The sequence below is a fragment of the Vicugna pacos genome, chromosome 21, assembly GCF_048564905.1.
Source record: "Vicugna pacos chromosome 21, VicPac4, whole genome shotgun sequence".
Classification (NCBI taxonomy): domain Eukaryota; kingdom Metazoa; phylum Chordata; class Mammalia; order Artiodactyla; family Camelidae; genus Vicugna; species Vicugna pacos.
This window is the reverse complement of record NC_133007.1, coordinates 21,497,020-21,604,123: the sequence shown is the minus strand read 5'-3', so window position 1 is coordinate 21,604,123 and position 107,104 is coordinate 21,497,020. Positions and strand designations below refer to the sequence as shown.

At 43.1% G+C, this 107,104-nt stretch overlaps 3 protein-coding genes and 1 pseudogene across 7 annotated transcripts; 2 read left to right on the top strand and 2 right to left on the bottom strand.

Moving 5' to 3' along the window:
* Positions 1–18,692: 18,692 nt before the first annotated feature.
* LOC102543273 (T-lymphocyte surface antigen Ly-9-like) lies at positions 18,693–29,510 on the bottom strand. Its single transcript, XM_031689190.2, has 6 exons — positions 29,404–29,510; positions 25,696–26,046; positions 22,750–23,022; positions 22,142–22,483; positions 21,772–22,038; positions 18,693–19,259 (listed from the first exon to the last, which is right to left on the bottom strand). Exons 1-6 carry the CDS (start codon positions 29,450–29,452, stop codon positions 19,186–19,188), a joined length of 1,356 nt encoding a protein of 451 aa, XP_031545050.1. The 5' UTR covers positions 29,453–29,510; the 3' UTR covers positions 18,693–19,185.
* A 5,186-nt stretch (positions 29,511–34,696) lies between these two features.
* On the top strand, positions 34,697–54,547 carry LY9 (lymphocyte antigen 9). 2 transcript variants are annotated; one of them, XM_006215736.4, is made up of 10 exons: positions 34,697–34,820; positions 38,058–38,387; positions 41,669–41,944; positions 42,462–42,800; positions 44,291–44,560; positions 45,963–46,067; positions 46,946–46,999; positions 49,859–50,193; positions 50,582–50,653; positions 53,058–54,547. In XM_006215736.4, exons 1-10 carry the CDS (start codon positions 34,697–34,699, stop codon positions 53,124–53,126), a joined length of 1,974 nt encoding a protein of 657 aa, XP_006215798.1. In that variant the 3' UTR covers positions 53,127–54,547. The 2 variants fall into 2 exon arrangements, with proteins under 2 accessions (XP_006215798.1, XP_015104577.2); XM_015249091.3 differs by lacking the exon at positions 38,058–38,387 and having other exon boundaries at positions 34,717–34,820.
* Positions 54,548–54,563: 16 nt separating this feature from the next.
* CD244 (CD244 molecule) lies at positions 54,564–84,723 on the bottom strand. 4 transcript variants are annotated; one of them, XM_031689194.2, is made up of 9 exons: positions 84,627–84,723; positions 66,149–66,472; positions 65,778–66,059; positions 64,060–64,158; positions 63,552–63,619; positions 61,353–61,412; positions 59,299–59,364; positions 57,144–57,200; positions 54,564–56,120 (listed from the first exon to the last, which is right to left on the bottom strand). In XM_031689194.2, the coding sequence occupies exons 1-9, from the start codon at positions 84,670–84,672 to the stop codon at positions 56,040–56,042; spliced, it is 1,083 nt and encodes a 360-aa protein (XP_031545054.2). In that variant the 5' UTR covers positions 84,673–84,723; the 3' UTR covers positions 54,564–56,039. The 4 variants fall into 4 exon arrangements, with proteins under 4 accessions (XP_031545054.2, XP_015104572.1, XP_072802369.1 ...); XM_015249086.3 differs by lacking the exon at positions 84,627–84,723 and adding an exon at positions 83,707–83,896 and having other exon boundaries at positions 54,570–56,120; XM_072946268.1 differs by lacking the exons at positions 59,299–59,364; positions 84,627–84,723 and adding an exon at positions 83,707–83,896 and having other exon boundaries at positions 54,570–56,120.
* Positions 67,395–68,113, top strand: LOC102544029 (cysteine-rich secretory protein 2 pseudogene; annotated as a pseudogene).
* Positions 84,724–107,104: the final 22,381 nt, after the last annotated feature.

The window sequence follows — 107,104 nt, the reverse complement described above, 5'->3', positions numbered from 1 at the left end:
GTCGAAGCACAGTTATATAAGTTTTTGAGACAAACAAGCATAGGTCAACTGACGGATTGCTGACAGTTTATACAAAGCAGGTTTAAGTATACAAAGCAAGTAGGGTGCCGTGGGTCATAGTGACACTTTTAGAAGATTAAGAAGGAAGGTTATCTCCTATGGAGTTGTGACACTTTATGAGATTAAGAAAAAATGTTACCCCTTAAGGAGATCTGGTTATTGCAGATACACAATACACACTAAAAGGGAAGGAGGAGGCCCAAATGGGCAAAGAAAAATTTCACGTTTAAAAAAATTTTTGTCATGTCACAAAATATGAATTTATTTCATCAGAAGGAAAAAATATCAAAATATTAACACTGGGTTTTGGGGAGTGGGCAATAGGTGTTTTGGTTTTCTTGTATTCACTTTCTAAATGTTCTTTAATGAGAAAGCATATATTACAAAATGGAGTGGAAGAAACTTTAAATAAACATTCAGTGAAGAAAAAAAGAGGTGTTGCCCACTGTTGGGGGCAAGGGAAAGTCTGAGACCTACATCTTAGGGGTGCGGAGGAGGAGGGTGGAAAGTGCCTCCCCCGAGTGAGGACGGAGTAGGGGGAGGTGAAGAAGCCCCTCTACTGTGATCAGAGGAAAAGGTTAGAGAGGGTGGCTTGAGGTTGGAGGAGCTTCAGAGGGGGTGAAGACTGGGAGGGGGAGAATGATTAACTGTCAGCTTTCAGATACATCCGTTCCCCCACCCCCTCTCTCCTCAGAGCCAGTTCAGATGGTAATACAATTAGAATTATTCTCCCCCCCAACCTTCCCTCCCTCCACCAGTGATGAAATTGGGCTTAGGGATACCAATAGATCTGGAGTGTGGACACTCAAGATCTTTCCCAAAGCCAGATGCAGTAGGAGACTTCACCTTGGGTGCTCAACCAGCAGCAGGCAAAGGAAACCACCAGCCAGTTAAAGTGGGAACTTAACTTTCACATCAAGGTCCAACACTTGCAGCCCCCAGAGCTGTGTGGTTTGGTGCTAGTGAGCTGTAAATCCCAGGTTCTCAAATATAGAAACCTTGGTAGGGGAGAAAAGATGTCTGTACCGTTTCAGGCCGGTATTCACTCATTCATGCATGCCTTCATCATTTACTCATTCAGCAGGATGTAATGAGCCCCACTTGATGCCAGGCACTGTGCTGAACACAGAATATAGCAGTGAGCCAAAGCAGAGGTCTCTGCTCTCAGGGTGCTCACATTCTAATGAGAGAAGCTGTGATATTGTGATATAATAAGAAATACATATTGATCTTTCTCCTACTTCTTTTACACACAGCTCCAAAAACCCTTGGAATCTTCAAAATGATATGTCTTTTTGTATACTAATGAGATGGCTGGTGGCTGGAGGTTCCTGGATAGCCTCAGGATGTGGGTTGGTTGCCAGGGGAATCAATCATGTGATTAGAGGGTTGGTATTTCAGCCCCATCCCCTCCCCAACTCCCCTACCTACCCATCCCCAATCTCCAGGGATGGAAGAGGGGCTGGAGATAGAGTTCTCTCAGCAATCAATTGTGCCTACATAATAAAACCTCCATAAAAAATCCCCAACCAAAGGGGGTTCAGAGAGCTTCCAGGTTGGTGAACACATGGAGGTGCTCGGAGAGTGGTGAGCCTGGAGAAGGAATGGAGGCTCCACATCCCTTCCTACATACTTTGCTCTGTCCATCTCTTCCATTTGTCTCTTCTGAGATATATCACTTTCTATTAAACCACCGATAAAATAAAAATTCACATTTTAAGGCATGAGGAAAAAATTAAAATAAAACGTTTTCTCTGCCCTTTGACCTCCTTCTTCCCCTCTAGTGTACATTGTACATCTGCATTATGTGTTAACCAGACCCCACCCCTAGTAGAATTACCTTACTCAACCATGAAGATCAATTTTTCTCCTTCTGGTGGCAGCCATGTAATTCCTTAGATAACATCCCTTTCTATATTTTTAGGCCTTAAATTTTTTTCATACATAACTCTCCATAAACAATGTTCATCACACAATTGGAGATAACCAAGCATCGTACAAGGCAAGACACTGTGAGCAAGAACTTCCTAGTGGGGACAGCCTGTTACAGACTAGCCCAGGGTGGAGCATGGCCCCTTTCCTTCTTATTTCATCCCTAGGAGGGGGAAAGAACTCTGCCAGACATGTCCATTCATGTATTTGTAGACAAACTTTAAAGATGTTTTGGGTTCTATTTGGCTATAAAGCTAAGAATGCTTTTAATTGCAATCTGTCAAGAAGATGACCAGCAAGAAAGAAGAGCTCACCAACCATAAAATGATAATCTATAATATTGAATATTTATTGAGAATTGACTATATGAGAGGCATCATTCTAAATATTTAACATATTGGTATATGTATATATGTATACATGCATACACATATACGTGCATATTCATATATACATACATATCTATAAACTTATTTAATCCTCATAATAAATTTTACAGATAAGATAATGAGCCAAAGATTGTCTTGCCTTATTGGTTTGGTTTGGTTTTGATTTTAGTCTCACAAATAATACTGCTCTGGACTTTCATTCATTCTTTTAAAATAGATGCTGCTATTGTTCATCTTCTCTAGTTAGAAAAGTCATTTATTCTTTGAACTAACATCTATTATGCACCTACAATGTGTTTGACATGCTTCTAGTTGCTGACAGTCAGGTGGGAGATTGAGGTATAAATGGACACTAAGGAATGAGATGGTAGATGAGAAATGAAAAGTGAGTACAGGATGTACCAGGGGCCAAGAATTGCTTCCCCTTTGCCAAGGTAGATTCTCCATATGAGGCTGGCACACCCCGGATGGAGCAGCTTCCAAAAGGAACGATCCTGGAGCTGAGGATTCTTCTTGGATCCTGGAGTTGGATTCTTCAGTCTGGGAAGAATGCAAACAACAAAAGGCCAGAAAGAGATGAAGGTGAGGGCAAAGGAGAGCAGAGGTTAACAGCTGATGTCTACCCTTTAGAGATGGGTGGACAGCAAGGTGAGTGGTGGAGAGGTTGAAGGAGACCAGAGACCAGGGACTTAAGAGGAGATAGGGTGGGGATCAGGGCTCTCCAGGACCAGAACCACTCAAAGTTTTTGCTCTTGCTCTTCCACACCATCTGCACCCCAAACTACTGTGGAGGGAAAATCAAAATGGAGTTGGGGTTGCTAAGAGGGCTCTCCAAAATGGAGCCAGGAGGCTATTAAGGAAGTGTGACTTATGCACATCTCAGCCTTGATGGAATATCACCTACTGATCACCTCTTGTCCTAATGAAGTCATCTAGAACATCTGCCAGCAACTCAAGATGCTTATTGGACCCTTACTCTAAAATAATTCATGATGACCTATCTACTTATTGGACCCCGACCCTAAAATGATTCCTTGAGGGCAGATATTTCCTGATCCCCATCAGAGTCAATCAAAATTTTTGCCAGGTAATCTTGTTTTTTTAGTCTTTTTTTTTTTTAATTCTTATTTTTTTTGTTGAAGTGTAGTCAGTTTACAATGTTAGTTTCAGGTATGCAGCAAAGTGATTCAGTTATATATATATATATATATATATATGTATATTTTTTCAGTTTCTTTTCCATTACGGCTCATTACAAGAAATTGAATATAGTTCCCTGTGCTATACAGCAGGTCCTTGTTATTTATCTATTTTGTATATAGTAATGTGAATCTGTTAATCCCAAACTCCTAAACCATCCCTTCCCCGCCCCCCTCCCCACCCCGGTCCCCCCTGTTAACCAGTTTGTTTTCCACATCTATGAGTCTGTTCCACCCAGGCAGCTTTTAACAACATTGTGGCTGTTTGTCTTTATAACCCCCTGACTCTTTCTCTTCCCTGGAACACTCTTTTGGGGTTACCCAAATCTGTGTCTCCTGAATTGCAATTCTTAAGGCCCCAAATAAACTCTTTTCTTATTTGCAGCCTCCTGCATTATTTTTTAGTTGACACTAGGCAAAACAAAAACTAAGTTATAAACTGGCTTAGAGCATCATGGGACAAAAATAAATAAAAGGATTGTTAATTTTAAAATGAGAAAGGTGGGGGGAAAGCCCATGTTCCTAAAAGTGGTTAATCACTAATCTGCATCCTGAAAATTGCGGTGAGAGAGAGATAGAATAAGAGAGAATTAGAGAGATAGAGAGAGAACAGCTCTGGGTATCATATATCTCCTCCTCCTGATTCTATAACCATGAGCAAGAAGCTTAGCATCTCTGAATTTCAGTTTCCTTATCTAGAAAACAGAGATAATAATTTCTACCTCATAGGTGTGTATGATTAAAGGTAATCATACACATAAAGGGTTTAGGAGAACATTTATTACATAATTAGCATTCAACAAAAGTTACCTAGTACTAACATTGCGGAAAGACCAGCCCCTGTCCCTGATAAGCCAAACTGAAACTCAGAGACAGGGTCTTAGAGCTTAGAAGAAAAGAGACAGCTTTATTGCTTTGCTGGGCAAAGGGGAATCAGAGCAGGCTAGTGCCTTCAACACTGCAAACCCAAGTGTGAACTGTGGTAGGGTGGTTATATAACCATAACTTAAACAATAAAGCATCGGTAACAAACTATAGAATTATTTTCTTCTCATAAGACTCAGAGGGCATCATGGTGTCTCCAGGCGACCAATTCTATAAAAGCTAGTGGTTGTCACTCATTTGATCTGTTTATCTTGTAAGCACCCACAGCATGGTCTTCTTGGTAATTCAGGCTATTTTGTAAGGTTTCAGTTGCATGAACTTCTCCCTGGGGAACAACTCAGAAAGCAAGTATGATTATTGCTTTTGATTACTAGAATAAAGCAGAGACAGTAAAATTAAGAGCTTCATTTTAACAATGGGCCTAGAGCTGAGAACAGCAACCGGTCAGTCAGGTTAGTTGGCCGATTTAAGAGCAAGCATAAGAATAAGCAAGCTGTTAGCCTAAGTGTGGCCATTTTATTCAGTCTCCTTCACTAAGGAAGCCACTGCTGAATCATATGCTCCATTTGGAACTGACCCCCCCAGACCTTTCAGTGTAAGAAGCAATTGAAGACTTGGGAGTAGCGGTTAATCAGGTGATTAAAGTATTGAGTCACGTGGTAAGAGATGTCCGACCAGTGCTCAGAGACCAAGTCAAGTATCTAACCCTCTAACTCTCTCCTCTGTTTCATTCATTCATTCACACAACCCTTACAGACAGCTTATAAGTCTCCAAACTGCTCCTCCCAGTCCTCACTTCCCTGGTGCTCGCTCTATCTCCTCCTCCTCCCCCTCGATCTGCAGGTGTCCTCCGCTCTCCCTCACAGTCACTGTGCATGTTAGGACCTGCACACCTCCCCATCCACTCAGAAGCAGCTCCCCGGAGGGATGTTAAAAAAGGTTTGTGGTTCTGGAGGTGTTGTGAGCACAGCTGTCCTGTCCTCAGCTGTGTTTCCTCCCCATCAGTCAGGTGCCCAAAGCTAGTCTCTGATCTTCTGGTCCTAAGGATAACCTGCTCCCTGCTCCCACCTCGCTTAGCTCCAGCAAACCCCACACAGTTTCCTGCATCACCTGTTTTCTGGACCTGAAACAGGAGAGAAGGGGGCCGGGCACAACCATTAAAAGAATAACACAGTAATTAACACCAAGATGGCAAAAGATCCAGCTTCCAGTAGACCTTGAGCTTCAATATATGCTCACTGAAATATAATAGCATGCTAAATAGCTCCTCCCACTGGTGCCACAGCAGTGTCAAGGCTGACCATAAAAGGTCAAAAAGTGGGTGATGGCTCAATTCCTGGGGATCCTAGCCCCTTCCCCAAAGTAGTTGGAATAATCCTATCACTTGTTAGCATACAAATTTATCGAGCCCATAAAAATTAACAAGTCTGCACCTCATGGCCTTTCTCTTGCCTTTTGAGATGGCTTGCACTCTATGGAGTGTGTATCTCTCCAAATAAATCTACTTTTACTCAATTACGGCTCACTTTTGAATTCTTTCCTGCACAAAGCCAAGGACCCTCACTTGATGGGGCATGGCCCTGGGCTTTGCCTGGGACCTGGGACACAGCCATCTTCTTGTGTTCCATTTTCCTATAACTACCTAGTGCCTACCGGTCAAACCCCAGCCTGAGACCCAGGCCACACCCTCCGTTCCTCACACCCTCCACATCAGGGTGACAGCCACAGGGCTCTGGAAATTCCCACCAGGTGTAAGTCTCATAAGGGTTGGGAACTCTTGTCTCTATGCTTCACTGTTCTGTCCCCAGAGCCAGACCAATGTCACACTTCTCCTATTTAAACCTTACACACAGAATTTTGGAGCTGAAATAGACTCTAAGGATCACTCAGTCCAACCCCTTCATTTCACAAATGAGAAAAAAAAAAAAGAGAGAGAGAGAAAGAGAGAGAAAATGAGAAACCCTGGTCTGAAGTTTCAGGTTCAAGGCCTTTGCCTACAATGCCCTGTTGAAGGAGAATTAATAAAATGGCCATACTTAGGCTAACAGATTACTTATTCTTACGCTTGCCCTTAGAACAATCAACAAACCTGACCAACCATTTGCTACCCACAGCTCCAGGCCCATTTTTAAAACTAAAGCTATTGGTCTTACTGTTTCTACTTTATTCCAGTAACCAAAAGTAATAATCATGCTTGGTCTCTAAGTCTTTCTCCAAGGAGAAGATCACAGAACTGTAACCTTACAAAATAGCCTGAATTATCAAGAAGACCCTGCTGTGGGTGTTTATAAGATAAAGAGATGGAAAGGCTAACAACCATTAGCCTCTATAGACATGGTCAACTGGAGACACCGTGATGTCACTCTGAGTCTTATGAGAAGAAAATAATTCTGTTGATTGTTATCAATGCTTTGTTGTTTGAGCTATGGCTGTGTAATCACCCTTCCCCATCCCCAAGGTGGGTTCACAGTGTTGAAGGCACTAGCCTGCTGTGAGTCCCCTTTGCCCTGCAGAGCAATAAAGCTGCCTCTTTCCTTCTCAGCTCCAAGACCTTGTCTCTGGGTTATTTGGCTCGTCAGGCACTGGGGCTGATCTTTTGGAAACACTATGAACAAGTGAAACTGGACAAAGCACAAAGGAAAAGAAAAAAAGCTCTTCTTCAAGTGACAATTCCACTTAGCAAAGTAGAGCTTAGTGTGGGTGAATCTAAATTCTTCACATGTGCAGAAGATGGTTTCAACACAGAGAGTAGTGGTACAAAAGGAAGGTATTTGGTTATAATTAACCCTCTACAATGCAAATATAGAAGATGTGGGGATACATCTGTCAACTGAAATAAATGCACCGTCTAAAAGTTGAGAGTTATGTTTTGTTTGGCAGGAGGACTTGAGCCGGGATGCCAGCCTCCCAGATTGCTCTGAGGGACTGCTCCTAAGGGGTAGGGGAAGAGCTAGGACATACAGGAGTTTTACAATAAAGACCAGGTAGTTGGAACATTAAAACCTTACTTGTTAACTGAAGAAAACCAGGCAGCTCCAGTTGAAGAATTTAGTGCTTTTCTGTATATGGGAGGAAGCAAACATTTGGGCTCACTGAATTCATTCCTTTGACAAACACCTAGCTATCTAGGGCCAGTAAGTATCCTGTCCTTTCTTATTCTGAGTCCCCTCATTGTGAGTGGCTGCAGAGGCTGAGCTACAGGCTTGTCTTCACTGGGGGGTGGCGGCAGCTGCTGATGACTTGACGGCTTCAGCATTCTTTGTTTACTGATATGGTTTGCGGTATTCTCCATTCACACATCATTGTCAAGCAACAGACACCAAAGGACAGACACAAGAAACTACAGTTGCTTTGCTAATTTACCAAAAATCCACTTTAAGAGAAGTGGTATCTCCCCAAGAGTTCAAACAAGGAGAGAATGCCGAAGTGGTTTGCCAAGTTTGCAGTTTACCAGCACCTGCTGTCAGCTGGATGTATCATTATGAGGAAGTCACCACTATTTCTGACATATCCCAGGATGAAATGATGTGAAGCTGGAATTCCGTTATGGTTCAATTCCTTTCCTTGGCCGTGAAGCTTTGAACAACTTTTCTAATTGCTCTATATCTACTTCAGATTCTTCATCTGTAAACAATAAATCATTATATGAATTAAAGGGGAAACATTGAAAGCAGGTGACAATGCAAACTAGTAACTTCAGGATTTTCCAAGTTACACAGCAAGCCTTCGGTGAGCTTGCTGCTGCCCCCTTCTGGTGCCAGCTGGCAAACCATGCACAAATTCAGCCAATTTACTAGTCAGTTGTATTTATATTTGCTTTTTCAATAAAATATAAAGCCTTATGAAAATATCTGTACATTAAGCTTCATGAGCACTGGGGAAAAAAATACAGTATTTCCATGGAGTAAAACTGTTAAATTTTATTTACTTCTTAAATCCTCCTGAGGGAAGGATATTGAGGTAACATAATCAGGAAGGGAGTTTTAAAAGAATACAGAAAAAAGAAGGCAAAATATAATTTTGCTGTAGGAGATACATAATTGCCACAGAAGACCAATCAGAATTATGGCAGAGAGGATATAGATATCCCTGAATTTTGTGTATATTTATGAACTTTCTTATTGCTTCAAATTTTAAAATAAACATCAGCAAATGTGTAAATAGCTCCCGACTAGAACCTATCCACTGTGGTAGAGATAAACAGGAATGGATGGGTTCCTTCCTCCACGCAGATTTTAATTAACTCATTTGTTCTTTTTTTTTTTTCCCCATTGATTCACTCACTCAAGAAACATTTAGTGAGTACCTACTATGTGCTATGGCCAAGTAACAGAGATAAATAAGGCGTGATCGCTAACTCCAAAGAACTCTCATCTGATGGGAGAAACAAATGGGTCAAGAGACAGCTAGACACAGTCTGAGTTTGGAAAAAGAATTACGGGAAAGGAGAGGCAGGAAGTCAGGTGGATGGAGCAAAGGCAACCAGCCCTCTGGAAAAAGGGAGAAGCAGGTGTGGTAGCACAGGGGCCCCATAGCAACCCTGGGGCTTTAATGGCTGCACTCTGGGGTGCAGAGAGGTAAGGGTTGGAGAAAGCTGTGGGAAAACCAGACTGTGGAAATCTCTTTGCTTTTCAATTAAAAAAAGCTAAGGAGACTCTCCCAACAATTTGTTTCTGCGTAGTCTGGAGTGTCCACTTACTCTTTCACAAGACTGTGGTTAATTTAACTTCTGAGGGTCAGTCATTCCCTCATTTTTCTCCCTGTCCTCACTTCTTCCAGCCACACAGGAAGTGCCTCTGGCAGCACCTAGGCAGACACACTTCACACCCAAAACAACATCTAATGAACACCCACTTCCCAGCCTTTTTGTGGGTAAAGACCAGGGCTTGAACCTCTTCTCTGGGGATCTGAGAACTTTCAGTAACTCAGGATCTTTTCTATCAGGAATTACCCTCCTTTTTTGCTAAGGCTGGTGATGAAGAATTTCATTCTCACAAATACTGGTGACTTCTCTTACGATCTCTAAAACAGACCCTGAACTGATTCTTCCTTCTCCTCCATATTCCCATGCCAGGCTATAGCCCATGAGTGAAGGATGCTGGTTCTCTTTAGATGCAGAGAGTGAATACTGTGCCCTGTGACACAGGTTTGCATTTGCAAGTCCATGCCATCAAATCACTGTGTATTTCCTGTCAGGGATCATGCTATTTGTGTGCCTGACTGACAGTTGTGTAGAAGAGTAGACAAGGAGGGGAAGAGAATAGCTCAAGTGGTAGAGCACTTACTTAGCATGCATGAGGTCCTGAGTTCAGTCCCCAGTACCTCCTCTAAAAATAAGTAAACCTAATTACCTCTCTCCCAAATAAAATAATTAAATAATACAGTAATAAATTTAAAAAAATAAAAGAACAGTGTACAAGATCACTGACAGCCCCAGAATGACTTTCCTGTTAAAGTGCTTTCTTATCTTTTTTAAATAAGCATAAATATTAACTAGTTAGTTATGTTGAATTATGTTGAATGCATAATTTGAAGCTAGACTTACTGAAAAGATACTCAACTGAAATTCAGTTTATTTGTTTCAGCTAAAAAATTTTACTGGTTAAACTCCGCATCTTTGTTTAAACTCTTCATTTACACTTCTTCTGAGGAACTCCCATCTCTAATCTAAGTCTTCCCACCTCCATCTAGTCATTTTCCTAGAACTTTCAGTTGTCTTTTTGTTGTTGTTGTTCCTTATCTCTTTGTGTTTTTCAGTATTTTAATTTTTTCAAAGTATTACATATGTATGTATAGATATGAGATTTAAAATTCAACTAATACCATAAGACTTAAAAAATAGCCAACCTCTGCTCTACCCCAGAACTGCTGTGTTCCATATAGGAAGCTATGAATTCTTGGGTCTGTTTCTTATGATATTTCTTTGATATTTAGAAATAATGTATCTGGTTCTTTTTCTTGAGTTCAGACATCGATAATTGACTTCCTGCTATGGAAATTGGTATTTATCTCTCTTATACTGTCCCCCACTTTGCCCTCCCCAGCCCCACATGCCTCCTATAACCCCTTAACAACTCACAGACCTTTCCACACCCTACTGACACAGGAAAACAGATGTGGGACATGAGAAGGGCTGTGTCCCAGGTCTCAGTTGAGCCCCTGGGACGTGCCCCGCCAAGTGCGGGTCCTTGGCTTCACGCAGGAAAGAATTCAAGAGTGAGCCACAGTTGAGTGGAGGTAGATTTATTCAGAGAGATACATTGAAAGGCAAGAGAAAGGCCACAAGGTGTGGGGTTGGGTGCTCAGATTAACAGTAGGTACACATTCCATAGACAGAATGCAGGCCATCTCCGAAGAGGGAGAGAGTAAGAGAGGAGGCCGCAAGGAGCCCTGTTGCTGGTTTTTATGGGCTTGGTGGCTTCATATGCTAATAAGTGGAAGGACCAGTCTAAGGGGAAGGGGCTGGGATTCCCAGGAAGCTGGCCATTTTCCACTCTTTGACCTTTTGTGGCTAGCCTTGGGATAGCCATGGTGCCTGTGGGCATGTTATTCACCATGTTAATACATTACAATGGGCATACAATGAAGCTCAAGATCTACTAGAAGTTAAATCTCTCATCATCGTGAGCCTCAAGGCCTACTGGAGGTTGAATCTTTCACCATTTTGATGTTAATTGCTGTAGCATTCCTTGAATGGCTGGGCCCTGCCCCCTTCCTGTCTCACTACCAGGATAGTTATGACATAGCTTTTTGTTAAATTAATATTCAATATTTATGACAATATGTATTCACATTTGAGTCACATGGAGTATTGTGATTCCACTTCCTAACAACTCTTTGTCTTTCCTGTAGTTGATAATCTCTTTTTTTCACCAATAAAACTTAATCTCAGTATGGTTAAACACATTAGACAATCAAGGAATCAAGCAATTCCACTTTTTCTATGTCTCCAGAACTCTGCATTCTTCCTATAGGGGTTCAGAATATGTCAGCCCCAAATATGCCACTTTGGCATATTAATTATTTTAAATTAAATGTAGTTGAGAAACAACTGGTGTTACAAGGACACTCTGATCCTCCTTTGTCCCCCTGAAAACAGATGAATCTCCCATGTGAAACATACCCTCCCTGAACCAGAACGGTAGAAGGTATCCTTATCACTAGAGATGAGGACTCTAGAGCCAAGAAGGCTGTATAAACAAAGCTTGTTACTTCTCCACCAGTTTGCTATTCCAAGCCCAAACCCCTTTGTCATGTCAGTTCTCTACAGATTTATTGTTTCTTTGTTTAAGAGGTATAAAAGTTGGCTGTTTTGGTTATTTCTTTGAGTCTTATGTTTTTATGGGGATCCCATATGTACTGAATTATATTTGTTTTTCTACTGTTAACCTGTCTTATGTCAGTTTAATTATTAGACAAACCAAAGAGCCTAGAAGTGAAGAAAGAAAAATTTTCCACCCCTGCACACCACTATCTGGACTGGATGCTCTCTGGTCCTGCCACACAGCTCTCTTTCCGAGACTTCTCCAATCCACTATCTGTAGAGTCCCTTCCCCTCTCTCATTTCCTGGATCCCTTGCCTTTCTCTTTCTTAGTGTACTACCTATACTAAAGTAGAGCATATCTTCCAGTAGCTTCCTGAGAAAGAGTATGGGGGAGGTAACTTTCTGATTCTGGGTTACCTGACAGTGTCTATCTTTTAATCTAAGCCCTGAATGTTAGTTTGAATGCTCATTGGTCTGATTTATATAAAATTCTGAGCTGAAAATCACTCTCCTCCAGAATCTATTTTCTTCTTGTTTCTAGTACTGCTGAAGTTTCATGCCACTCTGCCACCTAGTTTTTCATCTGTGATTCTGATATATGTTTTCCAACACCACCAAGCAATTAACTCAGTTCTGACACTGTCTATCTGGAGACAGCATCCAATCTCAAAGCTTACGTGAGACAGGAAAGAAGGGGGCAGGACACAGCCATTAGGAGAATGACATAGCAGTTAACACCAAGATGGTGAAAAAGTCAACTCCCAATAGACCTGGAAGCCCAAGACTGCAGGAGATTTGACCTCCTGTGGACCTTGAGCTTCATTATAACTTTGTAAAGTACTAGCATGGTGAATGACACACCCACAGCGTCAGACTGTTCCAAAGCTAACCATGAAAGGTCAAAGAGAGGACAATGGCCCAATTCTTGGGACTCCCTGCCCCTTCCCCAGTAGTTGGAATAATGCTCTCATTTGTTAGCATATGAAAACTAGCAACACCATGCCTCACGGTCACTCTCTCTTGCCTTCTGAGATGGCCCACACTCTGTTTATGGAGTATCCACTCTCACTTTAAACTAAACACACAATCCTGCACTTCTTGGCCTTTCTCTTGCCTCCTGAGATGGCCTGCACTCTGTCTATGGAGTGCGCACTTTTCTAAATATATCAACTTTTACTCAACTATGGCTAACATGTGAATTCTTTCTTGTGCGAAGCCATGGATCCTCACTTGGTGGAAGCACATCCCAGGGACTCAACAGAGACTAGGACATGGCCATTCCCTTGTATTCCTTTTTCCTGTATCATAAAGACTTAGTCCCACAAGACTGCCCCCACTTCAGACACCAATCACAAGTCTGAGTTATCTGTGCTTCTGATCAACTGACTATAAATTGGAGGTTCCCACATTCCTCTCCTCAGATTTGGTTAATTTGCTAGAGCGGCTCACAGAACTCAAAAAAAATTTGCTTACATTTATCAGTTTATTATAAAGAATAATAAAAAGGATACAGATGAATAGCCAGATGAAGAGGTATACATAAGGTGAAGTCTGGAATTGTTCCAAGCACTGTCTCCGTGGAATTGAAGTGTCACTCTCCCCATGTGTGGATGTGTTCACCAACCTGGAAGCTCATCAAGTCATGCTGTTTAAGAGCTTGTACAGTGTTTAATCTACAGCCCCGCTTCCCTCTTCCTAGAGGTCGGTGGGGAGGCGCTGAAAGCTCCAACTTTCTAATCACTTGGTCTCTCTGGTGACCAGCTCCATCCTGAGGCACTTCATTAGCATAAACTCAGGTGGCTCAAAGGGACTCTAGGAGTGACAAGAGACACTCCTATCATTACAAAACTCCATGGTCTTCAAGAGTTTTGTGCCAGGAACCAGGGACAAATATCTTAACATATTTACTATAACACAGTGATCTATTTTTTCCCTCTGAAAGTTTTGAAACTCTTTTTTCTGTTCCTGGTCTTTTTTATTCACGATCTTGTGACTGGGTGTAGGCTTTTTTCGTGTATTGTTCTGGGAATCAGATGAGCTCTTTGTGAAAGAGAAAACCACAGACCCAAAATAGTGTCACTTGTGCTAAAGTCCAAGACAAGAAATCTAGATTTAATATCTGACCCAGTTGCAGTTTTGACCTTCCCCAGGAACGTAGTCTTAATTAATCAGTCTAGAATTTTCTGTTCAGCTCCAATGAGATCACAAGTCCTCTCCATCTCCCCATCATAGGAAGAAGTCATCTGCATGATAGGCCCTCACCTTCCTCCCCAAAAGTGATCCAGCCTGAAACAATTCTTTTTCTAAGGGCTTCCTTGCTCACCACAAGGGTAAAGATAAAAATCTTTCATTTTGCACAACTCCTCAGAGTCCCCTTTCTATTTACAGATGGAATGCTGCCCTATTCAGAAATCACTGAGTAAATCCAATTACATCTTCAAATTTACTTGGTTGAATTTAACACTTTTCAATTTAGAAACATACGTTCTTTAGCTCTAAGAAAAAAATGTATATTGTTTCTTTCTTAACTTCCTCTTTTCTGTTTTCTCTACTCTCTCTTTCTAGAACTTGTATAATTCAGATGTTGCGGTTGCTGGGCTGATTCTTTAACTGTCTTTCTGTTTTATTTCCATCTCTGCCTTTTGTTCTGCTTTCTGAGTTCTTCAACATCATTTTCCAAATTTTCCACTTTCTAAATTTATTTCTGTTATCATGTTTTTTAATTTTCTAGAGCTGTTTCTTATTTTCTGGTTTTTCAGTTTTTATTTGGCATTCTACTCCTGGCTCTATTTTTTAAGGTTTTATTTTATTTTTTCTTTCAGTTTCGAGATATCACTGGCATACAGCACTGCATAAGTTTACGGAGTACACCATAATGATTTGACTTACCTACATCATGAAATGATCATCACAATAAGTGTAGTGAACATCCATCAACACATATAGATACAAAATTAAAGAAATAGAAAAAAAAATTTTTTTCTAATGATGTGATGAGAACTCTCAGGATCTACTTTACTCTCAACTACTTTTACATATAACATACAGCAGTGTTAATTGTATTTGTCATGTTGTACATTACACCCCTAGTACTAGTTTGTCTTCTAGTTGGAAGTTTGTACCTTTTAACCACCTTCATCCAATTCCCCCTCCCCATATCCTACAGCCTCTGGTGACCACAAATCTGATCTCGTTTTCTATAAGCTTGTGTGTTTGTTTCTTTTTGGAGTATAATTGACCTATAAAACTATGTTAGTTCCTATTACACAACATGCTGATTTGGTATTTCTGTACATTTCAAAATGATCACTATGATAAGTCTAGTTATGATATGTCACCATAAAAAGATATTACAGAGTTATTAACTATATTCCCCACACTCTACATAGCTAGCTAGCTATTTATGATTCCTTTAAGTTGCTGGTCTCTTAAATTCACGTGTAACTTAACCAGCCTGAGTTTCTATACCCCACCCCACATTTACAGTTTTTGACATCATGTTTTACATCTTTTTGTTTTGTATATCCCTTAACTACTTATTGCAAGTACAGATGATTTCACTACTTTTGCCTTTCCCCTTTCTACTAGCTTTATACGTGGCTGATTTACTAACTTTACTGTATAGTTGCCTTTACCAATGAGATTTTTCCTTTCATAATTTTCAAGTTTCTAGTTGTAGCCTTTTCTTTTTCACTTGGAGAAGTTCCTTTAACGCTTCTTGTAAAGCTGGTTTGATGGTGCTAAACTCTCTTAGCTTTTGCCTTCCTGTAAAACTTTTGATTTCTCCGTCAAATCGGACTGAAAGCCTTACTAGGTAGAGTATTCTTGGTTGTTAAGTTTTCCCTTTCGTCACTTTAAGAATATCGGGTTGCGCCCCACTGACCTACAGAGTTTCTTCTGAAAAGTCAGCTGATAGCCTCATGGAAGTTTCCTCTTTCGCAACTTGTTGCCTTCCCTTGCTGCTTTTAATATTCTCTTTCTCTTTAACTTTTGACATTTTAATTACAAATGTATCTTGGTGTGGTCCTCTTTGGGTTGATCCTGTCTGGGACTCTCTGTGTTTCCTGGAGCAGGATGTCTGTTTCCTTTCCCAGGTTAAGTAAGTTTTCAGCTATTACAACTTCAAATATGTTCTCAGCCCCTTTCTCTTTATCTTCTCCTTCTGGGACTTCTATAATGTGAATTTTGTTATGCTAGGTATTGTCCTAGAGGTCTCAAACTGTCCTCTTTTTTTTTTTTTTTTAATTTTTTCTGTTCTGCTTCAATGATTTCCATTACCCTGCCTTCCAGCTCACTGATCTGTTCCTCCGTACCATTGAATCTACTGTTGATTCCTTTTAGTGTATTTTTCAATTCAGTTATTGTATTTTTCATCTCTGTTTGGTTCTTAATATTTTCTAACTCTTTGTTAAAAACATTTAACTTCTCACTGTTTATCCATTCTTCTCCTGAGTTGTTTGCTCATCTTTCAAATCATTACCTTGGACTCTTTATCAGGTAGATTGCTCATCTCCACTTCACTTAGTCCTTCTGGAGTTTTACCTTGTCCCTTCATTTTGGACTTATTTCTCTGTTACCTCATTTTTTTTCGTTTGCTGTTTTTATTTCTATGTATCTAGGGATTGGTTACATTTCCTGACCTTGGAGAAGTGGCCTTTGGTAGGAGATGTCCTGTGTGTCCCAGCAGCACACTCCTTTGGTCATCAGAGCTATATGCTTTAGAGTGCACCCTGTTTGGGCCCCATGAGTCCTTATCTTGTGACAGGCTGAGTACTGTGGGTGGTCTGATAGGTGTGGCTGGCCCCCAGTTGGCTGCCAGGCCTGTCTTGTGCAGAGGCTGCTGGCCACTGGTGGGTAGGGCTGGCCATGATGCTGCTGGCTCTGTAGTCCCAGGAGGCCCAGGGGCTAGTCCTGGCCCACTGGTGGGCAGAGCTGTGTTCTGAAGTGGGTAGTTATGGGGCCAGGGTTCCCAGATCTAGTGTTGGTCTGCTAGTGAGTGGGGTTGGATCATGGGGCAACTGGCTAAGATGTCCAAAGTGTCTCAAAGCTGGTATCAGCCTGCTGGTAGGTGAAGCCACGTCCTGGGACTAGTGCAGGCTCACTGTGAGCACATCCGGATCTCAGGGTCTCTGCCTGCAAGGCCCAGGGGGTCCCAAAGTTGATGTTTCAGCCTGCTGGCAGTTGGGGCTGAGGCCTAAGGGGTCCTGGTGCTAGTGCTTATCCACTGGCGGGTGAGGCTGGTCCAGGGCTAGTGCCAGCCCACTGGTGTGAGAGTCTGGGTCTTGGGACCTCAGGAGGAGGTGCCTGTGGGCTCACGAGGCCTTAAGGAAGTAGGCCTGCTGGTAGGTGGGGCTGTGTCACTCTCTGCCCAGCTAGCTGCTTGGCCCAGGGCATGCCAGTACTGCTGCCAACAGGCTGGTGGGCTAGGCCGGGTCCCAGTGCTAATAAGCTAGAGAGAGGATTCCAAAATGGTGCTTGTCAGCACCAGTGCCCACGTGGTAGAACAAATTCTCCAAAACGGCTGCCACCAGTGTCCATGAACCCAGGGTGACCTCCTGCCCCTCCAGGAGGCTCTCCAAGATCAGCAGGTAGGTATGACCCAGGCTCCTTTCAAATGACTGCTTCTGCCTTTGGTCTCCGGGTGTGTGAGATCCTGTGTGTACCCTTTAAGAGCAGAGTTTCTGTTTTCCACAGCTTTCTGGTTCTCCTGAAAGTAAGCCCTGATGGCCCTCAAAACCAAACATTTTTGGGGCACATCTTCTCGGTGCAGGAACCCTGGGCTACAGATCCTAACATGAGGCTCAGATCACTCACTCCTTGGGAAGAACATTTACAGTTACAATTATCCTCCCAGCTGTGGGTCACCCACCCCAGGGGTGTGGGTCTTGTCTATACCCTGTCTCTGCCCCTCCTACCCATCTCATTGTGGCTCCTTCCTCATATCTTTAGTTGCAGAAGATCTTTTCTGCTAGGCTTCTAGTTTTTCTCATCAATAATTGCTCTGTAAATAGTTGTGATTTGGGTGTGCCTGTGGGAGGAGGTGAGCTCAGGGTCTTCCTACTCCACCATCTTCCATTCTATTCCTGTTTTTAAATGCAATGTCTTCTCATACATTTCTAAGAATATTAAATATAGGTTTGGGGAGGGGGTTATTTCATTTTCTCTTGCTCCCTGCATTATCTCTCTCCAAAGTTCCTTTTTTTTTTTAAATGATTCCATTTATTTAGAGACTATCTTTCATAATAGAACATATTTATCCTCAAATATTTTGTGATCCCAGCTGTCCATTTATATTTTGGAATAAATCACTAACTACTTGACCAGAAGCTTTGTGTGTAATGGGTTGTCAATCCTCATTGTAAGTGAAATAGGAACCAAGGTAATCAACTGAGTCAAAATAGAAGAAGAGAGGTTCAGGGTATCTCTCTCACCTGAATTATACTTTTGGTTGCGTTGTTTGTATATGATTCAAACTCTAGATCAACCTCTTTAGCACTTCAGAGCAGCTCGCTGTCAGGACCTCCCAGAAAAGACTTCTTTTTAAAATTTCTTTCTTTTGCTAGCTGTTGATCATTCAAGGAAATTTTAAGATAAAGATTCCATTTTCTCCTTTTTATCAAAAGCAGAAAGAAAAAAACACACACATACACACACACACAATGGTATAGACCCCAGATTTTTATGGAATTTCCTGATAGTCTTCAAATCTTAAGGAAAATATTCTCAACTCTCATCTATTTAGTAATTCATTCATTTAAAAAATGATTGAAATATCTACTGTAAGCTAGGAATTCTATTACCCTTTTGGTTTACACTTGTGAACAAAACAGATACAGTTCTTATCCTCATAGGCTAAATGTCTTGTGGGGGAAGCAGACAACAAACAAGTAAATTAACAAATAAATATATATTTGCAAATAGTGATAATTTGACAAAAATCAAACAGGGTACAATGACTGTGAATAACAGGGAAGATCTACTTAAATAAGGTGGTCAAAAGGTTGCTCCCAGGAGATGAAATTTGAGTTGAATCTGGGCCCTCGGTGCCTATTCACTCAAATGTTAGCAAAAGGTAACATATATGCACAATATTTAATAATTTTATTAATTGTTTTATTATAATATATTAATTATGTTTCAGACTTCAATTTTTCTTATATGAATAAGCCCTCTTTTTTGTGAACATTTTAAAACACAATTAAATAAAGCACAAACAGATTATTTTAAACAGAAGATACGTAGCAGTTTCTAGGTTGTTTTGAACTCAATTTGCAAATGAAATCAGTTTTATGCCTTCATCAGTACAATGTCCCTCTCTCACTCACTCACACCAGGAGATGCTGGTATCAGGTCACACTCCTTTATCTCTGTGTAGACTTCCTTATCTCTGTGTCTCACAGGATGACCTCCTTTTCACATTCCTCTTCTTGGCTTCTCCACATGTCAAGGTCAAATCTATTCAATATGCCAAGCTCCCAGGATCAAAAAGAGAAGAAATTCTTTCCTCAAGGAGCAGGGTAGGAAGGAGGCTGAATGAACAATGACCACAGGTTAGAAATAGGGTAAGAGGAAGAGAAGAAAAGAGACGGGAAGACAAGGAAACAGGGGAAGGAGTTTTTCAGGAAGAAAAGTCAGAGATGTGGACTAGAGGACCCTTGAGGAAGCCAAATCTGGGGCTGGAGCTGAAATGTCCATCATTTCATCAGAGCTGGACAGGGAGGGAGAGTGGGGATGTCTGAAGACAATTATCCTGTTTCCTTGTGTCCTGTTACAGGCTGCTCCTTAAATACTTGTCAGATCCACATTTTGAACACCTATTACACGCAAAGAAGGGTGAGCGTGGACTTTGTCACCTTTCAATGGAAGAGACACACACACACACAAAGGCCATTATCCAGCAAGAGCAGTGCTCTGCTAAAGTCATTTACTAGGGATGGCTGCAATCTGTGACGATTGTAACTGAGTTCCCTGAGGGGTGGGAATTTATCCGGACCTCTTCTTCATTGATTTCAATGACTAGAACAACACAGGGCGCCTTTAAAATGCTCTGTAAATGTGTGTTGCTTATGAGTGAAGAGGTATTGTTATGGAAATGACAGGCCAGCCAAGAAACAAGCACCACTCGGAGGGTTGGAGTACTCAGATTTATTACGCCGGCGGGCTCAGAGGGGCTTCTGCTCCGAAGCTCTGAGCACCTCCAAGACGTGTGCATGAGGTTTTGTAGGGTTAATTACAAGTATGGGCTATTAGCCAATAAGGCTCAAACAACAAAAAACAAGGAATCAGTACACTGGAGCTTATCAATTTGGAACAGATCACGTTACTGACACTTGTTGAGCTTGGATTTACGAGTTAACTTGTTAGCCCAGTAAACTGACACTAAACTTTAGATTTACAAGTTAGCCCGGCAGAACTTACATCAGTAAACCGACACTTATCACACTTAGATTTGTGACTGAGCTCGTTAGCCCAATAGACTGACACTAAACTTTAGATTTATGAGTTAGCCCAGCAGAACTCAGATCAGTAATCTGACACTTGTTACACTTAGATTTGTGACTTAGCTTGTTAGCCCAGCTGGGCTTTTCCTTCACAGTATTAGAATATTTATACCTTAGATAGCGGGCAGACATCAAAGGGTGTTAAGCAGAAAAGAAACACAAGCACTTCTTTCATTGAGAATTAACCCCCAATCCGGAGAGCAATTGGGAAGGAAGAGGAATTAGGGGACCAGGCGAGGAAGATGTGAAGTGAGGCCCACGTGAGCAGTGGAAGGTAGCTGTGGGGAAGACAGAGCTCTAAATGACGTCCAGCTTTCTGCCTTTGGTGACAGGAAGAAAACAAGAGGAGTGGGGAGAGGCCTGGGAATGGGGCAACATCAGTCCTGAGAAAGATGGTGTGAATGAAAAATACTGCAAAACCGTGTCAGTAAACAAAGAATGCTGAAGCCATTAAGTCATCGGCCCAGTGAAAGCAAGCCTGCAGCCCAGCCTCTGCAGCCACTCACAGTGGTGCACCCTGAGGGGACTCAGAATAAGAAAGGACAGGACACTGGCCCTAGATAGCTAGGTGCTTGTCAAAGGAATGAATTCAGTGAGCCCAAATGTTTGCTTCCTCCCATACCTAGAAAAACACTAAATTCTTTAACTTGAGATGCCTGGTTTTCTTTAGATAACAAGTAATCTTTTGTTGTTCCAACTACCTGCTCCTGTAAAGCTCCTATATCTCCTAGCTCCTCCCCTACCCCTTTGGAGCAGCCCCTCAGAGCGATTTGAGAGGCTGTCATCCCGGCTCGAGTCCTCCCATCAAATAAAACATAACTCTCAACTTTTAGGCTGAGCATTTGTTTCAGCCGACAATGGTGACCCGTGAGCAGAAGTCCAGGAGAGGGCAGCACGCGTGGTGAGGAGAGCAGGTGGAGAAGAACAGAATTGAGGAGTAGCCCCTGACCTCAGTAATCAGGGTGCCACTGGGGGCAAACCAGCCACCAGGGGTTGAAGAGTTGATGAGGAACTGAAGACAGGGAGCAGAGCAAATATTTGCAAGTTAGCCAAGAAGAAGAGAGGGACAGAATGTGTTTGGACTAAGGGGGTTTCCTGCCATGGCCTGTAGAAACCAAGAGAGGCCACCCTTGCCTGCCACAGAGGCACACTCTCAGCTACGCTCCCAGGGCAGCTCTGGGTGAGGGGAGGGGCTGGGGCTTGTTGAGGACACAGGCAGCAAGGTCTGGGACCCCTCCTCCGTGGGCTCTGCAGGACTGAGTGGGGAGGGGGGGAGCACCTTTCCTCAGAGAGTCCCAGGAAAGAGCTGAATACCCAACTGAGTCTGCCGCTAGTCCAGGGGTCTGAGGCCAATGGACAGGAGGTGGACAGAGCAGGACGGTGGCTCCAGAGCCCACATCTCCTGCCACCCAGAGACACTCCCTGCTGCAAACTAATCCTGCCCTCCTTCTCTTCAGCTACTCTTAGAACCCTAAGGATGACAGGCAGGGATGCTGAGAATCTGTCTGGGAGGGAGAGGGTCACAGAAGGAAGTCATTACCTGAGCAGAGGGAGCTGGTAGGGATGGAGCTGGAGCTCTGGCTGACGGGGTTCTTGGCAGCACAGCGATAGCTGTCACTGACCCCAGACCTCCAGGAGACACTGAGGGTGGTCCCCCCATGTGACACAACTGCTCCCTGGCCGCGAGGGTCCCAGCTGTACTGAACATCCTCTCCAGCCTGGTCCAGCGAGCAGGCCAGGGTGATGAAGCAGGTCCCATCCTTCATGGTCTGAGAGCTGACCGTGATAGTGGGCTCCTGCAGCCTCTCTGTGCCAAGAAGGGAAGATTCAAGCTGTGAGAAAGCTCTGGTCCAGCCACACGGAAGAGAGGAAAGGTCAAAGTTCAAGTGTAGGCCCTCTACCCTCCTCACCATAGATGCGCAGGGTGAAATCCTTGGTGATGTTGATCGGGGGAGTATGCAGAGTCATCCAGGCTCTGTAGGGGCCAGAGTCCTGCGGCTGCAGGGGGCTAATCTGAAGAGAGTAGTCATGGCGGGGGACGCTCAGTCGCCTGCTGTAGGGCCCCTGAGTCCCAGCAGCCAGGATTGGTTTGCCTGCTGGTCCTGGCTGCAAAATTGCAACAAGTCTTCGAGATATCCAGGTAACCTTTTCCACCTCCTGCCCTGCTGGGACCTCCAGGGGCAGAACGGCTGACCTCCCAAGCATGCCGATCACTATCTCCCCTACCATGTCCCCTCCCAGGACTCCTGGCCCTGCAGGCAGAGAGAGGAAACCACAGCTTCAGTGTCAGGGTCTGCCTGCCCACTCAGGGCACGCACATATCCCATAAGCCCTTCCTGCCCAGGCCCCTCCCCCCTCCCCATCGCCTCCAGTGGATCTTCTCCTTCCTCTCCCTCACCACATGGACCCACCCTGGCCCACCCCCTCTCTCAGGACTTGAAGGGGACAGGACCCCTTCCTCCGTCCTCCATTTGTGTGCAGAGCTGCTGTGCAGAGCATGCGCTCAGGTTCCAGGCACCTGTGCACGAGGGCGGCACCGAGACGGGGAGGGAAGTGCTGTTACTGACGGGGTTCTTGACCACGCAGGTGAAGTTCAAAGCACCGTCCCCAGGCCTCAAGGAGACACTGAGGACAGCTCCTCCATGGGACACAACAGTCCGGGGCCCCAGGGGTGTCCAGCTGTAGGTCACAGTGCCTCCTCTGCTCTCTGCCACACATGTCAGGGTGACGAGACAGTGTCCGTTCCCACTGATCCTGGAACTCAGTGTGACCCGGGGACGGGCCAGCTGCTCTGTACGTGCAAAACAGAAGAAACTGAGGACTGGAAAATTGGTCTGGACCTTCCTTTCAGGGCAGAAGCAGGGGGGATTGCTGCCAAGACCCTGCACAATCCTGAGTACGCATAAGGAACAGGAGAGGCAGATCTGCTCTCATCTATTCTAGAGCTTTGGGCTTTACAAGGCATGTCACTTAATATTTCATTGGATTCCCCCAAGTAGATAGAGAAGGTGTTATACCTACTCTATTTAACAGGTTCAGAGAGCTTAAAGTAACTTGCCCAGAGTCTCATCAATTAAGTGATGAATCCAGGACCCAAGCCCAGTGGATCTGACTTAAAGCGGGCTTTCCCACCCTTGCACTGCCGATGAAAACTCTAGGTACCGTCAAGTATGGAACTGTGTTGTAATTACATCTTTCCCCAGTAGAGGGCTCTGCAGTATTCACTGAGCATCCAGATGCTGAACAAGGCTTCCAGAGGATATGGCCCTGTGCCTCGGAGATTTTTCCCACATCCCAGCATTCCCTTCAACTTCCACTCCATCCCTTCTTCCCCCAGGACCAGGCACTCGGATGCTCTCCGTAAGGTATCCATACTGCCTTTATTTGCCCACCTGCCACTCGACGCCAGAACCAGGAGGGTTTGGGGCGGCAGCAAGAACAGCTGCAGACAATAGACAATCAGGACAGTCTCAACAAGTCACAGGGCTGGGGAGAAGGCTGCTCTACTATTGCCCACCTGACAGCAGCCCCAGAGGCAGCTCAACTGGGCAAAATAGGACCACACAGCCCAGAATGTCTCCCCAGGAGAAGATCAGCTAGACATTTTCACTGCGGGGTAACCTGCTGCTGCCTCACCCCAGTGTGTCTTCCATGGACCAGACCCTGGGGTCTAAACCCTTCCCCTGTGACTTCTTCTGCAGGCCCTTTTCTCCCCAGTGTCCTCTCTAGCTCAGGCAGATAAATACAGTGACATACAAGAAACACGGAGAACCAGGGTTCCATGCAGGATGTGGCCTTGAGGTACCAGAGCTCTGTTCCCAGATCTAGTTCTGTGTCATAGGTATGTCATTTTTCCTCTGAGACTCAATTTCCTCAGCCTCAAAATAAAAACTTCCTGCCTGCTAGCAAGGCTGTTATGAAGCTCCAATAACTTGGGAACTACCCTGCAAAGGATGAAAATCTGACCCCTTATCATCACTGTTGCCTCTGGAGCATCAGCCCCGAGGACACTCTCTGGGAGACTATACCTCCAATTGGTTAGCACAGCCTCATATCCTGTCCAGAATCCCCACTGAGCTTGTCCTGCCAGGATGACCATCAGCATAGCAAGTGGGGTTCTGCCACCACCTCTGGGGTGAATAATCCTACCCCAGGTCCCAGCAGCCCCCCACCCATCATTCCCTTATCCCATCTGAGGAATGGGCCACAGCCATCCCTGGCCAGTTTATGGCAGAAATGCTTTCTCGCAAACCATGTGAAACTGACTAGAGGCAATTCCATCATCCCTCACTAAAAAAAAAAAAAAAAAAAAAAAAAAAGCCTTCATCTAATAGGAATCATTCCTGTCATACAACCCAGGGAAGAGGTCTGAGAAAGTTCTCCACTTTCCCTCCATGACTTAGCTTCCCTGTGTTCATCCTCACTCATCATCAGTACCTGTCCTACCACCCACTGTAGGGGAACAGCTCTGCCATGGCTTCCTGGTGACCTTGCCACCCATGGCATCCTGCTCCCCAGGGAAAGACTGGAACCACAGCTAACCTGAGTCTTAAAAAATGCCTTGTGAGCCTCCCAGAACACAAGAGGAGGGTGGCCTCTGAGATGTTACCTTGAAGCCATCTCTCACTGGCCTCCCACTGATCTCTCCTAGGGGGCTGGCATAAGGCAGCTTCTCATGAGGTGCAGGGCTTCCGGCTCCACCCCCGCAGAACAGGGCAGCAGACTATAAAACCTCTCCTCTGCAGTCGAGAATTGGTTCCTCAGCAACTCCCACTGCAGTCATCCAGCCTCTTTTATTTCAGTGTCATCCTTTCTGAGGTGTGGGACAAGGACCCAGGGACCTGGGACCATCGGTCACTCTCACTGTCAATATTAGTAATAAGCTGCCTGAGTCTAAAAGCGCCTGACCGTGTTTTCACTGGCCCAATCCGCTGGGCCCTGGCCTTTCTTACTGCTGCCACTTTTGCCTGGCACACCCTCCCCTTGCCTCCACTCACCCTCTTTCGTAGTTTCCCTGCTAAAACAATTGTTTAAATTTCGTTAAGGAGTATAATAATAGTGTTCTCGTACATCTGTACAGAGCTTTACGAGGCTCTTTCACATGAATGTCATTCTCACAGAAGGCAGCATTCCTACTTTAGCAAAGAGGAAGCTCAAGACTGCACAGGTAGGTTGTGGCAAAACCTGGTTCTCAGGACCTGAAATCCCATTCTCTGCCCTCTACAGACCCAGAGGTTCTGCTGCAAATGGTCTGGGGCACATCCTGGGCCCCAGTATTTTTCTGGATGTTCTCCCAGGCAAGTCTACTTTACATGTTTTTCTCAGTGAACACGTTAGCCTTGAAACTAGAAAGAAAATTATAAATGTTAGGGAAGGGAAGTGGGAAAGAGAAGTGGGAAAGGCTATAAAATGACTGAGACTGGCTCTGCCCACGCCTACCTGTCGCCATCCCCCGGACACTCACCGTAGATGCGCAGGCTGTACTCCCAGGTGTGGGTGATGCGGGAATTCCGCAGATTAACGTGGGCTCGGTAGGGCCCTGCGTCCTCCCAGGTCAGGCCGCTGATCTGCAGGGAGCGGCCTGGCCCCACCACACTCAAACGACCCCAGTATGGCGTTTCCGCTTGGTAAAAGGCATCTGGCCCTCCAGCTTCTACCAGGGTTATCGTGGCTATAGCCCTGGGGACCGAACGACACATCCAGAGGATACTCTCCACCTGCTGTTCATCCTGCAGCTGCAGGGGCAGAATGACAGACCCCCCTAGGGTCCCAGTTACCACCACGGGGGCTGAGTCCTCTCCGGAAGCCCCTGGTCCTGCAGACACAGAACAGAAGCTTCAGAAGCAGCTTATTACGTCGGAGGCTCACAGCAGGCCTGAGAGTCAGGGCAGTGATGATTATTCCTATTTTGCAGGGGAGAAAACAGAGACCCACGGAATTCAGTTGCCTTGCTCAAGACCACACAGTGAGTTCATGATAGACCTGAAACACAAGTCATGTTCCCCATTCCTCCATGCCAGAGCGGTCTTCTTCAGCCTTTACATTAATTAAATAACAAATAAGGAAATGATCGATGAAGGCTGTCCTAAGGGTTGCAGGTACGAAGTGACGTGGAGAGCAAAGAACATTCTTGGGAGGGTCCCAAAGGGATGAGCTCTACTTTTACTCTGTCTCTTTCTTGCCAGTTCAGGGAACAGGGCCCGAACTCAGTTCGTCCAGCCCCGCCCACAGCACAAACTGCCTTGCAGCACCCCCCATGATTGCTTGCTTGGCCACTTCTGAAACAGAAACCAGCTCCTCTGAGGCCCAGCCAGAAATCTGGGAATAGATCTTTCTAGAGCAGGGGGAGGGCTTGTGCTGTGCTGGCCAAGCCAGGTTAAGTGTGGTCAGTGGGACAGTCATTTGGATATCAGCCTGTAATGTACTTGAGAGAAGAGCGTAAGCACCAGGGCACTAGACAGACTGCCTGAGTTCAAGCCCTTGCAGGCATTAGCTGTGTGACCTTAGGCAGGTTGCTTAACCTCTCTGAGCCCTGGTTTTCTCACCTGGGATTTTGTGAGTGTTAAATGAGATAATGCAAGTAAAGGCCTCACTGTTGGCACTTGACGTCACTGGAATAAGTTGGTGACTTATTCCATCTCATCTGTATCCTCACCAAAACAAGTTAGTGCTCTCATAGAGAAAATGTTGGGGTGTGGGAGAAACACTCCTAAGTAGCATGACCCATTTCTGTTAGACAGTTTTTGTAACACTAACACACAGTCCCAGGAGGCAGAAAGTCTGAAACCAACTCAAGTATGCACAGCTGTTTAAAGAGAAAAGGCTGCCTGACCCGGATCCTGAATCAAACCGAAATCCAGAGCACTGGCTACGTTGCCGATTCCTAGGCCAGGTGGTGAGGTTCTCTGCCAAAAGTGGAACTGAGAAATCCTTTGACAGTAGCTATAGTGATGGGGCAGGGGAGTGGTGGCCGTCTTGTGGGAGTGGGCACCCCACACTGGGGGAGGTGCAGTGTCCTGTGTGCCCATCTCACAATCCACCGAATGCCCTGGTGCTCATTTCTGCCATGGGGCTATTCTGGCTCCACCTGGAGGATCATGCAAGCCGGCTGGAAGGGGGCAAGACAGAGGCTGCTAGCACCAGATGAACCTTCCACGTCCCAGGCTGGCCCAGGACCTGAAGTCTAGCCTGGAGGAATTCCACCTGGACTAAGCAGGTGTGCTCGCCCTTCACCCTGGAGCACAGTAACTTTCAAAGCCTAGTTCACGTGCTGCTGCCTGTCCGGAGCCTTAGCTGAGCTCCACACTTCCGGTCTGGCCACGCCTCCCTTTGGTTTCCTTCAGCCTGGGATTTGGTTGGCTTGTTTGGTTTTAGGCATTTACTTCATTCTGCCTCATACAAATGGCTGTGTTGTTGGTCTTTCCCAATAGTTCCTGAGCTCCCCCAGGAAAGGAGATGGTAGAAAGGGAATTAATATGTGAGCAATAAAGTAAAGTAAGGCTGATGGTTTAGCCGCATGGTTAGATGCAGTGGGGTGTGTGTAGAGCTTCTTTTTCTGAATCCTATTCCTGGATTCAACTGAGGAGAAAGAGACACAAAGAGATCAGATCAGGACATGACTCCCCAGTGCGAGACCCTGTGCCAAGTATGCTATTTTATTTAACCTTTCCTGTCGGAGAAGTAAGGTAGGGAAGGGAAGAACTAGCAGGGCAGATATTCTTATTCCCACTTCACAAATAAAGACCATGAGACTCAAAGAGCTTAGGAAACCTACTTGCCCAGAGTCACTACCGAGGAAGCAGCAGAATCCAGATGAACCCCAATTTCGCCTGACCCCAAAGCGGATTCTCTCATGACTGCCTTGTGCCACCAGCAGCAAGATTTCACCACACTTAATTCTTCTCTGTGCACCACCCACCCCTACCCCTACCACACACACTCCTTAGGCCCGGCACACAAGAGACCTCAATAGACATTTCTAGAATTGAACCTCAGGAATGTGAAGATTTTTAAGGCAAGACCTGTCTTATTCTTTTGCCATATGCCCAAGGGATGCCCTGGTGGCTAGTGAACTCCAAGGGCCTGAACTGGAAACCACGGAGGAAGGAAAGCTCACGGATGTGCTTGCTCTGTGGGGGGATAGGAAAGTGGGGGCGAGGGGAAATTTCCAAGAATCTAACCTCTGGGTTTCAATTCTCTGACTTTGGTTGGGGACAATGTGGTTCTTGAGTTTCCCTGTCACTGCTCAGTCCCACACCTGGGCTCCTCTGACTTCCATTTTCATAGATTACCAGCCATGTGTCAAAAGATGTCCCCTAATCTCTCTGAGCCTCAGTCCATCATCTGTAAAAGGGGCATAATACTATCTGCCTTATCTACATCACAAGATTGTTGTGGGGATCAGATTTGTTTTAATTCAAATAAAAGTTCTTTATAAATTGCCAAGTTTTAAACACATCTAAGGGATTTTATAGTGGGCTAGGAGACATCCCTAAGGCTGGGGTGGGAGCCACCCTGAAGACAGGTGACTCAGATAATCAGTTCTACCCAGTTTCCCCCTGAAGGAGAATGAAAGCCTGCAACTCTGGAGACCAAGAGCAGAACCTGGTTCGTCACCGTAGATTTCTCAAGAGCTCTATTCCCCAAGCCTATCCCCTGCCACCACTCAGGTCCCTGGGGGTGGGGTGAGCAGGAAAAACAAAGAGGGAGGGGAACAGCGGCAAGGTGCCAAGTTTGAGATCTCCTGCTGAAGTCATTTATGGGAAAGGAAAGTCAATTCACCATGAAAGTGACTGTCAGGGGCTGGCAGGAGAGGCAGGAAGGGGAAAGACATAAGGGGATTGAAATGACAAGAGGCAGGTCTTGGAACTGGCTGTGGAGGATCCTCTATCTCATGGGCCCACCATCAGTCTCTCTGGGGACGTCCAGGCTCCTCGTGGCTCATTAGCAGAAGAAATATGAGGGTGACAAGGACACAATCTGGGTTGTGTGGCCTGAGGTAACAGCACAAGCATCCTCCCACACACACACACACACACACACACACATACATAACCACTTACTTCTGGCTCTTAGGAAGGCAGCATTTTCAGTGAAAATTACCCATTGCTGGAGAAACCCAACATGTAGGCAGGTAGAGGTGCCTGGAAGATAGCAGCAAAGATAGACTTACCAGTGAGAAGACCAAGGAGGAGCAAGGACCATGGTAGAGAAAGGCCCATGATATTCACCAGCAGACTGGCCTGCCTGACAACAGCTGATGGACTGTGCAAATGCAGTGTCAGCCTTCAAGTGTTTCCTGTTTTTGGAGTTCACCTCTTTAATCACATGTAATTTTTGAGTCATAGCATATGAAAATAAGGGGATGTGAAAGAAAGATGTGTGAGAGGCACCAGAATGAGTTATTTAAAGCCAAGGCTGACAATGCTTTAAACCCTCCCAAGGCTCCCCACCCACTACAAGGTAAAGTCCAGGGTCACAGCCCTACTGGACAAAAACCTTCAGGATCTGCTGACCTCCTGCCAACCTCTTGGCCTCATGTTCTGTCACCAAGTCTCACATTCAGACTCCCCCACACACCTGATGATTTCTCACAGTTATAAATTGGCTCCTGCAGTTCAGCTCACTGGATTGCCAGATCCCTGCCACCTGCTTCACTTACCTCCCCCTAACATCCTCCTATCCCCCACCAAAGTCATCACCACCTTGGGAAAGTCTTCTCTGAAACCCCAGGCTAGAACAGTGCCCTCTTCTGGGCCTCTCAGTTTCCCCGTCCTCACTTCTATGGTAACACTTACCCTGCTGTTCCATAAATGTATGCTTATCTGCACACTCTTCCCAGTGACTTCCAGCCTCCCTTGAGGGCAGTCGTACCATTTTCATCTTTCAAGTCCCAGTGACCAGCTCAGTGTCAGCATACACTAAGGGCTTAGTTCCTACATGCTTGGTGAGCACATGGGCAGACACTGAGTCGGCAGGCAGAGAAGAGCAAGCCCAGAATGGCCCAAGGACAGAAATGAGGAAAGCGCAGGCTGCCTGGAGCTCCTTGAGCACAGGAACAAGGCTGGAAGAGTCCAGGGGACAAGACCTTGGGGACCACCTCAACATCCAACCATGCAGGACTGGGTCACGTATTATTTTGCTGTCTTGTCCTGTTGGTGGTACAGTTGAGGGAGTTGTATCAAGAGTCCTGATGGCTCTGCAGGGCTATGCAGACTCTGCTGGCATCTCCATAAGGATGTGACGGTGACTAGTGTCTTCTATCAGCCCCCTGACTTCTCAGACTTTGACAATTATATGGAGGCCAGTTGCCCCAACAAGACTTGAAGAGAATTCAGGTTGCTTCTAAGAAGGTCACCAACAACCTCCTATTGATCACATCCTTTGGACCTTGTCTTACATGACTGCTTGGTGGAATTTGACATTGGGGCCCTCCCTGCTTGAAATAGTCCCCTCTCTCGGACTCCAGGATGCTACTCTCACTAGGGTCTCCTTACTGATTTATTCAACACACATGTGAGCTCCTGCCGGGTGCCAAAAAGGCACTGTGTTGTGACTGGGGATTCAAGGAAGAAAGAAAGTCTCTGTAAGCCTGTGGCTCACAGGCAAATGGGAGAGAAAATCATGTCAATAGAAAAATAAGGTGACACAGATGGTTTAGTCTCAGGGTTGGTGCTTGGGGTGGAACCCTGCCTGTGCTGCTTGCTGGCCATGTGACCTTAGCAAACTTCTTTCCAGCCAGTAAGACTTCCTCATTATCATTTATTTCCTTGAGGGTGGTTTTTCTGAATAAAAAAAATTCATAGGCCATTTGCTTTTAAGAATTCATATTCAGGGAGAGGGTATATAGCTCAATGCATGCACAGGGTCCTGGGTTCAACCCCCAGTAGAGCCATTAATGAACAAGTAAACAAACAAAGAAACCTGATTACCTCCCTACCTCCACCAAAAAAAAAAAAAAAAGGAATTAATATTCAATTTACTAAAAAAAGCAAATTATAAAGCTGGGTCAGCCTCAATTCAGCTTACAAATCATATTATCAGGCAACTTTTAGCAACCCTTTTTAGGGGTTATTGATAACATTCGACTCATTTTATAAATTTATAAATTGGTTCCTTTAAGCACTTCAAACCTCACTATTAAGTGTAATACATTTAATTTCCTTTTAAAGTATTTTAATCAGCAAGTAAACTTTCCTAAATACTTAAAGAAGGCTTGTAAATCTAATACATTAAACTTGTAAGTATGGTTATTTTTAAGTTGTCTTAAAATATTCAATACTTCATATAAACTTAACAAGATTTCCAGTTAAAATCACAAATGTTAATCAATTACTTACTGACATAATTCAAATCAGAACCACAAAGTTAGCTATTCTTTTAATAACTTAAATTTCTCAAACAATATGTATACTTAAACAAAAACTATTAGTTGATTTCTTGAATGTGTCTATTCTGAATTCCTTATCTTTCCAGGACTGAAAGACTCATAACTACATATAAAACAATTATGTCATCTCAATCCCATCTCTTCCTTGGGGTACCTCCTCAACCAAGGAAGGTTGCCTAATGACCAGATATCACTGAGACATTAGCTGATGGGACCCACTGAGGTCTCTTTACTTGCTTTGTTCATGCCCTCTAAAAGGCGGAGCTCAAATCCTGTGCCCCCTAGATTCAACTTGCAACCTATGATATCACCAGATTCTTCCCTTTTCTGTAGCTACAGCACTTGATTTTCTGTTGCATCTCTTTTAGCTCTTAAGACATTTAACACTCTTTCCATTTAGGTGTAAAGAGCATTGACCATGTCAAAATTCTATACTCTTTTCATAGTCTTCCAATCTTTAGGAGAATATACGTATTAAAACCCTACATACTATTAAAAGTAAAGTCCAAGAAGTCCGGTTGTGCAGTTGTGTAAAATACAGGATCATCTTAACTGCAACATCAGTGAAGGGCTGGTTAGGGGCTCATGGTGAATCTATGCAACTGAATTTGGCACTGTGGCTGCGGAATGTAAATTGCAGCCCAGCCTGGGGTTTGACGCTACCTGGGTGCAATGCGTAGTAAACAGGTGCTTCTGGGGGCTGTGACTGGCTGAATTCCCAGGACAGTAGCGGGGATTCCAGACATTTTCTGGTCATTTGCACCCATTTGCTGGCCTGGTCCGAGGACACTGAACAACTAGAGATGTTGGGACCAACTTGCCTCCTCTCTGCTTCCCAACACTAGATACATTTGTATCCATCGCTCAATGAGAATATTAATCTTCCCTGTGTAAGGACAGGGGCTGGATGAGTTCAGGACCCCATGTGCCAACTGTAGTCTATGGAAATTCACATTATTTTAGATTTTTACTGTATTTGATTGCTGTACTTAAATGATACTTCATTTGAATTCCAAGTATCACAAGACTGTGTCTACCTATGTTCACAAATTCAAAGAAGGTCCTTCCAGTGACATTTCCCTTACGAAACCTCAGTTTCCTCATCTCTAAAATGGAAATAATAGGAGTATCAACCAAATAGGGTTGATTTGGGAATTAAAAGAGAAAACATATGTAAAGGTCCAAGCATAAAGCCTTACTCATTGTAATTATTCAACAAATGTTAATGATTATTTTTATTATTATCAATATTTTTGAACCCTTTCCTCCCACCCAGATTGTGCCTGCTCTCCTGCTCTTACCTGGGCTCCTTAATAGCCCATTACCTGTCTCCTCATCTCAGTTTCATTCCTTCCGTCTACCTTCCAATCTGCTGCTGGAGTAAGTTTTCTAGAGTTCTTGACTCATGCCCACTTTTGCTTTAAAACACCTGCCAAACTGTCATTGCCTTTAATCTGGTGTCTTAGTCCATTTGGACCACCATACCAAAAACACTATTGACTGGATGCCTTATAAATGACGTAAATTTACTTCTCACAGTTCTAGAGGCTGGGAAGTGAGGATCGAGGCACCAGCAGATTTGGTGCCTGGTGAGAGCCTGCTTTCTGATTCACGGACAGCCATCTTCTCACTGTGAACCTCACATGGTGGAAGGGGCAAGGGAGCTCTCTGGGGTCTCTTGTATAAGGACACTAATCCCCTTCATGTGGGCTGTACCCTCTTGACCTCATCATCTCCCAAAGGTTCCACCTCCTAATACCATTGCATTTGGGATTAGACTTCATCATGTGAATATTGGGACGATACAATCATTTAGTCCATACATAGCTCCTGGGTTATGAGGTGCTTTATCTGAGCTGTGGCAACCTTTCCTGGCCCCGTGTCCTGCAACTCCAGATAGCCATGTTCTAGCCACAGGGCCAGGACTAGAGTGAGGCAGGAGAGGCTCCTAGAGCACAAATTTTAGCAGGCCTTCAGTCTCAAGACTGCGCAACATCAGCTCATGACCAACTTCTGAAGAAGCTACAGTTTAACCAGCTATTGCACTATCAATTCTTTTTTAAAGAAATCAGTTTCCCAAGGCAAGATGAAGGGAATTATGCTATCCGCAACCTCACTTCTCAACTCAGCTAATTCTACAACTGTCACTTGCAACATCCATCCCCAGTGCTTTTTCCAGATTAGTTAAAGTCTTTCTCTTGCATTGGCAGGAAGGCAACGCAAAATGGCTTATGCAAAATAGGGAGTTTATTGAAGCATTGTATCCGTTACCCATTACTGTGTAACAAATTACAAAACTTAGCAGCTTAAAACAACAAGCACTGATTATCTCACAGTTTTTGTGGATCAGGAATCCAAGCACAGCGTAGCTGGGTGCCTCTGGCTCAGGGTCCCTCATTAAGCTACAGTCAAGATGTCACCCAGGACTGCAGTCATCTCAAGGCCCTCCGAGTGGAGGATCCACTCCCAGTTTCACTCCTGAGGCTCTTGGCAGACCTCAGGTTCTCATCGACTGTTGGCCAGAGACACCAGTTCTGTGCTGGGTGTTGACTGGAGGTTGGAGGCCTTCTTCATCTTGGGGATCTACTGCTCAAAACTTAATACCTGGCTCCTTGCATAAGCTCAGGGAGGGGTAGGGGTATGCAGGAAGGGTGGAGAGAGAGAGCCCAAGGTGGAAGACACAGGCTTTCTGTAACTTAATTTCAGATGTTACATCCCATTCCTTCTGCTGCATTCTACTCACTAGGAGCAAGTCAGTAAATCCAGCCCACATGCAAGAAGAGGTGATTGTACAAGGGCAGGAGATAGAGAGCTTTAAGGGGCATCTTTAGAGCCAAGTTTAGAACCCAAATCACCTGAGATTGAAGCAAGTGATGACTGACATCGGTTTGCAAATCCCGTGAAGGCTGTTAATAGACTTGAGACCTCTACCCAAGGCTGAGCATGTGAGAAGAATTTGTGGTGCTTGTGGTGCTGGGTATAAACAACTCTCCCTGGGACACACACACACACACACGATTGCGGAAGCTGTGGTAAGTACTTCCTCCTTCAGCCTGAAGTCTGCAAGTAGACCATCATGGTGGGCCCAAGGAGACATACAGATGGTTGGGCTCCCCAACTTCTGTCCAATAAACCACTGAAGAGTCATCCACACGCAGTCTCTCCTTTTCTACGGACCCCTCTCCTTGTCCTGCTCATGGGTAAGTCCACACTATGGCCACATCTCTTGCTACTGGTCTTCCTCTGAGGCTGCTCACATTTCTGTTGGGGATTCTAGTTGGTAAAATCAGGGAAATCCTCTCCTTTTGGTAATTATTCTGCAGGTTCCACTTTATTCTGAGCTGTGTGTGTGTGTGTGTGTGTGCGCACGCACTGTCTCACAGACACGAATAGGTGATGTTCTAACCCTTGTCCCAAGTAAGTCTGAGCTCAGAATGTCTTTCTCATCCCCAAGTTTTCCTCCTAAGAAATACTGAGTCATGAGTTTATTCCCTGTACCATGTGGATAAAACCCACAGAGAGACAGAGGGAAATTCGGCTGATGTCAAGTCACCTATCAATTTCCTGGGGAGAGAGAGGACTGCGGGAGCCTCTTTCTACATCCTGCCTTGTTTATCACATATCCTGGACTATGGAGGCTTCACTGGGGATCTGGAGATGGTCTGGTGGCCTTGGGCTAGGTGGCCTCCATCTGAATATCCTTTCTCTTTGACATCCTACCTCCCCGCAAGGCCCAAGTCCTGCTAGTTTCTGGAAAACATTTCCCAGCTATTTTCTGGGCAACACTTTTCTCCAGTGGGCACAGCTGACCCAGTATCCCTGGGAGGATCTCAGCCACCTGGGACTGTGGCAACTGCTGTCCCTCTGGGATCCTGCTTTCCCCAGGGATTCAGGGAGGATGGTCTGGGTAGCACCAGGGACCTGAGAGCAGTAGGGGTAGGGTGGGCAGTGAGGAGAGCTCTAGAAGAACTCCTAGGTGCATATATGAGCAGGGAGAGCCTAGACCTCGGGGTTGAATTTTCAGTCTGATCTCTCGTCATTTTTGATTTCATTTTCACTCACCATAAAAACACAGGAAGCAGCAGGGCTATTTATATCTATACCCAACCTGTTGGAGTGCTTCTTGGTTGTGTTGGATAGACCTGAAATTAGCCACATGCAATGATATCCGAGCTCCAGGTGGTCAGCACAGTGAATTTCAAGCAGTTCAGGGCAAAGAGGCATCTCCTTCTGTCTGATTCTACCAATTAGGGTGACCTCAAGTCTCACTCTTTTTGGTCTAGAAGGGAGTTTCCTAAATGTTTTTCCAAGGAGCTGCTTCAGGAACTTAGGAGGCAATAAAGTGAAAATTTCCAACATCTACTCCTCTTCCCCACAGCACCAGCTTAAGTGTCGGAAGTATTTGATATTAAATCCTTGCTCCGTCTTTTATTAGGTGTGTGAGCCTCTATTTCTTAAGTGTAGAATGCGATTAGTAAGATATGTCATGTAAGACTGTTTCATAGATTAGAGATGATATACATAAAGTACTTGGCACATAGTTGATGGAAGCTATGACTATTACAATAATCACAGTTAAGTACTTTATTCAGAAATTATTAATAACCGTTTATTAAAGAATGGACAATTCAGTTATCACAATCTCTGAACCCCCTTTTATTATTTGTCAAATGATGCAGTTCAAAATAAGATATCTTATACCTGGGACTCCAGTCACTGTACAGGCAGCTACGTAGCACTGTTTGCTGCAACAGGACCTGACCTGTGGGGATCACATCCTATTTCTCACACTGATAGCCTGTGAGGCTTTGTTTATTGCTGATGTGAGAAGACCTGAGCTCAAATACACCCAGCCAAGACCTAGCAGCGTCTGGGCTGCCAGGATTGGGTGGTCAGTGCTCTCAGCCTCCACACTCGGGGCGTCTTGTACACAGAATCTAGGCTCTGCAACTGACCAACTCGGTCATCCCAGTCCAGTGGCTAAAACTCTCTAAATTTCAGCCCCTCGTCTGAAAAATGGGGCTACTTATTAGACAGTTTTGAGGATTAAATGAAGTGATTTCTACAAAGTGCCTAATATGCACATGGCAAGCATAAGCAGTGTCTTCTGGGTGGGAAAAGCTCTCTTTCAGTCAACTTCAAGCCAGCATCACACAACTCAGCTTCTGTCTTCTGAATCTGCCCCCAGCATCCACCTGCAATGAACTGACCCTGTCACATCCAGGGTCTCCCGTACTGAGTCTTCCCTAGCTGTCTCTCCCCAGGGTCCAAATGCTCAGCTGATGGGGTTCTGGCCTGCACCAGCTGGAGTGTCTCCTCTGCGTCCACATATTCTGTAAACCCTTTATGCTTTCAGAACACACTTCAACCTTTTCCCATCCCTCCAGGCTGTACTTTGGCCTCTCCTCTCTCTCTAACATCTTCTACGTATTTTTCCACCCAGAATCCCTGGTGTAGTCTGGGTCCGGAGCCCACCTGATTTGGTCTAGCTTTCCAGAGCACTCTCTAGAGCCTCAGAAGCCCTGGAATCAGGGAATTCAGGCTGGGGCCAACCAGCAGACACTCACAGGGCCTCTACAAGGGAGTAAAGCTGCCGTGGCCAGATGTCAGGCTTCTGGAAGCCTTGGGAACAATGTTTATCAGCAATCTGAGACTTTCCTGAGATGAAGAAATCAGGAGCTGAATCAATGCCTACTACCTCCAACCCCAAAACTTGTTCCTAAGGACAGACCAGATTTCCCTGGCCAAGTCAAAGTCAGTCTGTGATGCCCTGGACGATGAGGAAAGGTAAAATGAGACAGAGGTGAGAGATGCTCCTGTTGTTCCCAACATTTAATTATGAAAATTCTCGAGCATACAGAAAACTTGAAAGAATTTTGCAATGAACACTCATACACCTTTCCTCTCGGTTCTACCATTGGTATTTTACTTGTTTTTTCACATACCTATTCATCTGTCCACCTCGTTAGCCATCCATGAATCCATTTGATTTTTAAAAAGATGCTCCATTTTTACTTCATTTTACTTCTTTAGGATTTACTGCAACTTATTTTTATTTAATCTCTACCATATTCCTGAAGGAAGATGGAACAGGTGTGAACATTTCCATCTTATAGCTGAGTAAACTAATTCTCAGGGAAATTCAGAAATTCATCCAAAGTCACAATACTAATTTCCCTGTTGGAACAGCAACCTATAAAGTCTGTTTTACTGATTATTGTCACTACATTTGAGGGAGCAAATGTTTGGTAAACGAATGAATGAACAAATGAATGAAGAAATTTTCTAGACAATGGGTCTAGAGAAAGAAGGGCCAGAATCTTGTCTTATTTCTCAACATCTGGTATTTACTCCCAATATGTGTTTATTGAATGAATAAATGAAGGCTGGCTTAAGGAGTCCAGCTGCTCCTCCAAGTCCCTCTCCTGTCTTTGCAGGGCTAGGAGCTTCTGGAAAGGACTCAGCCCCAGCGGTGGTGAAAGGCATTCTAGGAGGTTCAGTAACTTTCTCCCTGGACATTTCAGCAGACACAGAGATTGAACATATCACCTGGAGTGGTCCCCAAGGAGCTCTTGCTTTAGCATACCCAAGAGGAGTTACTGTCTTTATGGATAAAAGCTACCAGGGCCGAGTAAATATCTTCACCCAGAACAACTCTTTGTCTATCAATAAGCTGACTGTGAAAGATGCAGGATCCTACCAAGCCCAGATAAACCAAGTGAATTCTAATGTCACCAGAAATGAGGAATTCACTCTGCACATCTATGGTGAGTTCCAGAGAGCGTCTGTGTGTTTTGACATTTAATTTTTAAAAGCTGTGTGTTTTCCTCTCCAGGAATTTCTCTTTCTAGGACAAAGCGAACTATCACATTGGCCATTCTCACCCAGTTCCATAAATGCAGGTGTCAAGAGTGAAAAATAGCCAAAATGTGTTGAAAAGCCATTTGTATTCTCTCTTCTGCAACTCTCCGTTAACCATCTGTATTAGCTTTCTAGGGTCGCCATAACAAAACACCACAGACTGAGTGGCTTAAACAACAGAAATTTATTTTCTCACAATTCTAGAGGGTAGAAGTCCAAGGTCAAAATGTCAGCAAGTTTGATTTCTTCTGAGGCCTTGCTCCTTGGCTTGCAGATGGCTGCTTTCTTAATATGTCCTCCTTGATCGTCCCTCTGTCTGTCTTGTTTGTGTCTTAATCTTCTCTTTCATAAGGACACCAGTCATACTGGATTAAGGCCCACACAAACAAACCCATTTCAACTTTATCTCTTTAAAAGCTCTGTCTCCCACTACAGTCACATTCGGAGGTACTAGGGATTATGACTTCAACATATGAATTTGGGGGAGACATGATTCAGCCCATAAAACTGCCTCTGGCCCCCCACAACACGTGTCCTTCTCACATGCAAAATACATTCAGCCCCAAAAGTCTTAATCCATTCCATCTTTAAGTCCAAAATCTTATTTAAATATCACCTAAATCATGTATAAATGAGACTTGAGGTACAAATCACCCCGAGGCAAAATTCCTGTCCAGTTGTGAACCTGTGATCAGACAAGTTACCTGCTTGTATGATAAAAGCAGGCATAAGACATTTGCATTCCCAAAGTGAGAAATCAGAAAGAAGAAAGGGGCCACAAGTCCCAGACAAGTCCAAAACCTATCAGGGCAAATTCCATTAGATTTTGAAGTTCAAGAATGATCTTCTTTGGCTCTATGATCTATCCTCCAGGCCCGCTGGGGTGGCAGCTCCACCTCGTTAAACGCTGGCCCTGAGCAGCAGCCCTGCCCCGTGGAACCAAGGAGGAAACCATTCCACCAGCTTCCCCTGGGCTGTGCCCTCTAGGCCCATGGTGGCCTTGGCAGCCTTGTCAACCTCTGTCTGAACTGACTTTGGGGTTATTCTTCCCTTTTCTTGAAGGGTGAGGCATAGTCTCAGCTGGATAGCTCTATCGGCTCATCCCTTGGAATCCCAAAAGTCTTACAGTCTTCCTTCACTTTGTGCCATCTTGTCCATCTGTCCAAGCTGTCAGAATTTCTACTGAAATGGTTGATTGGATCCATGAATCACACCAGGATCTTCTCAGCCAACGTTGTCATACCCTCAGTGTTCTCTCCAGACACAAATTCTCATTTTTTGCGGTTTAGATAGGCTGAGAATTTTCCAAATCTTAAAAATTCTGGTTTCTTCTTGCTTAACAATTCCTTCCTCAACTTACCTCTCTTCTCCCATATTTTACTACAAGCAGAAGGAGAAGACTGGCAAAGCCCTCAACACTTTGTTTAGAAATTTCCTTACCTAAACACCCAGTTCATCACTGAAATGTTCTACTTTCTACAAGACACTAGAACACATTTGTATAAGTTCTTTGCCACATTGTAATAAGTATTACCTTTCCTCCAATAACATATTTTCCACTCTCAGCTGATACCTCACCAGAAACACCTTTAATGTTTATCTTTCTACAAAGGTTAAGTTAACGATAATATATGTATATCTCTGAGATAATAGAAACTTTCTCTATAGCTCTCTTCTTTCTGAGCACTTACCAGAATCACCTTAAACATCCATATTTCTATGAAGAGTCTCTTGAAGACTGTAAAGGCTTTTTCTAACATATGACTTAAACTCTTCCAGCCTCTGTCCATTAACCAGTTCCAAAGCCACTTGCACATTTTGGGGTACTTCTTGCAGCAGCACCCTACTTCTGGTGCCAGACTCTGTACTGGCTGGCTAGGGATCTGCTGTAACAAAACAGTAGAGACTGAGTAACTTAAACAGCGGAGGTTTGTTTTCTCACAAGCCCGGAGGCTGGTCTAGGTGTCAGCAGGTTTCGTTTCTTCTGAGGCCTCTTTCTTTGGCTTGCGCGTGGCCACCTTCTTTCTCTAAGTCCTCAGATCCTTAGGTTGTCTGTTTGTCTGCATTGTCTGTGTCCTAATCTCCTCTTCTTAAAAGGACACCAGTCATATCAGATTAGGGACCATCTTAATGATCCTATTTTAACTTAATTACCTCTATTTCCGAATATAGTCCTACATCCAAATACAATCACATTCTGAGGTACTGGGGGTTAGGATTTCAACACATGAAGTTTGAGAGGACACAGTTCAGCCTATGACACCATTTTCTATCAGGTTGTTTGACCTTTTTTAGTTGATTTTTGGGTACTCTGTATATTAAGGAAGTGGAATTCTATGCAACTAACAGAAATAGAATGAATCAACTTAATATGTACTAACATACAACAATTTCCAAGATACATTATTAAAAATTTTAAAGGCTCAGGACAGTATGTATAGTGTGCTATCACATATGTGTCTATAACTAGAATCTCTCTGGAAAGATCAACAAGAAACCCACAATAGTTATGGTCTCCAGGAACAATAATTCTTGGGGAGAGGAAGTAAGTGGCTGGGGACAAGAAAGCTTAGCTTTTTGTGTGTATGACCTTTTGTATCATTGCCAATTCAATTTTATGTATGTCTTGCCTATCCAAAAAAAAAAGAAAGTAAACTTACACACACACACACACACACACTGAACAGAAGAGACGGAACGAAAGGGAAGGAAAGCACCAGGAAGAAGATCTGGAAGCACAATGGGTCCTAAATTTAGACCAAAAGGCCAGGGCAACTCAAATTCTAGAAACAGACGTTCCAGCTCCCCAGTGTTTGAGACTGGTTCATTCATTCACTTATTTACCAAACATTTATGAGTGCCTTTCATGGGCCAGGCGGGTGTTAGATGTTCAGACACAGGCCCTGTCCTCAAGGATTTCACAAACTGGTCGGGGAGAGAGAGACATAATCAGATTACTGTTGTGTTGAGTCCTGGTGATAATACCCAGAGAGGATACTGCGGAAGCACAGAGGAGAGGCACTCAACCCAGCCTGCTATAAAATAAGAGAAAACGTCCCACTGGAACAGATAATGCTGGCCTTTCCCTTCTGCCCCCAGCTTCTGTACCATCACCACCTTTTTCTCTTAGCTCTTTCCTATTAGGAAAGGGATCTGAGTAGCTTCCCCGCTGCCTTTATCCCTGCAGAGCAGCTTCAGGAACCTCAAGTCACCGTGAAGTCTATGACCGTGTCTGAGAATGCCTCCTGTAACATCACCCTGATATGCTCCGTGGAGCAGGCAGGGGAAGATGTTCTGTACAGCTGGACCTCGAGGGACCCCCATGCTTCTGAATCCTGGGTCGGCTCCACTCTCACTATCTCTTGGTTGCCCTGTGACCCAGACCTGTCAATCACCTGCACAGCCAAGAACCCGGTCAGCCAGAGCAGCTCCCGTCCCATCCACACCTGGCAGTTCTGTACAGGTAACTGGCTCCATGTAGGCTCTCCAGGGGATTCCAGAGACAGTCTGAGCCACTATAGAGTCTAAATCCCAGGATTCTGGCAAGACACAGGTGAGGTAGGGAGGCAAGAAAATAGACATGAAAATCCTTTCTTCTCTACCTTCAGGAGCCTGAGACAGACTGACAGGGGACTTTGGAACTCCCAGGGCGCTGTGCAATTCTAACGGTAGAGAAAGGGAGGGAAAAAGAGTGTGGATGCAGAAATCCAGATTGTCCTTTGCCTGGGTAGGGATGTCTCCTACGGTCTCCTCAGAAGGACAGAGAGGGCAGGGGAGGCCTGGGTATGCTATAGGCAGAGCCAAGTACATGCCTGTGCATGACAAGTGGTCATGGGAAATCAGTGGGGATGCCTCATCAGAGAAAGGGAGAAGGGACCTGGGCAGGAGGATCTATAGGGCTATTGTCCCCTTCAGGCAGGCTGAGGGTTAAGTGAGCAGGGCCAGTGGCTGAAGCTGCAATGTCTCATCTCTGACTGCAGATCTAGGAGCCTCCAGAAGAGGACCAATGGGGGAGACAGTGGCAGGGATCCTGGGAGAGTCCATCACCCTGCCCCTAGCACTCCCAGACAGTCAGGATGTAGAAAAAGTTGTCTGGATGTTTAACACGACTATTATCAGCAAAAAGAGGGGACAAGAAGCAACAGTCAATCAGCTCATTAAGTTCAAGGATCCTGATAAGAACACGATGCAGATCTCCAGCCAGGACTACTCCCTGAAGATTGGCCAGCTGAAGATGGAGGATGCTGGCCCCTACCACGCCTTTGTGTGCTCAAACTCCAGAATTATCAGCACTGAACATATCATCCTGCTCATCTACCGTAAGTTTCTGAATAGAGCTCCCATCGTTAGAATTCTTCCCTGAAAGATTTCTCCTCTTTGCAGCTTCTCCCACCTACCTCCTCCCTCAGGCCTCTCCTCCTACAAAATCCCTCAGACCACTAGGACAGCTACTCAGTTCACACCAGTCAATTTACAGGAGGAAAATACAACCAGCAGCTGGGTAGAATTTCCCAGCCCACATCCCCCTTCTTCTAGGCTTCCAGTTAAGCCTCAACCATCCAACTTTTGGTACTTGCCCCATCCTCCTGCATTGATCACCAAGTGAGACCAAGACCTCTCCAACCTACATTTTTATAGAACATTATCATTTTGCCTAAGGGCAGAACTGGCTGGCATAAAATCAGAGAGGACTGAGGAGAAAGCCTTTAGTGTCCAAAGACTTTGTGACCTTCAAGAGTTTAGAGAACTATTCAGCTTCCCTGAGTGTGGGAATAAAACTTACAGTCTTCCTCCTCAGCCCTGGGCCTCACGGGAGCTTGGCTGGACAGTTTGTATAATTTCTATTTGCCAGCTCCTCCACCTGTGTCATTCAGACGTGGTCAACTTGTCCCCTACTTGGCGTCTCAGTGGTACCCATGGTCCTCTTAAAATATGCAAGCTCACATCTACTGTGATTTACATATCAAGTAACCAAGAGGTAGATCAAGTAAAAATAATAATAAATTGGGAACAAAGGGTGCCAGACTTACACTGCTTTTAAAATTGTTAACACTTATTGAGCACTTACTTGTGTCAGTGCTGGGCTCATGTCTTCAAATTCCTCACTTCATGTGAGTAAATAAATTAGATGATGAGGCCTCAAAATGTAAGTCTTGAAGGACCTCAGGGCATGTAGAAGCATTGTGCTTATTTCTTTTGGAGGGGTAATTAGGTTTTTTATTTATGCATTTGTTTATCTTAATGGAAACACTGGGGATTGAACCCAGGACTCTGTGCATGCTAAGCACGCACTCTGCAACTAAGCTATACCCTCCCCTGCTTTGTGGTTCTTTGTGTTGATGTGTTCACTTCTTCTTCACAGTATACTGTATAGAATGATGTGATATCTTTTTTCACTTTTCATTAACTCTTTTATTTCACATCTGGACCTCAAGAGCCCAAAGAGAGGGGAGAAGGTATAGCTCAGTGGCTAGAGTGTGTGCTTAGCATGCACGAGCTCCTGGGTTCAATCTCCAGTATCTCCATTGAAATAAATAAGTAAATAGATAAACTTAATTACTTCCCCCCAAAACAAAAACAAACAGAAATTAATTTAAAAATTAAAAAAGCTCAAAGAGATACAGGGATGTGTCTGAGATTTCATAGCTATCAAGGGAAAGGCCTGGTATACTCCCAGAGGCAACTTCCCAGCCCTAAGGAAGTGTCAACACACAACTTCATGAATATACATTTTGAATGTGTGACGACATGGTGACTGCCCAGTGGGCAGGCCTGACTCTAGATCCCATCTGCCTTTCTCCTCACACAGGGAGGCTGAAAAAGCCAAAAGTCACCTCTAGCCTCTGGCCCACAGAGGCTAGTATCTGCAGGGTCAGCCTGACATGCTCAGTGGAAGACAGTGGACACAACGTGACATACAGTTGGACCCCCCTGCAGAAAGAAGCTGTCCTGTCCCAAGGAGGATCTCGCCTCAACATCTCCTGGAGAAGTGGAGAAAACCACCCCAACTTCACATGCACAGCCAGCAACCCTGTTAGCAACAGTTCCCGGCAGTTTCTTTCTGGGAACATCTGTCCAGGTTGCTCTCCATCTATGTTTAGCCAGACCTCGGAGCCTTGGGTCCTCAGATCCAAGAGTTTTCATTCTGAAGGGTTCTCTATGAAGTGCAGTGAGGGAGTTGAGCAAGGCTTTTACAGCAGCGTATTCCAATAGAAATATAATGGAAGCCACATATGTAATTTCAATTTTAATAACCATATTAGAAAAAAGCAAAAAGAAACAAGTAAAATTAATTTTAATAATATATTTTATTTAACCCACTATATCCAAAATATGATCATTTCAACACATACTCAATACAAAGTATTATTCATGAGAAAATTTCCATTTCAGTTTATACTAAGTCTTTGAAATCCCATATGTGCTTTATACTCACAGCACATCTCAGTTCAGATGCTAAATTTGCACAGGAAGTACTTGATCTGTATTCTGATTTCATACAATTAACAGTTGAAAAAATATGTTCATATCCAAGTTGTTCCAAATACACTTACCAGTTTTTCATTAAGGAATTGAGTAGCTGTTTTTTAATTTAAATTTCAATTAATTAAAATTAAAATGACAATTTAATTTCTCAAACATACCACATTTCAAGGGCTCATGCACGGCCTGTGGCTGCTACCTTATTGGGCAGCACAACGTTGGAGGTTTGTAGGAAAGAGTTGATGACAAGTTGATATGGGAAGGCATGCAGACTACAAAGGAACATGGGCTGTGCAAGGGGGAGCTAGAAGGAAAGTCCTAGTGGCTCCTACTAGACGTCAAGCACTATTGTAGTCCTTGTGTGCCTTCGCACAATCAACCTTCACAACAATCCTATGCAGCAGAGATTCTTAGTATTCTCCATTACACAGATAAAGAAACTGAGACTCAGAAAGGGTAAGACACCTTCCCAAGGTCACACAGCAGAAGCAAGATTGGAACCTTTAGTTCTCTATTCTGCTCTTCCCTGGAGGGAAGTAGAAAAAAAAGGAAGGTCTACCCAGGATGTGACAACGCTGGGTCAGGCTGTGCCTTGTAAATGGATTTAGAACCCTGATCAGTAGGAATCTGGACTAGTCTTGAGCCTAGAACTTCCCTTACACCATTTATAGAGAAGAGCAGTGTAGCGTGATGGATACAGGTGTGTAGGATCGGCAGCCTGCATTTAAATCCCAGTTTAGGTACTTAGAACTCTGTGACCCTGGGAAGCCATAAACCACTCCACCCAAGGGCAGTGTCTGCCTTCTGTACTGCTATAACGTCTTGCCTAGAATATGACTGTCCAATAAATAGTTGTAGATTGAATTAATGAAAAGGAATATTTCCTACAATAGCATGGAATTTAAAGAGTCAGATAGGATGGCCATTATGTTCTGCCCACTGTTGCTCCAACTCCCTTGTTATTATTTATACTGAAATCACTCATTGTCTCTTCACAGGGCCTCAGAGAAGTACAAAGCTTTGGATTGGGTTCTCCCTGTTGGTTTTCATTGTTCTGTGCTTTGGGATCTCCATCTGGTACTTTTGGAAGCAAAAGAGACGAGGTGGGTTTCTGAGATCGATGACATCTGCCGGCGCTGGGCCATTTCCCTGGGACCTTTGGAGGCTTCCTTGTCCTCTCATAATCCCTTCCAACTCCTTCCCTCCCGATACTCCATTTCTTCTCAGCTTGAGGGAGGAGTGATTTATTATTCGGGGGCTCACATAAGCAATCTGTGGGGAAGGAAGGGAGAGAGCTGGCCTAGAGATAAATGTCACTGGCACTTAAAAGTCACCAGAACTCTCCATGTCTCATCCTGATTTTTCCCTTTCAGCCAGCTTGTCTCTCTCTTACTGCAGGCAGCTGCAGAGCAGGAATGTACCAAAACACAGCCACTGGTAGCGCCAGACTCACACATACTAGTAGTTCTGACTCCAGGAAGGGAACAAAGATGTTTCCCTCCAACTCCAATCTGAGGAATCTCAACAATATCTCTGATTGGCCCCGCACTGTCATGTGACTATTGCCTGGGCAAGGGGATGAGCTTTGTGATTGGCAGCTCCTTCTGGAATGTCAGTATTGAAGTGAGAATGAAGTAGTTGCCAGAAAGAACAGAGTGGTTAGAACACATAAGGTCCCTGGAAGGATTACTGTAAGCCAGTAAACTGAGTTGGTGAGTGGCTACCACAGAGACGACAGAGCTCTCCCTTCCAGAGGTATGGCAGGAAGCTCCAGAGCCTTCTCCTCAAACGAGGGTGACCCTAGACTCTGGCCATCCTTTCTCATGGGCTTGTACTCACATCAGGGCTCACCCTCTTCCCTAAAGCCTTTTCCCTGTCTATGTCCTCAGAATCTCTCCCCGTCTCCTTTGATTCTTAGATTCAGAGGCTCTCTTTCTCCTCACAGCCCCGTTGATAACCCTTCTCAAACTTGGCTTCTCAGGTTCAGCCCCAGACTTCAGTTCCAGCCAAGCTGAGGCCCCAGCTGACATACCAGGTAATATATCACCAGTGACACAGGCTAATGGGCCAGTGGGCCAGATGAAAGTTCCAGAGCATGACTACCCGAAGTGTGGTCTGCATGTGTGACCAGCAGCATGGGCATCCCCCAAGAGCTGGTTAGAAATGTAAATCTTGGGCACCACTCCAGAGTACTGAATGCAAATCTGCATTTTAACAAGATCTGCAGGTGAATCACATGTCTATTAAATTTTGAGAAGCAATGTGCTAAGGGATGGTGGTTTGGAAAACAAAAGCCACAACCAGGAGGTCAAGATAGTAACCATAGTTCTCTGTTACTCTGTCCTCTGTCCTCTGAGGTCTCTAGGATTCCTCAGGCATTGACTGTCATCACTTGGATGTGGCCCATATTGAGAATGGAATTATTGTCTCCACTGCCAAGAATGAAGAAACAAAGGCCAGATAGAATAGAAAATCTGTGGCAGAAGCAAAATTAAAACTTAATTGAAATAAAAACCCATGAGACTGTCTAGACACTTATTACCTGAGTATTACTGAGGCAGCAGTTTTCCAATTTTTAAAAAAACTAAGGAATGCTTTTTTCAAACAGAATATTGTGCAACACCTCAATAGCACAATGCATGTAAAAGTGGAGCTGCTGTGATGCGTGCTGGGTGGAGAGTTGAGATGCCTGCACCTTACTCTCTCACTCCCAAACCTCAGTATCCTAAATTACCACCGTGAACTCTGGAGCTCTGGAGTACTAAGGAACCCCCAAATTCTGGCCACTCAGACAAATCCTGCTTTTAAAAACCTGTGTCACCTCTCATGGAGGGGATCCCCCCAAGGAAATGGAATAGAAGGAGGGACTGTTTGGGGGAGCCAGGACCTCAAGTAATCCAACAGTGTAGTCTTTTCTCGGGGGAAAGTGTAACCAAGAAAAAGGGGGCAAGAAATGGAAATGAGGCTGGACTGTGGAGATTCCCATCAGCTTCCTCTTCAGAGCTGGCAGGACAGACCCTGGTCTCCCCCAGCCTGAACCCTCCTTCCTTGGCACCCTGGGAAGAGGAGGAGGAGTAAAACAGTGCTGAGGACACCACTGTCATCCCTCCACCTCCCTCCTCCCTCAGCACCTTTTCTCAGTGCCCAAGGCCTTCTTCCTTAATTTCTCCGCTCCGTCTCCAAAGTTTCCTTTTGTCTAAAGACTCTGCTGCTGTCTGAGTTCATGCTGTCACCAATTTTCTTGTTTTATTGAATAGGTTCTTTCTTTAATTAAAAAGTCATATATTCACAAGGTATAATTTAAATAAAGTAAGGTATAAATTAAAAGTAAATCTCCTTCTAAATCCCAATCTCCAAGTCTCTCCCTGAAGAGACCTCCACTGTTAAGATATATAAAGATATATGCATGTCTAAATCCTTTCAGATCATTTTAATGCATTTACAGGCCATGTACATACACATGCACACACACACACACACACACACACACACATTTCTTTTGATTATACATATGGGAGCAATCTATAACATTTTTCTGAACTTGCTTTTTTTAAATGGTTTTTAATTTAAATTTTTTTTAAAAAAATCAGTCTCTTGGGGGTAGGTAAATAGGTATTTATTTATTTATTTATTTATTTATTTATTTATTTATTTAATGGAGGTACTGGGGATTGAACCCAGGACCTCATGCATGCTAAGCACATGCTCTATCACTAAGCTATACCCTCCCCCTGCAAACTTACTTTTTTAACTTAACAGTAGATCCTAGTAATATTAGCATATGCAGACTAAGACTCACTTCCATTTATTCCATTGTACAATGTACCTTAATTTATTTAACAATCCTTATTAACAGACATTCTCATTCCTATAACTTCTTCCCTAAAATATTGTAACTGTTTCCTAACTGACCATTCCCTCTCCAGAGTTTCTCCTTTCTATCCTTTCTGCTCCCTCTTCGCAAAGCTTAACTCTGACTACTCGAAAACCATCAATGGCTCCTCACGGGCTTTATCTGTTCAAGATAACCTAGTGGTCAGCTATATGAATTCTAAGGTCAAACAATCCTATGTCCCAATCCTAGCTCTCCTCCTTTTTAGTTATCTTGGGCAGTTCAGTCTCTAAGCTTCAGTTTCCTTACTTTGCAAAATGAGGGCACCAGCCTCTCAGAGTTGCTGTGAGGACTGCGTGGGGCAATACCCACAGTGTGCACTCAATAGGTGGTAACCACTATTGTCACTCAGCATTGAACCAGGCCACCCTGTATCTACTCCCCGCCCCCCTCCCACACACAAAGCCCACAGGGGGCAGTATTGAGTAGTGATTAAGAACATCAGGGACCAAACTGCATGTCTCCAAATCCTGGCCCTCCCACTTACTTGGGCAAATATTTAACCTTCATATGTTCCAGTTTCCTCATCTGCAAAACATAAATAAAGATAGTTATTGTCTATGCTGCATGGGTTTTATGCAGATTAAATGAATTTATTCATGAAAAACATTTAGAACATTGCCTGGCACACAGTAGGTCCTTAATCCTGTGACCTCTAGCTAGACAGTGTACTCCTTTGAGACCAGGTCTAATTTACCTTTGTGTTTCCCCAGAGTACTTATCATGGCACTTAGGATGGTTTATTCACTGGGGCCACTTCTGCCCACTGACAGTTGCTGAGTCCATCACATGTCATGCCCGATGAATGAATAAGTGAATGCTTAAAAGAAAGGAGGAAGGGAGAGTAGAATGGAACCTCCTGAGGGGACAGGAAAACAGCCTCTCCTTCAGTTCTCTAGGCCTTATCTGGGGTAGGAGTCAGAGCAGCTTGGACCCTTGCATAGAGCAAGAGAGAGGTGAGGGCTGGCACACTTTTTACCAACCTTGCACAATGTGTTCCAGAGCCAACCGCCAGCCACACAGGATACATCAAGCTCTCCCATGGGTATGAGAAATTGAACGCTTGCACTACAACTGCCAGGCAACAGCCTAGGCACATCTCCAACAGCTGCTCTGACAGCAGTGGAACAACTGTGGAGGACGAGGAGGGGACAGAGATGGGCCAGCCTGTCAATGGAAAAGATCAAACGTGTGACTTACTCACTCAGAAAGATGCTGAACATGACTCAGACTCTGAGGGGCAGGAAGAGTATAATCTTGTCACTCCAGGTGACATGGCATCTGCACTCGTGGCTGAAGGGGAAACGGTATATACACAGGTCTTCCTTAACTTAACGGTGAGCTCTTTGGATCAGTATACCTTCCCTCCCCCACTTCCTTCTAGACAATCCTGTATCCTGGATGACTAACCCTTCCAAACTGGGGGCCAGTGGCTGGGGGCCAGGACCAGTGGCACATGGGTGGAGAACTGTGACTCTCTCCATGCTTACCAACTTTGGAGTCCCTTGGAATGAAGGAACTCATCCTTCAACTCCCATTCTTGAGCCATAATTAAGGGAGGTGTTGTGAAACCAGAGGTGCTATCTCTACTGCACTAAGGCAGTTCCCACCTTCTGTGTGAAACCAGAACCTGGTGGGGTGGTCCTTCTCCCCAAGGGCTGAGAGTGAAACTCTGGAAAGCTCTCATTTGGGGATTATGGATAACCTGGTGTTGATCTGTTTCAGAGAAAGACCCCCGTTCCTCAGGAGGAAGAGAGCTCAGCCACAATCTACTGCTCTATACAGAAACCTCGGATGGTGAGAACAATTTTCTTTGTATCCTAAGGCCCACAGAGTGAGGAAGTATTACCCAGATCATTTTAACTGAAAGTCCTAGATTCCCACAGCATGGAGTTTAAGTTCCATCCACTGTGCACCTCCGGACACACTCTATGGTCAGTATTGAAACAAATATTTCTCATTCACATCTGAGTGGCTGAAGGCTGAACATTTGTAAATAACTTAATGATATCCTACATTGATTAATCTTAACACTGACCAGAAATGAGAATCTGTAAACCCAAACACTGTATGATCCATGTATGTTTTTAAATCTGTTTCTAATCCATCAAAAAGGCAACTTTTCAGAACAATTGGAAATTAGCCAACAGTCTAATATCAAGATTTTTTGGAAAATGCGTTATTAACTACAATACATTGATTTCATTATAGTGTTAAAAGACCTCTTAAGCATAGAATTTCCCATTAATAATAATAATAACTACTTTTACATGAAGTTTTACAGTTTACAAAACAATGACAAACATATTCCCATCTGATCCTTATAACACCTCTACAGTGTGCCATCGTCCAAATTTTATAGTCAAAGAAGCTAAGATTCAGGAAATTAATTTTGCTTAAGTTCACACAGATAGTAGTTGGAGATTCAGTATTAAAAACCACAAAGTGTTTTAAAATAATCCTGAAAAATCTTAAACCATTAACTTTGCTCTGAATGTAGTTGTCCACTCCACTTTAATTTTCCTGAAAACATTGGGTCCATTCATACTTTTGCTTTCAAGTCTCCCCCCGAATTCCCTCCTTGTAATATGTTCAAACAAGATTAAAAGAAAAAAAGACAAAAACAAACAAGCAAAAACCTCTCAAAGTTTTTCTATTATGCTACTTCTCTGTGATTGATGAATCAATCAGTAGATATTTATTGAACACCTTTGTTTGCCCAGAACTGGGCTAAGTGCTATGGGGATTTAGATATTTTTAAGACACTATCTTTGACCTTGAAGATTTGTTATCTATCCTATTTTGGAGGAGTGTTGGAGCTGATCCAGTCACCTAGAAGAGAGAAAGTACTCTACATGACTACTTATTACATGTCCAATTCTCAAGGGTTTTTCAGGCATTGGAAATGGTAGATAGCACTGCACTGAGGTAGACAGGAGAGACTTCATGAAAAAAACAACTGGGATTGGACTTTAAAAAATGGATAGAATTTCTCAGTAAACACTTGTGCAGGAGAGGAGGGTACAGCTCAGTGGTAGAGTGCATACCTAGCATGCATTAGGTCCTGGATTCAATCCCCAGTACCTCCACTAAAAAAATAAATAAGCCTAATTACCTCTGCACTGAAGAAATTTTTTTAATTAAAAACAAACAAAAACAAAAAACTTGTGCAGATACTCAGTTCGGTTCAACCATCATGGGTTTATGTCCTGATTACTAGAGCACGGCCTAATGCCTAGCCGCCCAGGAATTTTATCTGTATTCTTCACTACTTCTCAAAGCTGCTTGGGCCTGGCCCTTTGTATTTGGGTCAATACTGGTCACTCTTAAAGCCATGGACATCAGTCCCTGTTCTGAGTTTCAGAATGGCAATGAGTTCCCCCTTGTCTGGGTCAGTTCTGCCTGGCTCTCAACCACCCTAGGCACTTAAGACTGGGAAAACACGCTCACCCACAGTGTAAGTGGAAATCAGTGCATTTGCTCAGCCAATCTCTTGACAGTTTATCCTTTACCTTTGGAATTTTCAGGACCAGGAGTCCTGGTTCCAGGGCTCCTAAAGCCATTATTTCCCACTTGATCAAGAAATTCTGAAACCTACTTCAGTTATTATTTTTCTGACGTGTGTCTCTGCACAATATCTCAAAGACGGTTTGTGCTACTCCCAAGCTATTGCTGGTACCTAACTTCCCCTCCTCTCTGCATCAGCTCAGGTCTCATCTGCTCTTTACAGCCTTCCCTGAACACTCCCAGACAAGGGATCCTCAGAATCCTCGGAACATGGAGGTCTAATGGGCTGGATCATTACCTTGGAACATAACCTCTATCACCTGAATTATATTTATATAAATGTTTGTATTTTTCTCTGGCTAAGGTAGAGATTGGGGTCATTAGACTGTAGCTTCTTGAAAGCAAGGCCTTTTATTGTCATTTTTGTTACCCTCAATTTGCTGCTCTGAACTGTCTTATATCTCCCTTTCAGAGAGCCCAGCTCATGGTCCTCACCATTAGGGGATTCTCCATAAATGCTTGTCATCAGCTTAGTTAATTGCTCCGTCCCTGGGCCAGTCCATATGACTTTACTTTCTATAGAAGGGACCAATCATAGCCTGATCTCACCTTCTCTTTCACCAGCACAGGGCCAAGAAAACCGGTGCCTTCTAAACTTTATTAATCATATTCTTGTGTGTCTTTCGGCTCACAGGCAGGTCCACTTCCACAACAGAATGATCCTGAGTCTCCTGAAATTCCTACCTATGAAAATCTCACCTGAAAAGAACAGCAGTTGCCTCCTTTCTCCACTGGACTTCATAGAGCCTGTGGGTCCTGCAAACAGAAGCACTTCAGTATTTTCTTTAGCGTCTCAGTGATGCCTGGATTTGACCCTCCCTGTTCCTCTCACGCCTGGTGATTTCCCAAGCACAATAAGAGATCAGACACAGACTCTTGCTTGGAGTCTCCTGGCTCTGTTTGTCTCCTTGCACGCTCGTACTGTTTCCTCCTCTCTGCTCAGATGCACACCTCAAAACTCTGCCAAGAGAATCTGGACCTTTGCATTGTCTGCTAAACTGCTGCTAAGATAAATCTAACAGGTGGTTTCACTTATGGACACAACGATTTAGATGAAATCATGTCCTGTAGGATTTTTCAAAATAAAAGGCTAGAAATAACCTTAATGTTCATTTAATAGGAATCTAGTTAAATGCATGAAAGTATACCCATGCAATGGCAAAACCTGCCAGTTTTGCAAAGAAAGGAAAGACTAATGTGTGCTAATATAGAAAGAGCTCTAGGATAAATTGTTGAATGGCAAGAACAAAGTCCAGGGCAGTGTGTAGGATATGGTACCAGCTGGATAAAAAAAGAAATAAATAGCTAGATGTTTATGTGAATAGAGAAAATTTCTGAAAGGAGATACAAAAAAATCAGTGACTGCCTCTGGGGAGGGAACTGGGTTGTTGGGTTTGTTGGTTTTTTGAATTTTGGTTTTTTTAATGCATGCTTTTTTGTACTGCTAGATTTTTTTTAACCGTGTGTATCACTCTTTTGATATATTTCTTAAGTGCTTAAAATGCCTCTTCTGTATAAGCTTCCCATATTTACCCAAAGGAATTTCCTTCCTTATTGTCATGTCTGGCTGCAGAACAGCCATAATAACTCTCTTCTTCCCCAAAGTGTGGCCTCGGCCTTGTCCCCCGCCAGTCAGTTGCACTGCCCTTGACTTACATTCATAACACTCTTATGTGCATTTGTGTAACTCATGCTTTGCAGCCCATTATGGCTTTTAATGCTGGGCTTCTGCTGTCATACTTTCCTGCACATGGTCCATGGAGTCGCGATGTCTTCTGTGACCTGCAGTGGGTACTCCTGGGAGCCAGACAGTGCTTTGTACACAGCAGGAGCTTAGTTACTGCTTGTTCATTGGCTGGTCGTTGCCTGGATAGTATCTTTCTAAGGCATTATCTCAGAAGCTCAGCAAAAACACATGGGATGATGATGATGATGTACTTTATTACACTCCAGAATAGAGGTTCCCAAAACGCCCTGGGCCCATAGGGTCTCCTTAGCTCCTTAAATAAATCTGGCCAGTTCAAGATCCACACATCTCAGGACACATGAATGGTCAGCATCTACAACACCCACCATCTCCCATTCCCTCTGCTCACCAGATTCCTTGACTCTGTGGCTAAGCTCCCCCTCCTTTTGCATATATTTTCCTGATTTTTACCCTTGACACCTTTTCTGGGATATGGTCTGTCCACATTTGTCTCCAAGAAAAAGCTATTCTGGCCAGCCACGCACCCACGGGGAGAGGGACCAGGTAGGGCATGAGCGAGTGGCCATCCCATGAGATTAAATGCCTCCCCGGATCCGGGGACCCTAGAATTTGCGGTTCCATAATGAACAAGGCTGGGAGACACTGACAGCTCACCAGGAGGCCAGTTTCTTCTCCAGCAGGAGTCCAACAGACATGTGTTTATTGATGGCCCACAAGTGCCCTTTGTCTGCTATAGAGGAAAAAGTACTGAATAAAGAGGAGACACATGAATTTAATTCAAGAAAAAAATTCAGGCTGCTTCTAAATTCCAACACAATTTTGTATTAAATTCATACATTAAATACAGAGTGGGGCCATTGAAGAATCAGATTCCATGCAGTATCACCTGTTGGGGTCTCTGAGTAAGATCTCTTCTAGTTCATCCTCCCTTTCTTGGGTTCAGCCAGAGTCTCAGCCCTGCTCCCCACAGCCCTGTGGAAGGGTCTGTCTTGAAGACTCAGAGGAGCCCAGCATAATGTCTGGTTCCCAATCACTCAGCAGTCTGAGTCCTCCCTCCATCATGTGCCATGGGGAGCACTCATGGTTGACTCAGAACCTAAATACAATATTGTTTCTGACTGTGAAGAATGTGTAAAGAAACCAAAGTAGATTCCTAATAATGTGTTTCTGTAAATCAAACGTCATACTATAGACAAAGCTTGTCCCACGGCCAGATTATCAAGATGGCATGGGCTCTGGCTGGTTTTCCCACTCAGAGATGGGCTTGCTTTGCACCGTCTAGTTTCACCCCTGTCTATACACCTTTGTGACCACCTGGCCAGAAGTAAAGGCTTAATATGTGGTGGAGGAGTTTTTCCTCTGTGTTTGGGTGAAGTCCAAGCCTGGCCCCTTTGGAGAACCTGCCAGCTGGCTTAAAGCTATTTTGTCCACTTTCACAGAGTGGGCTGGTTCTCTTCCTCTGAGTCCCCATTATCTTTCCTTCCTCTTTGAAAGATGGCCTGGGCAAGGGAAGGGTCTAGAAATGTGGTCATCCTTGATTAGAGAGGAGGGAAGACATATAACAAATTAGGAAACCAGGGGAAGGGAATCTGGATGCTAATAATACCACCAAACATTTACACAGCACTTAAAAGATGACCAGTACTTGGACTTCCTGGGTGTTCTTTTGTGAACTACCCAATACCTCTACCCATTCTTGTCCGGTCTGTTAAGTTGAGATACTGTTTTACAGCCTTGCTCTTATACTGGCTGTTAGAAATCATTTTCAAAACAAAATATAGACCATGAACAAACTCCTGTATCCTCTCCAGACTGGGAATCGTTCCAGAGAGTCATGCAGTATTGTCCATTGGACTGGGTCCCAAAGCAGAAGCTGGGCTGTAAGAGAGGGGATAATGGCTGCAGCAACTAGGGATAGACGCAGAAGTTCTCCAGCTCCCTGCGGCTCAGTCGAGCAGAGTTCTTGGCTGTGGATGCTCTGTTTCCAACCTGCAGAAGACAAGGAGAAATTCAGGCCCTCCCACAAAGAGATCCTTACAACAACCCTGTGGGCTCTGAATTATTATTCCCATTCATAATTCATAAAAGAAGGAAGCTCGGACAGGTGAAGCAAATGACTCAGGGTCAACAGTGTGAAGGACAGGAAAGGCTTGAATCCAGATCTTCTGGCTCCAGTTCTAGTGCTTTTTAACCACACTGAGTTTCTTCATGACCCACCTAGATTGCCTCAGCCCACACGGTATCCTCTACAGCCCTGGACTGTCCAGTTGGCCTTAATGTGTGGCTACAGCAGAAGTGCCAGGAATCCCAGGAAGCATCCATCTACCCTCTCCCTTGTGACCCGGTGGCAACATCTTTATTGGGCCACAGGTGGAATCTTGGGTGTAATATGAGGCTGATGATTCAGGTAATCTCCATGCCCTAAATTTTCTGGATATAAATGGAAAGGATAATTCTACCTACCTCATAGCATTCTGTGAGGATTAAATGAGAGTTCACATGAAGCCACTGGTAGGCTACCATATATATAATAAACTCCCAATAAAACTGAGTCCTTATTTTCCATTCCCTACATGGCCTGATGGGAATCAATTCATCCACCAGCTCAGTGCTCACATTCATGCAGTGTTTATCCCAACAGCAACTGAAAATCATCTATGTCCTGGAATGGTACCCAATTAATTGCTAATTTGAGAAAATCATTTAGATTCATTTATCATCCCTTCTCTGTTCCCCATCCCCCTACACACACACCTTTGGAAAGGAGAGATGTCCAGTGTATGGCCCACAAATGGGAACTCATTGAGAGTCAAACTCCAAAACAGGATAGGACCTGAGTTTAGACCATCTCTTTGAAACTCAGTTTCTTTGTCTCTAAAATGAAGATTTGGATTAGAAGGTCCCTAAAATCCCCATAGCACTGAGACTCTATAGATGACTTTTCACAAGTGTACAACTTCACGTCTATGCTATGAGCACTAAACCCAATCAGAAGGAGTTCTGGAATCTTACCTCTTCATAGATAGTTTTACTGAAGGAAGGGCTGGGGCTTCTCTTCTTGGATCCAGACTAGAAATTCAAAGGATAAAGAGTATTTAACTTCAAGTTAAGGAATGTCCCATTCCTAACTCTAATTAGAAAAGATACATGCTCCCCAATGTTCATAGCAGCTCTGTATACAATAGCCCAGACATGGAAACAGCCTAAATGTTCATTGACAGATGACAGGATAAAGAAGCTGTGGCATAATTATACAATGGAATACTACTCAGCCATAAAAAAGGAATAAAATAATGCCATTTGCAGCAACATGGATGGACCTTGAGATTGTCATTCTAAGTTAAGTAAGCCAGAAAGAGAAAGAAAAATGCCATATGGTATCACTCATATGTGGAATCCAAAAAAAGAAAAAAGAAAACACTAATGAACTTATCTACAAAACAGAAACAGACTCACAAACATAGTAAACGATCTTATGGTTACTAGGGGGGGAAGGCATTGAGAAGGGATAAATTGGGAGTTCGAGATTTGCAAATATTAACTAGTATATAAAAAACAGATAAACAAAGTTTCTTCTGTACAGCACAGGGAGTTATATTCAATATCTTCAAAATCTTATAGTAACCTATAATGAAAAAGAATATGGAAACAAATATATGTATGTATATGTATAATTGAAACATTATGTTGTACACCAGAAATTGACACATTGTAAGCTGACTATACCTCAATAAAAAGGAAGGAAAGGAAGAAAGGAAGGGAGTCTCACTCTTAACTGATGTGAGAGGTCCCAAAAGAAACTCAGGGCCCAGAAAGTCCCTGAAGTATCTTCAGCCAGAAGTGAATAGCATTTTCTACCCTGGGAGTAAACAATGGTGTTTCTGGTCTCCAAAGAAGACACAATACATACTTGTCTATGATATAACATTTCTAAGCCAAAGTCAGAATTTAGTATCCCACACCCACATACCGCTAAAATTCATACATACCCCCATTCCCAGCACACACACACACACATCCTTCAGACAAATCTAATACAAATACTACCTCAAACCATGTATCTCTTCAACATGTAGCATACATAAACACCCCCTGGGTAAAGAATTTCGACACATACATAAGTACCAACCCTAGCACATACTCTGAACATGGAGAAACACTGGACACACTGATCTCAGAAGCACTTTCAGTAGTATACAGAGTCTCCATAACATAATACTGAACCATGTGATCATGGTGCCTGTGACCATCTATACGTCCATGAATTATAGCAAACAATTTAAAAATAAATATCTCTCATGGTGGAATCCAAGTTGACTGGATGACTTACTGGAAGGAGGGTGGACAAAAAATCTGAAAGTCTTCCCGAACCTCTTCCCCATTTGACACAAACACATGATTCCTGTCCTGCATGTACTCAGCACTTCCACAGTTTGGCAGACTCCCAACTTCCCATACCACCATGGTAAGGTTTTGGCTTCATAATGTGACTTCAGCCTTGGAAATATCATTCTTCCCACTTCCCTCCCTCCCACCCAAAGTGGAAAAACGCCTTTGGGCACTAGGATATCCAACTTTGTGCTTCCAGGCACACATAACAGCTGTGAGCTCAGCTTGGAGCAAGATTCAAAGGGACCGTGATGGGTTGCCTTGGCCTGGAGGCCTCCACGAACAGGTGACTGGCCAGAACCTTTGTCTGACTCCCCGAAAGTCAACATTGTGTATCTCTAAGTCCAATCTAACCCTCTAGCTCCAGGCTATATGCCCTGGAAACCTCACCAGTATCTCTCACTGTAGCCTCAACTGGTCTACTGAGGACTCCATGGTCCCTCAGCACAAACCACTCCCTTGTGTCTCTGATTGCCCTCTGCCTCCCACAGAAACTCTAGGAGACTCCTTCAGTCCGCTCTTCTCCTAGACTCAGAGCTGCTCTTTTTCTCCAAACAGAACCAGAAAGGCATTTCTAGTTGACCCATTAACATTTAAACACAGTCATTTAACACAAGCTATTCAGGATACACACAGTGGAAGACAGCTCACTCAGAACTGCACACACACACACACACACACACACACACACACACACACACTCTGCAAACACATGCCTGCATATGCTCAAGCTAAAATACATGTCTGCATAAACAGTACCCCCATGGAGGAGACTTACCTTCCGAGAAGACTGTACTAATGAATACAATGTATTTGCAGTTTCTTGTGATGTGGAAGCAGAAGACTAATGAGAAGAGAAGTAAAACCATTTCAGAAGCATAGATCCAGCACAACCCTGGGGAGGTAGGCATCGTTCCATTCCTCCCCCTCAGCCTTGCCCAGACAGAAGCTTTAAGCGTTAGTGAAAAGAACCCTGGAACAGTCAGGATGCCAGACAAGCTGAATGCTAGTCCCACTCCGTCATTAAAGATAGCTGCTATTTGCTGAGTGCTTACTCTGTATATATTTTCCCCAACCCTTATAATGCTCCTATAAAAGAGGAATCACCTTAATAGGCCCGATTCTACAGATGAGATTCAAAAAGGGTAAACAGCCCAATTCAGAGAGTGTGCTCACAGGAGAAGTGCGATGTAAACCCCAGATTCTCCTAGGTTCTTTCCTCAGTACCTCACTATCTCCCTTTGGCAACATGCCTTTCCTCTCTGGACCTGAACCAGGTGTCCTCAAGGGCAGGTAACCATCTTCTTTTTAAGATGCCCCAAAGGAGGCATCTCATTCTTACCAACATCTCAGTGTGAGAAGAACTCTTTCTTGCATTTATTCAAATTTTTCTTGTTAGAATTCAATGTGGCTAAAGCCAGGAAACTGGCAGATATCAATGGCTCTTACATCTCTCCTGGAGGCTCTTTGACTTTGACCTACTATCAGTGAATCATGTTCTCTTAGGGGGAGCAGGAGGAGGCAACACCCTGCTTGGGAATTTCAGAGAGGCACTGAGTGGTTGGGCACCTCCCTCCCTCCTCTCTTTTCCATTTTTCTCCTCTCCTCCTCTATTCCCTTCTTCCCCTTCCCTCTTCCTCTTCCTTCTTTTCTTGATCTTTCTCTGAAGCCTATAACCATTCTCCAAGAGTTTTCTTTGTCTGGTAGCTTAGCCTCCAAGCTGAAGAGATTGCTGCTCCAAGTCTTAATTCTTAAAAAAAAAAAAAAAAAAAATCATTTTTATCAGAAATTTTCATCACTGGCCACCAGGGAGCAGCATTTCTCTTGAGAGAGCTTGGGGCAGTCTGGGTTATCAATAATGGCATTTTAGCAGTCAGTATTAGAGGCTGCTTCTCCAGTTTATGTGAATTTCTACAATACTGGAATGTTAGAGATGAAGTAGGTAGAGATGGAGTAAAGATTCAGAAACCGCTTGGCTCAGCTTTGCCACCACCCAGCGATATGGCCTTGAGCATGTTAGTTCATTTCTGAGTCTGTCTCCTCAGCTGTGAAATAGAGTTTGTATTAGACCTACTTCATGAGCTGGTTTTGTGTGATTCGTTAAGAAAACAGGCATATTAAGCGTTATAAATGTTACTATCAAATCATAATAAGGTAAAAGAGAGCAACACGGATGCATTCTTTCCTGAAAACAGGTATAGTCAAGGGTGGGGATAGGAGGACGAGGGCCCCAAGAATTGAAAGCAGCAGAGAGGGAAACAGAAGATGAGCCCCCGGACAAATTTCCTCCTCCTACCAACTTTATCTGGACCACACTTGCTATCAGGCATGGAAGGAAAACGAATGTCTGCATCAGGGAGAGGAAGGACGCAGCTCAGTGGTAGAGTGCGTGCCTAGCATGCACGAGGTCCTGGGTTCAAAAATAAATAAGTGAATAAACAAAACCTAATCCTCCCCCTGCCAAAAAGACTTTTATAAATGTGGCATAGCACATATTTGTTAAGCAAATATCTGCTTTTTTCATCTTGTTGGGTATAGTTTCTATTTGGAGGTAACAATGGAAACTTTTGGAATCCCCAAAATGATGCTCAGATTTAATTCATTAAAAAAAAAAAAAAACCTGCATTAGACTTTCCACCTCTATTCAGCTGACAAGACACTCCAGAATTACACTCATCTTTACAAAAAGCTTAAGACAGCTGAGGCCAAGCTGTCTCCTGGACTCCAGGAGCACCAAAGTCTTACTCTGCCATTCAAGGGTGTGAGTTTCTAGGGGGTGTGCGGAAGCCCCGTGGACAGGTATGGAAGGGATTCAAGAAACCAGAGTGGTACCTGGGATTGGATCACAGAGTAGATGGTGATCCCTGCTCCAGGGGAGTTAGGCTTCTGCTCCTGCACAAGAAATAGTAAAGGGACATGGGTCACATGAGCAGACAGCTGTGTCTGTCCAGATTTGGGTTGAAGAGGGAGAGACAGCACAAGAAAAGGGGCTCCCAGGAGCCTAGGGGGCAGGGAGGTGGTCAATGGTCACCTCAAAATGAAGAGAGACAGTAGAAGGAACGACTCACCGAGCAGCAGTGAGTGTCAGGAGGGAGGAACTGCCCAGGTGTAGAGGGATTGCATCAAGTGACCCTGCCCACGGGGTGTCCTGTCACTTTCTTTATCTTGGTAACTTAGAAACTTGCCTTTGCTGACTTTCTGACTAAATTTGCCACATAACTACTGGTAATGGGCTGAACTTTGAGAAGGGCTGTGATCTGAGACTTACCTAAGGACACTGAGATTCAGGGACTCTAAATGTTTTAAAGCCCCTTCTCTTAGGTCCAGCTTTGGTGGCCAGCTTGCTCTTGGCCCCAAGCCAGCCCCCCGGGCAGCTCTGGCGCTGGGTGGAGCCTGGGACCCCAGACCAAAGGCAGGAGCACACGCCCCTCCTGCTTCCCTCTTCAGTCCTGCCCCACCCAAGATGGGACTGGAGGCATTTGATGCTGCTCCCTTCTGAGCACACATTGCCAGTTAGGGCTCCAAGGGGTAGCCAGTGGAGACCAGTAGGGTCCATTAGACGAGGAAGAAACTGAACCCCTCAGAAGCAGTAAGAAGCTAAGAGAAGAAGAGAAACATCAGCCATCCTTGGAGGCTGGAGAGTCATGGGCATCTGACAAAAACACAGGAGTTTCTGCTTTTCTCTTCTGCCCAGACCTGAGTGAAGTGTCTCCAGGAAGGTCGAAGCTAGGCCCCAAAGTGAGACCATGTGAAACTTGAAATTTAGACCTTCAAGCAGAATCTTGGGGACAGTAGAGGCAGGCCAGGGAGAGATCAGGCCACGGAGGGAGGAAGTCTTGTGTCAGATGCAAAGTAACAAGCCTGAATCCCCAAGAGGTTTCTTCTACTCCCAGGAGTTATTCTCCCTTGAATTCACCTCCGTTTACCTACTCTAAAGCCATCTTCATTTTGTGGGGGAGGAAAGGCTGTTTTTACCAAGCATTTGGGTGTCAGCAGCTGGAGGCAGATGCACTTGCTCTCAGGAATTTGTGCCAGCGTCCAGTGGCAATGGGAGAGACAGTCTCCTTCTGTGTGTCAGGCCCAATATTCCACGGGTGGGGCAAGAACACAGTCCAGCGGAGCTGCCATGCTTCCTAGTTCCTTCTGAGCCCACACCTGAAGGAAGCTGCTTCTCAGTCCTAGGAGGCCTCACAGGGCTGCAGTGTGTAATGAGGGCGGAAGAGCCCCACTGCTGGGACTTCCTGCCTCACACCCCAAGGCCGAACACCAGGAATGGGGGTGGGAAGAGGGCCCTTCCTTATCACGCCCACCACCCTTCCTACCTGGCAGTTCCGCTGGGCGCTGCCTTTCCCCCAGGCCTGTCACCACATCCTGTCCCGCTCGGGTCAGAGCAGCAGGGGGCCCTGCAGCCCGCTGCAGTTTCCTCCTCTTCGACACCTCTGGGTGGCAGGCAGAGTTGGCCACTGACTGGCCAGAGAGGTTCCCAGAACAGCTGACCTTTGTGCTAAGCTGGTTACTCCTCTAGCATCTCAGCCAGATTCAGGCCTCTTCTTCCCAAAATGCTGAGAGCACAGACCACCACCAAGACAGCTATGAAACTCCTGCGCTTTGGCTGGTCAGGCTGGCACCCTCCCTAGCCTGAGCCATGATCAAAGACCCACAAAAGTAAACTCCGACTTGCAGGGACACAAGAATCTATGGTCAGACACAAAATACAAGAAGATTGGACTCTACCTGGGGCTTAGCCCAGCTAATGAGACTGGGCAGAAATGAGGACCCTAGGGTGCCATCCCTTCCCAGTCGGTGCGATTCTGCACCAAGATGCCCTTTTGGCTTCTTGTCATCTTCTCTGCTCCCGTGCTTTCCTCTTTTCCTCCAGGGCCAGAGCTAGGAGGCTGATGGAGAAAGGCCAGATGAGGAGGACTCAGGACAGCAGTCCTGCTCTCTTTGTCCTCCTGCTCTGAATAGTCAGTCTCCCAAGAGCATCCTCCAGACTAGCTGAAAGAAACCCCAGCCCTGAGGGTGCCATACTTGCTGTCTCCTGATTTGCACGTGGTTGACATCTTCATAAATTGTCAAAACTTCCTCTGGGCTGGTCTCTGTGAGAGGAAAGAAGCAAAGAAAAGAGCTGCAGAGATCTGCAGAGGGCATCCTGTCCCGGCTTCTGCTTTTGACAGTTCCACCTCCATTCCTAGATGGTCAAGACCTTGAGAAAAGTTCTGGAAAGGAGGTAGGTCAGCACTCTTCCCAGATGCCCAGAGAGCACAGGGGCAGCACCCTCTCCTGACATGTCTATTCCATTAGGCCAGGCAGACTGCAGGTAAGTCTGCACACTGAGGATCAGACTGTAAACATCCAGTAGCCACCCCAGGAGGCACAAACCCGCAAAAGGAGCCCAGCAGCCACTGCTTCCCCTCCCCTGACCAGACACACATATCTCAGTGCTCCCAGGAAAAGGGAACAGGTCCTGTGCTCCCAAGTCCCTGCCGCTGGGGATGTCAAATCAGGCAACAGCACCTCTTAGGGACCCTCCACTTACGTGACTGCTTCCTCTTCCTCCTCCAGCAGGTGAAGGTGATGAGGAAGAATGCCATTAGGAGAAACACGACACTCACCAATAAGGTCAGAACGATGAAGTCTGAGGGATACAGAAGGCACGAGTCCTGAGTGCTGAGCCCTCTCTGTTCTCCCCTCCCACCTGTCTGCTACAGGGGCTATCTCAAAACCCACAGTCCTCTCTCCAGTGGCTGGTCTCCTCATACCCTGTGAATTCACCATCAAGGTGGTCTCTTCACTCAACTGGGTGACCTCCTCTGAGTGATGCTAAGAGCACAGGTACACACTGGCTCAAGTCTAAATCTGTAAACTCTGTGCCCTTGGGCAACATCCTTAACCTCTCTGAGCCTTTGTTTTATCTCTTATAAGCAGGAAATAATGTTATCTACACATGGAGGTTAATTTCAGGCTCTAATATATGTAAAACATCTGGCACAGCAAATGTTACATCTACCCACTCTTTTGTTTTTAACTCAATAAATATTTGTTGCATACCTACTATACGCCAAGCAAGTCTTCCATTTTGCCTTCTGCTACTCCTGCCTTCACTGCTCTCCTTCATTTATTTTCAAAAATTTTTTCCTTCCAGTTTTACTGAGATATAATTGACATATAGTGCTGCATATTTTTTTTAGGGAAGCAGTAATTAGGTTAATTAATTTATTTTTAATGGAGGTACTGGGGATTTAACCCAGGACCTCGTGCTTGCTAGGCACACACTTTATCGCTGAGCTATCCCTCCCCTCTCCTTCATTTATATGTCTACATTTAACATGTATGTCACACATGTAGTCTGATGCATAACCCAGCCCACGTGGGGAGAAGTTCTAGGTGCCAGCTGACTGGGCTCTTTACAAACATTATCTCATTCAATCTTAACAGCATTCCTGTTAGGTACTTATTATTATCAACCCCATTTTACCTGAAAGAAAAATTGAGGCTCAGAGAGGTTAATGAATCAGCTTGAGATCACAGAGCTAGTGAATGATGAAGCCATGGCTGGCATGAACCAAGAGTCAGTGTCCTTGTCACTCCACTTTACCTCAACTTGTTTGTTTCTTTTTTTGCCCATAAATGCTTAGTTTGTTGCCCCATTTGGCTGTAAGTTCCTTAAGGATGGGGACGGAAGGCTGTTTTTCCCCTGTGATGCTCATGCTGATGGCATATTAAGTCTTTGTTTATCTAATAAAAGGTGATGTAAACTTAACTCAGGAAAGCTCTCAGGATGAGAATAAGCAGGAAAAAAAAAACTCTTCCAGATACCCCCAGGCTCACCCCGATGACCCGATGACCCCATGACCCAAGGTACTGCATACAGCATAGTCACCTCGTGGGAAACTATGTGGCTTGGGGGAGTTACCACTCAGGAAGAGGAAATAGGTCTCTATCAGTCTCTCAGAAAAAGAAAGTAATGATCAGCACGGCTGTGACTCACCCAATAACTAAGCATTCTCTATGTGAAGGAGAAACTCGCATCTCCCAGAAGGACAATCCTTATGGGGATACAATTCTTCACAGACTAACACGGCCCTGACTTCATGGGAGCTGTGTGCGTAGAGGCCACTATCTCTCTGGGGAAGGGCTGCAAAGCATTGGAAGAGGCAGCCAAGGGATCTCATACCCAAGCCTCCCTTGCACATGAGCCTGGTTGGGGGGTCCAACACCTTCAGCCCCTGTTACAGCCCAAAGTGCTCCACTTACTCTGGTGGCCACTCTGACAGCCCTGGGTGAGTTCGAGGGTGTGGTTTGCCCAGCTGACAGGGTTACTGACATTGCAGGTATATATGTGCAAACCATCAGCATCAATCTGCACTTCCAGTTCAGTGAGGTTCCTTGGTGTCTGGATCAGCTCAGTCCCTTTATACCAAGTATAGCTCACATCAACATCACCACCTCCGGAGACCAAGCAGAACAGAGTCACTTGGCACATCCCTCTGTCCAGGGTCTTCTTCTTCTCCAGCAGGCTGGGCTTCTCAACACGATCTGGAAGCAGAGATTTTGATCAGAAATGGGCTGGAAACACAAGCCCTAGAGGAGTCAGAGGTGCAGGGTGAGCTGTGCTGGAGACTCACCAAATACAGAAACCTGGAACGTCTGTCTCCAAACCTTCCCAGTGTCACTGGTGACCTCCACAATGTAGAGCCCGCTGTCTTGCTGCTGAGCTGCCTTGATGTGAAGAGTTAGGTCCTCGATTGTAAAATTGAGTCTATTTTTTAAATGATCCAAAGGCGGCTCCACATGCATCACACTAGAATCATTCTTCCAAGATAGTATCAGATAGCTTGAATTTGAGGACGGCTTCATCTTCCAATGAACAGAGTATGTTTTCATCTGTGTGCTGAGGGGCCGTAACCAGACAGATTCTCCTGAGAGTCCAACCACATGGTCAGCAGAATCTAGGGATTACAGGAAAGAGAACCAGACTGAATGTGGAAGGCAGGGTATCAGGCCTGAGTGTTGTGGGCAGTAAGATGTGACTTCCCTTGGGCCAAGAGGATGGGGATATGAAGGAGAAGCCTAGAGTTTAAGAGACCCTGAACATGCATTTCTCTTAACTGCCTCCCCTCTTCCCCAGCTCTGTGCCGAAGTCTGAAGGGCCACAGACCAGTAGTAATAGCTCAGATCTCCTGAGTACTTATTATGGAACAGGCAGGTTTTAAAGATTTTACATGTTTTAACTATTTCACTTTACAATGACCCTAAAAGAGTCTTATCCTCATTTTACAGGTGGGGAAACTGAGTTAGAACTTAAAAGTAACTGATCCAACTTACACAGCAAGAAAGAGGAGCTTAAAATCCAGTCAATTTGGCTTCAGGAGATGAATTTTTAGCTACAGTATTATAAACACTGTATCTGATGTGACTCCCTCCCTGCAGCACTGAGGCAACCAACAATGGCCAGACCCAGTAAGAGAAACATTCCAAGCCGACCTCACAGCTCCCTCCTCTGTTCCCCCATAGAGTTATATTCATAATTCTTTCCTGCAGCACTTTGCACATAGGACTGCAGTCATTACTCACTAATGTTTGCCAATTTTTTAGTTACTAGAAAGTACCCACAAGGATTGCTCCCTAGAAAACAATTAAAAAAGAAAAATAGGCACTCAGTCAGTGCCTCTGGCTCCCATCCCTGCAGCAGGAAGATCTGAGCTCTGGAGCCTAGGATTATGAAACCATACGCCATGCTCTTTCTGAAGACACCCTAGAAGAACCATGCCATCCTGATCTGAAAACACCTGCAACAAAGGGCACAGTGCTTTTCCATTTGCAACCATCCAAATAAAGCAGATACTTCATCCTGCTCTGAAAACCAACACAATGTCTTTACTCCCAGTGGTGCTGTTTCTAGCTACAGTGCTGCTACCATCTTTCCCCATTGAAGAAAAAGATCCATCCTTTTCTACTTCGTTAGCTACTCAAACGGAAGTCCAAAGAGAGATTGTAAATAAACACAATGAGCTAAGGAAATCCGTCTCTCCACCTGTCAGCAACATACTAAAGATGGAATGGAGCAGAGACGCCACAGCAAATGCCCAGAAGGGGCAAACCAGTGTGCTATAGAACACAGTAATCCAGATGACCGATAGACCAGTACAAAATGTGGTGAGAATTTCTACATGTCAGGTGACTCTACTGCCTGGTCAGATGCGACCCAAAGCTGGTATGAAGAATGCCACGATTTTGTCTGTGGTGCAGAACTGAAGAGTTCCGGTGCAGTCATTAGATATTATACCCAGCCTGTCTGGTACTCACCCTACCTTGCTGGATGTGGAATTGCTTGTTGTCCTAATCAAGACAGTCTTAAATACTACTATGTTTGCCAATATTGTCCTGCTGGCAATAAAGTGAGTAAAAAGAATACAACTTACCAGCAAGGAACACCCTGTGCCAGCTGCCCTGGTAACTGTGACAATGGACTAGGCACCAATACTTGCTAGGATGACGATCTCCTTAGTAACTGCAATTCCTTGAAGAAAAAATGCTGGAGAGGGTGTGGGAAAAAAGGGAATCCTTCTACACTATTGGTAGGAATGTAAATTGGTACAGCCACTCTGGAAAACTGTACGGAGATTCCCTAAAAAACTGAAAATAGAGCTACCATATGATTTAGCAATCCCACTCCCTCATATACAACTGGAAAAAAATGAAAACTCTAATTCAAAAAGATATATGAACCCCAGTGTTCATAGCAGCATTGTTTACAATAGCTAGCCCGAGTGCCCGTCAACAGACAACTGGCTTAAGAACATGTGGTGTGTGTATGTATATATATATATATATATATATATATATATATATATATATATATACAATGGAATATTATAAAGCCATAAAAAAGAATTAAATATTGCTATTTGCAGCAACATGGATGGACCTAGAAAATATTATAATTAGTGAAGTAATTCAGACAAAGACAAATACTATATGATATCATTTCTATGTGGAATCTGAAAAATAATACAAATGAATCTATATACAGAAATAGACTCACAGACATAGAATACAAATTTATGGTTACTGAAGTGGAGAGAGAGAAGGACATAGGAGTAGGGGATTAACAGATACAAACTACTATATATAAAATAGATAAGAAACCAAGATTTACTATATAGCACAGGGAATTATATTCAATATCAATATGTAGTAACCTATAATGAAATATAATATAAATACAAAATAAATTTAATATATAAACTATACATATATAAAACTGAATCAATTTTCTGTACACCTGAAACTAACACAATATTGTAAATCTACTATACTTCAATAAAAAATTGCCATTATTTTCAAGAGTCCATGAACATTTACAAAATTTGACCAAATGCTGAGCCATAAAGTAATTTTAAATCTAGAAATCAACATAAAGAAATACACATTTTTTAAAAATCCCTATTTTCTTGAGTGAACTTAATGGTGAAAGAAGAAATCATAATACAAATCAGAAAATATTTTAAATTAATTAATAGTGAAAATATTATATATAAAAATTTATGGGATGCAGCTAAAGCCACAATTAGAGAGGAAATTATAGTCTTAAATATATTGTTATAAAATAACAAGGCTGAAAATAAGCTGTCAATCTCATCATCCTCAAGAATCCACAAAAAGAAAAAATTAAGTGAAAAAAGAGAGAGTGGATGCAGAGAAAGAGGAAATGGAAAACAGTTATACAGTAGAACCATTTTTATTCATAAAAAAATTAAGACATATTAGTGCAAAGATAGACTGATCAAAAGAAATGTGACAAGGTACAAAAAACAATACTGGGAATTTTCTTAAGACATCACTATAGAACTTATAGATGTTAATAAGATCTTAAGAGTTATGAACTGCTTTATGTCAATAAGTTTTAAAATTTAGAAGAAATAGAAAATTGTCTATTATTAAGTAAATTGGGTTGATATTGAAAAAACTTCTCGTAAGGTAAACTCCAAGCCTACTTGATTTCACTAGTTTATTCTACCAAATATTTTAAAAGAAATAACTCCAATCTTAGACAAATCCTTTCAGAGATAGAAAAAGATAATACTTCTGAACTAGTTTTATAAAGTTATACCTTGACACCAAAACCAGAAAATAACCAGAAAATCCCCAACATCATATTTCTAAAAACCCATAAGTCAAAGAACAAATCCCAGTGGGATTTGGAAAATATTTAGAACTAAGTAATAATGAATATCAAAGCATAGAATACAATTAGAGCAGTGCTTAGACAGAAATGTACAGCTTTAAATTCATATACTACAAAAGAAGAAAGTTTGCAAGTCAATAATCTAAGTTTCAATCTCAATAAACCAATAAAAGGAACAGTAATTATAATAATGATGATAATCATAACCCAAAGAAAGAAACAATAAAGTTAAGAGCAGGCATCAATGGAATAGAAGAAGGCAAATATATAGCAGAGAAGATCAGTAAAGCCAAAAGTAAATTCTTCAAATAAAAAAAGTTAAAATTTATATATTTCTAGCAAAATCTAAAGAAAAGTGGGAAAATAAATTGACAATACCAGAAATGGAAAAAGATGTCACTAGGGATCCTGCAGACATTAAAATAAGAAGAAAATATTATAAATAACTTTATGTCAATAAACTTGGAAATTCAAATTAAATGGCTAAAATTTCTTCCAAAGTATGCATACCAATACCGACACAAGAAGAAAAATGAATTTAAAGACTGCTAAATACTTTAAAGTTGAATCCATACTTTAAAATCTCCCTATAAATCTTCCACATGGCTTCACTGGCGGATTTTCCAAACATTTAAGAATTAATACCAACATCTTACATAGAATAGAAACTCATTTTTTTTAAGTAAAATCCTGATAACAAAACTTGGTAACAACCTAACAAAAACCGAAAATTACAAGCTAATGTCTCTCATGAACATAAATGCAAATTGAACATTAGCAAACTGAACCTAGCAGTGTATAAAAAGAATAATATATCCTAAACAATTGAGATTTATCCCAAGTATTTAAAGTTTATTAACATTTTAAAATCAATGAATGTAATTCAACATGCTAACAGAACAAAAGAGAAAAATAAATGATAGTTTTAATAGGTACAGAAGAGACATTTGTTAAAATTCAACACACATTGATGATTTTTTTTAACTTTCGGCTAACTAGGAATGGAAGGAAATTTTCTCAGTCCAATTAAAGTGTGTACCAAAACCTACAGCTAAAATCATACTCTATGATAAAATATAAAATGCTTTTCCCCTGATTTCAGGAATAAGACAAGGACTTGATAAACAACTCTTTCAGTTAGCATTGTACTGGAGGTCATAGCTAGTTCAACAGAACAAGAAAACAAATGAAAAGAATAAAAATTGGAAATGAATAAGTAAAACTGTCATTATTCATATGATATAACTGTGTATGTAGGGATATATGAAAAATTATTTTGAATGTATTAAGTCAGTTTAGCAAGGTTACTAGATACAAGGTCATTACATAAAAATTACTTGTATTGCTATACATTAGCACAAACATATAAAAAATGAAATTTTGAAAACAATACTACTTTCAACAGCACCAAAAAAGTCAAATGCCTAGTAATAAACTCAACAAGAAATGTTTAAGACCCACATACTTAATGCAACAAAAGATTTCTGAGAAAAATTTAGAGTCAAATAAATAGAGGTGTATACCATGTTTTTATTGGAAGACTTATAGTTAAGATGTCAGTATTTCCCTAAATTAATCTACAGATTTAAAAGAATTTCAGTTAAAATCCTAGCAGGTTATTTTCATGGAAGTTGACAAATTGATTCTAAAATGTATATAGAAATGTGAAGAACATAGTATAGACAAGGCAATCTTAAAGAACAAAACTAGATTTTCACCCCCCAATATCAAGAGGTATTATAAAACTTCAAAAATTAAAGACAGTATGCTATTATTACCAGGATAGAAAAATAGTCAATGGGATATAATAGTCTAGACATACATGGTCTTTTAAAAAAAATGGTATTGACTCAGTTGGATATCCATAAGAAAAAAATAATAAATCTTGACATCTCCCTCACACCACATGTAACAATTAATTCAAAATATATCATAGATGTAAATATGAATGATAAAATTTAAGCTCCTAGAGGAAATCATAAGAGATTATTTCCTATGCCTTACGGTAGACAATTTTTTTTAACAGGACAAAAAAAATTGCTAACCATAAAAGAAGATTAATACATTGGACTTCATTAAAACTTAGAACTTCCATTTGGCAAAAGACAACATAAAAAGAGTGAAAAAGCAAGACACAGACGGAGAGAAAATGTTTGCAACACATGTATTTAATAAAGAGCTCATATCCAGAACACAGGCACACCTTGGAGATATCGCAGTTTCAGGTCCAGACCACAATAAAGCAAATACTGTAATAAAGAAAGCCACACAATTTTTTGGTTTCCAAGTGCATATAAAAGTTATGTTTACCACATACTATGGTCTATTAAGTGTGCAATAGCATTATGTCTAAAAAGAAAAATACAGTGCACAAACCTTATTTAACAATTCTTAAAAAAAAAAAAAATTCTTTATCGCTAAAAAATGCTAACCATCATCTGAGCCTTCAGCAAGTTGTAATCTTTTTGCTGATGGAAGGTCTTGCCTCAGTGTTCATGGATGATGACTGGTCAGGGTGGTGGTTGGTGAAGATAGGCTGGCTGTGGCAATTTCTTAAAATAACACAACAATGAAGTTTGCCACCATCGATTGTCTCCTCCTTTCACAAATGATTTCTCTACTGCAGATAATGCCCCAGTAGAACTTTCAAAATCCCCTCAAAACCTGCCACTACTTTATCAACTAAGTTTATATAATATTCTTAATCTTTTGTTGTGGTAAAATAAATGTTCACATACTGAGATTTAGGGAAGTCATTCTGGCTTATACATGAGTTAACTTGAATTTGTGCTCACTAAACTAGCCTGTTTGTGGCCTCAAACATATGTTGCACATTTTCTTTAATTATTAAAGAAAAGCGCACATTGGCCAGAAGTAAAGAATATCCATGTTAAAAATAAAGATTAAATGCCCCCTCTTCCTGGGACACTAATGCTGGGACACTGATGCTGGAATTCATTTGATGATTAAGACGCCCTCTCTATTCCCAGGTGCCAAGGCCATACTGACTCGCTGTGTATGTGCCGGTCTGTTCTTTTTTTTTAAACTTTGAAGAAATGTAACCCTGACTTGTCTAATGTTCTTTGTTCTAACAAGATACAAAACTGTGCTGAAAACCTTGCTTATCCATAGCAACTTCTCAGAGTAATCTGGGAAATAGGCTTCCAGGCTAGTCCTCAGTTCGTCTCAAATAAAACTCTTTATTATTCTTATCATTGATTGTTTATTGATTAATTTTGTCAACAGTTGGCATTTTAACAATTAAGTTCACAGGGGCACAGTTTGTGGTGCCCAAAAACAATTACAATGGTGACATCAAAGATATCTGACCACAGATCACCATAACAAATATAATGATAATGAAAAAGTTTGAAATATTGTGAGAATTACCAAAATGTGGCAAAGACACAAAGTGAGCAAATGATGTTAGAAAAGTGGCACCAATAGACTTGCTCAACACAGAGTTGCTACAAATCTTCCATTTGTACAAAAAACTCAGTATCTGTGAAATGCAATAAAGTGAAGCTCAATAAAACAAGGTATGCCTGTGTATAAAGAATTCCTGAAAATCGGTAAGAAATAAACTGACAACTCAACAATTAAAAAAAAAATGGCAGAAGACTTGAGCAGGCATTTTATAAAAAATGAGATCCAATTGGCCAAAAAGCATGCAAAGGGCCCCCAACATGGTTGGATATAGGAAAAAAATGAGACTCTACTACATCCCCACCCAAATGGCAAACATCTAAAAAATTGAAAATTCTAAGTGTTGACAGGGATGAGGAGTAACTGAGACTCTCGTTCATTACTAGTGGGAGTATAAATGGTACAACCACTTTGGAAAACTGACATCTTTTAACCACGTTCTATTCATGTAATGTTACACAGTAACAAAAATGAATAAACTACTTCTACCGGCAAAAATGTGGATGGACATTTTTGTGGATCGTATCAGGCTGGTTATTAATAAAGAAGTCAGTCACAAAAGTATATAGTAAAAGCTGTTACATATATGAAGTTCAAAATCAGGAAAAAAATTAATCTATGATAAGAGAGGTTAGAATATTGGTTAACTTTGAAGGGAATATCATCTCGGAGGGAGCACAAAGAAGACTAGAAATGTTTTACATTTTGAAATGGGTTGTGGTTACATGTACATATATATATAAATGTTCATCAAGCTGTTCACTTAAACTCTTTGTATATGACTGTAAGTTGTATCTTGATAAAAATATAAAACATAAAAGAGGAGTACTTGCTAATTCTTATAGAGTTGTTCTGATCATTAAACTAAGTAAAAGATACTTTGGTAAGAGCTAATAGAATGTTGCCACTGTATAAACATTGCCACAGCAAGAGTGGAGATATAGACGATATCTGCACTCATCTTTTGGCTAAATATTAGAAAAGTCTTCCTAAAAAATAGCATGTGATATCAATCATACATGGAATCTGAAAAAAAAAAAGACAAATGAACTTATTTATAAAACAGAAGCAGACTCACAGACATAGGAAACAAACTTATGGCTACCAGAGGGGAAGGGGGTGGGAAGGGGTAAATTGGGAGTTCGAGATTTGCAGATACTGACTCGTATATATAAAATAGATAAACAAGTTTATACTGTATAGCACAGGGAACCATATTCGATATCTTGTAGTAGCTTACAGTGAAAAAGAATATGAAAACGAATATATGTATATTCATGTATGACTGAAGCACTGTGCTGTACACCAGAAACTGACACAACATTGTAAACTGACTATACTTCGATAAAATAATGGAAAAAGAAAAAAGAAAAAGAAAAGTCTTCCTGATTCTAAGTTACTCAAATAACAGCCATAAATCCATGGATCAGAAAACTTATACAGGTAAAATAGACTAGAAAGTAGATTAGGCGAATTTACAGATTGATGAAGAAGGTGTCCTAAACCTAGGTTCCAGGTACATCTATAAGAATCAGTGGTGGGGGAGGGTATGGCCCAGGGGAGAGGGCATAGCTCAAGTGGTGGAGTACATGCTTAGCGTGCACAAAATCCTGGGTTCAATCCCTTGTACCTCCTCTAAAAATAAATAAATAAGTATTAAAAGAAAAAAAAACTAATTCCTCCCCTCTGCCAAAAAATTTTTTAAAAATTTAAAATGCAATAATTACAAAAAAAAAAAAAGAATCAGTGAGCCCCTCTGAGGCAATAAGAAGACTATTCACTCCTATTTTCAACAAGTATTTACTGAATACTCCCTGTGTGTCAGGCATTGCTCTAGCTTGGGATATCTTAATCTCGACACTTGACATTTGGGGCCTATTAACTCCCTGTTGCAGGGGAAAGGGGAGCTGTCCTGCGCATGGTAAGGATGTTTAGCATCATCCCTGGCCTCTATCCACTAGATTCTAGCACCCCTGCCCCAGTCATGACAAACAAAACAAATTTTTAGACATTTCCAAATGTCCCCTGGGGGCAAAATTGTCCCCAGTTGAGAACCACTGCTCTAAGGAATTGGAATAGAAGGGTGAGCAAGAGAAACAAGATCCCTGTTCTCATGAAGTTCACACTCCACTTGGGGTACACACCACAAATAGGTGAAAAGTAAAACCAGATTCTTTCAGAGAGGCAGAGATGCCATGAAAAAAGTTTTTAAAGGTGAGGTACTAGAGTAGTAGATTCATGGCCAGGGAAGACCTCTCAGAGGAGGTGACATTTGAGCTAAGAAATGAAAGATATGAAGGATCCAGCCAAGGGAAGAGCTACAGGAAAAAAAAAAATCCAGGTAGAGGGAACAGCAACTTCAAAGGCCCTCTGGGTATCAGGAATCAAGCAGAAGGTGCAGATCTTAGGCAGAATGTTAGAGATAGAAGTACTAAGAGAGACGATCTTAGTGATTGGCAGCAATCGCAAAGAAATACATACATATCATAAATCTTCGTTTCCTAGAAACAGGGCATCACCTTCATAGACTATGGAAGTGGGAGAAGATAAAGCAATAAAATTACATTCAAGAGATGAACCCTGCAAGCAGAGTTGGGGAGAGTTTGGAAGAGAATGGTACACAGAAAGGTGGAAACACATTCCATACATAACAAGCAAGTACTAAAGGAAAATATGGAACTTCCAAGACTGATTAATTAGCAATGGCAATGTCAGTCATATGAAGGGTCAAGGGTAAGGCCCAATAGAGAGGGAGCCACACCAATGGATATACATTTCATTGGCCAGGTGCTGGGCTAAGTGATGGGCGTCCAAAGCTCCACCTCACTTCAGCAGCAAAGGGCTGAGACTAGAGATGAATCTTGAGTATTTAACAGGAGGCAACTCCAAGAGCAACAAGAAAAGCCAAGTTTAAGGGTTCCAGGATGGGTGCCAGAAGCGCTTGCCACAAAATCAAAAATCTATAGGGCAGGACAGGAGGAGTGAGGAAGAGCACTATTTTGGTTTTTTGGTTTGGTTTTTGTGAGATAATAGAAATATATATATATACATATACATATATCTATGTCTCTCCTCCCCAGTTCCTGGCACAGAGTCTCTGAAATCCTTGTAATTTCCCACAATAAAATATCACTTGCTTTATTTAGTATTTAGTCTTTAACCCTGTTCCTGACATGAGGCTCCAAAAACCCTTTTAAATTCCTAAGTAATAAGAGCACCAGGAGCATCTTGTATTCTGTTAAGGTGACTCTGGGTGGACTCCTGGATGACTCCTGGGTGGGGGCTGATCACAAGAAAGACCAAGGCATCTTGGTAGTGTCAGAATTGAGTTGAACTACAGGACTGTCAGCTGGTGTCACAGAGAATTGCTTGGTGTGGGGGAAAAAACCCCACACATTTGGTGACCAGAGGTGTCAGAAGTGAAGTGTTCTGTATGAGTAGTAAGAAAGACACGGAAGGGAGAACTGGGTGATTTTCCAATGTTTTTTAAATGGGGGATAATGAACTGAGAGTGGAAAGCCAGCAGAAAAAGGAGCAGGAGAAGAAAGATCAGAGATGTCATCATGGACCAGGGAGGCCCTGGATGACCTCCCAGGTGAAGCAGTGATGTCCAGAGCACACGGGGAAGGACTGGATGAGGAAAGGAGAAGAGGTCCCTAGCAAAGAGCAGAGGCTAATGTGGTTCTTTATGGGAGCAGATGAGGTAGGTTGACTTGGGGAATTGGTGGGGTTGGCAGATCCTTAACGGATGTCTCCATTTCTCTGAAGGAGAGCATGGGCTGATAGAGGCTGTGATAAGGAACAGGATTTTGAAGAGATGGTGAAGGTGTGGGATCGCCCTTTTGGAGAATGGGAGAAGCTGTGGCTCAGAAGCCAGGATTCCTGGGCCACTGAGGACCCAGCTGAAACAAAAGGTTCTCAATCTGTGGTTGCTCTCTGTGCTTGAATTTTCTTCTGCAGCCCTCAACAGCCCAGTGTGGAGCAAAGGAAGGTATTCAGAGTGAGGCAGGGCCAGACAGAGGTGGGGGTGAGGCGAGGTGGGGGGCGGGGTCGATACAGCAGAAAGCGAGTGGGCAAGGTACACCGTATTGGGTATTGTGACTGATACAAAAAGACCTCCGCCCCATCTCAGAGGGGCGCTTACGCCAGATGGAGAGATAAGAAATGCCAGGATGAAAAAGTAACTTCAACACAAGTTCTCCCATGTTGGTGAGAAGTGGAGGTAGGCCCAACAGCAGGTGGTGGATTGTTCAGACCAGAGAGGCCACAGCAGATTCCGGTGGTCAGAGGAGGCCCCGGGGCTGCTGCCACTGCTGTTGCTACTGCTCGGCAGTTTTGGGGCCCCTCTTCCGGTGGTTAAGAAAGAAGGGGGCGAAACAGTAAGTCTGCAGAGGGAGGGTGAAGGACAAATGATTAACTCCATTGCCTTCACAGGAAGAAGGCAGCCAGCATGGGGGTCGGTCAGGGAGAGGAGCTGACTCAGCAGTGAATCCTGCTCAGCCCGGAACTTGGGTGCAGGGGCTGCAGCCTCCAAAGACAAGCAGTGTCCACAGTCAGCTCAGCCTCCTCTGACCTGGACCTGCTGGGTGGAAGAAGGGTGAGGCGGGAGGAAGGCTGAGGTCTGAGCACCCAGGAGAGAGGGCAGGGGAGAAAAAAATAAAACTTTCAGAGACGTATAACTTCCCCTAGCCAACAAAAGGATGTTGAGGTTTTCTCAGCTTGGCGTCAGGCCACCACACTTAAGGTGATGGCAACAGAAGGGGTTCCTGATGGGGACTGGGGGGATAAAGCTCAGTGAGATCCCAGAAACGCTGAGGCAGGGCTGGCCCTAGTCAAGGCAAAATCGTAAAGTAGATAAAATATCCTCCATGGACCCCGTCCGCTTCATCGCCTCTCTTCTTCTTGACCTAGCCCCACCCTTGGGGGCTTTCTGCTGACTGTATTGACTCCTCTTCTCAGGCAATGCAACCTCCTTACCTCTGACAAACTTACCTAGCCTGTGCCCCCACTCTTTGTATCAGTTAACTGAATCATCCCAATTGTAATACAATCTTCCCCAAGATAACAAAGGCATTTGCTTTTCATGTTTCCCTGTTCTAGCCTACATTTTCCCTACTTCTGTTCAGGCTGTTCCTTCTGCTTGGATTGTCCTTCTACCTTATCCCTATCTCCTGAACTCTCAGTTATCCTTCAAGGCCACTTCCCTAGGTGTCCCTATCTTGAAGGAATCTCCATCTTCTGAGCACCCTTTGTGCTCCTAAATGTGTCTAGCCTGTTGGTACCCTTAGCATTTTCTGTCTTCCCTTAGAGTTGTTATTGTCCAGGCCTGCTTTCCTCTAACCATCTGAAAGATTCCTAAGGATGGAATCAATGTCTGTTTCATCTCTGTTTTCCCCGCAAAATTTTGCATAGTTCTTGGAACACAGTAAGGGTTTCATGAAGTGTTCAACTGATTTATTAATAAATTTAATTCATTTCCCAGAAATGACGTTCATGTAAGATTTTCGTGCAGACTACCAGGGAAGCTGCAGAGATGTGGTTCCCTTGGCTTCGACTTTCACCTTACAGGCTCCACATCTTTGCGTTTTCATTTCCCATTTGCAGGCCCTCAGAATGCAAAACCAGTGACCCTGAAGCAACTTGGAACTCTCATGCACTGCTTGGTTCAACCACTTTGGAAAATAGTTGGGAGCATCTGCTAGAGGCATATGTACATACTCAGTGACCCTACCTCTAGGGATACACCTAACAGACATGCGTGAACAAAAAGGCTCACAGCAGCATTATTGTAATAGGGGAAAAACACCCTGGAAACAATCCAAAGGTTCATCAATAGCAGAATAGATGAATAAACTACTGTATAGTCATCCAATGAACTACTATACAGTCATGAAAATGACCTGCTACAAGTGATAACAGAGATGAATCTCAATCAGATGTGGAGCAAAAGAAGCCAAATACAAGAGTATACTTTATGATTCCATTTATATACAGGCAAAACTAACCTATGATGTTAGAAGTCAGAAGGGTGATTGTATTTGTGGGAGAGGGAGAAGGTAACAGAGAGAACACATGGTAGGTACAAGGGTATATTCACTTAACGATAACTCATTTAGATGTACATTTATCACTTTGTGCACTTTTTTGTACACCTGTCATGAAGACAATGGCCCAGCTATCTCTAGGGGAATTTTTATAAAACTGGTTTCCTCCAGGATGGTGCTGCAACCCTGAGTTCTCTGAGTCCCAGTCTCTCTCCTGTGCCCAGTTACTTCACTATTCACACTTTGTTGGATGGTAGGTCCAATGAGAAGACAGGCAAAAGTGAGTCCAGCTTTCTTAGAACTTGTCTGAATCCCAGCCAGAGGAATTGCAATCAGAGAATCTTTCCTGAAAAGTGAAAGTTTCAACACAACCTATATGAACAGCCAGCAACTTTCAGAGATAATCTGTGAGATGCTGTCCCTGCCCTTTTTCCCCCACCCCAGCACGTCTCATCCCAGGCCTCGAAGCCCCTGGGCATTCACAGTCTCCAGTGTATCCTTTGGGGTTTCCTCAGAATGCACAGCCAAAACCTGAATTGAGGGTCCAAATGAACTTCAGGGCCCAGGCCCACCCCTATGGACAGTAATTTGAAAGTCCCTGCTCCCCAACACATGTGGTCCCCAAATCATCCCAATCAGCCTCTAAGACACTTGAAAATAAATTATTTATTCACTCAACTAATACGTTTTGAGCACCTACCGTGTTGGGCACTCTGTTGTGCAATAATCACGGCTGCAATTACATACTGATTCATACGATAGATGTAGACTCTGCGAACAAAGGGCTGTGTACTTATTCACCACGGAATCCTCAGTACCCAGCCCAGTGCCTGGCACAAAGCTGCTCAAAATGTATCCAGAGAAGAAGTGGAAATGGGGGGAGATGCTATTGTGAAAACAATTAGAATATTTTACAATACAATGTAATCATGTAATTAGATGTCTTGACTACATGTTCCTTTAAGTTAAAAATGTCGAAGTCTCCCTAGGATCCTGGTTGTGAACATGAGAAACCCTCAGAAAAGGGTCACACATTAAAACTTTATCATCCGGTGGGGGGAGGGTATAGCTCAGTAGTAGAATGCATGCTTAGCATGCACAAGGTCCTGAGTTCAAACCCCAGTACCTCCATTAAAATAAACAAATATGTAAATACATAAATAAACCTAATTACCTTCCCCTCCCCAAAATAATTTTTTAAAAAAGGAATTTTTAAAAAAATTTGTCATCTTATCTCAAGATTCTTTAACTCACTTTCTAATCAATTAATGTCAACAAAAGATTACTGAATAGTCTCTCTTCCTGACTCTGATTACAATACTAAGTGAAATACATGCTCAGCCTCCAAAGAGCTGAATAACATGAGCATTCATTTTGGAGAACTTGTTATAGCTCAACACTTTCCTATGCACTTTATATACTATATCTCACCTAATCCTCATACATCCCCTGTGAAGCAGGCAGCACCGTTAACTTCATTTTATGGATGAAAAACTGAAACATAAGAGGTTAGTTAACTTCCTCGAGACCACAGAAGTAGTTGGTACATGATTTAAAATCTAGAACAGCTTTTCCCAATGAAACTTTCCAGTAGGCGGATAAACTCACTTTATTCCTGGGATTATTTAAAATATTCATTCATTCATTCGTTCATTCAATGAACATGTATTGAGGGTCTACTTGTGCCAGATCCTATTCTGGGTGCTGAAGTACAGCAAAGAACAAAGCAAACAAAAGCCCTGGCCTCAAGGATCTTGCATTCTAGTGTGGAAAAGAGGAGCATAGGAGACAGAAAATAAGACAAATAGGTAAACACATAGTATGTAAAATGGAGATGAGCACCACAGAGAAAAACAAGTGAAGAGGGTTAGTTGCAGGAGGGAAGGTTGACATTTTTAGTGAGGAAGACATCACTGCAGAAGTGGCATTTAAGCAGAATAAGGAAGCAAGCCTCATGGCAAATGAGGGTGGAGCAGGTGGAAGAAACAGTACAAAGCCCCGAAGGGGAACGTGCATGAGGACATGTGGCTGAAATGTAGTGAGAAAAGCAGAGAGGAAAGAGCAGTGGTCAGGGAGGCCAGATCAGGGGGCCATTGTGAAATGTACAGTTTTTGCTCTACCTGAAGTGAGAAGCCTTTGGAAGACTTTGCAAAGCCCAAGAGTGTTATGAGCTTCTTACATACATATTATGCATATTGAATTCTTCAATAAACTGAGTCTTAGAAAAAATGTTTCACTGTCATCATGTCTCCTGATAGGATGTGCTGAACAAGCCTAGGCATCGTTTTTGCAGTGTTCCTGCCAAAAATTCATGACCTGAGTCTCGCGACAAAACATCAGACAAACCCAGACGGAGGGGCCTTCTAGAAAACAAGTGACTGGTACTCCAAAAATGTCAATGTCAAGGAAGATGAAGAAAGGTTGGGGAATATTTGTAAATTAAAGATGACAAAAAAGACGTAACAACTGAATGTAACATGTAATCCTGATTGGATTCTGGATGGGAAAAAAGATGCCACAGAACACATTTTTGGTGTAGTTGGTAATATTTAAACATGGACTATATATTTGATTGTATCAACACTAAATTTACTAAGTTTGGTAATTGTGCTGATATGATGTGATGTGATACATATGATATGATGTGATGTGATGTGATGTGATATATGCTATGATATGATGTGATATGATATGATATCATATGATATGGGAATATCCTTGTTATTAGAAGATATGTGCTAAAATAGTTAAGAATAAAGAAGCATGATGTCTGCAACTTACTCTCAAATATTCCACAAAAATAATTATTATTGTATATTCATATGCACATACATATATTTGGAGAGAAAGACAAATACAGCAAAAGTGAGAAAATGTTAACAACTGGTGAATCTAAGTGAAGGAAATATAAAAGGTCTTTGTACCATTAGCAACTTTCCTGGAACCTCAAAATTATTTTAAACCAAAAAGTTTAAAAATTGAAACAAATAAGCAGAGCAGTTTCAGTTTACACTTGGCAGGTCCCCACAGACACAAGGCAGAGCAAGAAAGAGAAGTTCCCTGAGATCAAAATCTTTTCCTCCCTGTGCTCGAAGAATCACTCGCTTGGATCCCCCTGCAAGGGGTCCAGCACAGTCATGCCCAGAGACAGTGCCACCGCCCTGGGAACCAGGATGCAGGGAGCATCGTCCCCCTACCACACAAGGTCATGGTCTCAGAGTCAGCCTCAGCCCTCTGTCACTCCTACCCCCAAAGCCAGGCATCAAACCCTGTGGGTCCTTCCTCGGCTTTTGAGGCTACTTAGCCCAGGTTCCAACCTAGCTCTCTTGCCTAGAATCCTCGGTCTTTGGGTCCCCCGAGCCCACACATGAGAGCCCCAGACTCCAGACTTCTCTCACTGCTCCCCACCCCATTCCTCATCACACCTGCCCTCCTCTGGATTCCCTACCAGTTGATACTCGTTACAAATACCAGAGCCTAGAATGTTCTTCTTGAAGGACCCAAGTGCTCAGGGGCTCGGTAATGGGACTGAGTACCTAGGGATGGCTTCTAACAGGCCCTGGACAAACACTGCCCTGTGCCTCGTCTCCTCCCTTTGTGCCCAAGCGTGGTCTCACTCCACCCCTACCCATGATGCCCCTCAGTGAGTCGCTGATCTAAAATGCAGGCTCCACATCTCAGAGCATACTAGACTCAGGGTTGGAGGGAGAGGGGAGCACCCTCAGGTGAGATTCCTCACCCACTCCACTCCACCCACCCCAGTAAGCATTACACAGCTTGGGGCCCAGCTGACAGTTTCCAGTTTGCTGTGAAGCTTCCTAATTTTGTCTCCTTCTCTTCCCTTCCCTGCCCCCTGCCCCAGCCAACATTTCCCTAATAATTCTCAGGTTCCCACAGCCCCTGTGCTGCTGTAGGAGCTGGGGGATGAGGCACCAGGCCATGCAGGTAAAGCCCCTGTTCTGGCCTTGGCCTCACACCATTCCCTGCCCCTTCCCCCAGCTCTCCATCTCTCCTCCCCAAATCCCCACCTCCTCATCACCACCCCTCCACCACCACCCACCTCCTGCCAGTTTTCCTGCCTCAGGAAACAATCTGTCAGTCCCTGAGCTCCAGAACCACCTGACTTCCTTGGAGAAACCCAAGCTCAAGGGCCACTTCTCCTCTCTGCTGGTAATCGCGCCAAATCAGAGGATATTTTATTTGTCCTTCTTACAGCCAGCAAGGAGGACACTTTCTCCCCACTATACAGAAAGGAAAATTGAAGCAAGTGGGAAGGACTCGCCTTGTCCGAGGCGGCCTGGATTGCTGATGGCTTGGCCAGATGTACTGCTCAAGGACCTCCCAACCCACTGCCAGCCTTTGCTGTCTGACCCAGCCTGTCCAGAGCTGTGGGGAGCTGCTCAGAGTCACGGGTCCAGGTGACCACGTAAGCAGCACAATCCAGAAGCTCTGGATTCTGATTCCCCTGAGGGCCACGGCCCCTTGTCCATGCCAGCCCCATCCCTGCCAGGCTGGGCCTCCTTACCTTGGCCCTGGTGCCCCGTGATGAGCAGGAGGAGTGTGAGGACGAGCGCTTGCCCCAACATCCCCACAAGACGGGGAGTCAGGCCGGCTCCTCTCCCTGCAGACGCTCTGCCCCACACAGGCTCAGCAGCCGCCCATCAGCCGGAGGGTGACACGGAGCAGAACTGCCTCGCTATCGGGCTCCAGCCACAGTTTCCTCAACTTGAGGCTGTTCTCGTCAACTGAATGCTAACAAGGCGTGGAGGAAGCCCCAGTCCCTGGACCTGGTCTGACAGTTCCCACAAGCTAAACTTGTGAAGATTGCATCGTGGTCGGGTGCTCAGAGTTCACAGTGACTCAAAACCAGCTTCAAAATCTTGTCCTGAGCTCTACCCCATTCCATCTGCTTTGTTCAAAACAGCAGATGCCCAAGCAATTTTCCAATTCTCTGCATCTTATGGGCAAGATGAAGAGGACTCCAGGGAAGCCTAACAGCCATTTTCTGAGCCTGTTCCATCCCAATAGACATCGAGAAGGTGGAGGGGAGAGGGTTTGTGAAGAATACAGGCTGAGAAGTGGAACCCCAGATAAGTTAGTGAAATGTTGCAGGAGACAAGCAGCGGGCACAAGAAAAATCTACCAGGCCTGGGGATTCCCTGCCAGTTGATACCAAAGTTTGAGCACGTGCAAATTAAATTTTTTTCATAAAAATTTGCTTTTGCTCTAATTTCCTATCTGTACTTCTATGTTTCCTCCCTTCTTCTTTTTCTACTTTCCCATAATTGTTCTTTCTTCCTTCTCTCAGCTTCTGTCACCCAGACAGGATGCAGACCCGTTTTTGCTGCCCTCCACCCCCAACACACACTTTGATTCCACCCTCCAGCAAGGCCAGGCAGAGCTGGATCCTCTTCACACCCCCAGGGAGGGGTGAAGGCATCTCACCTTCCCCAGAATGCAGTTGTTTTGAGGCTACGCTCCAGAGTTCCATGACTTTTTCTTTCTTCTGCTTTCCCCTTTGCAGAAAACACTTTCAGTTCCCTTCAGTTCAGTCCTGCTTCTCCTTTTCCATCTTTTGATCCATTCCCGTCACCCTGTCTGAAGCTGGGCTGAGGGGAAGCAGACGATACTCTGAATCAAACACTGGATTCGGAGTTGAAGATGAAGACTGAGTTCCAGCCCAGCAGCTCACAACCCGCGTGGCCCTGACCATGCTATTTTTTGAAACTGTGGGGTCAACAACACTTGGCTCCCATCCCTCACAAGGTCGTCTTCAGAATCAAATTAAAAACCGCACCTGAGCGTATGCATGTAAAGAACTCTGGACAAAGATACAGTTTTGTTAGTTTTTTTAAAAACGTAGACCTATATAGATATTTCCAGCTGACCTAATGGTTATCAGCTCTCCTCCCCTTTGTCTCCACCCAAGGGGCAACCCTCAGCCCTGGAAAGTTTCCTCATAATTAATCTGGTCATGTGCTTAACGAGATTGTGAAGTGGTACTTGACCAGTTGAGAAATGATGAGTTACAGCATGATGCAATCAGGAAGGGTGCATTTCCTCCCGTGAAAGATGGAGGACAAAGTCAGGCTGTTCAAAGCAACGAATGGACAACATGAATTAGGAATCTGGTTCACTGAGCCCGAACCCAGCGCCAGTGCCATCCTCTTCCCACCAGTCTTGTGGGTGTCTTACCATCCCCCGGAAACTAAGCTGGGAGCAGGTAGACAGTTTTGTGTCCTGTGGTCCTTACCATACTCTACCCTATGAAAATGCTGTTTGTTCCACACACTGCCCTGCCTGACTCTGAGCTCTTCTACATGATGAAGGCTTTGCTCTCTTCTCTTAGTGTTTCCAGAGCCTGGGCCAGGGCCTGGCTCTTAATAGTTGATTATAGATTGTTGAGTACTGAAGGAATGATGAATTCTCCAGAGAAATCATCTCCTTTCCCTTTGAGATATACTGGTAAACTAAGTCACCATGGTCCCTGCCTTCATGGAGTTTATATCTTACCCTGCAGGATCCACATAAAGACAGCCCTTCTATGTAATTCAGCCACTTTTGCATGAAGACTCAAGATTCCAGAGTCCACATAAAGTCAGAAACTCCTATATTCCCAACTCCAATGCATATTCCTCAGGTCTTTGTAAGTCTGTGACATTTAAAGATCAGTGGCCACCCAAGAATTAAAGTTTCATCAACACCCATCCTCTCATCCTTCTTTTTCTCAAATCATACTTTTACCATGTTTCACTGAGTGAAGGTCATTCTAGTATACCCCAGCCACAAAGTTGACAAGTCCCCAAGACCACTGTAAGTTTGGAGTTCCTAAAACCACCTTCAGTTTTGATAATTTACTAGAAGGCAATTTAACACTAATTATTAACATGTTAAATACATATGCCCTTTCACCTGGCAATAGCCCTCTTTGAATTTATCCAACAGAAATACTCTCATTAATGCATGAAGATACTTTCACAAATGCCCAAAAGTAAGCAAGGTTCTTCCTTATAGCAAACTGTATGAGGCGGGTGGGTAAAGCTCAGTGATAGAGCACATGCTTAGCATGTATGACATACTGGGTTCAATCCCCAGTACCTCCACTAAAATAAACAAACAAACAAACAAATAAATAAATAAACCAAATTACCTCCCCACCAAAACAAACAAAAAAATTTTAATGAAAAAGAAGCTGTACGAGAAAAAGAAAGAAGTAGAAACTAAATAAGAACTCAAGTGCTTTTATTTCCCAACCATCTGAATATGGTCTGGGTTCCTCCTGGAATGAAATCATGACTGGGTTTTTAACAAGCACAGCCATTATTCTAAGCCTTTTTCTGTCTTTCTCAGAAAGACTAAAAAATTGCTTCCCCTTCTATGTGTTTTTATCTCTCTTGAACTTTCAATGACCAGAAGAGAATCAGCCAGTTGTTTTATTGGCTGTTATAGCTTTCAGGTTCAGGTTAAATGGGAAGAATGCGATATTCCTATAAAGAAGGTGGGAATACACAGGACACAAAATAACCTGGTAGACCTGCATCTGAGTCAAGGACCCAGGAGCCAAAGAGTGCAATGCACATTAGGAGTCATCTCAGAACTTGAACAAGGAACTTGCAATTCCAGCTTCAGCACAGAGAAACAGCTATCCCAATGCAGAGAATTGGAGGCTGTCTCCCTGACACCAACAGTATGGTGTAGGAAATGGAGATCAATCATTGCTTCTTTGTGCTGGAACAAGATGTTCCCACGTGAGAAATGAAGAAAGTTTTCCCAAATTGCAGGAGAAATACATCAATGAATTGCCTTACACGATTTAAAGATAATTAAATACAAATTTATCTTTCTATAAAAATGTCTACATTAGTGTCTTTTAATATAGAGTTGATTTGAACAACACATGGCCCACTTATACACAGTTTTTTTTCACTAAATAGGTTCTCGAGTACCATGGGATCTGCGGCTGGTTGAATCCACAGATAAAGAACTGCTTATATGAAGGGCCACCTATAAAGTTATACTCAGATTTTGAACTGCAGTCAGGTGGGGAGTGTCAGAGTCAACATTGTTCAAGAGTCAACTACACAGTATAAGTCAAAATCTGATTTAGCATCAATTTATATACTTAAATTGTTACATTTGACATATTAATATATCAGTGTTTTGCAAAAATGGAAAAGAATACATAATGACTCTAGATGTCCTGCCACTTCATTTGTGAATTATACCTACTCTGTGAATTATAAATTTAAAAGATCAAAATTGAGATTTTAATGATAATTTGTGGAAGCCAATTTTCCCTTTAATTTTTTACATTGGCACCTCTGAAAACAAGTGCATGTAATCCAAGTTTCATGTTGCCATCAGAAATGCACAACCAAGTTACCTTGCCATTTTAATGATATGAACATTCACAATTGACCATAAATTATTTATATATATATATTTTTTCCTTATTGAAGTATAGTCAGTTTACAAAGTTGTGCCAATTTCTGGTGCACAGCATAATGCATAAATGAATTTTTTTGCTTGGCAAACTTTATTCTGGAAGATGTTCTTTTTTTCACATTGTTGTTTGTCTGCCATGTATAATCCATATCGGTGCTAACAGATTCCCTGGTTCTTCGTGCAGTTCCATCTACCATAAGGGTTACACGTGCCCACATACCCACTCATTAGACCACAAAAACTGAAGAGTCTAGATCGGATTTCCCATCCCCTAAGAGTTCCCCTTTTTCTTCCCCCAGCCCACCTCCCTACATAACGTTCATGTGAAGTTCTCCCAGTCTTTCTGACAGACCCTGTTCCAGCAGCCTCTGCTGGTGTTCCTGAGCACACCTGTGTGCTTTCTTCCTGGGAGGATAGAGACTTGGAGATCTCATGCTTTGACCTCCAGCATCTCCCCTCTCTTTTCTGATAGTTCTCTGTCTTCCTTCCCAGTCAGGGCAATCCGGCACAAGCACAGGCAGTTAGATATACCAATTAATGTCCAAAAGCACATTGGTCTTATTCCAACTGATGCTTCTGAGGCATCATTTCAGAGGTATAAGTCCTTAGTAGACACTTTTGTTGCCTTGTGTCTTAATTCTAGTAATTCTTCCCAGCCTATATCAAAGAGCAACTTTTGGGTCTTGGACTTTAGAAATTTTTCTCTGACTCACTTCCTCAAGTCTGAAAAATACCATTTTATCTTTCACATCTAGCCTGTTTATATTTTCTAAATGCTTTGGCTCCTCCTACCCTGTTCTCCTTTTTGCTCTTAGTTCGTCAGATCTTTAAAAATCTACAGTTCAGTTGCCAATTCTGCCTACACACTTTTTTCTTAGTATGGTAGTCATGTATCTTATATTTTTTTGTGTGTATAGATATGTGTGTGTATACATATGTATGTATACACGTGTATATATATAGTGACTCAACATACATTTTTCTTTCCAAAACAGTCTCCTGAGCCCATGTTTTAATTACTTAAAACTTCCACCCCACTTGTGAGAAAAAGAACAAGTTGGAATTTCACCAGCCTGAATCTTTAGATACTATCAATGAGATAACATGACCCATACGTAATGTTTAATACAAGTCAATGAAATTTCCCATTTTTCTGTCATTTCAACCATTAGTGACTTTCCAAGATTCAGTTGTATATTTGCCTCCTGGAGCGTGAAAGCTGTTGGGTTCTGCCCGGAGGGCGCAATGCAGAGAAATCATGCAGGAGAGTCATGGAAGCATAGTCTTGGAGAGTTGTTTTCCCCATTCTTCTGGAAACATGCTGTAGGAGCCTACAGTTGTTCACTTCCTTGTAATTTCAGGATAATGTCAGCAAGAGAGATTGTCATCCTTTCACTCTCCTCAACTTCCCTGTGATCCCAGGAAGATCCCAAGCATTCTGTAGGTGAATTTGGTGTATTAATTACCAACAGTTTTACCCAACCTTGTTTCCTCTGAATCATCAAAATCCTGAGGAATGTGGAGTGAACTGGTCTGACAGTGAGAATTTTTCATAGTAAAGCTCAGTTGTCCCCAGCAAAAGACCCTAGCACAGGAAATAACCGTAACTAATATAGACTATAACACCTTTCTTATTTCCTAGCTCTATGGTAATCATTTGAGAACTTCGGTTCCTCAAAAGATACCATGAATAAAGTAAAAGTAAAAGATACGCATTGAGAGAGCATATTAGCAACACATATAACCAACAAAGGATTTATATCAGTTAATACTAATATGTGGGGGTGGGTTATAGTTCAGTGGTAGAGTGTATGCTTGGCATGCACGAGGTCCTGGGTTCAATCCCCAGTACCTCCATCAAATAAATAAATAAACAAACCTAATTACCTCCCCCACCAAAAAAAAATAATAATATATAAAGAAATTTTATTAATCAATAAGAAGATAAGAGAAAGATAATCAAATAGAAAATTGTGCAAAATATATAAACAAGCATCTTATAGAAAACTCATATAGCCAGCAAACATATGAAGAGATATTTAACCTCACTAGAAATGGGGAAATGCAAATTATGAACATTTAATTAACAAAAAGAAAGGCTGATAATACCAAATATTCTAGAAGACATGTATTGATTATAACTGTTATATATTGCTGGTGGGAATATAAACTGGTACAAATGGGAGGGGGTGGGGAGTGATACTACCTTGTAAAATGGAATATTCATAAACTCTAATGATTCAGAAATTTGAATTTTAGTCATATCCTCAAGAGAACTTTAGCACATAGGTACCTGGAAATGCATACAACAATGTTCCTAGCAGTGTTGCTCTTAATTGGAATAACAAAACAAATGCTCAAAAACGGGGCAATAGAAATATAAATGTGGTATATTCACACAATGGAATATCAATAGCATTGAATATAAATGAATAAATGTGCAGCAACATAGAAGAATCATAGTTACATAATATAGGAAAAATTGTGTCCCCAAAAGACAACGTATAATATAATAGGATTTTTATAGTCTAAATACAAATTAAACAATGTTTCATTCAGACATAGATGTAATTGCCAGTATGTGTGTGTGATTGTTAACTGTATTTTAAACAACAGAATGACTACTGTCAATTTCTCCCCTTATGTCTGTTATGTTTGCATTTCTTTCTCTTTTTTGTGTGTATCTATTATAGATTTTTGGCTTGTGGTTACCATGAGGTTTATCTATAGCTGTATATATGATTATCTGAAGTTGCTGCTCTCTTAATTTCAAAAGGAATTCTAACAACCTTGAATTTTTACTCCCCTTCCCACCATGATTACTGTTTTCGACCTCACATTTTACATATTTTTCTTTTGTGTATTCTTTACTTATTGCAAATGTATAGATAATTTTACTACTTTTGTCTTGTAACCTTCCTAGTAGTTTTGTACATGGTTGATTTACTACCTTTACTGTATATTTGCCTTTGCCAATGAAATTTTACCTTTCATAATTTTCATGTTTCTAGTTGTGACCTTTCCATTGTCACTTAGAGAAGTCTCTTTAACACTTCTTGTAAAGTTGGTTTGGTGGTGCTAAACTCTCTTAGCTTTTGCTTGTCTCTAAAAAGTTTGATATCTCTATCAAACCTGAATGAAGGCTCTGCCAGATACAGTATGTTTGGTTGTAGGTTTTTCCCTGTCATCACTTCCAATATATCTGCCATCCCCTTCCAGCCTGCAGAGTTTCTGCTGAAAAGTCAACTTACAGCCTTATGGTAATTCTCTTGTACAAAACTTCCTGCTTTTCCCTGGCTGTTTTTAATATTCTCCCTTTATCTTTAATTTTGACACTTTAATTACATTGCAACTTGGTGTGGTCCTCTTTGGGTTGATCCTGTTTGGAATTCTCTGTGCTTCCTGGACCTGGATGACTGTTTTCTTCCCCACGTTAGGGAAGTTTTCAGCCATTATGTCTTCAAGTATGTTCTTAGCCCCTTTCTCTCTCTCTTCATCTGGGACCACTATAATATAAATGTTAGTATGCTTGATGTTGTTCCAGAGGCCTCTTAAACTGTCCTCATTTCTTTTTATTCATTTCTCCGTTCAGTTTCAGTGATTTCCTCTACTCTGTCTTCCAGCTCACTGATCCATTCCTCTGTCTTATCTGATCTACTATTGATTTCTTCTAGTGTATTTTTCATTTCAGTTATTGCATTCTTCATCTCTGTTTGGTTTTTCTTTATATTTTTCTAACTCTTTGTTAAAAACTTATAACTTCTCATTCTTTCCATCCATTCTTCTCTCAAGTTCTTTAATCATATTTCTAATCATTAGCTCGAGCAGTTTATCTGGTTGATTGCTTATCTCCACTTCACTTATTTCCTCTTCTGGGGTTTTATCTTGTTCCTTTTTCTGGAACATGTTCCTCTGTTGCCTCATTTTGCCTAGTTTGCTGCTTCTATTCCTGTGTATCTGGTAGGTTGGCTATGTTTCCCAATCTTAGAGAAGTTGTCTTTTGTAGAAGATGTCCTGTGTGTCCCAGCAGTGCACTCCCCTCTGGTCACCAGGGATATATGTTCCAGGGGTGTCCCTCTGTGGGCTATGTGGGCCCTTCTTTTGTGGTGAGCTGACTACTGTAGGTGACCTGGTAGGCTTGGCTGGCCCACAGTCCATTTGGTTCCCAGGCTCTGCCTTGTATGGAGGCTGCCAGGAGGTAGTTGGTGGGTCCAGTTCTTGGCATGGTTGGCTGCAGATTCCAGGGTGTCTCAAACCTGGTGCTGGCCTGCTGGTTAGTGGGGCTGGATCCCAGGGGACCCAACTAAGGGGCCAAGGTGTCTCAGGGCTGGTGTTGGCCTTCTGGTGGGTCAGTTGGGTCCTGCCATGGCAGGCTGCAGGGCTGCAGTGGTCCAGGGCTGATGTGTCCCTGGTAAGGGGGGGTCAGGGCCCAAAGGATCCTGGGTCTGGTGCCTGCCCATCAGTATGTGAAACTGGCCTTGGGGCTAGTTCCTGCCTAGCAGCAGGCAGGGCCAAACCCTACAACTTCTGGCTACAGAGCCCTGGGGGTTCTGGGGTTAGTGCCTGCACACTGGTGTGTGTGGCAGGGTCCTGGGCCCTCTGGTGGACAGGCCATGTCCCAGGATGGGTGTAAGCTCAGAGGTCTTATGGCAGCCTGCCTGCTGGTGGGTAGGACTGTGTCTGTGCCCCACTAGTTGCTTGGCCTGAGGCAGCACAGTATTCGAGTTCACAGGCTAGTGGGTGGGGCAGGTTCTGGGGTTAATAACCCAGAGGGAGGATTATAAAATAGTGCTTGCCAGCACCAGTGTCCAGGAGGTAAAACAAGTTCCCAAAAATAGCCAGTGTCTCTGTCCCCATGGTGAACGCCTGCCTCTTCAGGGGGCTCTCCAAGATTAGCAGGTGGGTTGACGCAGGGTCCTTTCAAATTACTGCTTCTGCCCTGGGTCCCTTAAAAGGTATGTGTGCATCTTTTAAGAGTGGAGTCTCTATTTCCCACAGTCCTCTGACTCTCCCAAAAGTAAGTCCAGCTAGTCTTCAAAGCCAAATGTTCTGGGAGCTCATCTTCCCAGTGCAGGAACCCCAGGCTGGGGAGCCTGATGTGGTGTTCAGACCACTCGTTCCTTGGGAAGAATGTTTGCAATTGTGATTACGCTCCCATTTTTGGGTCATCCACCCAGGGCTATGAATCTTGACTCTATCAAGACTCCACCCCCTCCTACCCATCTCCTTGAGGTTCCTTCTTTATATCTTTAGTTGTAGATCTTTTCTGCTTGATTTCAGTCTTTCTCATCAACAGTTGCTCTGTTGTAATTTCAGTGTGCCCATGAGAGGAGGTGAACTCAGGCCATGATTTTGGCTCAAGTAAGTCTAAACAACAGAATGACAAACACAAATTCAGACAATGACAATGTAAAGGAGCAAATGGATAGGTATAAATAAGTTATTGATAACATTCTATTTTTCTTGGGTTATATATGGTTTGTAAGTGTCCAAGGCATTATGGAAAAAGGGAGGGAGGGAGAGAAGGCTGATCTGTCCCCCATGCATCTCTGCTGTTTGTTACAACCAGAAGGAAATAATCACTTATATCACTTCATAAGGAAATTTTTCAGGTAATCATTAGGGTTGTTCGCTGTGATTAATTCTCTTGTTTTTGGAGGCACAAGGAAGACTGCACCTCTTCTGTAAAGTTAAACAGGGCCATGTGACTTGTTCTAACCAAAAAATGTTAAGCAGAAAGGGTCACTTTCAGGCTGAAGGCTTTACCAGGCAGGGCATGAGTCTACATAGCCCTTTTTCTAGCCTCAGGAAATAACTAAAACATGCAGCACTGGCTTGGTGATATGTTTATAGCTGATAAAGTAACTAAAATTGGAGGTTATAAAGGTGACATTCTGTGTTCTGTTGTAGGGAAAATGTTAAATGCATCACCTATGTACTCTGTTCATTAAGAAGAGACATCCCAGCCAGCTGTCTGTGTTCAGGAGACTTCCCACAGAGACTAGAAAAAACAGGAGTCGAATGATCCCTGTCCCAGAGAGGACATCGAGGCTGCTGCCAGTGGGAGCCCAGTCCTCCTGCCCCGGACGTCAGTGCTCAGGGTGACCACTGACCAGAGAGAGTGCCCGTGGCAGGGAGAGGGGTTATTCTTCCAATAACCGCCCCCTGCCCTTGCTCTGCACAATATCTGTGCAAACCCTGGCCAGGAGCAGGGAGGTCGAGTTTTGCTCTGAAAAGCTAAACCTCTGGTTGAAAATGACACCTTGTGTTTCTCAAGCCATCTCAGCTCCAAAAGACTTCCACAGAATGTTTCTGCACACAAGCTTCACCCAAGTCAGGCAACTGAACATTCTGTCCCAAAGGCTAAGCATCCAACAATGGTGCTTTTGAAGCTCCAACCCTTGCAATTCAGTTCTCAAAGGTATGAAGTGTCTGCACCTGGACAGAGGGTCCTATAGCTCTAGCCCCAGAGACTCAGCAAGGTAAGGTCACATTCCCACACACATACACACACTCACACCATAGTCATACCACACACACACACCCAGTCTCACACACACACACACACACAATCCTAAGCACTTTCCCCTGAGCCCCACAAGGACTCACGTGCTCCATGTTACACCCAGTGACTCACTCCAGTACACAGGCTCTGACTGCTTTCTCATTATTAAATACTTGAACTGGACAAATCCACAGTGAATTCCTTTGAAAACAAGAGACAGAAAACAGTATTAAGGAACATGTTAGAAGTAGCCCATTTAGGTCACCCGAAAGATTCTCTGTACGCAACACTCCAGCCTGACTGGTCAAGCCCAGCACCTCTGGGGACTCAAACCTGGCCAAGAGGGACATTTTCCCTACCTCAGAGAACAAGAGCCTATCCTCAGAGATGGCCCCTGTCTGCCAGAGGCTTGTAAGAAGAAACTAAGCCACACAAGAAAGTCACCACCAAACACCTCCAAGGGTGCAGCGGCTGTGTTAGCAGATAGATTCCCTCCAGCTCTCTTCACAATTTTCTCGTTCTCCTTTAAATTCTCAAATCCCAAACACAAATAATGACTGGTTTAAATTTTATATCATAGGCTCAGCCTCCATGAAGGATATGATGCTTCAACTTCGGATTTGCTAAAATAACCCAATGGTTACCCAACACGATTGAAATAAAACTGTCTCACCATCGTGTTGGTCGTTCTGCCCTGGTCCTAACAAGTTACCGAGGGGCTAATAGTGTGGTTGCCGGGAGTAAAGAGTCTGGAGCCAAATTTCCTCATTCCAAATGCTGACTCTCCCATGTTATGCTTTGTGACCTTGGGCATGTCCTTGAACCTCGCAGTGCTTCAGTTTCCTAATCTGTAAAATAGATCTAATAATAGTTCAGACGTCAAGTGGAGTCGTGCAGATTAAATGAGACAACACACATAGCACTCAGAGAAGACAGCCAGGCTGTAGTAAGTGAAGATAACTGTTATCTAACATAATTGAATTTATCATCTTTCCTATTGTGAGTTCGGAGGAGCATTAACTCACTCTGGCCAAGGGGTGAGTAATAAGATGCCGTTTTCTGGGCATCACCAAAATCATAGACTATGGGTACTGCCAAGCTGTTGCCAGTCCAACACTCTCATTCTCCATAGTACTGGTACAAGAAAATCATTCTGGGGCAAGGGCATAGCTCAGTGGTAGAGTGCAGTGTTTAGTATACACGAGGTCCTGGGTTCAGTCCCCGGTACCTCTATTGAAAATAATAGTAATAATTATAAATAAACTGAATCCACCCACCCCCCCAAGAAAAAAAGAAAGAGTTTAAAAAAAAAAAAGAAAGTCACTGAGTGAGGACAATAGCTTTGGCTGTCTCAGGGATGCTGCCATTCCTAGAAGGGAAAGGGGAAACAGTTTTCTCAGTAACCGAGATTATTTCAAAACCAGTCAAAATAAGCTTCTTTCCATTTTGCTGATGACATTCACTCAGGAGCATCCCTGAGACAGTTATCTCTAGGAATTACCTAACCTTGGAAGGGGCAGTCCCTCCAGGATAAGTAAGGCCCCAAGATGTCAAAGCATCAGAAAATTAAGGGATGGACTCTTTTGCACCATTATAAATCCAGCTCCATGCAACGCTCCACCATTGCTGCTGCACCAGCTCCTTCACCATGGAGGACATGAATAAGTACAGCAACACAGAGGAATTTGCAGAGGGATGTAAGATCAACACAAGCAAGAATCAGCAGGATGACAGTAAAATATTTATTGGAGCCTTGAGATGGGATCCAAGCAAGAAAGAGCTGACTGAATATTTGTCTCACTTGGGGAAGCTGTAGACTGCACAGTTAAAACAGCCCCAGTCAAGAGAAGATCACGAACTTTTGGATTTGTGCGGCTACTGTTCATAAGGTTTTGGGAGTGAAAGAGCACAAACTGGATGGCAAATTGATAGACATCCCCCACAAAGGCCAAAGCTTTAAAAGGGAAGGGGCAAAATATATTTGGTCTTCATCCATAGTTCTTGGTTTACAGCTCCCAAAAGCCCTTGGAATTTCCTGAGTAGTAAGAGCAATGGAATAATATTTGGTCCTTTAATCTCGGGTCCTGAAAATGCTTCAGGGAAAGTGCTCCCACCCAAGGGTGGGGGCTGGTTGAGAACCAACCACATGATTAGAGGATGAAAACTTTCAGTCCCACCCCCTGGCCTCCAGGGAGGGAAGAGGGGTTGGAGGTTGAATCAATCAATGGCCAATGATTTGATCAATCATGACTATGTGAAGAAACTTCCATAAAAACCCAAAGGTCAGGATTTGTAGAGCTTCTAAGTTGATGAACAAGTGGAGATTGAGGAAAGCGGTGCCTAAAGAGGGCATGGAAACTGTACCCTCTTCCCCATGCCTTGCCCCATGTACCTGCTCATCTGGCTGTTGTTTCACGTCCTTTAATATCCTCTTATAATAACCTGGTAATTTGGTAAGTAAAATGTTTCCCTGAGTTCTGTGAGCTGCTCTGGCAAGTTAATTGAATCTGAGGAGGGGGTTGTGGGAACCTCTGGGCTTTCAACTTGTGTCTGAATTGCAGGGTGGTCTTGTGGGACCTTTTACCTGTAGAATCTGATTTCTGTCTCTTGGCAGAGAGTGCCAAAATTGAGTCAAATGCGCACATACACACCCCGGAATAAGGTCTAAGAACCTTATTGGAGCCCATGGTGGTGATCAAAATTACAGCGGCTATGCAGATATGATCATACTTGGTATAACTATGTGAACTATGGATGTGGACAGGGATATGCAGACAACAGTGGCCAATAGAGCCCTTATGGCAATGCATCGCAAGGGGGTGGTGATCACCAAAACAATTTCCAGCCTTACTAATGGGGGGCATTGGAGAAAACAGGAGGAGATGCTAAGATATTAATGATTGGCCTTCTGTTGCTCTAAGATGACTATTTTGTAAAAGATCTTCTGCTGTACAATGTATACAGCCACCAGTTGATTTTCTTTGTTTTTACTTTGTCTTTTGTTATCTGTGTTATGGCTTAATTTGGACTTGTGTTTACATAAATTTTTTGTATGATTTCATGTTAAATAAATAAATGCTTCTGTCAGGGAAAGGGAAATTTCCCCCTTATCCTCCTTGAATTCTTTTGGCTGGTTTAATAATTAAATTGACACAAAACAAGCAAATTACCAGAGGGAAATACAAATTTGTGTGCACAGAGGTCTCAGAAACGGGACCTCCGAAGTGGCCAAAGTAGGCAGCTTTTATACTTTTTAGACAAACAATAAATTTGTGAGGAACTTATAGGCCAAAGAAACTTAGCTTTTGGTGCTTAATTAGTGAAGAATCTACACAGTTTGGGCTGTGGGTAGTAAATTAGTAAAGAAGTAACAAGATTTATTTATACACACTTCTTGGCTCTGAATTCCCCATCTCTGGTGATGAGAGTGTCTTTCTACCTCCAGATGCAGAAAAGGAAAAAGAAAAAGAAAAGAAAGGAATGGTTAGTATAACCCCACTCCCACAGACTGAGTTTGGTGCACCCTAAATATACTTCTGTCATCAGACTCATTAAACTACACCATAATAAATTTTTTGTTGATTTTCACCTTTTAGACTTAATTCTTGCAGGCAAATAGTCTCCTTCGTCCCTGTGTTCTCAGCTTACTAGGCAGTGCCTTGCCCAGAGCTTCCCAGCTCCTGTATCACAGCCCCTCTGTAGAGCATGAACAGATTACAGCTGTCCCAGGAGATGCTGATGGTTGCAAACTTTTTATAGCAATACAAAAGCCAAAACCATGTTGTCACAGTCATTTAAAAGTTTACTCCAGTTAAAATTATATTTGATCATTTTTTATATGGCTACCCTGCATACTTCCTCAATTCAGTTATTATCTTAGCAAAAGACTTGAGGCATAACACCCTCCCCAAGAGAGTCCTTTATTGGCAACAATTAAAGGAGCATCTCCCACAGTAATACCATGCAAATGTTACCCTTTTCTCTGTGTGCCAGGATGCAAAGGTTTGGAAGCACTGACCTAGCAGGATTCCAAAAAGGGATTTGAATTAAATAAGATTGCATGAATTGATAAATGAAATCAAAGTACTAGCTTTGCCTGTTAGTAACTGCAAATCACCAATATCTCCAAGCCTTGATTTTCCAGCTGCAAAGAGAACAATGGCTACCTTACAAAATTATGAGAATTAATAAGGAATGATCTAAGTGAAAGTTCAGCTATAAAATATATAAATTTAATTACCGGCTTTGGTATTAACAATTACACTACCGTTTCCCTAACTGATCACCCTTTCTTCAACTTCACCCTTCTGCCGTTAAGCATTCTGGACCCAATTCTAGTTGTGGGGTTAGGGGGGGATTATCCCTTCATGGCCAAGCAATTCTTCAAAATTAGCTGCGTGTCTGATAATTCAACTCAATTCTGATGCTACCTGCTGGGAGGTTAAGGACTCACAAGATGGCCCTCTCTGCCCTGCAAATCCAGATTGTCGCCTGTGCTTCTGATCTACTGGCTGTAGATAGGAGGTCCAATGACCCGTCCTTGGGTTTGATTAATTTGCTAGAGCAGTTTACAGAACTCAGAGAAACATTTTACTTACTAGACTATCAGTTTGTTATGAAAGGGTATAACTCAGAAGAGCCAGACAGAATAAATATATAGGGCACATTGTGGGGAAAGGGCGCAGAGCTTCTATGCCCTCTCTGAGGATGCCTCTCTCCTCGAATCTCGAGGTGTTCACCAACCTGGAGGCTCCGAATCCTCTCCTTTTGGGTTTTTATGGAGCTTCATTGCATAGGCTTGATTGATTAAATCACTTGCCATTAGTTGATTCAACCTCTAACCTGTCTCCCCTCCCTAAGTGTTGGTGATAACTGAAAATCCCAGCCCTCTAATCATAGTGTTGGTTCTTTAGGTTACTAGCCCCCATCCCTAGGAGTCTCTCAGGCACACCAGCCACTAAAGGTGGGAGGTCCCAAGCTCAGCTTTATTAGGCAAGTTTACTCAGAGAAGTCAGAAGCAACAGCAAATTTTACCTTATTCATATAGCAAAAGACACCTTTATTGTTCTCATCACTCAGGAAATTCATAGGGTTTTAGGAGCTCTGTGCCAGAAATGGGGATGAAAACCAAATACATATATTTGTCTTGTAAGTCACAAATATCACAGCCATATACCATGCTTTCATGAGCAAATTATTCTTCAAACCTTTTTTTCCCAATCACTTTTCAAATTAAAAAACTTTTGACAGCTCCCCTTTGTATGTAGCTTGGTTTGTTGTTGTAGTTGTTTTGTTTTTGCCATTACGTCTAAACTGAAGCCACGAGGACCTTCAATTACTTCGCTACAACTCCTTCTGTTCTCCATGATCCTACAACAGGTCACAGGGACAATCCAAGGCCAATCTCTCAGGCACACCAGCCACCAAAGGTGGGAGGTCCCAAGGTCAGTTTTATTAGGCAAGTTTACTCAGAGAAGTCAGAAGCAACAGCACAAAGGCAGGTTCAATGGATGAGGCAGGGAGCCAGAAGTCAGAGCTGCAGAAGCAGCATCAGTATTAGATTTAAGGGTGAGGTAAGGACATAAGCCATGTGTTTTAATCAGAATCAGCTCAGTCATACTTCTCTAACAGATTCTAAACTCAGTGGCTGAGCACATCAGAGGTTTATTGCTTACTAGTGCAAAGTCTGCTGCAGGTCTGGGTGACTGCAAAATAACTGTTATTCACAGAACAGCTCACAGCAGTTTCATCAGAGGCCTTGTTAGTTGCAAAAGGGATGCTATACTTGGAGCATCTTGCAGGCTTTTCTTTGCTTCCACCTAGAAGTGAAATATGTCACTTTTGCTAACAGCCCATTGTTTACAACTAGTCAAATGGCCCTACCTAATTTTAAAAAGACTGGTAAATGTGGGTGTGGTAGACAGACTCCAAAGATGTTACCCACATTTCTTCCCCACTGATTACACTCATATCACTCCCCCATCAAGGGGTGAAACCTACTTCCCCTCTTTCTAAATCTGGGTTGAAATTGTCACCTTCTTTGACCAACAGAATGTAGGAGAAATTGTGTAGGTGTAGCCTAGCCCTTAAGAGGTGGCACCTTCTGTCTGCTGTCTTGGAACTCAGCCTCCATGGATAAGGAAGTCCAAGTCATCCTACTGGAGAGAGAGGGCCCATGTGATGAAGCCTTGGAGGGTTCACACAGCATGGAGAGACAGGAATCAAGGAGAACCAAGGAGCCCCTCTGAGTTCCCAGCTGAATGCAGCCCCACAAGTGACCGTGAATAATATCTGTTTCTTAGTCAACACGCAGAAACTAGAGGAATAAAAGAAATGTTCATCAACTGATAAATGGATAAATAAAATATGGCAAACCCATAAAATGGAATATTATTTGGTGATTAAAAAAATCAAATACTGAGATATGCTACAAAATGAATGAACCAATTATATCAAATGCTCAGAATAGACAAATATTTTGGCTATACAGATATATATTAAAATCAGTTTCACTTGGGTTTTTTCCCTTTACTTTTTTAATAGGATTAATAGAAAAATTTAAATTACATATGCAGCTTGCATTATGCTTCTATTGGACAGTGTTGCTCTAAGGTATATACCTTTGATTTGCTATTTACAAATAATTAGGGCCTAAACTCTGAAGTTAAATGTTAACTTGTAAAGTTTTGCCCAGAAAAATCACCAATGATTAAAGATTACCCCAAAGTTTTATCCCTCAGTTTGTTTCTAGTTTAGTTGATTTATTCCAGGATGCCCTTCCTGACAACTATATAAATCTCTATTCTGCAAATGCTCTTTGAATCAGCTTTGCTGTCTGCCAGTTCCCTCATTAACAAGTTACATACATATTTGACACATGTTCACTTTATAGTTGCATGAGTCATACTTTGTTTAAAAATTACATTTTGGCAGAGCCCACTGACATGGTCCTAATAATCAGATCACTTTTTTAATATAAAAAATTATAATAGGTACTTCTAATAAAATTTCTAAAATACAATATAATATGTACTTGAAATAAAATTTCACAACCTTATTAACTTAAGAAAATTGTTTTTATTCTTTTTTTTATAATTTTTTTTAACTGAAGTATGGTCAGTTTACAATGTTGTGTCAATTTCTGGTATACAGCATCATGTTTCAGTCATACATACATATGCACACTTATATTTGTTTTTATACTCTTTTTCATCATAGGTTACTACAAGATATTGAACAGAGCTTCCTGTGCTATACAGTATAAAGTTGTTGTTTATCTATTTTATATATAGTAGTTGGTATCTGTAGTCATTTCTGTTTTTTTTAATCGAGTTATAGTCATTTTACAATGTTGTGTCAATCATTCTTATTATCTACCAGTTTTTACCTGTATGCTATTTTTCACATAGATGTAATTATAATGGATGCTATTTTGCATTCTCAATAGGGATATTTGAAAAAAATCATAAAAAGTTTTCATGTTTCTACATGTTTTTCATAATTATCATTTTTAATAGCTGCATAATATTTCATTGGCTTTTGTGTTCTAACATAACAATTTGCTTATTGTTATGAATTTGGTTTCTTTCCAATTTTTCACTCTTACAAATCATGCTACAATGAACATCTTTCACATATATGTATATATATGACCTTTGTTTCTGTGTAATTATTTCCTTAGGGCAGATTCCCATGAGAGGGATTATGAACTTAGGGTGTGAACAATTTTATGACCATTGAAATATGTTGCTGTAATGCATCCAAAGAAGGCTGTAACCATTTATACCACCACCAACAGTCCATTAATGTACCAGCTTCCCAAAAGTTCCCTGCCTTGGTAAAAAAGTGTAGTTTTCTTTGCTTTTTTCATTTTTTCTATAAATTAATACATGTATTAATAAACAAGTCCTCAACTTAAATCCTGCTTATAATTTCCTGTTTTCTTTCTGTTGTGGCCCACCCCCCCCCTCCAAAAAAATGGGCGTTCTAGGAGGACCTAATGTGAGAATGATTCTTAAAGTGGACCTACCACGTAGCCCTCAACTGCATAGGGCCAACCTCTTAGAAATGTGAACTGCAGAAGATTTTGATAGGAAACAAAGCTTTATAGTTGCAGAGAAATGAACAAGCCTGTAGGAGTGGAAAAGTTTTCTTTTTCTTCCTTTCTAGGTTCTTTGGTTGGCCTAACAATTAAATTGATATAAGACAGATTAACAAGAGAAAAAAAATCAAAAGTTTAATAACATTGATACATAGGAGAAACCAGGAAAACTAAATAACCCCCTGAAATGGCGCAAGCCATCACCTTAAAGACCATCTCTAGCTACAGAAGATGGTAGATGTTAGGGAGAGCCAGTTATGGGAGATTTTCAGACAAAGAACAGTAAACCAGGGTAAGCCTATTATGCAAATTTAAGTCCATGCCTTCTCCATTGGCAAGAGATTTCTAGAAATTTGGTTATCCTCCTCTTCTTGATACAGGGAGAGAGACACATTTACAAATGGAGATTTCCCTTATACATGTAAATTTCTCTTATAAAAGGGTAATTTCTACTTGGTTTTCAGAGCTTCTTCAGTGTCCCCAGTTTCTTAAAAATAATCAGCCTAAAATAATCCTTGTGTCAAAGGGACATTTTGGGGTGGCAAATTTTGCTCCGCTACAAGCTCCAGCAGGGCCTGACTCCAAAACACAGGCTTGCAGTTAGAAACAAAAGGCACCAGAGTCTGTGGGAAAAGTCAGATTGAGTTATGAGTAAAACTGTCAAGGATGAATGGAAACATGGAATAATGCCTACAGTGTATTTCCCGTAGAAGTTAAGATTGTGCTCAGTAGGCATCATCCTTAAATACTATCATTACTATCTAGTATTAGCATTAAATACTATTATTAATACTAATAATACTATCATTATTATCTAGTGTTAGTATTAAATACTATTAATATTATCTAGTATTAGTTTGTTAGGGCTGCCATAACAAAATACCACAGACCGGGTGATTTAAACAACAGAAATACATTTCCTCACAGTTCTGGAGGCTACAAGTCCAAGATCACAAGGTCTTGGTAGGTTTGATTTCTACTGAGGCCTCTTTCCTTGGCCCCCTTTTAGCTGTGTCCTCACTTTGATCATCCCTCGGTCTGTATTTGTCCTAATTTCCTCTTCTTTTAAAGACACCAGTCACACTGGATTAGGGTCTACCCTAATGACTTCATTTAACTATAATCACCACTTTAAAGGTCTTATCTCCAAATACAACCATAGCCTAAGGGTCTCAGGGGTTAGAACTTCAATATATGAGTTGGATGTTGGGGGTGGGGGAAGAAAATTCACAATACAGTAGGATTAACAGTATTTGTTATAATTTGCAGAAATAAAAGTTTGAAATTTGGTAAGGTTAAAGCCCCTAGAGGAATGGTATTTAAAAAATCACAATTCAAATAGGCACTGTAGGGGGAGAATGTTTTTCCAGTCTTCCTTTCTATGTTTTTTGACAGTTCTTAAACTGATAAAAGACAAATTAGCAGGGAGAAAACAAACAACATTACACACCTACAGGAGCCACATAAAGATACGAAGACTCAAAGGCAGCCAGGTTACCAAAGCTAAGAAAAGGGGTAGGGGTCTGGAAATACAAAGGTGTGAACAAGGAAGAACAAAAGAGTGTTGCTTTCAGCCTGGTTCTACAAGGGTTAAATCATAACCTGCTGTGGTTGCCCACTGACTGTGCACCCTGTGGGGAATTCAGGATAAAAAACAGGATGAGGCACTGTGTGCTCTGGTTAAACAGTCCCTTAGACAATTAGATATCAGGATGAATTTCAATAACTCCAGATTCCTTCCCATTCATAGAAAAGCACTGAAATCATTAGCTCGCTGTGTCTGTCCTTTGTGATTAGCAGTCACCTTTTACCAAAATATATGCTTGACTGCATTATTCCCCAGCCAAAAAATATCATATATACATTGAATTTATATATAAATATAAAGGGAGAGCTCATAGCTACTGAGAGACTATCTCCAGGGCTACAATCGTCAGTAAGTCCCTTAAACTCACAACTCTCATTGTGCCTTTTTCTTAGCAGACAAGGGGGAAGAAAGTCACTCACAGAAAAGCAGAGATATTTGGAAAACAAAGTTTGTCCTGTTATGCAGATAAGTTTCTTATTAGGTAAAAAGGTAACAAAGAGCTGGTAACAAATAGCTCTCGTCCTGGTTCAGGCCCCCCTTTCCAATGTAAATTTAGGCAGTTGAGGGGGAAGTAAAGCAGCTTTTCCTGAATCTTTGGGGTTTTACCTTTAGCTCGAAATACTCCTCATGCCAAAGTGGCATATTTTGGAGTGACATATTCTGCTCCCCTTCAGTACAAAATAATTAGGAAAAAAATCCTTCTTTACATTATCCTCCAAAGGTCATTGAAAGGAGAGAAATCTTTAGTCTCAGTATCTCTTTCATAATTCCCTTCCCCCCATCCCACCCTCTCATCCCACAGAAAACTGCCTTCGCACTCAGGTTCCCAGGACTGCTTCCTGGCACCTGACTCTTTGTAATGCAGATTTGGTAAACTTCCCTGTAAGGGCCCTACCCTTGCCTCTGGAACCCTTTCCAGTTCAGCTCTTTCACTAACTCTGCATCACAAAAGTTCAGAACCGGTCTGGCCAGGATTTACTCTCCACCGAGGTGGGAGGTAGGACTGAGGGCCAGGTCAGGTGTCAGAAACGCTAGAAGAAATGGGGCTGGGCCACAAAGACTGTGTTCCCCTGCCAGGCTAGGAGGAGTGAATAATAGGCGCTGGCACTCACCCCACCCCCACCTCTGTGATCTCTTCTGGGCCCTCCAAAGAGATGCTGAATATCCCAGTGCCTCTCAGCGGTCCCTTTCTACACCAAGCACACAATTCCTGCCCTCAGTTGAATGCTCCCTGGTCAGAGTCCCTATTCAGCACAAAGCCGGGAATGCTCACCTTCTTAGGATCCACAGGCCCTGCTCATTAATTCCCTCCAAGATTATGGTCATCAGCATAACCCCCCGCTCCAAGAAAAATAAAGCAAGGAGACAGGCAGCCACTAGATGGCCCCTTTTGTCTCATCCACAGCAACACAGGACTGGGCTAGTCCCCAAAGTTTCAGTATTCATCCAACTGGTGCTGAAGCGACAGGCTTCACAGCCACAGCCCAAAATGTCCAGGGGTGGGAAAGAGGGAGGGGGTGGTAGCTGCCAAGGCTGCCAGAAATTTTTACCCAAAAAACAGCCCCTGTACCCCATAGCTGAATTGAGAGGCAGAGGCACAGTTTTGGGAAGATAGAAAAGAACAGCTTTATAGCTTTGCCAGGCAAAGGGACCCACAGCAGGCTGATGCCTTAAAGACTGTGAGCCTGCCTTGGGGGCAGGGTCCTGGGGTTTTATAGAAAAATGGGAACAGGAGGGTGATCACAATCAGGGTGAGAGCAGGGGCTACATTCCTTTCATCTTTGTAAGAACTCGCTGCTGTTATGGAGGAATTTAGGAGGGTCTGCCCGTTTTCTTGAGGTTCAGTCCATGACCTTCTTTCAAGACCTCTAGGGTAAATGGATAAGTTATTCCAAGAAAAGAGCGCACAGGGAGGGGAGCGTGTTAGTCATAAGATCAGTTTAGTTGGAAGTACAGGCCTGAACAATTCAGTAGCCATCTTGTTAGTTTTCTACTCTTTCAGTTCCCCTGCAGCCCACTTGGCCCCAAGGAAGCAAATTAAGGGACATGGTCTCCAGCCCGAGCACTCACCTGGCCCCAGGAGAAGTGGAGTCTGGAGAACTCCCTTGACTCAGCTTCAGGGGCCTCACCGGTGGATACTTCATCTTTAAGGGCATCCAATCAGGCCTACGTCTCTCACAGGCCCCCAAAGACACAACCCCGCCCTGAGGTGGGGACAAGGATGGTCCCAAGCTGATGTAGAAAAGACTTTGTATTGTCTATATCTCTCTAGGTTGTCAGATTCTGGCCTTCCGTATACTGAGGTATTTTAAGTTGGAGGTAATTGATAGGCATGTAAGTTCTGTGACTTATGTAAGTTCTATGACTTCCTGCCCTCCCAAAAGATCAATTTATACCTATATATAACTATATGTCCACATTAGTTTATAGATTCTTCCTCTCTATTTTTTTTACAGCTGTGTAAAGGAAACAAAATGTTGCCTGCCATTCCAGTCCTACAAGGATCAAGCCATTAGCCACTGCAGTCTCCCACTGAAAGTTCTCCTAGATATACAGGATGGAGAAAAACAGGAAATATTCTGTTCTTCGGGTATACTGGCCCCCAGTTAAGATGCATATCTAAGGAAAAATTTCAAATGATTCCAGATTCTTGCATCTTCCCATAAATGAAAAGCACTAAAATCATTAGCTTAAGGGGTCTATTCTTTGTGATTAGCAGTAATATTTTGATGCTTGACTGCATGTTCTTCCTAGCTAAAAAAAAAAAAAAAAGCTCATCTATATCCTAGCTTCTCCCTTACCTCTTCAGAGCAATTTCTCAGAGCTATCTGAGAGGCTGTCTCCTAGGCTATGGTCCTTAGTAAGGTCCCTGAATAAAACTTCACTCACAATTTTTATGTTCTGTGTTTTTTAGTTGACAGTTGCATAGTATTTCATTGTGTGAATATACCAAAGTTTATTGAAACAATTTTTTTATTTTGGAGCATTTGAGGGTAATTTCTAATACATTGCAATTACAAATAATACTGCAATCAAATTATTTTGTATACATGTATTTTCATGTTGTTAGAGATATATCTTCCTAGACATGAGATTGAAACCCAGTTGCCCTAAAACTGAATTCCCCTGCTGAGTTTATGATTGACCTCTCTATCCAAAACTTTATTCCCTTTTTTTCCACCTCTGTTTTCCTCAGGATTGAAGACTACCAAAAAAAAGTGGGGCAGGAGAGGGGGGAGGTGAAAATGAGCAGGAACCTCTAGGGACTTCCCAGATACAAAAGC

Coding starts and splice junctions, on each gene's coding strand:
- CD244 (XM_015249086.3), bottom strand. CDS start 83,767: ATGTTGGGGCAAGCGCTCGTCCTCACACTCCTCCTGCTCATCACGGGG. Junction 59,365..61,352: donor ACTCTGTGATCCAATCCCAG/GTACCACTCTGG, acceptor TCTTCTCATTAG/TCTTCTGCTTCCACATCACA. Junction 57,201..59,298: donor TAGTACAGTCTTCTCGGAAG/GTAAGTCTCCTC, acceptor TTGAATTTCTAG/TCTGGATCCAAGAAGAGAAG.
- LOC102543273 (XM_031689190.2), bottom strand. CDS start 29,452: ATGGGCCTTTCTCTACCATGGTCCTTGCTCCTCCTTGGTCTTCTCACT. Junction 22,484..22,749: donor GGTGCCGCCCTCGTGCACAG/GTGCCTGGAACC, acceptor CTCTGCCTGCAG/GGCCAGGAGTCCTGGGAGGG. Junction 19,260..21,771: donor TACCAGCTCCCTCTGCTCAG/GTAATGACTTCC, acceptor TTGTTCATTCAG/CCTCCTTCCTACCCTGCTCC.
- LY9 (XM_006215736.4), top strand. CDS start 34,697: ATGGTGGGCCCAAGGAGACATACAGATGGTTGGGCTCCCCAACTTCTG. Junction 34,821..38,057: donor TCTCCTTGTCCTGCTCATGG/GTAAGTCCACAC, acceptor CTGTCTTTGCAG/GGCTAGGAGCTTCTGGAAAG. Junction 38,388..41,668: donor ATTCACTCTGCACATCTATG/GTGAGTTCCAGA, acceptor TTATCCCTGCAG/AGCAGCTTCAGGAACCTCAA.